The 113,122-nt window shown below is 50.2% G+C and overlaps 15 protein-coding genes across 15 annotated transcripts in view; 6 read left to right on the plus strand and 9 right to left on the minus strand.

Annotated features, from left to right (window-relative positions):
- MIND_01285900 (uncharacterized protein) overlaps positions 1-1,275 on the plus strand; it is a gene marked incomplete at both ends in the record, with an annotated part of 2,248 nt that extends 973 nt beyond the window's left edge. The window contains 2 exons of the mRNA XM_037369329.1: positions 1-452; positions 514-1,275. The exon at positions 1-452 is cut by the window's left edge and continues 109 nt beyond it. Of these exons, the coding sequence (XP_037214535.1) occupies positions 1-452; positions 514-1,275 (1,214 nt within the window). The remainder of the gene's footprint in view (positions 453-513) is intronic.
- Positions 1,276-5,781: 4,506 nt separating this feature from the next.
- On the plus strand, positions 5,782-6,249 carry MIND_01286000 (uncharacterized protein; the record flags this gene model as incomplete). The annotated part of the gene is made up of 2 exons (XM_037369330.1): positions 5,782-6,092; positions 6,141-6,249. 2 exons carry the CDS (start codon positions 5,782-5,784, stop codon positions 6,247-6,249), a joined length of 420 nt encoding a protein of 139 aa, XP_037214536.1.
- A 13,412-nt stretch (positions 6,250-19,661) lies between these two features.
- MIND_01286100 (uncharacterized protein) lies at positions 19,662-21,020 on the minus strand (the record flags this gene model as incomplete). Its single annotated transcript, XM_037369331.1, has 2 exons — positions 19,662-20,962; positions 21,011-21,020. The coding sequence occupies 2 exons, from the start codon at positions 21,018-21,020 to the stop codon at positions 19,662-19,664; spliced, it is 1,311 nt and encodes a 436-aa protein (XP_037214537.1).
- A 2,579-nt stretch (positions 21,021-23,599) lies between these two features.
- MIND_01286200 (F-box domain-containing protein) lies at positions 23,600-24,599 on the minus strand (the record flags this gene model as incomplete). The annotated part of the gene is made up of 2 exons (XM_037369332.1): positions 23,600-24,239; positions 24,292-24,599. 2 exons carry the CDS (start codon positions 24,597-24,599, stop codon positions 23,600-23,602), a joined length of 948 nt encoding a protein of 315 aa, XP_037214538.1.
- Positions 24,600-26,579: 1,980 nt separating this feature from the next.
- MIND_01286400 (BTB domain-containing protein) lies at positions 26,580-27,030 on the minus strand (the record flags this gene model as incomplete). Its single annotated transcript, XM_037369333.1, has 2 exons — positions 26,580-26,847; positions 26,909-27,030. 2 exons carry the CDS (start codon positions 27,028-27,030, stop codon positions 26,580-26,582), a joined length of 390 nt encoding a protein of 129 aa, XP_037214539.1.
- Positions 27,031-33,328: 6,298 nt separating this feature from the next.
- Positions 33,329-34,182, minus strand: MIND_01286500 (BTB domain-containing protein; the record flags this gene model as incomplete). The annotated part of the gene is made up of 2 exons (XM_037369334.1): positions 33,911-34,182; positions 33,329-33,854 (listed from the first exon to the last, which is right to left on the minus strand). The coding sequence occupies exons 1-2, from the start codon at positions 34,168-34,170 to the stop codon at positions 33,329-33,331; spliced, it is 786 nt and encodes a 261-aa protein (XP_037214540.1). The 5' UTR covers positions 34,171-34,182.
- A 1,313-nt stretch (positions 34,183-35,495) lies between these two features.
- On the minus strand, positions 35,496-36,414 carry MIND_01286600 (BTB domain-containing protein; the record flags this gene model as incomplete). Its single annotated transcript, XM_037369335.1, has 3 exons — positions 35,496-36,021; positions 36,080-36,270; positions 36,322-36,414. 3 exons carry the CDS (start codon positions 36,412-36,414, stop codon positions 35,496-35,498), a joined length of 810 nt encoding a protein of 269 aa, XP_037214541.1.
- Positions 36,415-38,201: 1,787 nt separating this feature from the next.
- MIND_01286700 (MFS general substrate transporter) lies at positions 38,202-40,317 on the minus strand (the record flags this gene model as incomplete). Its single annotated transcript, XM_037369336.1, has 10 exons — positions 38,202-38,563; positions 38,611-38,777; positions 38,836-39,362; positions 39,407-39,451; positions 39,502-39,516; positions 39,559-39,629; positions 39,685-39,755; positions 39,803-39,840; positions 39,897-40,084; positions 40,137-40,317. 10 exons carry the CDS (start codon positions 40,315-40,317, stop codon positions 38,202-38,204), a joined length of 1,665 nt encoding a protein of 554 aa, XP_037214542.1.
- Positions 40,318-40,527: 210 nt separating this feature from the next.
- On the plus strand, positions 40,528-43,873 carry MIND_01286800 (Ribosomal-L28e domain-containing protein; the record flags this gene model as incomplete). The annotated part of the gene is made up of 15 exons (XM_037369337.1): positions 40,528-40,560; positions 40,610-40,672; positions 40,722-40,775; positions 40,826-41,011; positions 41,451-41,588; positions 41,797-41,989; positions 42,040-42,227; positions 42,274-42,311; positions 42,362-42,432; positions 42,485-42,555; positions 42,608-42,622; positions 42,678-42,722; positions 42,773-43,245; positions 43,308-43,462; positions 43,509-43,873. 15 exons carry the CDS (start codon positions 40,528-40,530, stop codon positions 43,871-43,873), a joined length of 2,088 nt encoding a protein of 695 aa, XP_037214543.1.
- Positions 43,874-54,649: 10,776 nt separating this feature from the next.
- Positions 54,650-56,578, minus strand: MIND_01286900 (Peroxidase; the record flags this gene model as incomplete). The annotated part of the gene is made up of 15 exons (XM_037369338.1): positions 54,650-54,659; positions 54,712-54,736; positions 54,794-54,919; positions 54,968-55,060; positions 55,108-55,136; positions 55,184-55,299; positions 55,351-55,404; positions 55,456-55,696; positions 55,749-55,809; positions 55,859-55,876; positions 55,930-55,971; positions 56,018-56,031; positions 56,090-56,240; positions 56,288-56,358; positions 56,412-56,578. The coding sequence occupies 15 exons, from the start codon at positions 56,576-56,578 to the stop codon at positions 54,650-54,652; spliced, it is 1,218 nt and encodes a 405-aa protein (XP_037214544.1).
- An 8,199-nt stretch (positions 56,579-64,777) lies between these two features.
- On the plus strand, positions 64,778-66,083 carry MIND_01287000 (uncharacterized protein; the record flags this gene model as incomplete). The annotated part of the gene is made up of 2 exons (XM_037369339.1): positions 64,778-65,522; positions 65,581-66,083. The coding sequence occupies 2 exons, from the start codon at positions 64,778-64,780 to the stop codon at positions 66,081-66,083; spliced, it is 1,248 nt and encodes a 415-aa protein (XP_037214545.1).
- A 43-nt stretch (positions 66,084-66,126) lies between these two features.
- Positions 66,127-66,853, minus strand: MIND_01287100 (uncharacterized protein; the record flags this gene model as incomplete). The annotated part of the gene is made up of 2 exons (XM_037369340.1): positions 66,127-66,705; positions 66,753-66,853. 2 exons carry the CDS (start codon positions 66,851-66,853, stop codon positions 66,486-66,488), a joined length of 321 nt encoding a protein of 106 aa, XP_037214546.1. The 3' UTR covers positions 66,127-66,485.
- A 1,439-nt stretch (positions 66,854-68,292) lies between these two features.
- Positions 68,293-70,524, plus strand: MIND_01287200 (uncharacterized protein; the record flags this gene model as incomplete). Its single annotated transcript, XM_037369341.1, has 12 exons — positions 68,293-68,322; positions 68,374-68,506; positions 68,553-68,755; positions 68,810-68,847; positions 68,903-68,973; positions 69,025-69,095; positions 69,153-69,167; positions 69,215-69,259; positions 69,309-69,766; positions 69,825-69,997; positions 70,051-70,471; positions 70,518-70,524. The coding sequence occupies 12 exons, from the start codon at positions 68,293-68,295 to the stop codon at positions 70,522-70,524; spliced, it is 1,665 nt and encodes a 554-aa protein (XP_037214547.1).
- Positions 70,525-77,989: 7,465 nt separating this feature from the next.
- Positions 77,990-79,701, plus strand: MIND_01287300 (uncharacterized protein; the record flags this gene model as incomplete). The annotated part of the gene is made up of 3 exons (XM_037369342.1): positions 77,990-79,231; positions 79,278-79,569; positions 79,628-79,701. 3 exons carry the CDS (start codon positions 77,990-77,992, stop codon positions 79,699-79,701), a joined length of 1,608 nt encoding a protein of 535 aa, XP_037214548.1.
- A 6,575-nt stretch (positions 79,702-86,276) lies between these two features.
- Positions 86,277-88,217, minus strand: MIND_01287500 (uncharacterized protein; the record flags this gene model as incomplete). The annotated part of the gene is made up of 16 exons (XM_037369343.1): positions 86,277-86,516; positions 86,575-86,713; positions 86,765-86,821; positions 86,872-86,950; positions 87,003-87,060; positions 87,118-87,260; positions 87,313-87,372; positions 87,419-87,531; positions 87,578-87,629; positions 87,683-87,764; positions 87,819-87,843; positions 87,896-87,924; positions 87,972-87,986; positions 88,032-88,060; positions 88,113-88,132; positions 88,192-88,217. The coding sequence occupies 16 exons, from the start codon at positions 88,215-88,217 to the stop codon at positions 86,277-86,279; spliced, it is 1,167 nt and encodes a 388-aa protein (XP_037214549.1).
- Positions 88,218-113,122: the final 24,905 nt, after the last annotated feature.

Consider the following 113,122-nt stretch of genomic DNA (forward strand, 5'->3'; position numbering starts at 1 on the left):
GACGCTTTGGCCCCGCTGTTCGCTTCTCGACAGAAACACAGGAGTCTTACAATGCTGTTTTTCGCATGTGTTCAATAAACGGCAATAACCAGGCACCAAGCCGTGATATTGCAATGAAGTTTGCTGCCATGAACAATATCAAGCATGCTGTTTGCGGTGGATTCTGGCAGTCAAGCGCTGCCTACGATTCAGATCAACAACTGGCTATCGAAGCGGTTCGTGGATGGTCCGAACCCGGCAACACAGTGAAAAAACTTCTCTTCGATGATCCTGTTCTCCAGCGTCACCTTGGCTGGGTACCGCACTATCCTCCGGTGCCAGGTTTCGTTCGTCTCCTGGGCTTAAATGCATTCCCACCAATACCATGGCAGCAAACTATCACATCACGGCACTGGACCCAAGAGCATCCGAGTCAGCCAATTCCGAACAGTGCGTGGCAGCAGGGCCTTTCGGTAACTTCGAAAACGGGAGACAAGGTCAAAGTTGATGGGTTGGCATTTGTGTGCATTGCAGGGGGCACAACGGCACTGGGACGAGTTGTGGAAATTATTTCGGGAGGCAGTGGCCAAACATGGATATGTCTTCAGCAGTTCGTGTGCACACAAACACGTCATCCCGGAGCAAGGTCTTACCTCATATGTTGTCGTTCCAGGAACGGCAGTGGAATTTGGCTGCTCAGTCCAGCACGACTGCCGGAGAGGCAACTGCAAGCCGGCAGCTATGGCCAAGGAATGTCAAGAGCGAGAAGACACTCTGCGAGACATTAGCCTGATCAAACATGTCGACGATGACAATTTTGTGCTGAATTTGGGTTCAGTACACAATTTCGCAGAACTTACTCGGGTCCTTCCACGAAGCCTGTACAATCTGAAGCCGCAGCACTCCGACCGCCTCCAGTTTCACACCGAGATGGCTGCCAAGGCAGGGTCGGCCCGTTTGTCCACACGGGAAAAAACCGCAGAGAAACGGCGAGCGACAGCTGCTCGAAAGAAGCAGAAGGCGGATGAGGCTGCAAAAAAGGCACATGAGGCAGCTGTCAAAGCTCGACAAGCTGAGGAGGTGGTGCAGGGTGCTCAACTTGAAGACTTGGATGATGCACAACTCGTTGATGTCGAGTCGGATGGCAAGTCCGCGGGTGAAGATGATGCTGAGCCCAAGTCCGAGTCCGAGTCAGAAGAGGATGATGATGAGTATATACCCAAGCATGCTGGTCAGAAGCGGGGCAGGCCAGAAAAAATTACACCAAGGCAACAGAAGAAGCGCCAGAAAAGATAAATGATTATTTTCATTTTATTATTTAATTAGTTGTATATGCCCATTTTCATGATATTTACCACAAAGTCATAGTAAAGTTTTTTGAAAGTATCATACAGACTTAACCAAGGATCTCATAGTGATGAAGGGTTGACCTCAGGGTGATGGGAAGCCGGGAATATCCTATTGATCTTATCCATATATCGTTTTGAGGTTTTTTGGAGATCTTACTTAGACATTTCCACTCAGCATCAGCCTGATGTACGCTGGGGTTGGGGGTGTAGTATAGTATCATGATATTTAGCTGCAAAATATATGAATATATTTGACAGATTCACTGCAGGAAAAACTCAAAACATAGGATACACGCTTGACTGTCAGCGTAACTTCCTTTCAGGACTTTTCAACTTCAGCCAAACTACAGCCTTAGACTTATGGAACCCTCAAAGTATAATCAGGGGCATCACTGCTGGTAATGATTGGCTGGTAGACACTTCAAGAGGATCTATACTATATTCAGTAGAGTGAGCTCAAGTGATTACTATTGAACTACTAAGAGTAATGTAGTCTTTGATGAAATCACTGCTTATATATAATGGATAATATATGACCTCAGATGTAGGTCTAAATTGGACTAAGATTCATACTATTGGCAAGCATACTGACTGGGGAAATACTTAGCTTTCTACACGATATGTCAATATTTTGTAAATATAATATAAGATAACCATAATATAATATTATATATCCACAGATAATCATATTCACATGATCAGCCAAAAACATAATATATATTCAAGTTGGCACCCAACAGGCTGATTTTGACCTTAATTTTTTTCTTGTGTTTTATGCCAATGCAGCTCCAGAGTGACTCAATGGTGATGGGTCCCCCACTGGTCAAATGGATGGTGGGGAGGGCATATGATACATCCAGTCAACTATAATCCTCACTGACTCACCCTGACAATTTAGAAGAAACCTGGTAGATTTTCAAACATTTTGATGAGGGTAATAATTGACTAAATTCACCAAAAAGGGACACCTTTATTTGTTGGGGAAAATGAATGAAAAAAACCTAATAAACAGGATAGCAGTCTTGTCAGAAAAAGAAAGCAATCAATATCATCATACAAAAAGGCTCCGTGTGACCAAAAAAGTTCCATTTTTCAGTCACACTTGTGACCTGATATCACATTATGTAACAGAGTGTATGGACTTGGTAGGATATGAGGAAACTATAGGTGATAGATTATCATCAAGTTACTAGCCTTTAGTATTAGCCATGTCACAAATGTCACACTGACCTTGTACGATAGGACAAGAAATGACTTAGAGCCTGGGGCCTTAGAAATATTGCAGTTTTATTGCCCCCTTTATTGCAGCATAGGGAGTTTTGAGACATCTCTTCTAATTAGAATGGGCACCCAAGTGCGCTGTCTATTCTAATTACAAGGGATAATTGGGATTAACAGGTGTCTGTGCCAACCCAATGATAAAACTCCCATAGCTGAGGGTTACTAGTGATTTGTACTTGGTTCTCTAGAAGAGGTTTAGCCTTATCGCTTTTTTCTTGACTCTTTGTTTGCACCCCAGCATCTCCATGTAAGGGCAAGTGCTTAGGGATCTGTAGGGATAGCAAGTGCTTCTTCTTCTGGTAAGTCTAATTTCACCAGAGTGGACGGGCTGGGTCTTCTCTGTGATATATCCAAAAATTGTCTGCTGTGAGTATTGGAAAGCAGTCATAAATAATAATATAATAATCACATACACACACCCATGGTTTGATGCTTACTATGAGAGTTTAGAAAGAAATAGCAACTATTTCAATTAATTATAGCAGGGGAACCCCTACCTCACTGCACTTTACGTCGTCAGTTATGGACAACTAGTATATAGTTGGCGCCCTACCAGGCGGACCCTTAGAGTTGATATACAGTTACTGGAAAATAGCAAACACGCAAAATGGCACCCCCATACAGGCTGCGTAGACTAACAAGTTGTTGATAGACATCAGGCAGGTTTGGATGCATAGCACGCCTGCAGGCAGGCAAGGAGTGAATGTACTTGTGTGTGTTAAACAACTATGTATATGTACTAAAGCCTGCATATGCCACAGGAAGTGTGTATGCACTGAAGGACATGTATTGATCATATGTCAACATCCATGCTACACATTGCTTCCCCCTGGAGAATTAGAACACAACTAGAGGATTTTTTTAAAAAGAGAAAATCATCAAGGTAATGATGAGCCAAAAAGGGACACCTTTATTTATTGGGCAAAAGAGATTAAGAAAGACCTAATACGCAGAACAGCAATCTGATGAAGAAAAGGTAATTGACATTGTTAGACAAAAAAGCCTCTTGTACATAGATATACTCCATTTCTCCCACATAGGCACTCCTCTTCTACTTCGATCTGATAAGCATTTTTCTGTTTAAATTTCTTGCTTATCTAGTTCATTTTAGGACCTTTTTTGTTCTGATTAATAAAGGCTCATGATTTTACTGGGGAAAATATTTGACTATGTATAAAAAAAAACTAGCAAAAAAAATCAAGATGTTTTTCAACATGTTTTGTCAGTTTTATAGGCAAAACCATTTTTACGCATTGTACTAGGGTTTCTAGTGGTGTACTTATATGTAAAGCTGAATGACTAAATGTTGTGGTGTGTTCCCAGGTGGTATCTACAACACATATATGTAGCCAAGCTTGCCTACCTTACGCCCTCCCAGGCACGGGTCGGCTAGCGGTTCAGTCCCACCCATGTGTTATTTACTGATATTACCAAGGGTACCGCAGATCATCAGCTGGTGACATCAAGTCACACATGTCACATAGGGTAGGGTGGGTCACTGGGGTGAAATTTCACTTTTTGGACTTGTGTCTGGGGAAGGTTCAGGGACATCCAGGAGAACCAGAAATACACAGTTATATGTTTTTAGCACTTGCTGCCAAAGAATATGGAATGTTTGATGGGCCTATTTCCTAATTGGGAGAGTTTGGTAATAAGTAGAGTCCTAAACAATGACATGGAAGCATGTTATTTACATTTTCTTCTTTCCTTCCCATATGGTATGTCTTAAATGGCCCTGGCATAGAATCCAATGGGCCCAATGCTGTATCCTGTACAGACACTGATGACAAACAATTTCCTTTTTGGGAAGTCACATGGCTTGGCTGGCTGGTGCTTAATTCACTTTTTCAACCCGATGTCTAGGATTTTTTTTGTGCGGTACCCTTGGATATTACGCTATTGGTTTTATTTACCTCTTTGTGTGGGTTTTGCCGTGAGCCACAGTAGCCGCGATGTTCATTCACGCATGCCACATGTTGCAAAACTTTGCAGTCTCGAGACTCGCAGCCGCTACGCATGTGCATCCGATCCGATCCGATCCAACGCCGATGCCGACGCCGACGCCGATGCCCACACCCGCACGTCATGCGTCATTACGTGCGCAGATCGTCCGCTGAGTCAGCGAAAATCTTCTTGCGTTTCGCGTCCACCCGCTTGCCTTCCTTTCTGCAATCCATGCATCCTTCGACGCGCGCGGACATCCCTGGCTGCAAGAACGAGAGAACGAGAAAGAGATGGGAGAGGGTATGCTAGCGCATGGGCAGATGGAGGGCGAAAGTGTGGCGGCGTGTGCGGGCTTGACGGGTATCGGGCAGTCTAGGGTCGACTGGGGCGGTGCGGGGGGCGAGGGTGTTTGAGAGCAGGTGCCCTTCTGGTCGTGGCGAGCAACGCGCAGAGGGGGGGAGAGAGGGAGAGGGGCCACCCCCGACACCGACGACGACGCGTGGCGCCAAGCGACAAAAGACCCGCGCCGCCTCAGACGACGAAGCTGACGACGCGGTCAGAAGGCACGTCTGCCCACATGATGGTTGTGGGAAGCGCTTCAGCCGCCCGAGCAGCCTGCAGATACACCTGAATACGCATACCGGGGCGTTACGTGTGTTTTCCCTTCTCCCTTCTTTCCTTCCCTTCCCAGCCATTCTCCCAGCCTTTGATGTAACGTGCTGACGAGGACAACAGCGTTTGTGTGACCCGCGCTGCGGCCGCGCGTTCAACGTCAAGTCGAATATGCGCAGACACTGGCGGAACCACTCGGCCAACCCATTGTCATTGTCGTCGTCCCCGGCCGAGAAGACCCCGGGCAGGCACTTAAGAAGCACCGACGAAGAAAAGACCCGAGCGGAAGCGGAAAGGCGCTGCGTCGTCCTCCACACTGGCCGCGCCACCATTGCCATTGCCATCGACAACGCCCACTCCAGAAGCCAGTCCGCAACCTCTCGATGTTCGGCCTGGGGCTCGGGCTCGATATATCCGCCAGTCCAACCGGTCCGGGAACCGGCGTGGGCAGCGTCAAATACCGATCCGCAAAACCGCAGCCACGCCTTCTCTGCACCGCGACCGCGACAACGATCCGGACGACCAGCCGCACACGCGTACGGTGACCACGGCCCGGAAGCGTACCACTACGGCCTGACGCCGGGGACGTCGGACGTCGCGTTCATCCGCCCGCAACATGGTTCCGAATGACCAAACACCTCGGGTGCTTGACATCAGCAGCAGCATTGCCTGCTGGCAGTTTGTGGAGATCGACGCCGAGTATGAGCGCTGCGTACTGAAGGCCTTTCGTGCGACTGCGGAGAACTGGCTCGGCCCACTCACAACCCTGGACGTGCTGCGGCATGTCCGCAGCATGCTGGCGGAGGCATCTGACACTCGGCGCGAATTTGCGGCACACCTTGCGATACAGATCGCGCCGACAGTGGCTGGCGGCTCTTATTATAGTGCTATGGAGACATTCATGTGGGCGCTGCAGAAGCTTAGCAGGTGGGTTGTTATTCTCGAGGCGGATTCTGTATACTCATCTGCCTACAGTGATGCCAGCGTGGATCCCCGCACGCAAGCCGTGGCTGTTCGTGGTTTTGAGGTTTTCAAAGCTCTACCTCACTCGACAGATCTCTACGAGTTGTTGTTAGAGCAGTAGGGCTTCAACCTTCTACTTTTCGTTTAGCCAAATCGTAAAATAAAAGGAAACGGTTCGATAACATGTTTATGAACATTTATAAACGGTTACAACTGACTGAGCCTGTCTATTTAGATGCTGGGGTGATAGCTGGCCTTTGAGCACATCTTGGTAAGCATAGATTGTACTTATTAACACTTGAGTATCTGTCAGTGACACTGTGGTAGTGATGTCCACAATTATATTATGCCAGAATATATTTTGAATATATTCAAATAAATATGATTATAATATCCCTCCTGCATATTCACCTGTAGTTCCCACCTATCCTTTTTAATATGGCTTCCTGCCGTTGCGCAGTCATCTGAGGCTTCCACAAATGGCAGACCACACAACTTCAGCCAAGAGGGGCCACGGTGGGTTTTGCAGACAGGCTTGACCCCAAAAGGCTTGAAAAACAAACTTGAATCAACACCTACCATCTCAGTGCCATCAGTACCTTGCCTGCCAACCTCTTCGAAGGAAACCATACTGGAAGTTACCACCAAACAAAAGGCTTCCAAGTAAATTCTCATTGGCTTCAGGACTGCCATGCCAAGGGGGGTTCAACATTTGAAACATGGATATAGGGTCGGATGGGGACCCCCCTCCTGCCATATAAGGCAATATGTTCTCACGATTCGCGTCAGGTGACTATTGATGCGATCAAAAATTGGGATAAAAAAATTCAATGTTTGTGAAACTTTTTTTTCGAAAAAATTTATGTATGTGTATATGTATATGTGTAGGTATGTACATACCTGGAGCCTTCAAATACACATGCTAGGCTCTTCAACATGTTCACCTCTTATCAATTACCTGATGATGGGCCTATAGGGTGGGCTATCCAAGCTCAAGTCTTTGGCAAGACACCAAAGATGCCAAAGATGTGCAAGACCGCAGTCTTGGGCTAGGCAGGTCCCTTCATCTTGGGAGTCTTTCCCAAGACAAAAGGGTCTTACCAAGACATCCAAAATAGCAATCATAAGTGAACACTAACCCCACCAGCTAGGAGTGCACACTGCAAGGTCGTATTTGATGACAAGCAGTCAATGGAACACACTAATGGGAATGTCTTGCGGAAATGAAGAACACCTAACTTGAAGTCAGTGCAACGGCATAGACTCACCATTGGCAGACGGGGAACATGACAGGGAGAGAAGAGGACTAAGAAGAGGACTACAAAGCAAGGGGGAAGTGTGATGGCATCAATGCATATGACGCCAGTCTGTCAGTCCCCCCAGTGATCCTTAATTTTTTTTTCATAGTGAATTTGTTTTCAAATATTAGATATCAATCAATAAGTATAAGGAGATATTTTTATAGGTTTCCATAGGTTCTTAGTGTAATGTGAGGCTATACATACAATTCTCTGCATCTCATCAATGAACTTCCATATTTGGTGAGTATTGTCACATTTGTGACCTGGTGCATCTCAGATTCACATACCTGGGTTCTCAACTGTGGACACTATAGCTATTCTGTCATTATAGCGGCCATAATAAGTGGCTAAACATAGTACAACAGTTTGTGAGCATACTTTCCAGATAAGTCAATCACATGATCCTGTGAAATACCTGCCTAATAGGCAATTGTCACACATGTCACGGTTGGTTGGTCCGGCTGTGAGCCCTTAAATTTTTTTAGTGCATATGTTCCTTAATATTTTTTCCCTCCCCTTGCTACAAAGAATGGCGACCAAATACCCATAAGGGAGTTAAAGGTAGGCTGGGCAAACTGCTGGGCAAATGACTAGGAAATTAAAAAGAAATGTTTCCAAGTTTTGCACACTGAATTTCAGTGTGCAAGGTTTATTCAAGCATTGGGCAAGAATTATATTAGCTAAGCAACTCCAACGTGATCTGTGGTGACAAGTGTGACATGAAAATTTCGCTGTCCATCTCCATCCATGCCATGTCTGCACCCGCGCCCATCTGCACCCAAGAGACTGCACGACTCAGCTCCGGGCTGGAGCCTCTGGCCACGCATGCACAAATAGGGAATGACACAGGTATACCCACGGGTATCTGAGGGCATACCCATACCCGTACCCGCACAGCCACCCACCCGAGGGTACACCTCTACCCGCGGGTGGCCATACATACACTGAAGGAAGAGTGTCAGCAACAAGGCGGATAATGTGGGATAAAAAGCCAACAGAGGGCCAGAGCCAAACAAAAAGTAATTATAGAAAAGAAAATAAGTCTGGCTGGGGGACGAGACTTCGCATATGGGCATGGTCAAACGGGCGTGCATGCCCGTGATGGCGTGGGACCCTCGGTGGAGTCTATCGCCTGTCCTATGGCATGCGCAGCCACCACAACCAAGGGGGTGTCATTTTTCGAAAAACGGATATACCGTCAAAAAGTTTTTTAAGGGCCTCCTCGAACCCCCCCTCCCCCTTACCATATCGGGGAATATATTCCCATGATTGCGATCATGTGACCTAATGATGTGATCAAAAGTGGCGATAAAATTCATATTTTTATATTCATCAACATACTGTTAATTATGGTTAATATATAAGACTTTGAGCCCTTACAGAGTCACTAGTAGGCCATCCAAAGCTATGTGTAATCAATCAGTATAGTTTTGCGCTGACTCCTCGTCAGGATAGACAGCAAGTAAGGCCTTTGTCGCAGCGGTCCAAGTCTTTCCGGACGCCTCAATGTCAAGCTCGGGTATGTAGCGAATAATATCTTTGACGCGGTCGCTGGAGTACTTATAGATGTGATTGACTAGCTGGTCTTTGTCGACGATACCGGCTTGGATGCCGCACTCTGCGATTTGATTGAGGAAATCTTTGGCATACTGGCCATTGAACTTCGGCGCATTTTGGGAACGCAGAATCGGCATAGGGGTATGGAGAGTAGCGGTGGCTACTGGTGTTGCCATTTTTGCTAGCGGCGGGGTGAGTGAACAGGTTAGGGGTTAGAATGGTTAACGCAGCGTTTGTAGCTCTCGATATCAGAATACCAGCCCCCTCGTGGTGGGCTCTACTGAAGAAGGAAGAAGGACAACTAAGTCCAAGCGAGGACTAGATGTGGGCCGAGGTCGTACCGAGGGCGGCGCTGCGGGAGGAGTAGATGCGTGGGGTAGATTAGATAAGATTTACATAGCTTTTGCAGAAATCGAAGAACTCGGGCTCGATATAGCGCTTTCGCTCGCGCTCACTCTGGCTTTGAGATGGGGGTAAGAAGTGAAAGATGAGATCCTTCTCCTATCCAAATACAGTGAAACCGTAACTACCAATCGGAAGGGGTAGAGAAATGAAATATGAATATATAGAGTGGCCATGGTACTAAGATCCTTGCATGGACACTTCCGAACATAGCAATCGGGCTGGGGACAAGTCGAATAGAGCGGTGGCGCTACTGCCCTCAGCGTTAACAACAGGGTGACCAGTCCTGTGTTGTGCTCGCTCCAGTCCGTCCGAATCGCTACACCAGTCGTGTCTTCTGCTTTGGATATGTTGAGATAAGGGAGTGGGGAAGAGTGGAATGGAAAGTGGGAAATATAGAATTAGAGAAGATGATGGGGAAAATGGTGGCTGTTAACGCCCGTGTAGCACGTCTGGTGAAATGAGCGTGACCGCGAAAGCGACGTGGCGGCCAGATGGCACTTCCACAGCGTGTAGTGTTTGTATTAGATAGCTTATAAAGACAGAATTAAGCTGGAATGCTATGGAGAATGACGAAAAACCAGACAGTGATAGCATTAGTGTTTGTATTAGATAGCTTATGAGGACAGACTGCAGACTACATTCATAAGTTACTCACCCTGAATCATGAGCTTGTAAGGATATCCAAGTGTTCATTGCTGACACTGGGTGCAAACCCAAAGGCAGTTTGCTAATGAAAGCCCCAACGGGAGTGGAAAGAAAGACAAAGATTTCTTTGTTTCAAACAAAGGAAAAAAAATTGCTTTCAAACTCCCGTTGGACCCCCCTTAGCCAACTGCCATTGCGCTTGCTACCAGTGTGAACGTTGATAGGAGAGCTCTGATATCTTATACTTATCTAACCACTGATATTATTCTGATGATCCCAGTCCGATCAGCTGATGATCAACTGATTTGATTAATATATTCCCTGATGACATCCTCAAGGTCTTAGACTGATGTTTGGAGAGAACATCAGAGAATGTTTTTCACTGATATACTATTGATATCTTCTGGGATTGGTGGTGTACAAATATATGATTGTGTTTATGACATAATAATATTATTATGTTCACAAAATAATATCATCATATTGTTATGTCCTTAAAACAATATAATCATATTTGGCCAATCCTACTCTGAGTATTTACTTCTACTAGTCAACATACAATATTGGAAAGCCAAGTGATTGGGGTTGCCCTATCTGAAGCAGGCTCGATGAGAGACCCCCTGAGCCCTAGTAGTGCAATCCAATTCCTTTGGGACAGGAGCTGGAGCCACTGGGCAGAGGAGGGAATGGAGTTGCTGAACGGGCAATGGGGAAGATTAGGGGTCAAATCCATGGCGGTACTTGGTTACCTTAACCAATATGTTTTCAAAACCAGCAAGGTTTATCAGTTGTCATTAAGTATAAACATGTCACCAGCCAGAGTAAAACATGTCATCAGAAAAGTTGTGTTTGAGGTTGACTTGTACATGTACACAGGGTGAAAAGTTGTATACAATTTGCAATGTTGTATCTAAAAACTCTGAAAAAGGCAAGTTGTACCTCTAAAAAGTTGTAGCCATTTCAAAACATATATCAAATACTTTTTTTACAGTATGTCCCCCATACAGCAACTTTCAATCTCTCTCATACTGCAACTGTCAGGGGAACCCCTGCTTCGGCCTCCTTCGGACCCTCCGAACGCATCCAAGGCGCATCCGACCGGCGCCCCCTCGGACGCTCCGACCCACCCCGACCATCGTCCACGGCCTCCTTCGCCCGCACAATCACCGATCCGTCAAGACCCTCCCAACGATCACCTTGGGACAGAGCTTGCGACGCCGCTCAGGCCTTCTGCGCTCTACGTTGGCAGTTACAGACGACCAGTATATAGTTGGCGCCCTAGCAGGCGGACCCTTAGAGTTTCTTCTCTTTGGATCCTCCCCTGCTAGGTCGGTCCCTCCGTGTATTTCCGTAGCTTCTATTCACGCTTTGGATCCTCCCCTGCTAGGCTTTCGTCGGAGTCTCCAGGGTTGCCCTTACAGCAACTTCCAACAAGAATAATGCAAGATTTTTTTTTCTGACTTGACTCTGATATAAGCAGAAATTAGAAGTTTCTGGAAGGGAGTTTTTTATTTATTGAAATGATTCATGAAATATCAGAGTTCAATCAGATCATCAAATTTATTTCCATCAACTAGGAGTTAATAAAAGATCAGCCTATTCAGAAGCAAGTACAAAGCCTATACAAGGTCAGTTTTTCTCTCTTCTGTATGTTTCAGTTAGGAATCTGTTTTGTCAGATTGATCACCCAGATCGTAATATGAGGCTACCTTTTAAATAGTCAGAAAATGCAACAAATATCTGCCAACCTCCCATCACAGTCATACTTCTCAGAGCAACAAACACTCTTGGTATAGCACCAGCACAATATATAGTCAACTTAGTCAACTGTCTAGTAGGTGGACCCTTATATCTCTTTGCTATGTCTTAGTCTGAAAGTAATTCTTGATAGTGTAACAACTGAAGTTCCATGGCCTTTAATCCCTGTAATAAGACATATGAGGATAAATTACAGTTTCTATTGACATAAGACTTAGCTGTTGCAATGTGTAATATAAAAAAATTTGCAGCTATGACTTTAATTAAAGTTGTTCTGCATGTTGAAAACATGCAACCAACAAATTCAAAGTTGGAGTTGCTCTGGAAGAAAGTTGTTATGTGAAAAGTTGAGATTGCAGTTGAGGAAATGAGACATGTTGTTGTAAATCACAAGTTGTATTGATCCCTCTAGGAAATGTTTTAGCTTGAAAACATGTGTAAATATATTGTTTGAAGTTGTACATAAAAAGTCTGCAAAGAAGAATTGAAAGTTGTGAAAAACTTTTGATACAGCATAATACCCATACCACATTCCCATGCAATACCCCGTGCTTTCCAGTGTAGAGAGTGCAAGGTCCTGCTTATTCTCATCATCTTATCAACGAAACAAAGGCAAAACTCAGAGAGGAAGAAGTTCCACCAACAGAAGGGGAAGGGGTCTGAGCAGGTCCTTCTGCCATGTAGGACATTTGACCACAAAGACCTCTGGGGCAAGCCGGGCATAAGTCTTGACCACGTATAGGAAGGTGCGGCCATATTTGCAATCCCCATCAAACACAAACCGGGGGGTTTGGTCGCAGGACCAATTTTGAGGTGATAGTTGGTTCATGAGTTGCCTAGCATATATAAGGTGTGATAGTGTACACTGTACTCTATCACTTAGATCATCTATTGTACTGCTTCTCAAAAACGCCCTGCCGACTACGTACAATCCTTCCCTTTTTGACCTGCTGAAGGCCCCGATGGAGTATATATGAGAATAGTAGGACTGGGACTCACACAGCAGAACTCAGTCCTACTTTGATGGGTCCCAGTCTGAGTCCTACTGTGCGAGTCCCAGTCCTACCGGCCCCGGATTGGGACTTGGTTCCTACCCATCAGCTGAATTGATGGATAGACAAGTGTCACATCAACGGGGTTGTGGTTTCCACCCCAGACCCCGACCAGGGGCTTCGCCCTAGACCTACCCTGCCACCTCATATAGCTCCATCTAAGCGAAAGATGATGGCCACTGCCTATCAGGCTAATGCAAAAGATGATGGCAAGGGCCTAAAATATATTATTCAAAGAAGTATTACTGTGTTTTTAGCACCTGGGAGATGATATCATTGATGAAATTGATGGCAGTAAGGTATTTTGACTAATGTGGAACGATTTTTGATTGCCATCACTGCTTTTGATAGCTGAATTCTGTTAGATCAATCTTACTTAAGCCATTATTTATTTCCTTGTTTCTGTCCTATTAAGTCTGCAATATTACATACCGAGTCATCGGCCTGAAGAAAAGGTGATTTGTCTGACATAATATATCAAAACATTAGTCAGATGCATCAGTTCCATTGAGAAAATCAGCAAATACAAGGGGCCTGACATCTTTTGCATTAGCCTGGTAAGCATTTGCCAGCATCTTTTGCGTAGAATCAGCAATAGGTAGTGACCCTGCCGGGGCTTCCGCTTGCCGCGGGGCCCGCTGCGGCGGCTGCGCGGAGCGTGGAGTATTACCGTAGTTTATCCTCTTTGCTTGGTAAGCAGGGCACAGCCGGGGTCTTCCACCCTGGACCCCACGCTGCCGCGGGCTGCCGCTCACCGCGAAAGCACACTTGCGTGTAGCATTGCCCATTGTTCTTTGATTGATATATGACTGTTGTTGCTCTTCAAGAGCTCGGCTCAGTTATCTCGGCCCTGCAAGAGTGGGATTGGGCCCATCAAAGTGGGACTGAGTTGTACTCAGTGAGTACCACTCCTACTATTCTCGTTACTGCTCACCCCGAGTAGATGGAGGGGAACGCTGCAAGTTGTTGGCCTATAAATATTAATAATTTAAGCTGAAGTCAATTTATAAGTAGCTGAAGTTATAATAAGATATCTGAAAATATTCATCTGTATTATATTATATTTCATATCTACAGCTGAGTATACTTATATTGGAAATATATTATTTTCCTTAATGGGTGAATATAATCAGAGTATACTATCAGATCTATAATGTATATTAGATTATATTCATATGTTACCAGCACTAAGCACATTATTGTTATGTGGCTTGATGAAAGCCTCAGGATCCCATCCACCGCGGCCGGTGTGTACAGGAACATCATTCAAGATGCCCCTTGCCATATATGATTGTATGACCAACAAGATGCTGATGCTGATGCTTGCTCTTAGTCTTCCCCAGTGTTGGCATTTCAATCTTTTGCGATTCACTACGATGACCAATTGTGCATGCCACGGCGTACACATATCTCTGCCTCTAACCTCGCCATTGCCACCCAACAACCTGCACATCACATGCGGCATGTGTTCATCTCCCGGCAGACGGGTACAAAGGCGGGCCCGCCGCCTGCGCTTGCCCCCCCACGAAGCAACATGGCGCTCATGCCCCAGCGAACCACGCGGAGGCTGGGACTACCACGGCGACAACAGTATTACCGGCGGCATCAGACACAAGGGATTGGAACCTGGTGACCAAAGAGTGGGCCGTGATCGCTTCGACACCTTTTCCGTACATACTCCGCGCTTGTCAACTCCATGTTAGGGCTCACCGCCAGTCACTGGCAGTATTGCGCCTGCGCCCGACGCCGCAGACGATCGTGTGGGAGTTCATCGAGATATAAGAGTAGTTTTCACTAAATAATACTGGTTGAGCTTTGAGCTATACTGTGTGAGGTTTAAAGCATGGTTGAGGTTTGAGCTAGAGGTTTCCAACATGGTTGGGATGTGAGCTTGAGGTTTTGCATCTGGTTGAGGTTGAGGTTCCTGTGGTTGAGGTTGAGGTTCAGCTTGGAGGTTTGAGGTTTTTGGAACTGAGGTTGGGTGTGGAGAACTGAGGATTGTGCTTGACTTACTGAGGTTGAGGTTTGTGGTGTTGAGGTTGAGCTTTTTTTTGCTGAGGTTTCATCATGACATGATCAAGGTCATCCGGGTACCTGCATCAAACCTTGATGGAGCCTTGATCAAACCTTGATCAATGACATAAACTGATCAACCACCCGGCCAAAAGCTCCAAATGAAACCTGCCAGCTTCATTACATGACTTGGCTCTCACCAATGAACGAAAATTGATTTAAAAATAAATGGTGGCTTGTGTTGTGCAAAGTTTAAATCTGAATGTTTGGAAAACACTTGAACTAACTGTTTGGCATGATACACTTCCTTTTAGGTGTTGAACTCATACCATAAGTATGCAACTTGAGTTTATTATAAGGCTCTAACCTTGTCTGCATTAACCAGGTTGACTATTATAAAAATGCTTGATATTTCTCTAAGTGGTCAGATCTGAGGGATGTAGTATTTAATACCATATCTCATTAAAATAATGCAGGCCATATTTCCATGGATAAGCATGTCAAATCCAAATTTCTCAACAAGAGAGTGATTCACTCTGTTCTGAATTTGGAGTCAATAAGTTGATTCCCCAAAGACAGGACTGAATTGAGGTGCTAAGAAAGAGGAAATGCATGATACCAGTGGCATTGATCCTTGATCTTCATATTGTGGAAAATTCTATCACTTTGAATAGAGTTAAATAGAGAGCTTGTGGTGAGCCACCCAGTGGGTCTGGTGGCTCAGTAATTTGCTATTTTCTCAAAAACTTCTGAATAAAGTATTATGAGATGTGACGGTTCGGGTCGGGCCGTCGGGCCCTTATACGGCCCGACGGGCCCTTACCACCCTTAGAGCCCTAGGGCTTGACAAGCCCTCATATATTCACAAGCTCAAAGCACTGAGCAACAACACTAATATCCCAGAGAAGGGACATAATCACAGATCGCGCTTTAGTCAGCCATCAAGCCATCATGACCCGCCATCAGGGATCATGATGCGCCGCCGGACGCCCTTGACAGCGGGCCCAATCGGCCCCAGACAACCACAGGGATCAGGAGGGAGCTCCTTACTGTTGCATTGCCAAACACTCCTTAGTGTTGACTTTGGCATGGCTCCTTTCCAGAGGAATGGTCCCTGGGCTCCTAGCGGAGCGACCAGGGACGACCAGAGACATCCCCTGCTCCCTTCTGATCGACCCTCAGCGGGCCCGATCGGCCCCTAGCGCCCACAGTATATAAAGACTACAGTATTACTCCTGTACCTTAGGTTTAGCATTGAAGTCTCTTCCTTTGAACCCTACTCCGGCCTGGTCCCCTAGAGCATGGTTGCTGCAACCATACCCCGGGAAAGGGGCGTCTAGACGACTTCCAACACCCAGGCTAGCTTGCCTCATTGACCTGAGCCCTTGGTTGGGCTGGACAGCTCAGGCTCTTGTCTCTTATGTTCACCCTTGTCCTAGCCACTTCTTCCTGCTCTCTGGCCTCAAGCTCTGGGTTCCCCTGGTACGGGGCGATGGGAGGGTGCGGGCCCGATCGGGCCCGCATGTCACGCGTCACACCGCGCCGTCACGCGGTGTCTAGGAGCCACAGCGACTCGTTACTCCAGGAAAGGAGATATGTCGCCCCTTGGAGTGGCAACCCTTCTCAAGCGCTCCAGGGGTCTCGGGCCCGCAGCCCCTGTTGCGGGGCGACTCCCCTCGACCCCCGAACCGTCGGGCGTGACCGCGTTACGTCACGCCCCGCCCCGAACGGCTTGTTCAACTGGCCCAGCCTATGCCTTGCCCTATGTCTTGGGCACCAACTCTACTAGGCAGCGATCTTTGGCTATGGACTCGTTCCCTTCAGCAGGGGTAGGAAACTCTAGACGACTACTCGTATCCTGTGACACCGCTGTCACACAACATGGCAGCGGGGCGTCTCGAGTCGCCCCGAGCTGTCCCTACCCTGCTCTCTATTGCAGCAGTGGCACCATCTACGCTAGGGCTTGGTTTATATAGGGGTGTTTGTAAACCGGTTTATAAACACCCCTGTTTTATATGTTTATAAACAGCCTGGCTGGAAACCCTCTGTCTTATGGTTTTATATTAGTAAGCACCCAGAAAGGAAAGAAGCTAGCAAACCAGACTTACTTTACACTAATATTGCTCCTATATACTGCTAGTAGGTTTAATCATATCTTATAGGTCTATTATAATATATTGTTTCTTATCAAGTAGGATCTCAACCCACTTTCGGCTAATATTGCCATATTGATCATGATTAATCCTAGTAAGTATTGGGAGCTTGGGTGTGTGACTATACTATACTAACCATACAGATTAATTATTATCATGATTTTTGAGTGTTCTAAAGGATTCATGACAGGGGTTCTAAAATCTGCTGATAAGTAAATTATACATGTTATATAACTAATTCATGTTATGCAAACTTACAAGTGATAGTTGATCTAATCTTGCTGTTTCAACCCCTAATGTCTATGAATCTCGAGGTCATGAAGTTAAAACACTAAAATTTGCTGCAAAAAAATTCCTAAAAAGGCAATTTTGATCTCTCCAGTCATATCGGCTTAGGTGGTTTATAAAACCTAAAAACCGGTTTATAAACAGGGTTTCAGAGGCTATTTTTATCAAACCGTTTGATAACCTCCAAAATTTTTACAAACCAAGCCCTAATCTACGCTGCCTGGTTGCCAACCACCCAGCTATGGGGGTTGAACCATCTTTCCCACACTTGTCAGGCTGGCAGGAGACCGTCACGTGGGCCCGGGCCGGCCCTGTTCCTGACATGAGACTTGCACAAATTATTGGTATTACATAGGACTCTACAATGTATAAATGTAGTTTGAGGTGAATCACTGGTTGTTGAAGAACTGCAGCCACCTAGTGGCTATGGTGGCTCATCACAAACTCTCTGACAAGTTATTCAGAGGGCCCAAAAAACTCAACAATGTTGAAATATGTTTTTCTTGTCATACCAAATAGTATTGTCCCTAGAAATGTAGCCTACATGTTCTTTTAACAGCCATACATCCAAATTTGGAAGTGTGAAGCAAATAGCGACCCAAAACATGCACAAACATTCAAACAGGGCAAGACCGCAGACATCCTCGAGATCCAGAAGACGGGCATGCTTGTCAAGGAGATCGCAGTTGACAAGTAAGTGTCTAACTGCTGTGTGCAGTTGAGTGGCTGCTGATTGCGGAATAGTGTTCAAGTCGGCACAAGGCCGGTGAGGCCGGCGAAGGCAAGGGTAACGAAGGGCCAAAGCCAACGAAGGAAAGGCCGGTGACACCCACCATTGTTCGTCCATCTTTCCCCCTCTCCCGCGCTGACCCAAACTGACTGACCCCGTCGCCAGGCCCGAGCCATTTCCGCCGCGCCAAAGAATGCACCCACCAGATGCTCACACAATGCTGGCTCAGCAACATCGACCCCTTTGTCGCCATCAAGAACCCGTGCGCGATCCTCGAGTCGCAGCTGTCCATCGTCAACATTTTCAATGCCTCGCGCAGCGCAAGACCACCGATATTGGGCTCGGGATGCAGGCCAATTGGTGGCATGGAGAACCTGAGTATAGGGGGGAGGGGGTGCATGTCTTGACGGCGGAGGATTCAGAGCAAGGCTGGGCGAGATGCGCAGGTTTGGCGGCCGTGGCAGGCCAATGTACAATATAACATTGTCGAATAGTTAGTTAAAGAAATTATTATCCTTGATTCACATTTTGGAGTACTGTGTGTGGTATTTTAAAACTAAATTTATTTTACTATCATAGCTGAATCCATGCTCAGATATCATGCTGATATCCGGTGTCAGCCTGATGTCACACAGATCCAGGAAATGGCGTCAAATTGATATCACCCAAACTTGAGCCTGATATGTTCTGCCCCAATATCGCACTGATATCGTCATGGGTTGGTGGTGTATTGGTCTTGCATTCTTCCTTCAAACACATCATCATCTGTTATAACTAGTTACTACAGATAAATATATTTAAAGATTACCTATCCCATAGTCTATCTTCTTTGTTTATTGTTGGGTAAAGTGTACTCCGATATCTGTTACAAGATAGCAATAATAGGCAGATCAAATATCGATGAAGAATCAGTAGAGCCATCAAGGTTTGATGTAGGTGTGGTCACCTGTCAAATTTCTACCTGGATGATCGAAAACCTCAACCTCAACAATCAAAACCTCAACCTCATCAATGCAAACCTCAACCTCAAAAGCAAAAACCTCAACCTCCAAATCAAAAACCTCAACCTCCACAGCAAAAAAGCTCAAGCTCAAACCTCAACCTCACATTCAAAGCTCAACCACAGCGCTCAACACACCAACCTCAAGCAATAATATTCGGTGAAATTTGAAGGGTTGTTTGATGTCGCCAGCAGTGGATGGGAGGGCAGCGCCGTGGTGCACGAACGTGTTGAAGATCTGCGGACGGTCGGAGTGGGCCGGAGGATCCGAAGAGCGGAGAAAAGGTGCAGCCGGCAGTGTGTACTTTGCTGAGGAGGGGCGACAGCGCGGACGGGTAGATGTGGAGACGAAGAATACACCAGCAGCGGTGTGGTTGTAGTGCTCGTGCGGAATTCAAACTGGCCTACGACTGGATATCCTAGCAATTATGGAGTTGCGACAAATCTCAAGATGTAACAGTCTAACAGAACTGAGATAGATTTACGCGCGGCGCGTGTTGAACCTGAGTAGGGCCCGCAGAAGCTGGTTCGTGTGAGGCCAAGAATGATGTAATCACAATTGCTTCCAAAATTATCTTCCCCAATTTATGTAAACAAAGCAGAAAGAATCTGATAGATCAAAGGTCAAATCTCAGATTCTCCGTCTCATAGCGCATGGCACTTCCTCTTCTACAACGATGCTGTTGTCTAACTCGCCAAAGACATCCCGCACGATGTCGAGGGCGTCGGTCCGCATATCAGGGTCCACCTCGTCGACGTCGTCTGGCAGGTGCAGGCGGACGGTCAGCGCGGGCTCGAAGCGCGCGTGGGCCCAGGTGCGGAGAAGCGGGACGAGTGGCTCAAATGCGTCGACGAGCACCTTTTCTAGAGACCTAGATGTCTCGCCCGCGATGTTTGGCTCGACGCGGACCCACAGAAGCAACCTGCGGATCGGGCTCGACGCCGCCGCAATGCGTGCAAGGGTGTTGCGCAGCCAGGTGGATGTGTGGCTTCCACCCAAAACCTGGAATGACATGTCCGAGTCCCACGGAACCGCGAGGCACAGCTCTAGCGTGTGCAGCGCCGGGAGCGCATCGAGGGTAAGCGTGCCCGCGGGCGGCGTGTTGGTGTATTTGTCAAACGAGAAGTGCTCGAGTTTGATCCAGAGATGTGCTAGTGTCCGAGTCGTGTGGCTAAGCAGTGTATCCTGTACAAACTCCTCGTCCGCGGGCGTCTTGACGCGGACTTGCAGGTGGCGCAGCGCGGAGAGGTCGATGACGTCCGCCAGGCGCTCTTTCAGCGGGCTCAGGGGCGTTACGTAGAGCATGAGCGAGTCGGGCACAATGCGGAACGGCGGGCGGCGGAGCTGCGGCCCGATGATGTCACCCTCCCACATCGACATCGACAGGCGGGCAAGGCGGAGCGGCGCGCAGAGCTCCGGGTCCCGGGCCGGCATTAGTGTAAGCAGCTCGCAGAGGCCTGCGAGAGGCACGGCCCGCAACTCCAGCTCGCGCATAGTCGCAAGCGCAAGCCGCGTGGCAAGCGCAGTCTTCGTCGCGGTATGAATGTCCGCCCACGGGCAAGGGTGTCCGTACGCCGTGTCACACGCGATCACGAGCATGCGCAGTCGGTCTAGCCGCGCGATGGGTCCCGACACGTCGGTTACAGCCCATTGCCCCGCGCTATCGGCGGCGGTGGACAGTGTGAGGCGGCGGACGCAGCTGGTGAGCTCCGGAGATGAGGCCAGCACGGCGTCGAGCTCTGCGACTGCCTCTTTTGGGGTCCACGGTGGCCACCTGCGCTCGGGCGGCATGATCTGTAAGGATTCAAACAGTCGCCTCTGCGCCGCTAGCCGAAGCCTCTTGGAAACGCTCGCACATGCTTTCAGTGATGAGTCCTGGCCATCTTCGACGTGCTGGAGGACAAGGTCAACGAGCTCTGGTGGAAGCGCATCTGGGACCGGTGAGCATCGTGCGGGGAGCAAAAAAGCGCAGCACGCACCAAATTGCATCGCTGGTAGCGCCACTGGTGGTGGTCAAGAAGCAACCAACGATATCCCCAAAAGGCAATGGCTTAATCATGTGACTTATCCCATCGCCCCGGCCCCCGAGGCCCGGCGGACAACTTGTCACTTGTGGGCGTCTTGTGCGGAGATTTGGCGCCGGAAGCCGTGCGGGCATTGACTCAGAAAAGTACAAAAATCTGTAGGCCGATGGGATTCGGCTCCGATGTGACCCGATGTGACCACTCCCTTACATGTTGGTTGCTTCAGGCATCGAGCATCGAGCCGGCGTGGGACGGGCCAGGGATGCGAATCGGGAAGGAAAAAGCGTTTGACGTGGCACGTGCAACACGCATGGTCCGTGCGCGCCGTGTCAATCACGATCCACGCCTTTCTTTCTCGCTGCGTTTTTTCCTCCGGTGTCGCTAGTTCTCAAGCAGGTGCGTCGCATGTCGGGTGTCCTTTGCTGGTGACTACTCCCAGCTTCAGATGTGTTGTCCCCTGGCCTTAGGTCTCCTCGTTCGTGCTCTATCGGAAGGAGTCGAATGAGAAGTTGTCGGAATCCAATGTGGCGGAAATACGACTGCGCTTTCTGCTGATGTGGGCAACTAGGCTGTGAATACATCCCACCAGGCGCGTTACAATCTTCTTTTCCTCACTGCTACTAATCTTCGTTAGCCAGTATTCAGTTACGTCACAACGATTTCCTGCCCGCTCATCGGATTTCAGTCGTGCCGTCTCCCTAGTTATGCATAGATTCCTGGAGGACGGTGGGATGCAGATGGTCTAGGCTTGATGTGAGGCAGGGCACTGCGTTGCGCACTGGCAATACACCAAGTATGTCGCCAAATCTTCTCGTCTTGAATGCCACTGACCCCTGGCAGCGCAGCCGCACGATGGAACCACCCCCTCGCCGGCAGGGTAATCAACAGGTCGTCAGCAATGTGCGATGTACGCTGGAATAGCGGAGGATGGCCATACGTGCAGCAGTAACGTGCTCCCAGACTACGTTTCTTGCTGTCAAGTTGCTGCATTGAATCCATACTGTTCCCAACCCTGACCTGCTGTCCTCTCTCCTCTTCCTGGAGCTTGTCTCCTAATCAGACTCCGATGGACGCTGCAGGATGCACGATACCATTCGTTATGATTGACCTCCAACACCTTACATTTTCTCCTCCGACGCTCCTCCCGTCAGCCCTCGGCAAAGGCTCAATCGGGGACTACCCCTGAATTTGGCATCGTCGTCACGATGTGACGACGATTTTCTCCTTTCTTCCCGACCACCATGGGCCAAAGCTGGACGCTGAAAAACCTTTCGAAACGCTGTGACGTGTATACAGATCCAACGAAGCTGGGGGAGATCCTCTTCTTCGGGCATCCAGGTGCCCAACTGCACTGGTTCTTGCGCAGAGTAAGCTTGCCGCCGCTCGACGTCTGTGTATGGCCATACGCACCTGGGGAATATGTAAGCATCGACATGAAACCGTGTAGGCTGCCGGAATGCAACCCAAAGTGCGTGCGCCATACTATTTGCCATACTTTATCCATACTCCGGACAGGGAAATGGCCATTGGCCTGGTTGCGCTCCCGCTGGAGCTTCTCGATACTATCTTCGGCTTCATCGACGATCTCATTGACGCGCTGGTGCTTGGCATGACTTGCCAACTTCTTTGGGACGTCGGCCGCCGTCAAATTTATGCGCTGCTGTGTGCCGACGAGGGTTTGGTGACGTGCTCATGGGCCGGCGACCAGCTGGCTGTAATTGGGGAGGACACCGATCTCAGCGAACTGCCCAAACACTTCTTCCCCAACGGCATCACCGAATACGAACAAGATCCAACGAATGACAAGGACTCCATGACTGTCTCCGAGTTGCTTAACATCAGATCCCGCGTCCAACTCCCGCTCTTCAAGCGTGTTGGCTTCCGGGGCGATGCACTATGGCTCTTCGGTGATCCAGGAATGCTGACCAACGTTGTGGTGCAAAAAGATCCTCCGTTCCAGCCGCGCACCGCTGTCCTCCGAAATCTCACAACGCGGCAGTACGTGCGAGAGGCAGCGCTCGAGGAGATGCAGGCGCCCTACCGCGAGTCCGAAGAACTGCGGGCCCCGTTCTACGCAAAGGCATCGGTGCCGTTGTGGGAGACACATCTCGGAGACCTGCTATATTGCCACATCTGCTGGTCGGTTAACTCCTCGGTGAGCATGCGGTATGAAAAGATCCATCAAGGTCCTTGGGCGGGGCATCGCTTTGACATCGTGGGGGCGGAATGGCTTGAGGAGGCAGAGAAGGAAGGGTGGGTCGATGTGAGTGAGGAGGCATTGGACAAGTTGGAAGCCATCTGGCGGTCGGAATACGCATATGTCGGTAAAGATTGACGTTCTAAATATTATTTCTGTTCATCGTTGAACGCTCACATTCAATGAGTTCGTGCGGGTAGGAGTCCACCGCCCGCGTGCCAGGGGTAGTTTAAGTGGGCACAAAATAATGCATGATCGTTTGTTCATTGTTACATGCACGACGAGAATATGCCTATCGGAGGACTCGGAGTCAGTCCAAGGAAGAAAAAACAGGTTTCACCACACACCTATTTTCGTAACTCATGCCAAGGCGGAAGATTAAACAAGGAAGGCAGGCACTCCCATAGATCGCGCACCCCCGCTGTATGCAGAGCCTTGCCAGCAGCGATGCATGGTTCGCATAGGTCTTTCTCCCAACTGGTGAGCCATGACCATCCACGTTGTCCCCTAGAGTTTTTGGTAATGGAAGCGAACAATTTCAGCCGTGCCACGGTGCATTCGCTCCCGCCTTGTTTTTTGCACTTGTCGCTGCCTTCGGCTTGAAGCCATTTCAATGTCGTCGAAGATTCTGCATGGAGGCGCTTGCGGAAACCGTCCAAAATCGATTTTTTATCCTCCTCAGACAGCGCGGCTGCGCGAGCGGTAACGAGCCCAGATATTCGGTGAGAGAAGGTGAGATACCAGAATGCCACCGGCAGCAGGTGTGGCAGGTCAACCACTCGAGCGAGGATGCTGCTCTCGAGTGCATGAGCGGTTGCACCGGTGTGGTTGAGATGTGCCGACAGCCAGACGTCAAGGACAGAAGGGTATGCCGCATTCAGGAGTTTTCTGGCTCTGTTGAATAGCCATTGTATCTCGTATTTCTTGCCAATACGAGCAAATGCCTCGATAACCACGAAAGGAAGCAGTTCCTTGTCAGGGTAAGCACTAGGCGAAAATGGCTCAGCGTAAGTAACGGGAGGGGAATTGCGCGACGCACTGGTGAAAGAGCTTCTTTGAAACGTGTTCCCAGTCCGCAGGGTTGTCGTCGAGGACCAGGGCCGCATTTTCTGGAAGCGCCTCGATAAGGGCCTTGAGTTTGGGAGAATGGAAGGCGAGTGATCCACGGAAGAGCCGGAATTGCGTCGTCTGCACTTGGACAAGGAGGTTTCCATCTTCGAACCACACCTCTGACCGGATAATGGTGTCCGATGCGGCTTCGGAATCGGGGCGCTTGCGTTTGGGTGGAGGCTCTGCCATCGTCGTGATGTCAAAAGGAGAGTGTGTCACACCCGGAGGCTCCGCCATCGTTGTGATGTCAAAAGGAGAGTGTGTCACACCCGCCTCTTTTTGCTTTTCGCCCTCATGTCAAGCGGGTCGAGTGTCCTCACACTCATCCTTCTCTGCCTCTTCATGTCCTGCGACACTCCACCGGTACTCGGACCCTCCACACCATCTCCATAGCTGCATACAAGTACTTTACCCTGGCTGGCAGCTGCAAAGTCGCCCTGTCGCAAGTAGGGGTTGCGAAGGACCCAGAACGGCGGTGGAAGGGCGGAAAAGAGTGTTCTCCATGCTCTATTCCTTGGGCGCCGGTCTGCAGAAGTGTGCGTGTACTTGCTCTGGCTCTTTTCCAGCCACTAACCTTCTTATTGCAGTGACACGACCGGCTCTGCCCTGCCGCCCATCGGGTTCGATGCCCACGACTGGCTGGTCCTTCCCCCAGCACAGTCACTACAGAGACGTCTTGGGACTTTCGGCGTGTCTGGTTGTGGTGCGTGGCGCTGGCTGTACCCACGCCCCTGCTAAATGCATTAAAGATCCTTTTCCCTCAAACGACACCAGTCCATCCCTCCATCCCCCTCGCAGCCCCTCTTCCCTTCCCTTCGTTCTCCGCATGGTGTGCTGGCTCGTCATGGTGGTGCAGCCTCTCCTCTCCCGCAATTTCGAATGCCCTCCTGCCTTATTTGTTCTGACAGGGACCAGGTGCTTCCACTCATCTATTGTCTGGCAGCATTCATGGAATCTGTTTGCTGTGTGGTCACTTTCATCAGCTCATGCGGATCCCTCGCTCGATGAACAATTGTGCGCAGATCTTGGGGCTGAGGACGAATGGCTGGTTTCTGCGCATGGAAGAGAACGATGGCGTTCTTCTTCTGCAACATCCTGGCAGCCTTCGGTAGAGCACGACGAGCGGAACACGCCGCAGTTACCCTTCGTTCTGCAATCATTTACCCAAGAATGTGCTGTCCTTTTTGTGTTTTACGGCTCCGTATTCGCACAAGTATGGACAATATTTACAGACAATCAATTCATCCATCGTTCGCTGGAGGTGGCGGGTTGAAGACAGCATCGATGATCGTCTTTACCCGGAACCTGTTGTTGTGAAAGCTGTTTGGCAACACAGGCCGTGTAGTGGGTGCCAGCAAAGAGTGTAGGGATGTTTCAGGCTCAAACGGTGGGGTCGGGGGTCTCTCAACTATGTGTTTCTTATCGCGTATCTTCTCACGCGCCTCCGCGAGCAGGACCGTCTTCTCGAAACCGATTTTCTGCGCCTCCCACAGTTGAATCGGCGTAGTGCTGGCCAGAATTATATTATGGTTGATTAAATATTGAATATATTCAGAATATTATGAATATATTATGCCCTTGGTGGATCACTTGAATATGATTCTGTTTGAATATATTATATTATATTATGACTATACTATATTATAGTCACAGAATATTCAAATATAGTAAGGTGGATGATCACAGCTATTTTCTTAGTCCATGTACTCAGTCATAGTACTAATCTTAGTCTGAGTTAGCCCTACTTCTGATAAATGTCACATATTATCTATTATCTATGGTGATTCATGCATTACACCTATTAGGAACAAGTTGGGAACAAGTGTCAGGAGTGATCACTTTGGGTTGACCCTAGTGTAGAACCCCTGATCAAGTGTCTACAGGCCAACCTAATGCTAGTGGCAATGCCCCTGATTGTATCTTGAGAGTCCTATATAGCCAACTTGAAGGTTGGAATTAGAGAGGCCTAGTAGGAAGTTGCCCTGACAATCCAGCATGCATCTTATGTTTTGAATTTTTTTTCTAGCAGTAAATATATCAAGTATACGAAGAGATATGCATACTAGATTATAGTTGAATATATTCGTAACATATTCATATTTTGCCACTGAATATGATTATACTATACTACAAATATATTATTGTGTTGGAGCTCTGGATATGATATGACTATAATATATTATGCCCATAAAATAATATAATCATATTTGGCCAGCACTAAATCGGCGTCCCGCACTTGCAGAGCTCCATGTAAACAATGGGCAACCAGTGCGGGATGGAGTGCTTCTCTGCTAGAACTATGCACTCAATGGGGTGGAAGTCCTTGCTCAGCCCCCAATGAGAATCCCAAAGGCTGTGGCCGTTCGAGTCGATCACATCTATTGCGCCTTTTCGGAGGCGCTGGAAGTCATAGCACGTCGCGATAGACAGGAGGTCGAGCCATTTGTGCAGCTCTAGAGAGCCGTTATTGAATTTGCTGTATGTGCTAGTCAGATAATGAAGCTCAGGCTTATGCGCGCGAGTATAAGGAGAACCAAGGGACGCACTCAGTGTAGAAGAAGTCCAGCAGCGCCTCGAACTCGGCGAGCGTGACACCCGGTGTCTGAATGGGATGCTCGTCATCGGCACCATCAGGACTGTGTGGGCCTCGTGGGCAGAGGAACATCATGTTGAAGAACTCAGACTCTTTCACGAGGAAATGGCGGTGGATTTTGAAGAGCTGGTCCTCGACCTAGAAGCACTGTGCAGTCAGCATACGACACGTGGCATGCAGGGTCTAGCCTGAGGGAAGACAACACGCCTGGAACACAGACATGACATCGTCGAGGTAGTATTGCTTGTTGTGCGTCAGCTTGGAGCTGTCGGTGTTGCCTTTACTATCGGCGTTCATCGGAGTCGGTGGAGCTATGAAGTGTGGAGCACCTTGAGGCACTGAATTCATGATGGTGATGGTGATAACCCGGCATTCCAAAATTTTGGCTAGATGCGGATACCGTCATAGTGATAGGCAGGCAAATGAACCACACCTAAAATCGTCCTAAACACTGGAATAATTTTATTTTCAATGTTTGCACACTCAGAACACAAAAACATGCATAAACATGCAAAACAATCAATTATGAGCAGTTGTACAAGTTCTGGACTCATCTAGACCCTAAAATGCAGATAAGGTTCAGTGGGAGAGTCATTTGGAGTCATAAGAAGCGCCAGGCAGTGCAGGCTTCTAGCCGGGAAGCACCCAGAAGGCTGTGGAAGAGTATGACTCATGAATGACTCCAATGGACAAATAAGGAAATATGACTCATGGGAAGCGCCAGGAAGGTTCTAGAGCCCCAGCCACTATGACTCGAAGTTCTAGAGTGTTCTAATAAGGCATAGAACGTCACACAAAGTCACAGAAAGTCAAATTATTGGTATTTTAGGCTATTTGGTGTTATTTGGTTCCACTAGGTATATAAGGCTGCATGTATTTTGTGATAGAAAATCAACTGATCCCCAGAAGGCTGGTAGTTTGTGACACCTCAGCCGTCACATCTATTCAGTTTTGCTGTGGAAATCAACTCTATAAATTGCAGAATTAAGTTGCAGGTGCAGGTGCAGGATAAACAGGTGCAGGTGCAGGTAAATTGCAAGTTACTAACATTGCAGGTGCAGGGGAGTCGAGCCATATTGCTCCTCCATCAATACAATCACATAACTCTTTGTTTTTGTGCATTCTAATTAAAAGCAAACCCAAATAGTTAACAATAGTTAGGATTTGATTTGGTTAGAGTTTGATTGATCATTGATCAGCTCTACTGCTCATTTCCTAGGTGTATTAATAGCATTACATATTTGGGCTATCCACTGGAGCAAAGTTAGAAGTACTTTTTCTCCCAAAAAAAACTCAATCAAAAACTTGAAGAATAAATCCTGAGTTTTTTGCGAATAAAAATTAGGGAAACAAACTGATCAATGATCATCTGTGCAACCCACTATCTGCAAAAACTCAAAATTATCGTCTTAGTTCTTTTCTTATTGTTCGCCCCTTTAGGGTGCAGTTTTTGAAGATTTGCGTGTTAAAAATGGTCTACACTTTTCGGTGTCCCAAACTGGTGTTTATAAACCGGTTTGTAAACCATGTAACCACACTTGTGATGTCATAAGATAAATTTTTTAGCTTTGAATTCTGGCTGAAAGCATTACCTTCATACCTCTGTTCTCTCAGTTGGGGGTGGACCAGTGGTACAGGTCGTAATTTACTATATATAACTAGACAGGCTGGGGCTACGCCCCAGCTTTTAAACGTTGCTTCACAGCTTTTGAAGATTGAATGTGCTAATTTTATTTATGAGTTCATGAAATCTCAAGGTCTACATGCCCTACATACTAATGTTACAGCCAAGAACAATATCACAAATAGCCTTGGATTAGACTTGTTTATGGTACTTGGTGCAAAATCTTAGTTTTACAGCTTTGTGTCCCAATTAGACTCTTTACAGCTTTTCTTACCAAATTAGGGTTTCAACAGCAGTGAACCCAAAAGTGGAAATGTGGAGTAAATGAATTGCTAAAGCTGATGCCAAACATGTGCACACATTCACACGACATCTGCTTAATATAAGAGTAATATACAGAACTTATAATTAATGATCTAGATCAGCTGGTAGTACTGTAGCATTTTATTCAGTTCGTATGTCACGTGTCACAGTAGCTATAAAATTCGAAATTTTTCGTATGTCACACCATTTTGCTCAAAATCCTCTCCCAAAAAGGCAATTTATGACATTTCCGGGCGCCTCCGGCGCCAAGAGTTTCCTAATTAGGAAATAATTCGAATTGATATTTTCGTATTGAATGTCACACCACTTTTGGCATTCGAATTGAATAAAATACAACAGTACTTAATCACATGACTATCCTGGTTTGTAAACCAGGAAACCAATGAAATCTTTACAAACCAGTGTTTATAAACACTGGTTTATGAACTGGTTTGTAAACCCAATCAAAAAAACTGCACCCTATGTGACCCCTTGTCTTAGTGATTATGAGAGGGTCTAAGGCTGCAAGTGGCAGATCTGAGATGCCAGACCTTACCTGATGATCTAGCAAAATTAAAGATGGTGAGGTTAGGTTCGGTTCAGGTTCAGGACACTTTTTTTGGCAAACCCCGAACCTGAACTAAAGTTCAGGTTTGGCTTTGAACTGAACTCTGAACCGAACTTTATGTTCTAGTTGAAGGTAGCCCGTTTGCCCAAAGCCCGTGTGATTTGATCAGCAGCAGTAACGTAACAGCTTCCGGCCTTGACGGGTCAGCAGGTCCAAGGCACCAGGCCAGTACCCAACCAGCACCTGTACCTGCACTGGCCGTCATCACGGCCCGTCATGGGTCATACCACCTGTGAGTCTGTGACAAAGTCTAGTGTTCAGTCATCTTCTCTGAATGAGAAAACAATCCTCTAAGTCACAGGATCCAATGACTTATACATCCTCTTTGTCACCACCATCCAGCTCTCATTCTGGCTAGCAAGAAAACCAAGTTCTTCATGAAGTGGAGCTCAAATGCTGGTGAAAACTTACATCAAATGTTCTCAAATTATGTCGAAAATCTGCTGCTGATAATCTCTATTATCAGCCACAAAAATCAGCCTGAAGCAATTTTAAACTGGCCTCTAAATTGCAGACATATTTATTTTTCTGAATGCCAAAGCTTTCCTTCAAGAAATTGGGAGTTCCTAGTTGTATGGTGGCTGTAAGTGGCTGGTAAAATCTGTTGATGTTCACTTTAAAATATTTGAACCTTGTTCTCAAATTTTTTCCCATTGTTGGATCAATTTCTCTCAAATATTTTACAAAACCAAGTGCTAACAATCTCTATTCAAAACGTTTAAATTTTTAGCAAACCCTTTCCCAGGGAAAGATAAACAGGCTGTGCTCAGCTATTTATCATACCTTGAAATGCCCTATGCTTGGAATTTCTTTATGCTATAATCATCAACAACAGCATTTTTTTGCTGCTTGATTGATTTGTAGTAAAAGTTGCAAAAATTGGTATCTGATTTACAATCTGTATTGAGGCATCAAATATAGCATATTTTGTGACTTCCTCCTTCCTGACCATATTTTATAGACAATAAGTGCACCTCATTTGAGCCCAAATATTTGTAAAAAAGTCATATCACATTCTTATTAAGTTTGTCATATATAAGCGCAATTTGTCATGTATAATGGCAAATTGTTACTTATTTCTGATATATCAGGTACACTTTTGGTGCTGTCCCTGATTTTTGATATATATGGTCTTATATCTTGTAGCATGTTTGGTGCATTTATTTGCTACAAATTGTAGCCAGAAAAGCTTATAGTTGAGTCCAATCTGATAACTCGATATATGCCCCAATCTCTTACAGATCAAGGTTACTTTCCTAAAGTTTCATTTGTTATCTTTCCAAGTTGTTAAAATTAAGGCTCTGACCAAATACAATACAATACTCAATATATTGAGTTATAACCCAATACAATCCATATATATAGACAGGGTAGCAAATTTTTTTGTAGTATAGAGTATATACTGTATAGATACTCTATAGACTATACTATTGAGTTTTCTCGTAGGCCTATATAGGCAGCATCTGTGGGTTATACAAGGTGTTATCAAGTCAACTTCTTTTTTAGATGAGGTATTTTCTGAGTCTTTGTTACTATAGTTTTTTATTATATCTGATATATAACTAAAAGTTCAGATGCTACTTTAACCACAGCTTCCAACTGATCCACAAACTGACACATCTAAACAACCTCATTATTATATTAAATTTTCAGTTGCATTTCTGTCAATGGAATTTTATAGTACAGCATTTTATCTTTTGATCTGGTATCTGTGCTGTTTTACTATTATATTTGACTATTAAATCCTTGGTTAACCTCAATGTCATCTTTTTGCAGCTCTCAGACTTTCAGTACCTGTAACTAAGATGTTATTATGGTCCCTAGCATATGGCAGAACTATACTCAATAGTTAATAACTTTCAGGATTGTGATATATAAAATAATATTTTGAAGCAATATATTATCTACAATATCAAGGGGGCATCATGATGTGATGATCTGACCACATGCTGGGTGGTTGGTAACCCAGGGAGGGCTTAAAAATATTTTCTGTCAATGATTATATTTGGGTTTTATTAGGCTAATAATGGGTTGGTCAAATGCACAATAGCCTCAGAATGCCTGCTTGACCATTGAATAAGCTAAGAATAGGCATTAGAACTTGTTGAAAGCTCTTTGCAAGCTATAGCATAATCACAGGCCAAAAGGAAGTGCATGTGCTAGCTCTATCAACCTTCTCATTGGCCAAAAGCCACCATGTCAGAATGAAGAACATGGATTGTAAAGCTGTGGTCTGTCCTACCTGCTACAATCCTGCTGGTACTGAATATAGACAGCTTGTGACAGTGGCAACTGGAGTGGCGTTGGTGGCCTTGGGGCAGAAAGATGTTCATATCCTTGGGGCTTTGGGCAGGGCTCCCTGCCCAAAGTGCAGAGACTGAAAGTGCTATGAAACTGTGCATGTCACCCTGGTGTCACCAATCTTATCATCACCCACCTTCACAGACATCTGTAATCAAATATATCCTTTTATGGTATATCTTATCTTATCTAATGGTCACGTGGTTGGTTGGTCGCCGGGCTAAGGCTTAAAAACAAAAACTGGCATGTGCTCCACCATTCACATCATGATGCCCCCTTGTACAATATACTCAATATATTGGGTTATAACTCAATATTATCCATATCCCAATATAATACAGCTTTGGAGTGTATATGGATAGTAATGAGTTGGAGCCTTAGGTCACTTAAAATATACAACTTTTTTGTCTATGTACCGTTTATCACAAATTACTTTGGGGCCCATTTTTGGGCAGAAACCCCGGTTTGCTATAGCTATCTTGTTGTGGTCACCATAACCATAGCCAAAGCTATTAAATAAACCCAGCTATGGGAACTATAGATGCACCAGCGGTTTAGGGTGCTGTGAGTAATTACTCACACCTGTTTCGAAACCGGTTTCGAAACAGGCCCGTTTCGAAACTGTTTCGAAACAGGTGGGCCGGGTTAGGTAATTTCCTCGGCCCGCACGCCGTCGCCGGCCGCCAGTGAACAAAAACTGAGCAATCACAGACGGTGGGTGTCAAAGCCTCATCCGAGGGGCTGGGCCCTCCTGAGCCATGTGATTGACCTGTATCCGTGGACTCTAGGCCGGCCAAGCCGGGCTACGGATCGCCGGAGCTGTGACCGTCACGCGTCGGGCATCCCGGCCCTGTTTCGAAACCGCTGTCAACCTCAGCGGAATTCAAAACTCACGCCTGTTTTGAAACCGTTTCGAAACGGGTTTCGAAACAGCTTCAACTCACAGCACCCTACAGCGGTTTAACTGTTGCATCACAAGATAGACTGTATGAGCTGGGTTGTGACTCCGATAAAAATGCAGGTTTGTGCAGGAGTAGTTTATTGAGTGATCCTACAGTCTATATATCGGCGGTAAATGGGAGGTAAGTATGTGATTTACTGCCAGACCTCCACGCGCGGTTCATTTGCCTGGGACTGCTGTATATTTTCTGCTTGTGTTGCCGCTGACTGCGTTGCGCATGTTGGCGCCAGAAGATGCGCGGAGCGTGGATTGGAGCATTTTACATACCTCACTTGTAGGTTAATTCCGCAGCACCGTGGGGGAGTTTCAAAATAACGCTCTATTCACAATTCTCGGATTCCAAAAGGCAAGTAGTGAACTGTGCAAGTGCTCAGGAATGCGGTATGGAAGGTGTCGATGACCCACCTATTTAAGAAGCTCTTCCCAGGGCGGAAGATTAAACAACGACGGTAAACGCTCCCACAGGTCTCTCCTTCCCTTGTCGTGCGCTGCTTTCGCCAAAGTAGTGCACGGCTGACAAAGATCTTTTGCCCAGCGGGTTTGCCAAAACCATGCTTCACACCCGAGATTTGTGAAAACGGACACAAATACTTGGTGGCGAGAGAGAGGGCATTGCTGTTTTCGAGTACAGTCGGGGCTGCCGGCTTCTTGAAGCCATCGCAACGTCGTCTCCTGCTGTGCCTTGACGCGCTGTTGGAACCCATCCAGTATCGACGTTTTGTCGGCTTCGGAGAGCGCGGCGGCGGCGGGGTGTTACGAGTAACGAGAAGCGGGCGGGGGAGCTAAGCCACCAGAATGAAATGGGTAGAAGCCGCGCTAGGTTGAGCTCGCGGGCCAAGATGCTAGCTTCGAGGACGTGCTCCAGTACTGTGGCATGTGCAGAACTCAAGGGTGGCTCGGGCACAATAGCGAGCTCCACGCTCTTTTCGTCGGAACTTAGCCATACGCTGAGTGTCGAAGGGTATGCGAGATTGAGGCGCTCGACGGCGTTGCGTAAGAGCCATTCTATCTCGTATTTCTTCCCGATACGGGCGAACGCTGCGATTACAGCGAACGGAAGCGGCTCTTTGTCTGGGTATACGCTAAGACACCGAGGAATGAGCAGACGAAAGAAGAAATGAAAACTTTGACGACACACTGGTGGAAAAGCTTCTTAAAGACGTGTTCCCAGTCCACAGGGTCCTCCTCCAGCATGAGAGTCGCGTCTTCGGGCAGCGCATCGATGAGGGCTTTGAGCTTGGGCGAATGAAAAGCGAGGGTGCCGCGGAAGACGCGGAATTGGGTCGTCTGTGCCTGGACGACGATGTTTCCGTCGTCGAACCACACGTCTGAGCGCGTAAGGAGGTTTACCGCGGCCTCAGAGTCGGAGCGCTTGCGTTTCGGCGGCGGCTCCGTCATCGTCGTGATGTCAAAAGGAGAGTGTGTCACAACCGTCTTTTTTGCTTTCCACGCTCGTGTCACGGTCCTGCGCGTCCTCTCCTATTCTCTGTCTCTACTCTAAAGTTCTCCACCCTTTCTGAAGTCGTCAGCTCTCGGCAGCTGGTGCTCAAGACAAGTTAACGAAGTCGCATCACGGAGAAGCAGTCCGATATTCATAAAAAGGCCAAATCGAGGGTGGGCGCCGGGGAGCAGTGAGACTACGTGTTGTGCCGCCTGGCATCGGTCTGCAGAAGTGTTTCAGCCCCTTTCCAGCTACTACTAAAGCTGCACCACGCGTTGCAGGCCATCGGAAGGTGACACGAGCACCCTTCGCTTTGTCCTCTCTCTAGTCAGGCCCAAATACACCGCCGGCTTTCGCACGAGAACCTCGGCCTGTGTGGCATCTTGCTCCGCATTGCAGATTCGAATATCTATCTCCAACAAACCAATTCCTTCCGCCATTCTCCCCCATCCTTCCGACGGTTTCACGTCCGCCTTCGTTGAAGCAACGTGCGTGTAACGCACTCGTGCTTTCCTTCTCCCCTCGTGGACCTTAGAGCCGGTTGCCCAGGGGAGGGCGGACGTGACGAATCTAGGAGAACAACGGCGTCTCGGTCAAAGTCGTGGAGGTGTTTGTGCGACGGTTGGAGGTCTTGAGGGGGTGGAACTTCATTTGTGTGCGTTTAGTTGTTTTCGCTCCATTCCGGCCACTGAGTCCGACTAGCTCGCTTTACAGGTTGCTGGCCATGGGCTCTGCAGTGCCGCCAGTTGGGCTTGTAGCTCAAGACTAGCTGTAAGACGAAGAAGATGTGGTCGTGTCAGATGCGTATGCCGGTTTAAACCCACCCGTAGGGCTTCTCGTGCGTCAGCGCTGCCTGTTCTTACCTACGTTTTATACTGACCGCGTCGAAGTAGGAAGCTTTGCCTCGGACACTTCATCAGCTATTCACCCTGCTACTTTTCTTCCTTTCTCTTCCGACCCTGACTGCAATCCCTACCCGACACATTTCGCCTTCCCCAATGGGACTACAGAACACTCGTCCGAACCCCCATACTTATCTCATGGTACTCCCTCGGATGTTCTCCCCTGGCAGAGAACCTTGGCGAAGGAGGTCAGAGATTGCCGCCAGCACATGATGCCGGTGTCGTCTCCCTGCTGAAACCAAATGTTCAGTAGGGCTATTCTTCGCGCGGCAGTATTGTATTCGGGAGGTATATACACAGGTCGCCTCTTCGCATCTCGAATAATTGGATCACAGTAAATATTCGCTTTTTTGGTCAAGAAATCTCCGGCGCGGGGCCATTCACTCATCCTCCTCCATCGGCGGCGGGGGCGGGGGGTTGAACACAGCGTCAATGACGGCGCGGACCCGGCTGCGGTCGTGATAAAAGCCGTTGGGAGACGGGGGGCGCGGCACGTGGAGCTCCGGTATTGTGCCAGTGAACGGCGGCACTGGCAGCTGCATATATTCGACAGCGTCGTCACGGTCGACCGCGTGCTCGATGTCGCGGATCTTCTCCCGCGCCTCGGCGATCAGCACGGCCTTCTCGACGCCGATTGTGCGGACCTCGTGGAGCTGGAGCGGGGTCCCGCGCTCGCAGAGGGCGATGTAGGCGGTAGTCAGCCAGTGCGGGATGGCGTGCTTTTCTGCGAGGACGATGCGCGTGATGGGGTCGAACTCTTCGCACACGCCCCATTGGCGGCCGTTCCACCTGTGCCCGTCGATTACGTCGATGGCGCGCTCCCGGAGACGCTGGAAGTCGTAGCGCGTCGCGATGGACAGCAGGTCGAGCCACGTGTGCAGCTCGGGGCAGTCCTCGTGAAACTCGCTGGCCGCGATGATCAGGAAATTCGATGGCAACGGCGGATAATGTGGCAGCGACGCACTCTGTATAGAAGAAGTCGAGCAGCGCCTCGAACTCCGCGACGGTCACGCCCGGCGTCAATATGGGGTGCGCGTCGTCCGCCCCGTCGGGCGTCTCCGCGCCGGGCCCAGGCGGGCACTGGAACATCGTGTTGAACACCTCGGACTCCTTCACGAGGAAGTGGCGGTGGATCTTGAAGAGCTGGGTCTCGACCTGGGGCAGCGTTCGTCAGTGGGGCCCGCTCTGTCGGGAGGGTAGACGTGCCTGGAAGACGGACATGACGTCGTTGAGGTAGTACCGCTCGTTTCGCGTGAGCGGCGCCGGCTGGGCGACAGCGGTATCAACGTCGGCGCTCATGGTGGTCGAGGACAAGGAGGGGGAGCCTAGACGCCTCGAGGCCTGCGAGTACAGAGCCACTAAGTAGTCATTCATTATGTACATGGCTTGTTCGAGAAATGGCGCCAGGTTCTAAAGCCATCGTGCTCTTCTTGATGACTAACAAGCGGCAAAGGAAGTTCTTAGGATTCGTCGACGGTTCGATCCCCACCGGAGGAGGGTATATATTTTAAGGTGCCTTGAGCCACGAGTGGGAATTGTGACTCACATGATAGATGGTAAAAGTCTTGGAGCGCCTCCGGGGCTGAGACTCTCCCCATTGGCCTCACTGATTAATCGATCTATTTTTATGTACATCTTACACTGCTCAAAGTCAACTCAAAGTGAAAAAAAAAGATAGAAACTATATACTGAACCTCTTAGGAAACTCCGCGAAGGAAACCCATATTAAGAGCCTGTTTAGATGGAAATTCAGAAACTTCTCAATTTTTGTGCATAATATTTTTTGTAAAAGAAAACTGTGATAGTGATCTAGTCGGACATTCGCACTGGGGGTTTCTGCCTCAAAATAGGCCCCAAAGTAGGATTTATTTATAATAAACAGTGGACAAAAAATATGTATATTTTACCAACTGTGAAAGATAAGTAATAAATAAACTTCAGAAACAGTAGACTTGATTTGTAAGAAGATGGAGGCATATATTAAGTTATTAGATTGGACTTAACTTAAAGCTAATATTAGCTGGCAATTTTGTGGCTGCAATTGTTAGCAATTAAATGCACTCAATATGTCATAAGATATGAGATCATATATATCAAAGATCAGGGACAGCACTAAGATGTACCTAATATGTTCGAGATAGGTGACAAATTGCCATTATATATGACAAATCACCTTTATATATGACAAATTGCAGTAATAATACTTAATGTAAAACTATTTTTTGAGAAATATTTGGGTTTAAATCAGGTGCACTTATTGTCTACAAAACATGGTTAAGAACAGGGTAGTCACAATATACACTATATTTGATACCCCAATACAGAACTTGATTTCTTGTAAATCGAATACAATTTTTTGCAGCTTTTAGTACATATCAATCAAAACAGCAAGAAAAGGCTATTGTTTTGGACCACTATGTCTTATATATGAATTCTGCTTAGGGAACCATTTTTGCTGAAACCCAAGTGTGATTACTAGTAGAGCAATTAATTAGCAACTACCAACTAGGGCTTGGTTTCTATAGGGATTTTTGTAAACTGGTTTATAAACACCCCTGTTTTATTTGTTTGTGAGGTCAAGGTCCTCGTAGGGGAGGATCCAAAGAGTGAATACAAGGTCCTCCCAAAACACAATATTCTCCTGTAAGTTGGGTATTTAAACTATTCACATGATGTTATATAGAGTACAAAACATGTATACATATGGACTCCCCCCTATGCCAGTTTAAACTACTATCAAGCCATAGGTGCCATATTGGAGGTGGAGGAGAGCCAAAATTGATGACATACATAGTGGCTCCAGAAACTCAGATTACAGAAACTTTTGATGTGACTGTGTGATGGTAAAAATCTTGTTAGATCCTTCCCTATTAAAGGGTCTAACTCCTTGTCTTTAAGGGTTCTGACAGAAGAAATTATTATTGCAACTTAAGAAAAACAAGCCTGAAAATAATCAAACTAAATGTGATCGCAATTGTTATATATTTAGTTTTTGTTTATGACATAACTTTTGCACTTTAACTGTATATTGTTAACTCAATGCTATCCTTGTGTGCTGCCCTTGTTATACAGCATTGTCACTCTTGTCAACACTGCTTATCGAATATTACACACTCCTTGACCCCAAAATGTTTTGCTACATCCAGAGAATAAGGATCAAATCCTTTGCCAGTGAAGAATTCAATCAGGGCATCATATGCCTCGTCCTCCCAATAGAAGCCATGAATGCTCATGTTAATACTAAGCTCAGGAAGTCGGGCATCATTCAGGGGCTCATCCCCCTCTGGATCCAGAGACCAGTATGCAATCCTTTCTGGTCGTGTGATGGTGGTACCGTCAAAGAACATCCAATATGGACAAAGAAAAAGATATGCTGGAGTATCTTTCTTATACTGTTGGCTACTTTTGATCTTGAAAGAGACTGTGCATGTTGCATCCCTGAGAAGTACTAGATGATATTAGTATCTAAAGTTTCAAAGCAGTACAATTACAGACAAAATCGATGGCGATTCTTTGAGATCTTAAGTTGCTGAAAGATGTAGGCAGCCTGGGTAATCCATGCAGTCTGAACTTTCAGCTTGTCATTATGGGTATAATTTGCGTCCAGGTCCCCGAACCCAACATCCATCTGTATTGCTAAGAGCCTAAATGGATATTGAAGCCTAGAAATAATTACTTAATAATCAAATATATAATGCTAGAGGGTCTCTCAATGCATACCTTGACCATCCAGTTCCCATTTGAACAATTTGATGCTTGAGATGCCCACTCCACCAGCCTCTTGTCCATTTAGATTCTGTGGCCTGGATATGCTGCTGCACATCTGTCTCATATGGAAAGTGCACTATATATTCAACATCATCTGTCCAGCCTTTAAGATCACGATGTTCCTTGAAGTATCGATCACACAGCCAAGGGTTGAGTGATTGGGCAAAGTCTGTAAGGAAGCACACAGTATGAAGCTTGAAGGAACTTTGATGTAGCAGCAGATACATTGGCTTGCATTCATGTGATGTTATCCTGACAATAAATTGCTCAAGAGACAACATGCTGATCATGTCTAGAACACTTGCAGCCACTGGATGCATTGGTGCAATGATGTTGGAACAAGAGCTGCCTATAACCAAGTGATATATATCAGTCCGCATTAGGCCAGGCCTGAAGGGTTCTAGTCTTGAAAGTGGATATATCTCCAGTGTTATGCAATGTGTTGAGGATCGTATCCAAGGAGTCAACATTTGAGGTTTCTAAACTTCAGTTAGGTATATCAGACTGCTAGAAGCTATCATACTATAAATTGGCGACCTATTGCTGTACAAATATATGGTGCCACTTTCTGTTTTCCATAATGTCAGGGAAAATAATTCTAATAATCATTTACCCTACCATAATTTCTTTCTCCTGTCTGAAATTAGTAGGACTATAATTACATACAAAACTTACAAAGTATTGCCGGTAATAAACTGTTGCTAGACTAGATGACTCCTGACATATGTTTTCTGGTGGTATCAGATCTAAGAAAGTAGTTATTTAATGACTTTATCACACATTGGATTATAATAGTGATACCATCATGAAACACTGCCGCATAAATGCCTCTGTGACTTGAAGTTGCAAATAATTGCAGGACAGCAGGGTGACTTGAACACAATCAGAATATTATCTCACTTATTGCAAAAGCATATACCATAAGGCACCATGTTCTTTGATGGCCCGCAACCACTCCTGTCAAGTATCATGATCAGTTCTCAGATTTCTTCTGCCTTAAGTGAACAACAAACTTGTTGTGCACCATTGCCTTGATAAACAGCGACACTCATTTCGGATGTGGATCCATATACCCTTGCTGCATACATCGAGCGTGAAGCACTTGGCACGCGGCCGACAGTGCCAAGATCGGAATGAGGCGTGGACTGGAGCCGTAGGTGTCGAAGGTCTATATCACCCCATCGAATCCGTCGATAATCGTCTACGGACTTGGAGTTAGGCCATTTGGGCGGGAGAGAGACACCGTTACACGCCCTGATCGTCCACATCCGAATGCGGCGCGGCAAAGTTCAGTTGGTACGATGCTGCGGTGAAGTTCCCGCCGGTGATCGTGAAGTTGCTGGAGTTGGTGAACATGTGAGGAGTTGGCAGCTCGAAGGGTGTCGCGCTGGAGTTGGTCGGTGCGCGTTCCGCTTCAGTATTGTCGATGGGCATGATGGAGGGACGGATGAAGGAGGGACGGAGACCTGGACGAGACATAAGCAAAAGCTGTCAAGACTGAGCAGTGCCTCGCGCGGATGTTTCTCATCAGAAGCGATGTCACCACCGGATGACGTGACCCGATGGTGACCATCACACGTGCAGCTAGCCATCCGCACCGCCACGTCTCTTCCTTCAAAAACGCCCTCCTCCACTCCCTTCACGATGTCGACCGACTTGCAATGGCTCCTCCTCCGCGTACGCCTCTCCCCTCACTCCGGCCCACAACGCTGACCTCCCCGCGCAGAAAAACAACTCCTTCATCGTCAAGCGCGGCGCTGAAGTCGGGCAGGTTTTCTCCAAGGAGCCCGTATGTCGACCTCCGCTTTGACCACGGCCAGCTCTGACCACCCGTGCAGGGCAACCTCCGCAACCTCCACTCTCACAAGTTCTCTGGCCTCGCTAACGCCAAGGTGCGTCATCGCTGTCCCTTTTGACCACAGCGCGCTGACCCCCCTTGCAGACGGTCGCCATCTCCGACTCCGGCAATGGTGTAGTCGTTGTGTCGCGCAAGCAAAAGGCGGGCCCCAGCTCTGTTGCCAAAGCCACCTCGAAGGACGTCTTGCGCTCCCGGACGGGCGGCCGTCGGGCAGCGGGCGTCGTTGCTACTATCACTGTGAAGAAGGCGGGCAGGCCTGATTTGCGCACTGTGAGTACTCATTCTATCTGGACTTCATGTTCTTCCACTCTTTTTCGTCCCCTTTCCCTTTACCTAGTTTCCTATTCGTCTTGCCGTTTTCCTCTTCGTCTTGCTGTTTACCCATTCGTCTTGGTACATTTCCTTTGCTGCTTTGCCACCTCATTCCCTCCCCTACATCCGCCATCCTGTCAACGCATTCTCGTTAGAACCCGCATCCTGCTCGATACGGGATGTGGGCGTGGACATGTCTGCAATATCGACCCACCCCAGGACCGAGGCCGATCAAACCTTCCCTGGGAGTGTCCCATGTCGCTATCGGCACCCGTTCGTCGCTCCGCCGCGGTTTGACCGACTCTTTGGGACTCACATTCCTTTTGCCCTTCCCATTTACCCTCCCTTTCTATCTCTTTCCTACATTTCTCGATGCCTATGCTGACTCTTCGCAAAGGCCGCCCTGGCTCGTGTCTCCGCCCTCCTCGCGGCGCAAAAGGAGCCCAAGACGTACTCACCGAAGGCGTCTCGCTCGAAGAAGGCGAAGACCGCGACGGCCAAGAAAGCGGGCGGTGATGAAGACATGCCCGACCTCGTATGAGATGTTGTAGCTAGCTCGCGATGTAATGCCGACCATTTCATGCTATGGCATATGTGTATGCTTTCTGTGTCCTTGTCATTGGATTCATCGTTCCTGTGCGATGAGAAGTAATGCCTCGAGGCGACTGTCGATCAATCACAGCTTTCGTCCCTTGTCTTCCTCCCATCTCGTCCTTTGCCATTGATCCTCATGCCCAATCCAGAGCTCGATAATACGGATACTACCCTCATGGGGGGGAGCGACGCTTGAGTCGGGGTCGATGCAGCGAGAGGGTGGAGCTCCGCAAATATTCTCGCATGCGCAAAACTTCACGGTAAATGGCGGGAGCTTCAACGCCGTCAGCACTTCCTATCGTCTCCACTTTTCCGCACCGGAGGCAAATGCCGAAGATGAAGGTGTGTGCTGGCCCTGCTTATTCTTCCTCCGAGGATGACAGACATCGTAGACGATTACCGACGAATTCGATGGGGCGATATAGACTTGCGACATCTGCGGCTGCGATCTACGCCTAGTTCCGATGGGAAACTGGTCAGCTACACTCCCAAGGCTTCACGTTCGATGTATGCCGCCAAGATATATGGCTCGACGTCTGACATGAGCGTCGCTGTCTACGAAGGGGACGAGGCACAACAGGTGCGAGCTCATGTTATGACTGACTGCTCGTGCTCAGGGTGTATAGGAATGGCTGCGAGCGATTACACAACATGCCAGCTTCCAGTGCGCATTGTCCTTCCGCCTGTGGCGTAGCCAGTCTGACCGACTTGAAGCCACCCCGGTTTCCTGCAATTATTTGCAGTCGCAAGTCGCAGAGGTATCTATGCCGCAGTATTTCACGACGGTAAGCGTCCTAGTATGTGATGCGAGGCTCCTTCTGACGGTCCCATTCCCAGACCTCATTCCACCGGAACAAATGTTTCAAGAAACATCTACCCTTGCCACAATGTACTATCAATCCTACGTTGTGCGTCGTGTGTCGATGGCCAGTTGATATATCGACCCTAATCATATGCCAGGCCGAAAGCCTTGGGGTATGGTGCTAAATCGAAGTCGGACGGTCACTGTTTTTCATTTTACAAAAACCAGGCACTTGCTCACTACTTTGCAACAAAAATGGGCCTCAAGTATACGGTGTGTGTGTGTTGCGTCATGCGTTGATGGAATTGAAGCTCCACCGTCAGACTTCCACCATGTTCACCCTTTGGATGCGCCGCTCGACGCGTTGCCTAACCCTTGAGATATATCCGGCAGCACCAGCACGATATGGGCCGCGCCGTCATACGACCTACTGGGGTGGGTGGCCCGATCATTATATACTGCCGACGCATCCAGTTGCCATCAGTACCCAGGAAATGATCAAGGAGTGGAGCATGAACCGCTTTACATCCTGGGTGATATTTGAAGCCAGCGACCGGGAGTATCCACAGGAACTGGGCCCCTCACACTCAAACCTAGAACTCTACACTGTCCTGAAACGCTCAGAGGGTGTTCCACCTCACATGGATCAATATACACCCGGGCCCGCCGTAGTGCGGGTTCCATGCAAGCTGCCTGTGGGGCAACTTGAATGGCAGGCGAAGGATCGCCTATCGCGGATGGATGGTGGGCTAGAGGACAGTGCTATTCCCGTGGCCCCAACCACCGGTTGGTCACGGTCAGTCTATTTCTCCTGCTTGATGTACTGGGCTCAATTGCTGATATTTTCACTCTGATTAGGCTACGGTATCCATTCAAAATCTGGGCCGACCAGCGTGAGCCTGGCTTTTTTGTGATGTCGATTGGCAACAATACGGATGCTCCAACATCATGGATTGCCCAGGCACCCTCCATTTTCCATAAACTCGGTGTTTCTGAGAATCGCAATCGATATAGCAAGTGTATCCAGACTTGACAACTGAGATGCTGATCTCCATGTAGCATTTCTGAAGAGTATGTTATGTATAGTGGGGTTCAAATCCAAGCCACTGGCTGAGAATAGCACGGGGGCATATCTTTTCCTATGTCCACACTGGGAGTTTCTCGACGGCCATAAAATTAGATACCCTGCGCAAATTGCTTACTGGTCTCTTGACCCTTGGGGCAATGAGCCTGTGGCAGATGCTGTCGGGGCCGGACTCCCTGAGCTTGATATCAGACTGGAGGTCAGGGGCTACTCATGGAAAGATGAGGTGTATGCTGCTATTGTTGAATACTTTAGTGGCAGAGGGTTTGATCCATACTCACTGGAGGTGGCTAAACATCTGGGATTCAAGGAATGTGTGGTATTGGACAATACTAAATAGTGATATGATGGTGTAGAGAGAATATTGTTACTGTTTACTATCTTTGTTAGTCATTTTGTTTGCTACAAGTTCTGAGACAAATGAATGACCTAAGCATGGACAACCTTACAAGTCCTTTCATGTCAGAACAAGGATATTTTTTGCGTGCAAACTTATCATCAAATGTTGTCAAGTTTTACCAAACTGGGAAGCGAAACTTTGAATAGGACATACTAAGGTAGTATTTTAGACAATTCACTGGTTATGCAGAAACCACCCCAAAACTTGGGCTGGAAACCCTTCCCAAAAGGGTCATTCTGTGTCATTTTTGGCGCCTTTGGCACTGAAATAGCCGGATGGGGAAGGCACAACAAAAACACACCGGATTTGGTAAAATATCCCTTGAAGTAGAAACTGTTGTAGATTCTGGTAGAATCTAGAACCAAATCAACCTATTGAGATTTGCCCAAAATATACATTTTTGAAACTGAGAATGATTTTAGTCAAATATAGACTAGTTTTAGGCAGTCTGAGATGAAAACTATCTATGGGACTGAAACTATGCCTGAAATGGTTGATATCTGTGCACATATATTTGGTCATGATATCACACACATCAAATATGGCGAAACTGACAGTTTCAGCACAGATGATACAAAGGAAATCAGCAGTGGAGAAATGCACATAGATTCTCTTTGTTTCTATTTGCATTTCTCCACTGCTGAAACTGTAGGTTTACAGTACAATGAAATCATTGTTGAAATCTCAAATTTATTCATGCCAGAAATTGTGATTAAAACTGTCAGTATATACATTGGAGAAATTGTAAGAGATATTGTATGTATATCAGTGACTTGAGGGTCAACCCTCAAGTTAACCCTCAAGTCAACCCCAAGGGTCTGATCTCCGGGTAGACCCTACAAGTTCAGTCTCCAGCTACATATTTAAATACATAATTAGCATGAATGGGATAACAACTTTGTAATGACTTTATACAAACTTTCTAATAAATGTTACCAGATTGTAGGGACCCTTAATACATGTTACTATTCAGTTTAGACCTATGCTTCAAAGTCAATGGTTGAGTCAGAAAATGCAAATTACTGACCCAACCCTGAGTTTTCAAAACAGTGGTAGGGTCATATCTTAATGAGTTCTTATCCGTTCCTAACATGTTATATATGAGCAGGAAGGTGTTCAATTGGCCTATAAACTGGTATTCAACATAAAGTTCATTGTATACAAAACCACAGACTTTATTACAAAATACATTTTGACTATTAGATTGTTAACCCAATTACTTGATGGTTTCTAGGCTGTTCATCAAAAGTCAGATATGGTCAGAAAGGTATTTCCAAATTCTACAAACTTGATTTCAACCCTAATATGGTTGATTACAAAACCACAGACTTTCACTACAAGTCAAGGTTTATTAAATTGACTTCAAAATCCAAAGTCAACCAAATGACTCCATATTGCACATAGTAGTAGAGCTTCATTGATTGAGTAAGTGTTCAATTCAAACCTATTCAAAATTTATAATAGTTGACTCACAGAAGGTGAAATACTCCCAAAATATCAGCTTTGTTAGTTTAGGGCTAGCCTGGCTCAAATAGTATCAGCACTAAATCCCTCTTCCTGTTTACTGCTTACCACTTGTAGGGTCTTACCACTTGTAGGATGAAGCACAGGTACAGCTCTGGGTCTACTTAACTCAACTTGGACCCTGACTCCCCTAACCCTGACCCTACTTAAACCTGACTGTCAGGATTCAGGTTGGGCTATGCAAGACTCCTCTTGAGAAACAAGTGTCCGGAACAGAATAGATGAATTGTCAGGCCCACAAGTACGGCGGGCAGGTTCAAATCGAACTAAAAGGGCCTGTTAAAGTGGGTGTTGGTGTCAGGGTCAGGTCAGGTCGACAAGGCCCAATGAGTTGGCGTTGACTCAGTGATGCCTCCTTGCATAGGGTGAGGTAGTATAATAGGTGATCTAAGTGATAAAGTACAGTATATACTATTATACCTTATATATGCCCTGCTCGTGCTCCTCAGACCCCCTCGCTGTGGGACGACCCGATGGCCCGATACAGCCCGAGCCCCATACTGACAAGCTCCATGCAATGCAATCTTCGTTAGTCATGCAGCCACTCTGTAGCTAATGAGCTGATTAAAATAGTAAAGTATATACTGTCCTTAGTATGGAAATATATTTGCCATCAAATGCTTTGATGATTGTAACCACGTACATTATTTTGTCTAAATTGGGATTATTGATTATTATATATTTATAAAGTGTTTCAAACTATATACCAGGTCTTCAGCCGGAAGAAGAGAAGCTTAAAATTACTATAATGATGATCAATTCTGATGTTATATCCAACTTTGATAACTTAGGGTGTCTATCTTATGACTATCAACTTGTGATTATCAACTTGGTCCTCAACAGGCTTGATAGTATGCAGTCCAGTGGCCAGTGCCATGCTACTCACACAGTCGGTGGCAGTCACAGATCAGTATAGTATAGGGATGTCAGCCATTGCCGTAACGGCAACGGGCCGTCGATGTGACGGGTGGGCTATGGCGACGGCTGTTGAAATCACGGCCGTCCGAGCGCATAACAGAGAGCCTGACGGTACGGGGACGGGCAACAGGATGGCTGTAACGGTTACGGGACGGCCTCCGGCTCTGATTCCATCAAGTTGACCACAATGTCACCATTTTTAGACCCGATATGGCTGATAAATGACCCGCTGTCATGAAAAATCAGAATGCAGCTCCAGATTAGGCTTGACACCACATGCTGACCTTCGGCCAGGCCGGGCTAGGGCCCGGTGTGACATGACAATGTTACATCATCTCTTTCGATGGGACTGCGGAGGGGGTCGGGAAGTCGGTATACACCTGACACATTGTCCATTTGTTGCTGCCTATGAAGTTATCGCAGATCGGCGGCAAATCACTGTTGCAATGGTGAGTAAACAGGTGATTTGCTCTATGATACCCATTGACCTGTACCAACGGCCGTCGTGGCCATAATTCGACGGCTGTTATGGCCTACACCCGAACCGTAACTGTCCCGTCAGGGACTCCACCAGAAGCCCCGAAGGTACGGTAACGGCTACCTGTTGACGGGTCCCGTCGACCCGTGGCCATGGCCACGGGCAGCATCCCTAGTATAGTACTTATCTATGAAGGAGGGATTTTCTTGACAAAGAAAGAAGTAAGTATAAATATGTATTGTAATTGCTTATATCTAAATCCTTAATATACATTCAACAAAGTATGGCCCCCCTAAGGGACTCTAGGCAACCTCTTGCTAATAGATATATAATTGCCTGCCATGTTAGTAATAAGAGTCACACTGGGGTTTCTGCCAAAAAATAAGCCCTGAAGTAGGATTAATTTATGATAAATAGTGGACAAAAAATTGTATATTTGCACAACGTGGAACAATAATAAATAAAACTCCAGGAAAATAGAGTTAATTTGTAAAGCATATATTAAGTCATCAGATTGGACTGAACTCAGAGCCAATATCAGCTGACAATTTTGTGGTAATGATTTGCAACAAATAAATGCACCAAATAATTTACAAGATATAAGACTATATATATCAAAAATCTGGGCTAGCACCAACACTGGAGGCAAACTCCGCGGCATACAAGCCACGGCGTGTTAATGGCAGACTCGACGGCAGTTCGATGGCAGACTCGACAGTGGTTCGATGCAGGCATTGCAGTAGCCTCAGAGCACAAAGAAGCATCTTTGTGTCTTTGGGCAGTCAGCCCTTTGACTGCTCAAAGGAATCTCTTTGAGCTCAAAGGCAGTGGTCTCACTGGTCTGTTCTGCTACCAGAGCTGCCAAGCACGTCATGGCTGGCATGCCATGGGATTTGCCCCCAGTGCAAAGTGTACCTAATATATCAGAAATAAGTGACAAATTGCTATTATATATAACAAATCACCCTTATATGTAACAAATTGGGGTACTAATAATGTGACACTAGTTCTTTGACAAATATTTGGGCTTGGATAATGTACACTTATTGTTTACAAAACATGATCTAGAATGTGATATTTGATACCATGATAGAGAACTTGATTTCTTGTAAATTAGATACAATTTTTGCAGCTTTTATTGCATATCAAAGCAGCAAAAAAGGCTATTGTTTTGGACCATTATTTCTTATATATATAAATCCTGATTAGGGTACTATTTTTTGGCTGAAACCCCGGTGTGAGTATAGTTTCATATCACAATTTCAAATTCAACATTAAACAAATCATAAGCAATAAATAACTAGTGCTGAGTATCAGAATCTGGGGCTTGGCTTGTAGCTCTAGAAAGAAACTGTATACCACATGTTCTAGTATCCAATGACTCCTGTAGCAAGTCACGCAGAACTATGCGTGAGTTGAGACTAGGAAATATAAGCATAATATTGAGTTTAAGCAGTATAGTAGTATTTACTATTCACCTTGCAAAAAATGAGTTTGCAAAAACTATAAAACATTCAGCCTTGATCCTTAGCAGGTTAATGTAAAGCCCAACTTCTTGCTTCTATGACAAACAGGGCAACCCAGATAACTGAGAAGGACAGGTAAGCAAAAAAATAAAAGTAATGAAATAAATGTGCTTTACAACTGTCTGGCATAGAATGAAACTTTAAGGCCAATATATCAGTACTAGTATTTCCCAACACTCCATACTCACACAAATGAGAACAGTCATAGAGAACATGCTGTGCTCAGGTAAATATAAGTCTGATATTGTCTACGTCGTGTACATCTACTCACGCTGTTGTGATACCTGTTTCTGGTTGTGATTATAACATATGTAGTATACATGAACATGGAATACACACCCAGTGTCCACATAATGATCTTGTCCACAAATAGTACTGTCCTTCGACCAATTTCAGTATGCCCTGGCACACCTATCAACTTACTGTTGATGTCCGGGGATCCGCTTGCGCTGTGTCCACAGGAGATACACTAGTGTGATTGTTATCACAGAGTCTTCCAACGCGCTCAAGCCCCAGACGGTGAGCGCGAGCGGTTGCCACTTCTGAAGAAACTCTGTAGTTGTCTCTACCCGAAGCATCACAACAAAGAGCGCCAGTCCACTTGCCAGCCGCAGGAATGACAGCAAGTATACAAAGAAAGGGATGATGCGCGAGCGGGAGAGTATATAGATGCGGTGCGTGAGGAACACCTGCACTGTAATTGATCATAATAATGATCAATGGTTAGTGGTGATAATCCGAATAGGACACACCTGTTACGGCGATTGCTATAGTCATTAGCAGTGACACCAGAATTGGGTGTGTCGGGCGTGTAAAAAATCATATGCGGGCGACCGAAGTCTCTGACGAGGAGGATCCATGCATATGCGGCAATGCACCCGGCGTGGGTTGCTTCATATATCCTATAACCCAGCTGTTCAGAATGAGGCGGTGTCTCTGGCAAACACACCAGATAAACGCGGCAGTGAGCTTCAGCCGCCAGCTGTCACGCGGGAAGCGCGTGAAATACAGATAGGCTTGGACGGTTGTGACTCCTATGATATCTTGAGCGATAGCAATTCCATGGGCCAATATTGTTGTGAGACGTACCGAAGAGCAGCATCGAGACTAAGGACCCTAAGAGAACAGCCCCTGTGGACTGAGCGTCAGATTGTGCATGCATTGAGACACCCGTTTACCGACCAAGTATACCTTGAGCGTCAGAAGTCATCGATGCTCGCTATTGTCGGCTGCCAGTCGGCAGCAGTATCAGAGAAGACGAGGGAGAGCCGGAGGCTAAGCCAGCGCTCCTTATATCATCGTGCGCGGCGCTAGGGCTCCAACTATTTAGTTTTCATTTACACCTCCAGGTAAACTAAATGGAAATGATAAGAAAACGTTTAGTAAACGTTTATTACCGTTTAAAAACAGTTAAAAATAGTAATATAATAATGTAAAATGATCAACAATTTTATGGTACATACTTGAGTTTATAAGGTTTATTCAACTGAAAGATGGCATTTTCTCACTTGTAATACTGTTCTAGATGGGCCTGTAGGGCAAGATTCACTACCTTTGGCTTATTTGATGCCAGATCATGTGATGGATTCCTTCAAGAAGAAGCCTACAAATGCAACAACTATCTATATTTATGTAGAAGGTATGTCCTACACTAGTGTGTATTTGGTAGCCAGATATATACCTGGTAGTAACATAGTTATGAGCATGTCTGCTATTGTTATCAGGGAATAACCATTTAAACCATTTGTTTTCATTTATTTACCATTTACATACCACAGTAAACTAAATGAAAATAAAAACGCTTATAACCGTGTACAAACGTTTGTACACGGAAATGGTTGGAGCCCTACGTGCGCCACACTTCGGGTGTAAGAGGTCGAGCGACAACTTGAAGGGACAGATTGAGATAGACGGGGAGGTGATTATTGATGAACTTGAAGAATAGCATACGATTCCGGTTGCAACGTTTGCGCGCAATGAAACTGTTACGTGCCAGTGCATATGGTCTTAGCGATGGCGGCGTCCGGTTCGGCTTTCCGGTTCGAACCTGAACCGGACCGAACCGAACGCGCGTTCAGGTTCAAGGTTCAGCGTGGGGCTGAACCTGAACCTGAAGTTCAGTTCGGTGTTCAGCCCTCGGCTGGCTCCTCCGAACCCGGTTCGAACGTGTTCGAACGCCGAACGCCGGAGGGTCCGGACCGCCCGGCTACAGGCCAGAATTTGGCGAATGGGGATGTAGCCGCCGAGCCGGCTAGCCGGAGGTAACCGCCAAACTGTCAATCGATGTCGGGCAACATCAGGTGGTGCCTATGCGAGTTGTCGGAGTCAAAAGCGGCACGACCCGGATTGACGAATAGCGGTCCTGGGCCCTGTCTTCTTCACTGGTCAGTGCCAATAGTCAAGAGCCAGATGAGTTGCAGCTGGGGGGCCTAAGAAGGAACCACTATAAGAAAGGTAAGCACAAACATGTCTGAAAATGGGCACAAAAATTGACAAAATGCAATATTTTGATTGGCACCACAGGTTCAGAGTTCGAACGCGTTCTGAACTCGAACCGAACCACCCTGAACCTGAACGCGAAGTTCAGTTCAGAGTTCAACCAAAGCCCAAACCTGAACCGAAGTTCAGGTTCGGGGTTCAAGAAAAACTGCCCTGAACCCGAACCGAACCGAACCTCCGAGTCGCCATCTCTATATGGTCTGCGCGAAATATGCAGGGGACAGAAATACACGAAGGAGTTTTTTCGTCTTCGAGTTCGAAAGAATGACCGCGGAAGTGAGCGGAATCTTACATCCAGCGTAAGTCGAAAGCAGACAGCCCGTGGGGATGGACTATATTTGGAGGACAATCAAGCAGGAGCCTGAGATCCGTGCTGGGCGTTATCAGAAGGGAAGTGCAGAGGTCCGTCCATATACGCACCCCGCGACGCTTCTTTTCCCTCGTAGACAGCGACCCCACATTGAATATTGAGCCATATATACACGTAACATACACCGCCCTTGCGGCCTTCTACGCTTGCACAGTGCGGACGGCCTGAAAGGTGCCGCTGGAAACAGAGAAGTTAGGCGGGTCAATAGAGATTTGTTGATGCTGAATGCATAGCACCGGTAGTCTGATATCTTGAAAGTAGAGATGGAAGCGAAAGAAGGAACACAATCTGCTGACTCATCAGGCTGACGACTCTTTTTTCTCTTCTCCACCACGACGACCACCGCCGTCAGACGCTCCAACACACGTTTGAGGACGACCGAAGTCAACGTACGACTCATCTATTGCTCCACCGCCGCTCAAATCCACTCAAAGCTGACGTTGATGTTCTTCGATGTCGTGCCCAGGCGCGCCATTTTCGACAACAGTAACCTCCCCGAGGACGACAGCAACTTCGCCCAGCGAAAGGACGGACCTCGTGGAATGAGAAGCAGAATGTGTTTTGCCGTTTACGCGGAGGATGGAAGCGCTACTTGAGAATGAGGCACCTGGAAGGTCCGTCTGCGCTTTCTTCTCCATGCTTCCTCTGGGCTTACAGCCACCCAGTCTCCACGCTGCTCCGCTATCCTGTATGAGCCTCCACTAGTTCTTCAACCCCCAGTACCCTTATTCGTCCCAGCCACGAAGCAACAACAGCTTTCGCCCTCGCAGACACGACCGTTGTCGTCTAAAAGCGCCAATGGCATCGTGCTGGAGCCTTAGACGCAATATACAACCGTAAACAACGAATTCGAGCGACATCTGATACTGTCGCCACTTGCCTATTGCTTTTCAGTGAGTCGAAACTCGCTTTTGTCCCATTCGTCGTGTCTCTTATCGTTTTCCTGCTCTTCCCTGGCTACTATATCGCTTCTAAAACCGCTCCATTCCTCCGACACCTTTTCCCCCGATTACTGAACTTGTCCGTGTCCTCGCCCATTCGCGTCGACTTTACCCCTTCATCCACTCAATGCTCAATTGTGTTGCTCTGGCGGTTTTTCGCATGTCAATCGAACGGGAGGGCTCTTTCGGAGGCATACGCGCCCCCCCATTGTGGCTATACTGGTCGGCTCCGACGCAAACGTGTCCACGATATCACATGTGGCGGCCGTGACGCTTGGATGTGCGCAAGCCCTCACGCTTTCGCCACTTTCCTGACGTAGACGGTGCTTGTGAGGCCATGCAACTTATCTCCTTCCTTGCCAACACACTTATCGCTTTCCATTTTCGTCTTCAGGCTTGTGGTATACACCTCCATGCATCTTCCCTCGACTTTCGTAGCTTCTCGAAAAGCAGTCTGCTTTGCATATCCGTGGTTTTCCTCAGTGGCCAGGCTGCTTCTCGCCTCTAATCTCCTTCGATATCGAAGCTCTTGCACGCGGCACACAGCACCTCCATTTCTCCCACTTCTATGGCCATCGCCTTTTCTTGCACCGGCTACATCATCGCCGTCGGGCAAGCATTGTCGAGTTTACGGGTACTACGCGGTTGATAACGGCCACGTATGACTACGCTCGCCCGTTCTCCTTCAATATCCAAGCGTAAAACGCTTTTGGCGCGCTGTTACCGTTCGCGGGTCACTCGCCGTCAGTCGATCCCGCTGTTTCCCGGTAGCCAACGGCTTTTGCTGCTATGAAAAAAAAACGGGCCGTTATTTGTCCTTTGTACTTTTCCGTTTCGTTCCATCCCCTCTACCGTCTCCTTCCCTGTTTTGTTGTTGTCCTACTTATTCCGCCCATACATGTATTTTGCCTCTCTGACCATTGATTCGCATGAACTGACTGTGTCCAAAGGCTTATTTTTATTTAAGGCTATGCAAGGTGCCCTTCTCCATATGGAAAATCCAGGGATGGAACTGCACCTGGGCCTTATTTCCACTTTCCTGGATGGCAAAAACTGCCTGGGCTTGAGTCATATTGTCAATCTGGTAAAGATAGTAAGATGGCTTAGATGGCTCATTTTGTCATGACCGATTCAACAGGCCATACCTGCATCTGGACATTTGCCTCCATCAAGATATTAACTGCTCGGTCCTTCTCCTCCAGCGGCAACTCATTGAGCTTGAGTTTGCGGGAAAGGGCAATGAGGGGGGCCAGCCAGCGCTCGATAGGAGTTGATGCTGCAGTACTAGTTGAACTTGTAGGCCGGGGGATGGGCTCCCGTGAGGCCAGCCAGGCGGTTTCAACGCCCCCGCAGTTGGTGTGTCCGACTACAACAACTGTCAAGTTTCAGCTGGTAAGTGATCAACTCTGATACAGAGATGGACAGGCTTACCATGTTCGACATGCAGCACATTGATAGCATATTCCATGACGGCCTGACTATTGTCATCTTTGAGTGGGAGCTGGCTAAAGCACAATCCTTCAGTATAAGCTCACTGCCCACTTGGTCATGAACTCACTTGGCGATGTTTCTGTGCGTGAATATATCCCCCAGCCCACAGTCACAGATCTTGGTCTCGGCAACTCGGGAATCGGCGCATCCGATCCACAGCACCTGCCAGGGGGTGTTGAGAATCCGAGTCGTCTTCAAGTTTATAGCAAAGATGCTTACCTTGGGATGCTGTTTCTCCTCCACCAGTCTTGTGAAGTAGTTTGGATCCAGGAGCGTCATCGCCCCTGCCCACGTCGCATTCCGGGCGAGCAGCTGGCTGGGATCAGGGGTGTCGTGGAAGACAGCCTCGCTGTTGCTGGCGGTGGCTCTGAGGAACGCGTAAAGCAGGGCCGACGTCTGCGACCCGGCGGAAGCGCTGGCAGCCATAGGTGACTACTGGTGGTTTGCTGTCTCGCAGCTCGCTTTAAGTATCCCCAAATGCATGCGAGATGCCAGAGAGCCATGACAGTTAGCTGTTTCCGAGCTAGAATGTTCCTGGCGGAGCAGGACAGAAACGCTAAGGCTATACCACTGGTACCGAAGAGCTAGGGAAGACGGGCTGGTGTCGCAATGCCGCTGATGTGCTGCGGCCGGCTTCCGCGCCGGGGACGTCCGGCATCCAGCGGGGAACATGTATTTGCAATCTAAGCGCCCTGGCAGCCATCTCATGATCTCGATAGCACCGAGTTAATCGTGGGATCATGATCCGACGGGGGGGTTTCACCAAAAAAGCCTCTGCATGGGAATCGGGATGATCAACGAGCGGCGCGTGAGAATGAAAACACCAATGTTCATGATTTACGAGACCGCTACCATTTGCTACAACACCGAGAGAGGACACAGACAGGAGAAGAATAAAATCCAGAGAGGAAATGAGCAATCTTAATCCGCAAGAAAATCTACCAGCAGGAAATGGATTAACGCATTCCTCTAAGGTGGGCTGCGATAACCAGTCAGTTGTGGGGCAAACAGGAGAACCGCAGACTACGCACACCGGGGCCACGCTCGTCACCGGACCTGGGAAGTGGTGGTCAATCTGTTTGCCTGTTGTCATCATCAGGGGAAAAGACGTACCAGGCGCGGCCGTGAGCGTGGGGAACGGGGTATCGAGACAGGCAGCTTGCACGTCCTTCATCGTCTTTCCCGCCGGGAGCATCGGTGTACTGCCGGCCGGAAGCGGCTTCGGCACGGGGATGACGTCTGGGATACGGACGTCAATAAATACTGACATGGAAACCCAAGACATACCCGAGCAGTCGGTGAGCAGCGCCCGGATCTGCCCGAGCGTCGCGAGCTTCGCCATCGCCGCGCGGAAGCGGCCGATCATGAGCTCGTGGTCGGCTGCGGGGCGGTTGTGAGGCAAAGCGAGAGCGAGGGGCAGCACGCACTGATGAACGACTGCCACTGGCAGGCGGTTCTGTGCAGAAATTCAGCCAAGGATCAACTGCAACAGTGCACACTCACATGAGGTTCCGCGCGATCGCCGCGTCGGACTGCAGCCGGAACTCGCCGCGGAGCGGGGACTTGAGCTCGCCGACGTTGCTCCCATTGCCCGGGAACGACGTGCCGACAAGGAGCGTCTAGCGGGGCGTGAGTTACCTGCCGATTCGTCGGTGTAAAACCAGACCCACCTCGATGAAGAACTGCGAGTCAAACACTCCCGGCGTCGAGTCGAACGGCGTGCCCTTGGTTCTATCAACACACCACACCAATTCGAAATGAAAAAGTGCGCTTACCGGGATCGTCGGATCGACATGGTCCTGCGCCGCGACCGTATGGCTGACGAGCAGGTCGACGATCTCGTTCGGCGTGAAGCCCGCGTCAGCAAAGCGCAGAAGAATCGAAAGAATCGAGTCCTGTGGTTCAGGGACAAGCTTGTCGGGCGAGGGGCGCGACGAGTTGGAGCGCCCTGCGAGGAACTCCAGGCGGGGCGCCCCGGGGCAGTTGGTTATCCCGACGGCGCCGGCGAATTGGATGCTGATAAGTAGCCACGTCAGTGATAAGATGATCGGCAGTGTAGCCAACGCACAAGTCGCCGAAGGAGACCTTGTGCGCGATGGCATACGGTCGCTGCAAATCCACGATGTCGTCTTGATGTCGATGCTTAGTGCCAGATGATGTTTGCACTCAGAAACATACCGATTCCGTTGTTGGCAGCTGGAGAGTGAAGGATCAGGATTGTACTGCGATTGTTCTTTGATGAGACGTACGGAAAGCGGTTTCTATATCCGAGTGCGCCATGATCGAGCCGTCTATACATCAAAATGAGCGAAGGCTAGATGGGAATCAGCATCCTACCGGCTCCGCCACCGCTGTAACAGAGATGACCCGTCAAATCATGACGATGACAAGCAGCGCGCAAAAACGTACCCAAAGTCGCCTTCCAAAAACATGAGCGGAGAGAACCCGATTGCGTCGTGGAAAGTCAGCTTGAAAACAGAATCAGCATGCAAAACAATACCAGTGCAGCTCCGCGTACACGAAGGGACTGCAAATTTCACGGAGGTGTTGAGCATTCCCGCTGCAGACAACAGACTCGTCAAATACCTCATGAACCTCTTCGCCTACGGGCCGAGATGAGTGAACAGATGCTGTTGGAGAGCAGGGGGAGCCACGAACCGCACTCTCCGCCGTCAAAGCTAGCAAAATCTAAGCACCAACATGCGGCCGCGGGCAGGGGAAGAACACGTACAGATTCTCCTGGATGTCGTCGAGGACGTCGAACCAGACGCAGCACGACGCGTGTGCGGTAGTCCGCCCGCCGCTGCAGGTAGCGCGCTTCTCGGGCTGTCCCGGGGCGGCAGAGGCTGCGAGAGCGAGAGCGAGAGCGACGACGGCCACAAGCAGAGAGGGCTGCATCGCAAGCTGGAAGCACGCTGCAGATATTGGGTGGGTCCCCTTTTAATCGAATGGCTGCGGCACCGAGGCGACGCGTCTATTTTTGCGTCCCGCCGGCTGGAAGGGGGGCCCAGAAATAGCCGGTCGCCGCGTCGATGCCAAGCAGGCTGGCTGCAGCACTGGTGGCGTCCAATGGTACAAGCGCTCCAGAAATCCGGGCACAGATGCAGCTCGGGAATGCACATAGCCAGCACCAGGCACCAGTGCTGCGTCCCGAAGCGGCAATTGCGACACAGAATCGAAGAGCTACCCATGCGCCACAGAGGACAGCGCGTCGAACAACCAGTTCGACGTGCGTGCGGCAATCTAATCTATGCTTCTCGCAGCGTTTCGCGTGAGGCAGCCCATTTTTGAGTGCTGTCCGAAGTGACATCTGAAGACGGCCTGCGAAATGCGCATCGTCAGCGGCCAATCGCGGATAAGATTAGACGCACATTTTGACTTGACAGCGTGGCTAAAACGAGCCGGTCCGAAGAATACCCGGGGCGCGAGTCGTGGTTTCGAGTGCGATAACGGGGTTGCGACAAGCCACCATGTGGGGGGTTGAGATGGTGTGGTTGGCAGTTCGGGAAAGTCGTCTTCGAAGCATATTTCTAGGCGTCGAATGACCGGCGTGTGGGTTTTGTCCAAATTGAAATGCGGTTGGTGGCTGCGAGTTCTATGGGCACGGCTGACAACGAGTGCAATGATGCGGTAGCAACACTTATCTCACCGGTTAAGCCCCTGAAAGATCGAGGAAGCATGCCGAAAGAGAGTGTGGGATTACTCTTTGAGGTCGTTTTTCTCTTCAGGACCGCGGCCCCGCAGTTGCGGGACCGACCCCAGCTGCAACAATACACCATTAAGATATTCAGGCCACTGTCCATTCCAATGTGCTAAGCTGTCGGTGCGTGGGCTGGCCTTAATCGTTGTGGATGACGCGTCGTGACTCAAAACCAGGATCTGTCGACGGCAACCCGCTTTGGCCGTTTGCATCCGTCGAGTCTCTGGTGGATAAAACAGCTCTCATCATAATGAGGGGGTATGTGACCAATAGCCGCTGGAATGCTTATCTCGATGTTCCGGCTTTGTGCAGCGTGCTTGCAGATCACCACTTCCCAGACATCGAGACTTGAGAGCCGCTCAAAGTCCATTCCTTCCTGTCAGTGGATTGGACAATGCAAGTCGAGAGCCCTGAAATCTCGTCAGTTTCTCGTTGCTTTTTACGATTGGACAGCATACCCGCGCAAAATTTCGATTATAACCTCAGACCTAGGTTCTTTAGACACCGTCCCGGAAATGGCAATTGCAGAACTGGAGCGATGCCGAATATGGCGAAAAGATATGCCCGTCATCAACAGAAGGCAGGAGTGGTTTGAATGAATTTAAGAGCAGTTTGATACTAAGCAACATGCTCGACGGATGGAGTGCCTCCGCAAAAAAGGCATAAACGCCGCGAAAAAAAGTCAACAATGGATTCAGCGATCATGGGACAACTACTGCCCGAGGTCGAGTCCCGAGAAACGTGGATAAGAGGTTGAAAGGCTTGTGCGTAACGGATGGTAAATGCGAAAAAGAAATAGAGCGCGGCCAGCGCGACATGGCGGGATTGTAATTGTAGGAGGATTTGTATGGCATGTGTCGACATTGTTCGGGTCGGTGAATACAGATGACTTCGTGGAAGAGTGTGTGTGAAAGGAAGGCCGCAGAAAAGATGGAGGAGGCCTCTTTTGTCTTTGGAGCCGCCAGAGGAAGCAATGGGTTTGCCTCCGGCGATATCCCCTCGTAAAGACGTAGAAACAGATGTTGACGTTTCCGGACGGCGTAGCTGACGAGACATATCCGTGACCGAGTCCCTTCCAGATGCGTTGCTGAATGAGAGGAGCGACATCGCAGGGTAATGCGCGGCGTTGGACTCGCTTTTGAGTCCGTACCATCCTCGAAAGGAGCGGCTTATCATGCTGGAAACGTGCGGAAACACGCGCTGCGGCCCGCGGATGGCTCTAAGAAGCCGGCAGGAGTGTTGCTAAGGGGGGTCCGGGTGGGTGTGGGTGGGCGAAAACCGAGTAGTGGAGTTCTGGTCGGGAGGGAGTAGTGAGCGAAATACTACGAACAAGAGACGGTGAAAACGCACCAAGTTCCACCTCCAGGACATCCCGCCGCGTCTATTCCTTCCCCTCCTTCCAAGTTCAAGTCGGTCAATGTGTGTAGGTTCCTTGTTCAAGTTCGCGCCGACAAGCAAGGACGAGGTCACGAGTCTGGAGTGCTGAGTGAATGATGGGTGAAAAGCATAGTGCTAACCGCGAGTGCATTGCGAATGGGATGTGTGTATTGTGGATCTGGGCGAATGCGAGAAAACAGGCATTCGGTCCGACATGGCCGTCGGGAAGAGGAGTGTCACGGCGTGACTAGTGCCGTGACACTTGTCCTCGACCGCATGGCGGTACGCTCGGCTCTACCTCAGGAGCTCATCGACGCCATTATCGATAACATCTTAGACAAGCCCACGCTCCGCGCGTGCACGCTTGTTTGTCGCTCCTGGCTCTTCGCCAGCCGACACAATCTGTACACCAAACTCGTTCTCCGCGGCGAAGACCTCGACGACTTCCTACACCATGTCGACAACGACGTTTTCCGCATCAGCCTCCGCCGCCTAGAGCTTTACTTCTGCGAAAACGGGCCGACACAAAGGCTCCTCCGCCGTCTTCCCGACTTCCTCCGGCTCACAGAATTACGAATCGACTCGACAATGTATTCCTTAAACTTCCCGGAACTTCATAGCATACAGCGTCTAGAGCTGTGTCTGGTACAATTTGAAAGCTTCACGCACTTCACAGCTATGCTTGCGTCTCTTCCCAGACTGAAGCATCTGGCAGTGGAGGCGATGGAGTGGGCCGCCGCGCGCCCTGGCTGGGCAGCGGTAATGAATACAGAGGTTAATAGCCCACATCCTAGGCTCCAGCTGGAGACGCTGGACCTCAACATTACGACGACGCGGCCCACCAGCGAGGTGTACTTTTTTGACTGGCTGAACAACATGACGACGGCGCCGCGAACAGCCCACCTCGTGCTCAACCTCTCTACCGCACCGAGAATATCATTCGCCCCATTCCACCCGCCGATACAGTTGACCGGCTATCTCCATCACTGCCGTGCGGACATCACCAGCCTATCGCTTTGCTTCGATGTCTTCTGTGAGACGGTCTTATTTTACTATTATAAACTGTTGACAATACATATCTAGTGCAGGCTCTCACTGGACATGCGTTCAACCTCGGCCTTCTGCGTAATCTACAAACCCTCCACATAACCTTCGACGGAAACAGCTCCCTGAGCTCCTGGAAAGCCTTCCTCCGCGACATCCTCCCCACGCTCCTTGAACAGCTCCCCACTGACTCCCCCCTCGCGCATCTTTCCCTCGACCTCCTCGCCCACATCGGCCTCATCGTTCAGCTCCCTCCACTAGACCTACAGCGCCTCGCGTTATGCCTCGACTCTGCACAACTCGGCCGGCTGCGGATGCTCCAATTCACGGTGCTTTGCGTGGGCCATCACACAGACCAACACGGTGACAAGCCTTCAGCTTGTTGTTGCTTGTTTGTGCTTGTTTGCTCATATTTGGTAGTTGTTCCTGATCTCTCCCTTTATGCGTTCCTTAGTTTCTATATGGTTCCTTCTGTAGTTCCTGTTCCTTTCTCCTAGCTCCTAGTTAGTAGGGTATATAAGCCTGTCTCTAGTTAGTTCATCATATCATATAGTTTCCCCCAGCAGAGTTTCCTCAGAGTTCAAAGTCTTCCTGAGTCTTCTTCTCCCTCTCTGGTTGTGCTGTAGCCTTTGGTTGCAGTTAGAGCAGTTTGAAGGGCTCTTGCTTTTCTTGTTCTTTCTCACACCAGTGAGAAAGCTTGTCATTTTGGAGCCCACCAGAGGGTACTTCAAAGTGCATCCGACACACCTCTTGGTTCACAGCACAGCTACGTAACAGTCTCAGAAATCGGTCTATTACTCCCCATCTACTACAGCTTGGATCTACGCTCACTCTACTCCCCCTCGGCTCTCCACCTCGACACCCCCTGCTTCAGCGCACCCCTCCGACCTCCTCTCCAACCCCGCCTCGCCCCTCGCTCATCGCGCTTCGCCTCGCTGCACTTCCCAGCATGCCAACAACCTCCGCGCCTGCCGCCATCCCGATGCCCCGCACGCGGCGCGTTGACTGCACCCACATTCGACCCTTCGAAGCCTTCGGAGCTGCGACGCTACTTCTCGGATGTCGAATACCTGCTCGATCTGGCGCAAATCAGTGATGAGCAACAGCGGAAGAAAGCTTGCGCGCGGTACCTGCCAATGGACGACCAAGAACTGGTCGAAGGCCTTGACGAATTTGCTGACACAACCAAGTCCTGCGACGACTTGAAGATTGCTACGATGGCGCACTATGCTGGCAACGACGAACAGCATCTTTACACGTTGAAAGAATGGGATGCGCACCTGAGTGCCACAGCCGCCGCTGGCATACACTCAGAAAACGACCTTGCCATCTTCTACCGTTCGCTTGTCCGCATGGGCAAGTTCTTGATCTCGAAGAACCGGCTCTCCGAGACCGAACAGAGCCGCGCATGTCTTCGTGCACTTCAGCCCGCATCCCTCCATACTGCCGTCACACAGCGTCTTCAGATTTTACGGCCCAGCATTCCCCTCGACGACCCCTACGACGTGAAAGACGTCTACGATGCGGCGAAATTCGTGCTCGCGGGTTCGTATTCGCGTACGGAGCCCCCGCCACCTCTGCAGCCTGTTTCTGAGCGCCCGCCAAGCTCTGAAAAGCCGCATTCTGCTAGCCAACTCGAAACAGACATGAAAGTGCTGCTCACCTCAGTTAACCAACTCGTCGCTCTCCTCGCCAGTCAAACACGCGAGCCCGTGGTCCAAACTCCAGTCCAAACCTTCTACCATGCGGTCCCTAGCCCTGCGATTGTCCAGCGCCAGCCCGGCTGCTCATACTGCAGCGGAATCTCGCACTTCATTCGCGTCTGCCCACAGATTCGCGAGGACCTACAGAATGGACTAGTCAGTCGCAATAGCGAAGGCAAAGTCACCTTGCCAAACGGACGGTACCCGGCTCGCGACCCACGACTCCCCTACTTACGCGACCGCATGCTGAAATGGCATGCAGAGCACGCCGCCGACCCCACATCTCGTTGTCGATGTTTTCCCCCATTCCACCACTCCCACCACTTCCACCCGAGCTCCCCTCCTCGAATCGTCGTCCGTGAGCGACGAACAACGTCTTGAAGCGATTGCCATCGAGCAGCGCGTGCTGCAGGCCCGTATGGCGGCGAAACGAGCAGGAGAGGAGATGAGGGCGGAAGCAAATGAGTGCACAGCCCCGCCCGGCGATCAGCGATCACCGCCCGAAGGCCGATCTTCCCGCTAATTTCGCCTCGACATCCTCGGACAACTCCTCCGAGCGTCCCGGTTACCTTCCTGCTCCAAGATTTCGCGCCAACGGCGAGCGACAAGCTGTCCCTAGCGACCACAAACCCGGAACCGGTTCACAACACCAGCCGGTCTCCCCCAGCCTCCTTTTCGACCTCCCCCGTGCTTCTTTTAGCCGCGGCGTGTGATGCCGCTTACGTGCAAACGGACCTGGGCCGTTCAACATCTCCGAATGCTGACACGATCACAGTTGATCGACGAGCAACGTTGGCCCTAACTACCGCTGCCGCCTCTTCAACGACCTTTCCCCTTCGCTTGCTGGTGCTTCCGGTCACTCCCCAATCAAATCAACAAGATGCTTGTGTGTTTGATGCTGATCAACTGGCCGCGCTCAGCGCTTCAACGTTTCGAACCTCACTTCCGACACTTGTCTCGTGCTGCGTGTGACAGGCAGATCACCTGACCAGCATCTCTCATTGACTTAATGCCTTCAACAATTCACATATCCTTCATAAACCTTCACCAAGCCTTCCTCTCTTCTCCACCTCCTTGTCAGTGACTGGGGACAGTCACATTTTCAGTTGGGAGGGGATGACAAGCCTTCAGCTTGTTGTTGCTTGTTTGTGCTTGTTTGCTCATATTTGGTAGTTGTTCCTGATCTCTCCCTTTATGCGTTCCTTAGTTTCTATATGGTTCCTTCTGTAGTTCCTGTTCCTTTCTCCTAGCTCCTAGTTAGTAGGGTATATAAGCCTGTCTCTAGTTAGTTCATCATATCATATAGTTTCCCCCAGCAGAGTTTCCTCAGAGTTCAAAGTCTTCCTCTTCTTCTCCCTCTCTGGTTGTGCTGTAGCCTTTGGTTGCAGTTAGAGCAGTTTGAAGGGCTCTTGCTTTTCTTGTTCTTTCTCACACCAGTGAGAAAGCTTGTCAACGGGCAGCCAGCCACGAATCACTACCACCCGGCGGAGGGCTGGGACGCGGCATTAATGGAGCGCGAGGAGATGTGTCCCGCGGAGAGGGTGTTCCGGCGGCAGATTTTGCAGCACCTCCAGATGACAGGCTCCGAGTCGGCGAAGGTGCGCTGCGTCTTGCGGCTCCAGCCAGACACGTCACCCTAGAGTGACTACATGCCCAGTATTTAGGAGCCAGAGTTGGGCTGTAGGTAAGGTCTGGGATAGGCTCTACAGATCGTATAGTATATGATATGATAGGATAGGATAGAATGTGATGCACGGGGAAGATGGGGTTGGATTCTGACCCCCAAATCGACGATGTCTGCGCAAGGGCACAGAAAAGCCGCAAAGGAGGAGTCCCGAGAAACGTGGATAAGAAGTCGAAAGGCTTGGGCGGGGCGACGCGTAAAGGATGGTAAATGCGAAAAAAAGATTTGTAGCGCGGCCAGAACATGGCGGGATTGTGATTGTAGAAGGATTTGCATGGTACGTGTAGACAGTGGCCCTTCGAGTAGGTGAATAATAACGATGACTTCTTGTAGGAGATTGTGTGAAAGGAAAGCCGAGGAGAATGGGAATCACGCCTCTTTTGTAGCTTGATGGGTTTGCCTTCGGCGTTATCCCAGGTAAAGACGTAGAAACCGTAAATTCCGTTCCCGTGGACGGTGTTCCTAGTGGTTCTGTATGGGTACCCGCTGACGAGACATATCCGTGACGAGGTCCCTCCCAGATGCATTGCTGAATGAGACGAGAGGGCGGTGAACTCGCTTTTGAGTCCGTACCATCCCTCGAAAGTAGCAGCTTATTATGCTGGAAGACGCGCAAAAACACGCGCTGCACTGGTAGGGTTCAGGATTGAATTATGGGGGGTTATTAAAACCGGTTTGAACTCCCAGCCGATTTAGAAACCGGTTTGCAAACAGGGATTGATTAAAATTGCCTAAAATGGCAATTTTTGACCTTTTGAATGATTTTTTGGGCTAGCATATGTATTCACTTGGTCTTTTACACCATTTCTCAAGCTTTCAGGGTACCCCTTGCTATCCTAAGTTATATTCTGTGTTATCTGTATATGTTGTGACCCTATCACTGATGTGATGGTAACACTTGGAGCCTTTAAAAGACCTCCAGTGACATTAAATGGAGAGTAACAATAGCTGATTAGGATGTTACCTTTATAGCTGTAAGTATAGCTGCTACAGCATGAGCCAAAGTCTGTCTAAAACCAGTGAATTGCCTAATTTTCCCACGGGTCATGTGTTTTGAAACAGCACTTTTTCTGGAAATAATTAAAAACAGCGGTTTGAAACAGCTGTTTCGAAACGTGGTTTGAAACACCACTTAAATCCTGCACCCTACGCTGCAGCTCGCGGATGGCTCTAAGAAGCCGGCAAGAGTGTTGCTGAGTGGGTGTGGGTGGGCGAAAACCGAGTAGTGGAGTTCTCTCCGGAGCAGTGAGCGAAATACGAAGACCAAGAGACAGTTAGAACGCACCAAGTTCCACCTCCAGGACATCCCGCGGACTCCATGCCTTCTCCTCTGTCCAAGTTATGTGCGTGTTCCTTACCGGCCCCAAGACTGGCCCTGACAAGCAAGAACAGGTCTAGAGTGGTGAGTGGTGAGTGAACGATGGGTGAAAAGCATAGTGCTAACCGTGAGTACATTGCGAAGGGATTGTCGATCTGGGCGAAGGCGACAAGAAGGCGAGAAAAAAGAAGATAGCCATTCGGTCCGACATGACCGTCGGGAAGCGGAGTGTCACGGCGTGACTAGTGCCTTTGCACTTGTCCTCGACCACATGGTGGTACACTCGGCTCTACCCCAGGAGCTCATCGACGCCATTATCGATAACATCTTCGACAAGCCCACGCTCCGCGCGTGCACGCTTGTTTGTCGCTCCTGGCTCTTCGCCAGCCGACACAATCTGTACACCAAACTCGTTCTCCGCGGCGAAGACCTCGACGACTTCCTTCACCATCTCGACAATGACGTTTTTCGCCCCAGCCTTCGCCGCTTAGACCTCTTCTTCTGTGAAAACGGGCCTACGCAGAGGCTTTTCCGGCACTTGCCCGACTTTCCGCGGCTCACGGAATTACGCATCGACTCGACCATGTACTACTTCGATTTCCCTCCACTTCCGAACCTCAAACGTCTGGAGCTGTCCCGAGTAAACTTTGGGAGCTTCTCGCACTTCACCGTGATGCTTGCCTCTCTTCCAAAACTCAAGCATCTAGCACTGGAGTCGATAGAATGGGCAGCAGCGCGGGGCTGGGCGGCGGTGGAGGACGCAGACGACGATGTCCCGCGTCCCAGGCTCCAGCTGGACACGTTGAACCTCAACATCACGGCACGCCCCATCAGCGAAGTGTATTTCTTCGACTGGCTGAACGACAAGACGACGGCGCCGCAGACCGCCCATCTCATACTCAATCTCTCTGTCGCAAGAATCTCATTCGCCACATCCCAACCGATCCTGTTAAATGGTTACTTCCACAATTGCGGGGCGGGTATCACCAGTCTATCGCTTTGCTTCGATGTCCTCTGTGAGACAGTCCTTGATTTTACGCTTGTACTAGTAAACAGCTGACGTTGGATATTTAGTCCAAACCCTAACCGGACATGCATTCGACCTCAGCCTTATGCCCAATCTTGAAACCCTCCACATAACTTTCGACGGCGACCGCTTCGTGAGCTCCTGGAAAGCCTTCCTCCGTGTTATCCTCCCCACCCTCCTCGAGCAACTCCCCACAAACTCCCCCCTCGCACACCTATCCCTTGGCCTGCTCACTCACCACAGCCTCTTTGTCCAACTTCCGCCGCCAGACCTGCAGCGCTTCGCTGCATGCCTGGACTCTGCACAACTTGGCCGGCTGCGGATGCTCCAATTCACGGTACTGTGCGGGGGGCATCACGCAGACCAACACGGGCAGCCGGCCGCGAACCACTACGACCCGGCGGAGGGCTGGGACGCGGCATTAATGGAGCGCGAGGAGATGTGTCCCGCAGAGAGGGTGTTCCGGCGGCAGATTCTGCAGCACCTCCGGATGACAGGCTCAGCGAAGGTGCGCTGCGTCATGCGGCTACAGCCAGACACATCACCCTAGAACCAAACTGTGCGCCCAGGACCGTATCAAGGAGCCAGAGTTGGCTGTAAGTAACATCTGCAGGTCGTATCGGATAATGATGTCTGGGGAAGATGGGGAAGAAAAGGACTATGCAATATACATAAGTGATAAGTAAGAGTTGTCTAAGAAGAGTAAAGAAAAGGTACAAGCAAAACATATGCATGGTGAAGTACGAAAGGATAAAAATATAGTATGCAACGTTTTTCATCCGGGAATGCGGAGAGTGGGTGGAAAGACAATGATAATAGGAATGAAAACCCGCAAATAGTAATAGGTTCCCATCGAATGAGAACGAGCCGCAGCCACTTTGCCACGCTGGCCTCCGACCCGAAGTCGACCATGTCTGCCTCGACCGCGATAAGATGGCAGGTAAAGGCGATGTTAAAGCCGTAAAGGAGTGGAATATGGCGGGGAAATGGAGGGCATATGTCTCGTATTCGAAGGTCTCGATTTCGATGGGAATTGGAGGCAAGTACCGCTGAGGCCTGAGGGAAAAGCGAGAAAGCGGGTATGATGCTTTTCGGGGAAACGGAGGAAGTCGACGGAAGATGATGGGGCGGAGCTGATAGAGGAGGTGTAGCCGATGAGCTTCAAGGTGAAACTGCGCACATATAAGTGTGTTGTAAACAAAAGAAAAGAAATTCGGACACCAGCACGTTCCAAATTAGGCAAGTGGCGAAACCCAAGTCCTCTTCCACTAGTGCGAAGGGTCCCGAGCGCAGATGCATCCAACATGACGGCTTCCACATACGAGGCCGTTTACACGTTTGCGTCGTGGAACTGATGTATGAATCTTCATTCAGGCTTATCCACAAAATGAGCGACGATGAGGCTGCCAATGCCTCAGAAAGAGCCTTCCCGCTTGAGTGGTTTATGCGAAAAGTAGCGGGATTAACGCCATTGAGCAAAAGGTCAGGCGGCGGAGAAAGTCGTCTTCCCTCATCCCGAAGGTGCTGACGTGTCAACCATAGCTGGCGGTGATGACGACGAACGGGTTGAGGAAGGCTGGGGGTTCGCAAATGGTGTCTACAATCCGCGGTTATGAGAGGATTGGAATGGAGAAGGGGTAGGTCGATGCGATGGGTGGGTACGCAGACAAGAGCCGCAGTCGGGAAATGAGTCGTTGGAGGGATAGTGTGGATATAGAACTAAGAGAGCCAAGGAAGGGCTGGAAGACGATGAGCGACACAACAAATGGGCGAAAAGCGAGCTTCGACTCACCGAAAAGTCCAAAATAAGCAAGTGGCGACGGTATCAAGTGGCTCGAATGCGATATTGCGTCGAAGGCTCCAGCAAGATACTATGGATAGTTTTAGACGACAACGCGCGTGTTTGTCGTCAAGACGAGTGCGATGAGGCTAAAGCGCCTGGCCCACGACCATGAGTGCAGCCCTCCCAGTGTTTCTGGCCTCTCGTTGTCTCGAGATTGTGCCACATATCTCCTTGGTGGACGAAGACGCAGAGCTGTCGGCCTGACACGTCTGGCAAGAAGGTGGGGCTAAGAAGGGCCGGTGCTGGAAGAAATGTGGGGACTGAGGAGTTAAAGGGCCATTGGAGGCTCGTCCAGGAGAGTGGAGCAGCATGGAGATGTCGAATGCTGAGTACCTGTGAGCTCAGAGAAAACTTGGAGAAGATAGCGCAAACGGACCTTGGAGCCAGGTGCTTCATTCTCGACCAACCACGATTCCATCCTGCACGTAAACGATCCAATGGAGGCTGCTTCTCATCGCCCGAGAGCCTTCCTATCTTTGGGTGGAGTTGCTGTCGTCATTGGACAGGTTACAGTTGTAACTGGTGGGCCAGGCCACTCTATCGAAAAACCTCAGCGCGAGCTATGGGTAGGTTAGAACAGGATCAGAGACATGATGGAGTGAATCGTACGATGTTTTAGGCCGTCTCCAAACGCGTGCTGAGGCGTCTGCCAGTGGAGGAGACTCCAGGTGGTCGTCGTGGTCAAGATGAAAAAGTCGTCACCTTGATGAGTCAGCACTTCTCATTTGTTTCCCAGACGGGGACGCTTTGGGCACGCTGCTCAATCTACCGGAGGCGAAACCCTGCCATACCGTTCAAGAGTCGAAACCAGGAAGCGACCTCGACCTGCCACAATGTCAAGCTAAGTATGTCAGGTTATCATCTCCACAGCTTTCCGTCCTCTTCCACTTGCTCTTCCACCTGTACTTCCACCTCGATGCCCGCTTCGAACCTGGACCCACCACAGGTGTCTACCACGCCCACTTCCGCCTCCACAACACAAGGTTTATCACTGCAGACTACCACAAATCTCGCCTCAAGCCCACAAATCTTCGCCAACTCGCACAACTTCTCTGTTTCTGGCGGGACCTTCCGGGCAGAGTCGTATCATTTGCACTTTTCCGCTCCTTCGGTCGGGGAGGAGGACGAAGGTGTGTCTTGCGCGTCTCTTAACCCCAGTATGGCTGATCAACACAGACCCGACGGAAGACTTCCGACGCATCCGGTGGGGCGATTTAGACCTGCGGCACCTCCGGCTCCAGACAAATCATGGACCAAAGGATGGAAAAGCAACAGCCACCCATGTATCAAGAGCCTCGCGGTCGATGTATGCTGCTCGGGTGTATGGCTCAACGTCGGACATGAGTGTTGCCATTTATGAAGGAGACAAGGCGCAGCAGGTGCGTGTTGCTCTTCCTACCACCCAACTCACCCTCTGAATCGCGATATCGTAGGACTGGATTAGGGCCATTACAGAACATGCACATTTTCGGCAAGCTTTCGCGTGGCGTCATGATTCCACTCACGTTTAACTTCGTCCCTGGCAGAAGCCCTGCCATCCTGCAGCTATTTGGAACAGCCAGTCGGAAGGGAATATATGCTGCTGTGTTCCATGACGGTAAATATTGCTTTGACGTATGACTCAGTCCTACTGACAGGCAATTTTCAGACCTGGTACCGCCCGAGCAAATGTTTCAGGAGCCATCTATGCTCGCGACAATGTACTATCGGCAATATTTGGTGGGTTCTGCCTACTCTTGGAGTTGGTCCTAGCACGCTTGTTGATCTGCGACACAGATGCTTGAGTTCCTGGTAAGCAAAAGTGACCGGCAGACCCGCCAGAATCCTACCTCAAACAGAAAGTTGGCAAATATGTGGGGCAGAGAATGGGCATTTCGTCTGTGGTAGGTGCTTGTCCCATTGTTTCAGTGAAGCCGCTCATATTATGATGAGAAATCACCGATGTTCACGTTTTGGATGCGCTCTTCCACGCGCTGCTTAGCTCTGGAGATATTCCAAGGAGATCTCACATACTTCTTGCCACAACAGTTCGAATGCCAAACTCGGGTTGGCGCGAACCCTGAGCCGCAGATGAACCCCGTCGCAAAGGATATCCCAGAGATGATCAAGGCGTTTTCTATCCGCGACTTCCTCGCGGCATGTCTACCAATCAGGAACAGGCGCCAAGTCATTCAGTCCCGGGTAGAGCTCAATGTCGTTTCGCGCCAGCAGACGCGAATGGAGCTTCAACTACCGATACATGCGCTTCTGAGCCCAATGTATGCGTACGAGCCTGTGGTGCGGTTTTCAAGTGCCGCCAATTTCCAGAGGGGGCAGATGTATTCCTGGATAGGTCACTCATTATCCAATGATCTTCGGCTAATGATGAGGAGAGGAACCGGGTGGTCTCAGTAAGTTCTGCATACTATAGTCTATCCGTGCCTGAAGCTTGCTAATTGGATTTACCAGTGTCCCATATTCGCGCGATTCCAGCGCAGAAGAGCGATGGCAGTCGTTCCGGATTTCGATTGACACAGATGAGTGGTCGGCGCGGGGCTATCAAGATATCGAGACGACTTGGCTTGCGCAAGCGGCCTACGTTTTCAAAGAACTCGGCGTTTCTCGGACTCGTCCAGAATATTGTACGTTGTCTCAGCCACTTCAAGTTGATCACCGTACTATATAATCTCTGCAGCGCTGCCGTCAAGTGCCAGCTGCGAGGTTCGCCTCAGATCGGCACATGTGCCGCCTCTCGACACGAAGGTTGACGCGTATCTGGCCCTCTGCCCGTATTGGGAATTCCTCGACGGTCCGCTGGGTCTGCGAGTGAAACGCCCCGAGCGGGTCGCCTATTGGTCACTTGACCCCGAAGCCAGCGAGCCGCTGGTTGCAGCCGAAGCGCTTGCCCTGGGACTTCCCGCGCTTGAGATCCAGATGCATGTTTACGACCATTCATGGGACGACGCGACATATGAGGCGATTGTCGAGCTGTGCATCGCGAAGGGTATGGATCCGCACTCTCTGGATATGGTCCTGCATCTCGGACTCAGGGAGGGTGTGATACTGGACAGCGCGAGAGGAAGCATGGCTGGGAGCATCAACGGGTCACGTAAACTGTAAGCCAGGTGTTAAAGCTGATACAAGTGCTAACTGAGCACACAGAGACTAACTACATATCAGGACGTCTGAGACTCCTGAAGTTCAAGTTAATGAACTTGTAAACTTGACATGGGTCCCCGTAAAATTTCCCATGTCTTATCCAATCAGATGTCACGAAGATTGTCGGGCTCCCACGTACCTCTTTTGACTCTTGCGTCCATCCTCCCGATGAACGGCCAACAGCTGACACCTACCGAACTGCGTACACAACTCGCCGCCATCGATTCCCATATCGACACTCTCCGTAACCAGCTCGTTGCCTATATCGATGCTCGTCGCAGCGTCGTTGCCCGACTGAGGGAAGTCACTTACCGCGACATTCTGAGCTTGCCGTTTGACATTCTCGGCAAGATCTTCGCCCACTGCGTCGACGAACTCGGAGTGCAAATACCCACCGATCATAGGATCATGCTTAACCGCTGCAGCCCCCGGACTCTGGCAGCTGTGTGTAGCCGTTGGCGAGAAGTGGCACTGGGGCTACCGTGCCTCTGGTCGAAACTTCTGTTGTGGAATTGGGACGACAATACTGCCAAGGGGCAATTCAATACCTGGTGTCTGGAACAGTGCTTGACCAGATCACGGGAATATCCCCTCGAAATACACGCAATGAACAGGACCCTGTTCCCCTGGTCCAGCTCCGTCGCCAAGAGGACTGTCAAATACGCGGGGAATCTCAACTTTCTAGTCGAAAATGCTCATTCCATTATGGACTTCGAGGGCCAGGTCTCGGCACTCAGCAGTCTGTTCCTTTATATCCCGGTCCCCTGGGCGGCCTGGGCCCCGGGCAACGACTCGGATTTGACGCCGCACCCACCACTGACCCTGTTTGCAGATTCACCCGCCCTGCGCGAGCTGGATCTTCAAAATATACGAGTAGCGCAGCTCGTCGTCCCTTGGCAGCAAATTACCAAACTGTCACTCAGGCAGCTCGATCTCGAGTGCATAAACGAGCTACTAGAATGTACGCCACTGCTCACGAGCCTCAGCATAGAGGTGCTGTATGAAATCCTCGATGTCCCGAGGAGAATGACTCACGCGGAAACACTTGTTCTTCCGTATCTCCGATCTCTCCGAGTCATGTACTCCGACAAGTGTCAATATTCGTGGTCGGACAGACTTGTGCTCCCCTCGCTCGACGACCTGGACGTTTTAGGGCTGGATCTCGAGGCGGATTCTTCCCTCTCTGCTCTTTTGCAGCGATCAAGATGCCCTCTCAAATCACTTACCCTGGACTTGCCTCGGATTAGTGGGGCCGCCCTACATATCTTGGACAACATTCCAACACTAGAAGATCTGACCGTCCTCAATGCGCTGGACTTGTCAACAGCTCACGAAGTGTTTCTCTCTGTAATGAACATGGACAAATACGCAGACAACACACGCACGCTATCTGGGCTTCGCTCACTGTACATCCGCGCATTGCTCGAAGACTCAGCCTCAGCAGCGCCGTTCGTGTCTATAGCCCAGTCATTCCATGCATTCTCTCGCGACTCTTCTCCTGTTGAACTTGGGGCTCACATGTACAGTCTGCGGGAGATCGAATTCGCAGCGGTGCTGTGCTTGCCCACTCATGTACTTCGAGTTGGGGAGGAGAGCGTGGAGGTCGTGAAGCATCTGCGAGGAACGGTGGCGAATATGGCCAAGACGCGTCACTTTACGTTCTCAGCGCCTGGGTTGTATATCTCTACAAAAAAGGCGAGTGACCACTGCTTGTGTTTCTCGTATAAGTATTTACTTACCGGTGAATGTCGATCACAGTCGCCGACAGGAAGTCTGTGGGATGCGGTGGGATACTGGCCGATTGCATAGCGTGAATAGGAAACATGTATAAATGCAACAGCCACCTCTCCCTTGTATGACGATTCCCTACCACTGAACAACCGGTCTGGCTATCGCAGCTGCTATCGCAGCTGCTATCGAAGAGGTTGATATATCCCGAGATACGATCGAATAACACAATTCTAGTCGACCAAGACTCGAGGGGCCGGAAGGACTTTGGGGAATGGTCAGAAGTCATCTTCTTTACAGTCCTGCGAGGATTCTGAGTCGCCACGTCGTATTCCTACCACAAGGGTACGCATATCGAGCCCAAGGATAACTGTCCGCCCCACATATCACCCCCACTTTGCGCCAAAAAAAGGTCCTCGTACAAAATATGTCGCCCGCGAAAACGTCTCCAACGAGGGCCTTCTGCTCTGTAAGCCGGGAGACAAGGATTGGGGTTACGCAGTCCATGCTGGTGCACATGAAGGTATGGTTGGTTAAGGGGGAATCACTTTGGTGGTGAAGTTATAACATCGCCAAATCGAGCGCAAAAAGCGTGACGTGACATTCGTGACATCTTTAGAGAAGGCGAGGCGAAAAAGTGGGGTATGGACGGAAAATGAAGTGGGAAGTGGTTGAATATGTTATATTATCGATCGGGGAAGGTTGCGGAATGGGTTGGGAAGCGCTTATTCTGCGCACATCGTGTTCCTGGATCGCTTGAAGTCGTAAAAATAGCTTTCTGCTGACATTGTGCGTTTCTGAGTCAAAAGTCGCGATAGGTCAAGCCCCATGGTTGTGTCACAATACAAGATATAGCTCCTTTGCCCCCCACGCTTGTTACTGGAACGTAAAGGTCGGTTGCGGCGCCGAAAGTATCACAAGCAAGATCGTGTCCAAAGACTGCCTTCCTGGTCAATTTGCCCGGCAGCAAGAATTAGATGGGCGCAATACATGTCCACGCAGACGTAGATACACTCGTTTAAGGGCTGGACCCAATGAGCGTGGAGTTGCAACACTGCCAAATCGAGGGCAAAAGCGTGACAGTGACGTCCGTGACGGGGCACATGACCTCGGGAGGATGGCGAAAAAAAGCAGCGCGGAGGCAGGAAATGGACGGGGGGTATTGACCACGCAAGTGCAGCGACGATAGAGAGCTTGCGTGATGATTGGAACCAGGATGCCTCTCCATAAAGGATGCCTCGTTTCCCGAAAACGAGCGCTGAGCGCTGAGCCGCGAGGTCCGACTCGTCAAGCCCGCCGCCGCGTAGTTGACACGAGAAGGAATGCAGCAGTATTTCCGCAACCAGCAGGTGTCAAACATAACCTGAAAGGCGCAACGGCGAGTTTAGCAGAGGGCGACAAAGAGAGCTCTGGTGGATGCGGAAATATCGTAAAACCAAGGAATGGAGGGGAAGAGGGTCGGCGCGCGTTCGCATCTACGCCGTTCTGGAGGCTGGAGTACACAATATTTGGAGGAGGTTGCGCAGCGTGAGAGCCAGTTTGAGTACAAGGGCGACGAAGAAGGGGAGAGATGCTAGCCACAGATAGCATTGCCCGCCAAAGGCCCGAAACATCTCTATCTCTCCATTTCCGACTTGAAGTTGCCCCCAACGAGGAAAGTGCATAGCCCATCCGGTAGCAACCGCTACTCCGCGAATTCCACACATTGAGGGAAGCTCAACGCCAGTTGGAGTCGAGAGTAGGAGATGGCACCTGAGAGCGCATGTAAGAAGTCGTTTCTTGCAAGTGGGCTGCTGACATCCGAACACGGCGTGGTTGTGGTCGTATGCAATCCATCACGCCATATGCCCATCCCAGCTGTTCTCGACGGCGACGACGTGCTTCATTCCTTCATACAACATAAGCCAGCTTCCTCGATTACAGTGTCGTGCCACAGCAATGCCGACTCAATGCCATGAACTTGAATAAGTATCACAAGCGCGAAGAAGAGACGGTTACACACACACCATTAGGGAACATCATGGATTCTGCAAACAGCCCCACACCCGTCTCTCCATCTCCATGAGCCTCTGCCGTCCTGGTTAAAGGGTTGTCCGCAAGTAAGTGGAAGTAGGGAAGAAAAGTGTCACGGTTGTTACCTTCAGTCAGTTTTGACCACCAACTCAGTGTCCGCGCCAGCGTATCGACCTGCACGACCTCCCTCTTTCTGTTCAAGTCCCAGGAAAAGAAAGATAGTCCTGCTGACAAGGCAAGATCAACTAACAATAATTCAACTCGTACTTACTACTTACTCAAAGTCTCCACTGTCCACCATGTTCCCTGCTGCCTCAACCCACACCGTCTCTATTTCGGGGATTTACCCAACCATAGAGGAGCCCTTAGCCTGTCAACGCGCAGCTGTGGCCCGGATTAACGAGGAGATCGCTGCACTAAATCGGTTTTTCGATGAAACACGCGCCGCACTACACCAACAACGTGCAAACGTCGTTGGCCGTCTTCAAGCTGCCATTTTTCCTATCTCTAACCTTCCTCGCGAACTGCTTTCCGCCATCTTCATACACTGCCTGCCCACCGAGCAATATGTGCTTCCAACCACAAAAACTGCGCCGCTGCTTTTGACATCCATCTGTCGTCTCTGGCGTAATGTGGCCCTCGATACACCTGAATTGTGGGCGTCGATAGATTTCCAGCTGTCCGCTTTAGCCCTAGATGGGGATTTGTCCGATATCACGCTCAGAAGAGAGGAAGGGGTTCAACGGTGGATTACACAGGCAAAAACATTGCCTCTCTCTGTACGACTCCAGGTACGAACGTCTCAATTTCTTACCTTAGGCTGAACATCACATTGACTAACGAGAATCACAGAAACCGGCTAGTGCAGCAATCTTGGCTCTGGATTCCCTTCGCGTTTCCTTCTCGAATGTCCGCCATCTCTGTCTGCACATGTACTACCCTCAGTATTCCGAGAGCACTTTACCCGACATGACACTTGGACTTCTGCCTGGATTGCACACACTGCAGGGGCCAATCGACGTTTCAGCACACTTTCCGGCACACTCATTTTCCCACCTTCGCGTGCTTCATATCAACCACAACCCGGTGTCGACCTACCGTATCGTTGCCATCCTGCTCCAGCTCCTCAACTTGATCGAACTCTCCGTCACCAGCTCCTCAGACGAGGCGCCTGAGGAAGACAAAGGCAACATAGCGGCCCTCCATCATTCAGTTATTCCAAACCTGCAGGTTTTTGAGTTGTCCTTCTTCTACTCTGATTTCAAAAAAGAAGTGGCGCTTCTCGGCTCATTGCGGATGCCTAATCTCACCTCGCTGGACGTGTACAATTGGGTCGACGAGTTCGACAAGCTGCTGGAAGGCTGTCCTCGCCTGCGATATCTCAACCGGACATTTCATGACTGCGAAAGCCCTTTCCACTTTCTTGAGGTCACTCCCGGACTTGAAGTCTTGGTCGTTTATTTCGAGCTACCCGAGCGGATGGATGAGCTGCTTCAAATGCTGATGGAGCCCCAGGCCCTCCCCCATCTACACGCCCTGCGCATTACCTTAGGGAGCGACAACGACAGAATTCCGTGGTATATTCGCTCGGAAAGGCCGCACGTACTTGATACAAGGACCGTCATCGACTTCCTCTTCTCCCGCAGGACACCTGGAGCGTTAACGCCGCTCACGTACTTCCACATCTACCTCTCGGACTTTGCCATTCCGCTTAGCCACGTCCGCTTGACTAGTCCCGCGCTACTTGCCACAGTACCCGGCATGGTCACAGCTGGGCTAGATTTTGCCTTCTTTCAAGGCAAACCGTCTGGTCAATTCGAGGACCAACAATATATTTGGCCGATAGGCGCCAACAGTAAGCGTTTTGAAATCTCCAGCGCGGAACTTAAATGACTAATGGTTCTTGATAGTCGATGCGGAAGATAGTCTACTTACACATCGGGGTTTCGCGCCAAAACGGCCACCCAAAGCTGGACTTATATAGCAGAGATCGGGGCCGAAATCAGTGCCCTAAATTTCTGATAAATCAAAGGCCTTGATCGTGCAGCACGTGACGTCAAAATTACCTTGTTTGGTAATTTGGGCATCGAATCTGCGACGCTGATTTGTCGAAAATTGGGTTCCCATTTTTGGCACCTGATTTCTCACAAAAAAGTCCAGCTCCGGGTCGCCGTTTTTGCTCAAAACCCCGATGTGTTATTCGATATGGCTAAATCTCCGGGTTAAACATATATACATACATACAAAAACAAATCGAATACTTGAGGGCCAGTGCCAAAGGATGTAAAACTTAAATTTCGGACTGAAGAGACAGCAAGAAGTTGTGTCAAGAGTGTGTGTTCTGGGCAAATGATGTGAGGCATGTATTAAAAGACTCGGAGTGGAATTGGGCAAAAATAAGTAACTGGTCAACGAAAAGAGACAGGTGCGTCGCCCGCGAAAACAGCTCCAACGACGGCCTTCCACCTCGTAAACCCAGAAGAAAAGAATTGGGGTAGTGCAGTATGTGTTTGCGCACATGGAAGTACGGCTGGTTAAGGCTGGACCCCTCTGGTGGTGAAGATATAATGTTGCCAAATCGAGAGCAAAACGTGTGACGTGACAGTCGTGACATTTTTGGAGAAAGTGAGGCGGAAAGGTGGTGGTGGGCAGGAAATAGGGTCAGAAAGTGTTGAATATGTCATGATATATGTCGGGGGAAGGATGGGGGACGCTTTGGGACGCGATTGTGGTGTGTGTTGAAACATCAATGTTATTGTCGGAACGATAGAAGTCGTCGGGACCGTTGTTTGCGAGAAGCCGGCATTTCTGAGTGGGACACCACCAGAACATTGTATTCCTTCATCGTTTCCGGGTGGCACCAGACATGACCACACTCTTTTTGAGAGCCATACACCATGAATGTGGAGCTAGATTGAGGGCAAAAGCGTGACTGCGGCGTCAACAGGACTTCGGAATGGGGAGGCGAAAAAAGCGGTTAGAGTTGAATACCGCTTCGTCGCTTCGAGCGCGGGGAGAGCTCGCGGGAGTGGGTGAAGAGAGGATAGAGGTCGCGTTGTAGACGGCAAAGTGTCAGGCAATTTGGCGCTACAAGGCCTTGAGGCGAGCGAATCGTGGGGTGCTTGTCGACGTCGAACTTCTATCTTTACTTGGGGTTCCATTTCGCCTGAACGACCAACTCCAAGGCAACACAAGAAGCTAGAGGCGTCTTGCAGTCAAAGTCGGACTTTGTCTGCTGTTACTGGTAAGCACACAAAGACCTGACAGTGCTCTGCGGCACTGACATGTCGAAACTGGCTACAAGGGCCACAATGGTGTTCCCGATTCTTGGGCAGAGGGTTCTTTGGTATGGCGGGCAGCGAAAAGGCGACGGCATCGATCAAGAGAGAAAAAGAGGGATAGGGTGTGGGTGTGCGAGATGTCGCGGGCTGCGGACAAGGGGGTTGGAGAGCCTGTAGCAGCGTGGTATCGGGGCGAGTGTGGGGGGAGAAGCGTCCGTCAAGGCCTTATAGCTCGGTGTGTGGGAAGGGCAGGTGGATTTCGAGTAGGGCTACGAGTTTCACTCAGACCCAAGCGAAGAGACAAAAAAGCAGGATTACGCACTCGGAGATTTGTCCTCCAAAACCATATTTAGCTCTTTCTTCGCACCCTCGCCCCTGCTGGTAAGCCATGTGTTGGTGAATGCTCATGTCGGTGTAACGAAGGTGGGGGTCAAAAGCAAAGAGTGAAGTGTAATGATCGCTGATCTTGCGGCTTTCCTCTTGAAATCATCGTCTGAGCCGATGGCCTCCCAATCCCTGCCGCCAGAGATTTGGCTGGATATCTTCGAGAAGCTCCCAAGAACATGTTTACCCGGCATCGTCAGCACTGGTCGGACATTCGCTGTCCTTGCTCGACCTCTTCTCTTCGCCCATTTCTACTTCGGCCCTTATGGCTTGCAATCACCAAATCCTCACGAATCGCGGCGCCAAGCCGTCTATCTCACACTAGGGCCGGACTTGCAACAATTCGATATTGACAGAATCGAGTTCTGGACTTCTGAAAATATCGCGCCACTTGTGCGTGAATGTTCCATCGTGCCCTGGGATCCGGAGGAAACGGATACGACATTTATCGTCGCGGAGGATGTTGCTTTACGTCTCCTCAACGTATTTTTCGACCGCATCCACCACTTCACACGACTACACACTTTCTCCGCGTACGACGTCACGCTGACTGGAGGCATGCTGTCGAAGATCTTCCATTGTCTTCCGAGCCTGACCAGCTTGCTGCTCAACTTGGGTGTCTCTCCGGTCTCGGAGTCCTTTACCCCTCGGTCCCTTCCACCCTCTCTCAACAAATTCATCCTCGAGATGGAGGACAATGAACTCTACAGTGCGGATAGCCTCCAGGCATATGTGCCGTTCTTCGTTCCGTCATCGCTGCGAGAGTTGTGTCTCTCAGGCCCATTGAACCTGTGGAGCACAAATCCAGACGCCATACCAACATTCTCCAACGTCCGGCGGCTGGCTATTTCCATATACCGCGAGGGCACCAACCCGAAATTGGCTGTCGTGCTGCCGAAATTTCCAAACGTGAAGTCTTTGTCGCTGTACGGCTTGGATGACACAGACGAGGTTTTTGACGCATACTGGCTGGACGACGTGGCCACAGGTTGCAAGGCCCTCTTGCCCGTACTGCAGATGGTTACCACGTACTTCCACATTCATTCCCCCGTGGTCCTAGCTATATTCATGCCCGGCTCGACATGTCTGACATGCTTCAAATACCACGGCAGACTGGAGCCGGACGCCCTGCTTCCTTTCTTCAGCACATTCCGTCTACCCTCCCTTGTCTCCCTGTCAGTCCAGCTTGTTGGCGTTGTCTCGCTTCACAGTCTCAAACCAATCTGGTATTGCTTTCCGGCCCTCAAGCACCTTGATCTTGGGTTCTCCTGCTATCTCTCGACAACACAACAAGCGTATGGCACATCTGTGGTAACTGTATCGCCCTCTTCATCGAATCGTGACTAACTATCTCAAGGCGACCGAGTTTCTGACCACCCTCTACACCTCCTCAACTCCGTGGCTTCCACCAATGCTGAAAACGCTGGTTCTCTCTTGGTCGTTTGCCTCTCAGAATTCCGCACTATACATGGGGTTTTATCACGCACCCATCGACCTGGCCTCGCTCAGCACCTTGCTCGTAGCACGTTACCCAGCACTGAGGACAATCGGGATCGACGGGGGCTCATTCCTTCTGAAATCGCGCAGGCGGGACCTGGACGGCTACCTGCTTGTGGAGAAGAGGAATGAGGACCGCAATGATCAGACACGTAAGTACCCATCCCGATCAGCATGACGAGCTAATACTTACATTGCATGGGGCTACAGAATCGTATTACACTCTTCGACAAGAGGTTAGTGAGCTCTGGTGGGAGGATGTACATCATGACTCGCTATTATAAGGCATAACTGTCTGTAAGTATGTGTTACAAACTTGAACTTGAAGTAGCATTTATGAAACAGAGGTTGAACTGGTGTTTGGAGGGTTCGATTTCATACCATAGCATACAACAATCAAGTCAGAACTATAGTAACTTTATCCTGACCGCTCATATAGAATCTCGGCAGGACTTCTATGAATCAGAGGATTGAATGCCCAATCGCAATGCTAAAAGGGTCTTACCGTTTTTCCACGCCCTAGGCAATACTGCGTTAGAAAAGACGAGTACTTTTGCAGACGTCATAGCCTACGTTTTCCTTCCACGCTATCTGCGCCGTCAACTCCGTCTTCCCGAACGAAAACACCATCTCAAACGGGAGCACGTAGTAGACTCCCTTGCGCCCGTGCAGAGGCTTGAGAGTTTGTGCCATCTCGTAAGTCTCTGCATGTACGGTGCACAGGACAGTATGGTTCTCTGTGGATGCCTTAATTTAGCGTAAGATCATACAGAGCTGGGAGGGCTACATACCCTTATCGACGTCGATCCACTTGGGGTTCTGGTTTCCTTGGTAGCGCCGAATGTCAACGGAGACACTGCACAGCTCCGAGCGGGACTGCTGCGTGAAACGAAAGGGTGAGCGGAACTCTTGCGTCTCGGAGACAGTCGTTCCCTTGAATGTGGAGTCACACAATACTCAAAGATGAAAACAGGACAGGCTTACGCGTGGTAGGATGGAGGAGAAGCCGTTGGGAACATACACTTGCCCATCAGCCAACGTTAAAAGTAGGTGTGAACGTGCTGAATGGTCAGGAAGATAAGCTTGATATGAGGGGAAGTGTTCAATTCCATATGTGTCCTTCGCAACCCGCGCGGAAACAAAGTGATCGAGGTAGAATGATACCGCACCGTCCGACACGGCCTTATTCCTTGCAAGATGATCAGCGGCATCATTAGCAACACCAACACCCAAAGACATACACGTGGCTATCGGGGCGCGATACATCTAGCCCCAAGGCGCCGAGACGCTGTTGCAGCTGGGAAAATAGCCACTCGCTAGCGGCAAAACCTCCAACGAGGAAAACACTCTGGGGACATCTTCAACACATTGATCACTCTCTCTATCTCTGGTTTAGGCTCACCGATATGTGTGCCTTGGCGCTCGCGCACTGTTTTTCAACAGCCTGTACGATGGCGTCTACCGAGGGCTCGAAGAACTTCGCCACAACCGTGCTATTCGACGTTGAGCAGACAGCAGAAAAGTAAAGGAGCACGCACCCAGGCAGCTTCATCTGTCCATTCGTGATGTTGAACGCCGGATCCTTGTCGCGCAGGGTGCCGAACCTGATGTACGCAAACTCGCTGGCGTTGCGGAATTTGAGTTTTGTGCTCTGGTCAAAGAATTCAGCAATTTCGGCGACCTCGGGGTGGTATTTGGAATTTCTGAGAAATACTATAGAAAGTATGAGAATGCGGGAGACGCTGAGGAGAATGGGCTGCTTGCCGTCGAGATAGTCGCGGCAATTCTTCGTCACGAAAACCGACCCGTCCATGAGACCTGGACGAAGGTCAGCGGATCACCGCAGCTGTACTTTCGAAACACTTACAGGCGGTTGGCGCAATTTCCTCAAATGAGTCGCCAGTTTTGCGATAGGCGCTGATATCGACCGTTCCACCGCCAGCATCGACGATGACTACACCCTTCCCTTCCTGAAACGGGGTTAAAAAAGGTACAACGACGATAGAGTGACGTACATTCAGAGGATCGGTGGCAAGCCCATTTAGGATACAAAAGTTAAGGCTCGCCTCGCCTTCCGTCACGAAATAGACACGGCCATGGCCAGCGGGCGTGTCCGGGACCAGCCCCGCTGCGATCGCGGCTGCCCGCAACTTCGCCTGCTGCTCCCCCTCCCACCCGTTAGGATGGGTGATGACAAACTCCATCGTGTCTTCCAGTGTGACCCACATGGCGGCGCCGTTGGGGTAATGCTCAGAGATGTAGGTCCGCGCACACTTGAGCAAGTAGCGAAGGAAGTCGGTGAAGATGTCGACAGTGGTTGTGTTGGCGGGGAGCGGGACGAGTTTGACGTCGGGGCGAGGAAGAGTTACGATGCCTGGCCGCATGTGAAGCTTGAACCTGGTAGAAAGATATTCAAGTTGTTGGTCGGAATATGAACAGACATACCAAGATGCTTTCACCCAGCCCTCTGCCTCGGCACGCTCTCTCGCACTCTCCTCCATTGCCTCAGCGCCGACCGCCTTGACAGCTCCGGTATTATCGTAGTAGGCTATCGATGGTACTTTCGAGTCCCCGCCGACAAGTGGCTGAGGAGGAAATCTGGTCTGAGATCAAGTCCTGCAAATGATTTACTGAAGACGCTCAGGCTGACCTAGTGACTGGTAGAATACTGCCGACCTTGCCCGGCTCGAGGAGGCTTCGCAGAAAATGAGTCAACTACAGGTTGCAATCGGTCGGCAGAAACTCACGAGTACGATATCCCAGAGAATGTCGTCCCCACATCGAAACCAAGGATGAGCTTGCGGTGGGTGCCGGTGTAGATGGTGCGTGAGGGCATAAGTCTGAAAGAAGCTCTGTGTGGGCGAGGACAAAGACGCGGCGTCTTTTAACGGGCGTTAAAGTGGTCGGAACGTGGCCACAAAGACAATGAAAGAGCATCGTATCGGCAACGTGCCCTCGATGAGGCCCTGTATATTACGTCTCGTCAGAGCGACTAGAACGGAGTTGCGTGTCGTTCCCACCCACCCATGTATGCTTTCGCCACCAAGATTTTGACCATGGTCTCCCCCAACCCGACCACGCCCACTGGCACAGAGGAGACTGCCCCGATTCGAGAAGCAACAACCCCAGCCAAAGTCGATTCCAAAGCGCCTTCAGCTGCCTCTCATGACCCTCCGTCGAAAGCGGGAAACCAGAACAAAGACATTATCGTTCCAGCTCTCTCCCAGCACCAAGAGGTCCCAAAGGCCACGGTCTATGAGTCGAAAGGAGTCACTGCCTGGCCGCGCGTCCAACCAGCTCAAGTCCGCTCGGGAGTCGAAGACAGTGCTCTGGCCGAGTTGCGGATTATACGCGCAGAGCTTCTCAACCACAAAGGGGCATCGCGCGAGAAGGATGGAGTAATCCGGAAGCTGCAAGCCGAGTTAGCGCTCGCTCGTCAGGCCGCGCAGAAAAACGACCAGTTGCAGACTGCGACCAACGAGGCCTCGACCGCGGATGTGGTGCGCAAAATGGACGACCTTTACGCGGAGATTTATCACATCGCCACACTTCTGGCCGATTCAGAAGCCCATCCTCGCCCTCCATCGACCAATTCAGCCTATGTCCTTCAGCAATCTTGGTCATATTTCGTTCACCTCGCCGGTCAAGACATGTTAAATGACATATTGCACCAGAAGCCATGCGAGGTTCCCGATGTCGTTGTCCAGATGCTGTTGCAGGCAGCAATGACGAGCTGGTGCGGACATATTCTGGAGTCGTGGGGTATGGGAGTGGTTTCGAGGGAAGTCGAGGAGATGTTGTCAGCTCTAGGCGCAACTGTGAGGAAGAACGGTTAGTGGTCCACGTTGTGCATGAGAAAGTGTTAATCGAGACGCACCAGAGGACCCTGTTGACGCCTCACGCTGGAGAGCACTCACCCACAAACATCTCAAAGCCCTCTTCGTTCCCCAACCACAGCAACTCGCTGGCGAGCTCAATCTCCACGTCACAGCCATCCTGCAGCTCACCAACGCCGAGTATACCGCCGAACGCGTCACGTCCTTGGTCGGGGAGCGCCTCGCATCCGTTGTCGGAGCTGTCCTCGATTTGCAGCACACAATCGGGGCAAAAATGGTATCCGATGACCTGCAGGTGCTTAGTGTTACACCAGGCAACATACTCGATACAAGGGCGATGGAAAACATGTGGGATGATGGGCGCAGCAGACGTACCGTGGTGGAGGACTTCGTTGTCTTTACTACGGGGCTTGGTCTTGTGAAGAAGGTGCCTGGATCCGCGCATGGTGTTATTCCGCTAGCCAAGGCCAAGGTACTTCTGAAGTCTGACTTGAAGGAGTGCTGGGGTGCGGAAAACTTAGAGAAGTAATTCTCCGTAGCAAGTTCCGAGTCGAGTGCTTGTGGTTGTGGTTAAGTATCAAAAGCAAAATTTGTCACGCAAAATCATCACATTACCCACTGGCAGGCGTTATATACAATAGAGCAAAGCAACAGAGAGCGGCTAGGAGCCTCGCAGAAGGAGAAGAAGAATGTGTAGGTTCCAACGTGGGATAAGAGAAAGAGGCTCAGGTAACGTCCGTGACATTCTTCCTCCCAACTTTCACGTCTATCGTCAACCTCGTCCAAAACCGTGCCAAACACGGCGAATCTCGCAAAGTAGTTGGACTTGCAGGAAGGTGGATATGGTAGCTGGCTAGAAAGCATGGATATCTTGTGCGCCGTCATGTTTTTCATCGCATCTTGAAACTAACAGGCTTCACTGTAGTGGTAGCGAGCCGCCTTGAATCATCACTCTCCCATTGACCCTTACGCACTATCGCATGGCAACTGTGTCCCCGTAGGCCCTTCAAGATATTCAAGCTCCATTTGGGCTGCATAGGGCATACCATTCTCCCCCGAGCTTTATGACACCGACCTTCTCACTGCGTGTACACAAAACCTACCCCACCGTGGTCCTGCTCGACGACAAGTACGAGATTCACGCTCAATTGGTGCCGTTCTGCGACTTTTCAGAAGCGTCGTAGGCACTTTGGCCAAAGTCCGTCCAACCACCTTAACACACACATCAACTCTATTCCGTATACAATCCCTCGACGTCCTTGTCGACCGTCCATGAATTCCCGCTTGGTCGTTACCCTCATCTTCCAAGCCCCCATTTGCCAACGTCATCACTCCAACGCCTTCTTCCTGCGACCACCCCCTATATCCATCTTACACCGGCTGTCTGAGGCTCGGTCCTCTCGCGCCGCCAGCATCATCCTCGACTCCGACCGTTTCTTCCGCCCCACCTTTCCGCAGTCATGTGCCATGTCACAGAGGTCACCGTCACGCTTTTCCGCCCGTTTTGGCAGCATTGTACCTCCCCACCCATCGCGGCTGGCCCTTAACTGCATGTCTCTGCGGCTGCGCAGACATGTATTGCGCCTACCGAATTCTTGCTGCCCGTCAATTCGACCCGGAAGGCGGTCGTTGGACGCGATCTTGCGTGCGATACATTCGGCGCTGCAGCCGAGCTTTCTGTTCCGATAATCGGTTTGGGGGCGGCGGAGCGATATCTTCTGCTGCAATACAACATTGTAGTCCGACCTATCTGGACTTTCGCCTTAGAAACGCAGAATTCCGGCGGACAGCGGTCTTTTACGACTTCAAGCGATCCAGGAACACGATGCGCGCAGAATACGCGCTTCTCAAACCGTTCCTCAACCCTCCCCGACCGATATCATAGCATATTCAACGGCTTCCGACTCTATTTCCCGCCCATAACCCACTTTTTCGCCTCGCCTTCTTTTTACGCTCGATTTGGCGACCTTGGAACTGCACCATCCGGAAGCGCTTCGTCCTCAACCGACCGTAATCCCGTGCGCGCCAGCAGGTACTGCGCTCCCCCAATTCATACCTCCCGGGCCTATGGAGCGGAAGGCCCTCGTTGGAGACGTTTTCGTCGGCGATGGATCTTGCGGAGGGGCCGTGTTTGGAGGGGCGTTGGGATGATAGGCGCGGCGGAGGGGTATTATATACTGGATATGCGCCACTTCGTGCGACAACGAGAGCCTCGCGGCCGATAATCTTCCCAGCATTCTCACAGGCACGCCTAGCCTGCTTCGACCGTTTTCTCCGCTGTCGTCAGCACGACCACCAGCCCGGCAGCGGGTCTGCTGGGGCATCGTCAGGGACGCAAGTGGGTGCGCGGCTGTCGCGTTCATGCTATGAGGCATTTTGGACGGTTCTTGTCCGCGTTGCGTCTTCAGCGACAAGCAATACGGATACGCGATGTCTGCGAAATGTAGTAATGCAATGAACAAGCCACGTTCGATGTGCGCGAGGGAGGAGAACTCGGGGTCCAAGTTATCCCTTTGAGCAATTTCTCGTCTCTCCCAATTGCAATACTACTCACTGCCTGGACCTTGCAATACCTGGAACTGCCCGCTCTCCCCGCATCAATATCTTATGCATATGGACTGCCAGCACTGATCATGAACGGACCCGGACACGTCTGCCCACTGTGCTCCTCTGCTGTTCTGCGTGTTAACTTTCGCAATGCGAGTCCCCGGATCGAATCGGGGCTGCGGGTTATATTGCAGTCTAAATCCTAGTCCGGAGCATTTGCCGCTTTTTCTTCCGAGTCCTGTGCATATCCTATACGGACGGCGGATGGCTGGCCCTTCATAGTCCTCGACTTCTAGCGCTCCCGATGCGCTGCAAATATCAAGATTCAAGATTCAACGAGATAACGCGCACATTAACACATAACTCGACCACAATTACGCAGAAGGACAAACACAAGATACAGGCAAGGCTACACGATGGAAGTATACGTACCACGCGGTGACACGGGGAACATCGAAGACGGGGTGGAAGAAGGATCAGAAGAAATGCGGCTCCGCCGGCCTCGGCACCGGCACGGCCACCTTCTGTGGCCCGGCCGGCGCCGACTCGCGGGCCAGCGGCTGCATCGCGAACGCGTCGGCCGGCTTGTTCGCACTCGTCATGCCGTACCATGGCCACTCGGCGGACTCCGGGCTGCGCGCGATGTCGAGCGTGGGCCCGGGGCTGGTGTACCCCGCCGTCACGCGCCGGACGGTCGGCCGGGGCGAGCGGGACAGCTGTGCGTCGTAGTAAGTACGATTGACGGCGGATGGCGGGGTGGGGCGGGACACGCACGTGCATCGTCGGCGCGAGCTGCGTGTGCCACCTCGCCGCCCCGCCGGCGCCGGTGCGCGACGTCGCGGGCGAGGGCAGCATCTGCGGGCCGCTGCTGCTGCTGCTGTTCTTGCCGCTGCGCGGCGTGCGCGAGTTGAGCCTGGGGATGCGCGCTGAGCAGAGCGATGGGCAGGAGGAGGGGGCGACGCACATTGCGAGGACGGAGCACGTGTACAGCATCGAGAGCGGGAAGTCGACGATAAAGTTGCTAGCGAGGCGGATCATCCACTGTGAGGTCAATGCGGAGCGGCCGCTTACGTTGTGCCGGGGACGAACGACGCCAGGAGGATATCCGCGATCGCCGCGACCGCCGTCACCGCGCCCGTCTCGATCGTCACTACCAACATCAGCATCTGCTTCCCGCACACAGCACGACCACCGCGACTCACTCCTCACAATCCGGTTAATCTGCCCGTCCACCCCGCCGAACCCCGTCCTCCTTGTCAACTACGCCCACCATCAATCAACGCCCGAGATCACAACAAGCGGCGGAACGGCACGCACCAGCGCATGCGTCATCCCCACCGCGACCAGCACGTCGCACGCCGCCGTCGCGACGAGCCACGTGATCGCCTCCGTCGCGAACGCGGGGAAGTCGCGGAAGTGCGCGTGCGCGAAGACGTTTGCCGATAGGACGAGGCCCGAGGCTTGCGCTAAATATCAGGGGGTTTTCTGGATGGAACGGCGTGGAGGACGCACCGAAGGACGCGATGGCGAAGAGGGAGATGATTGACGGGAGGATGTACGAGTGGGTTATCACTGGGGGGTGTCAGCGGAGGGATGCCAGTGGGAGGGGGGAATGGACCTTTGATCCGCCACGCGGTGAATAGCTGGATCGGGGTGGAGACGAGGATGATCAAGAGCGAATCTGCAAGTTTGGCGTGTAAGCAGACGAGCCGAAACCGGAGACCGCCGTACCTGCAGGGAAAACTGCGCGCCAACTTGGATCGGCGACCTGACGCACGGAGAGCGGAAAGACGTACACGCAGGGCGGTTCTGCAGCGCCAGCGGCGATCCTGCATCCATGATCCCTCAGTACACCGGCCTCCATAAATAGCGGAGCACCCACCGAACTCCTGGATGAGCGGCTGGTAGATGATCCCCACCTCCGCGACGACGACGGCGGTCTCCGCGAGGAAGAGGTACAGCATCTGCGCCCCCGTCAACTGCTAGCCTCACAGAATGGACTGGATCCTGGTACGCACGAACAGGCGGATCCAGCGAAAATCGCTGAGGGCGTCAGCTATGCGTGGAGCGGACGAAGGGGGGGAGGGAGGCGCACTTGGGGAAGCGTTGGTAATACGCGAACATCTGCGATTCTGTCAGGACCACGAGAAGTGACGAGACGGAGTGGGTACTTGTGCTGTCATCACCTGCAAGAGCGGTTAGCAAAGCTTCAATACCAGACTGTGACGCACGCCGTAGAGGCCGATGCTGAGCAGGACGCCTGGCACGTAGATGTGAGTCATGCTCCGCTGCACAGATCAGCAGTGGCAAACCGAACAGCATCGGACCTAAACTGCCAGTGCAGAATGCCATGTCAGAGAAGTGACTTTCCCGAGAACGGGGACGACGCACACGAGCTCGGCTCCAGGGCCGGGCATGGAAGCGAAAGACGTTTATCAAAGGAAGGAGGGGGAGGAAAGACAACGGGATATACCCGGGCCAGTTGGCAGCAGGGAAAACAAGGGGAGTACGAACGAACGAATGGGAAGGGGCCCCGCACCCATACGGGGGGCACATTTATACCCTGCTCCACGGATTATTACACTGGCTGGAGATCGCACGGTGCCCGCCAGCGAATCGCGCGGGCCAATGGCCTTCCTGCTCGGCTGTCGGGCAGCTAGCTGGGGGATCGTGATCGTTACTGACGGGCGGATGAATGGGTGGGTTTGATAGTTCGGAGCAGGCCCAGGAATAGCGCATACTGGAATATCTGCGGCAGCGGCGATCCCGCGTGCGCAGAAGACAGAAGATGGCGAAGACGCGCGTGCTGTGTCCTGCTTCTTCTTCTCTTTGGAACCGCGCGTTGGGGTGTTGACTGGTATCGTAGGGCCAGCGAGCTACCCAGGGGAGTCGCGCGGCTGGAGCTGGAGCTCCCGATCTTTCGTGCCTTCTGTGATCGTTGCTTGTATAGGTGGCGGCCCCGGCGGGCTATATTTACCCTGCCCGGACGGAGGCCCTTGTACTCCTTCGAGCTTCGACTTGAAACCGCGTTTCGACTAGGGACAGTGGGGTTGTAGCGAGGTTGGCGGGAAGCAAGGCTGCAAGGGATGAAGCGCGTTTGCGAGGTGTTTCGCACGGGGGCCGGGCGGGACAGGCATAGGAAGTACAACTTGAAGCTAACGCTCGCCGCCCGCAGAAGGCTGCTCGCCCGGGGCGGGCGCGGAGGTGCGGGCAAGAAGTCGGTGCGGGGGGATGCGGAAGAAGACAAGTCACAAGTCAAATCACGCCATCTGCACTCTTTCCTCTTGCCAGTGACGACGACGACCATGGGCATGCCCCTCCTCTTTCCGGGCCCCTCCTCTTTCCGGGCCCTTTTTATAGCGGGCCCGGCCTAGGACGGGCCTAGGAGCCGAGAGACGACGCCCGTCGCCATAACCCGCCCATGTTTTTGCGGCTGCCAGACGACGACGACGACGAGTCGGGCACGCCAGGCTGCCATGCGCGGTCTTCCGCCGCTGCTGTCGTGCACACGGTGTGTCCCACAACGTTCTCGCGGCGGTGGTCCTGCCCGGTCTACTTAGTACTCATGCAGGATCCCGCCCGACCACAGACTGGAAAGCGCCCCGGTGTGTCCTCGTAGCGTGCTGCTGTCCACTCCTAACCTATTTTTCCTCTTCTCCGCACTATCTGGCCATGGACAGCGGCAAGTGTAGTGTTGTGGACGGTCCAGGGAAGACGTGGAGGCAGATGTGGGGCTGACCACAGGTGCGTCCGTTAGGCCGTCCTTTCTTTCCGTTGGGCTTGCGGCTTAATCTCGCGGCGAACAGATACGATTTCGCTGTCCCTTTCACGCCTCTCTGTGCTCGCCAGACACTGTTTTTTTCCCCGTCTATTATGATATATCCTCCCCTTTCCCCACTATGCTGCCACTCCGTCCCTCCTACATGCATCATGCATTCCTGCGTGCCCGTCCTAAATGCACTACATGTTCATATCCTTCTTCCCGCTGTACCGGTAATTGGTTCGCTATATACGGGATGTGGGCGGGGACATGTCTGTAATATCGACCCACCCCAGGACCGAGGCCGATCAAACCTCCCCTGGGAGCGCCATGTCGCTATCGGCACCCGTTCGTCGCTCCGCCGCGGTTTGACCGACTCTTTAGGACTCACATTCCTCTTTCCCTTCCCTTCAGTTTTACCCTGCCCTCTTTCCCCTTCCTACGTTTCTCGCTGCCTATGTCGACTCTTCGCAAAGGAAGGCGGGCTCGTATAAGATGTTGTGGCTAGCTCGCGATGTAGCGCCGACCCTTTCAAAATTCATGCTATGGCATATGTGTATGCTTTCTCACAGCTGTGATTCAAGAATGTTTAGGTGGGAAATGTTAGTGGGAATATATAAAGCTTGCATTTAATTTTGTATGGTGTAAAAAACTTTGTTTTTCTGCTTTACTTGGCTGGGGTGAACAGATTTTTAGGACCAAAATATTTAATCTTTTGCAATGAGTTTTTGGGCCAAGAAAAATTTTATATATTCCCACTAATGTTTCCCACCTAATAAACATTTTTGAATCACGGCTGTGTCTGTGTCCTTGTCATTGGAGTCCTCGTTCCTGTGCAATGAGAAGTGTTGAAGTTGAAGTCATATCCGCTTACCATACTTGCACATGACCGCTTGGTAATAACCAATGCGCTTGGTAAGGACTGAATACTCGCTCAGTCATCCTCTACCTTTACTTACTCATCGTACTTATAAATCGTAGTCAACGTAGTGTAGTCAGCATAGCTAGCCTGAGTATATATACTGAGTAGTCTAGCTCGTCGTCTCTCCAGTCCTGTTGTTATTCACACAGTTCTGGTGAGTTACTTACATGCTTTCCTCTATCTTACATATGCTTATGACTCTATGTAGATATCGTCTTGTCAGGTATATACTCAATTCAGTCCTGTTGTTATTCACACAGTTCTGATATCGTCTTGTCAGGTTATGGGCCCCGCCCCTTCTCCTGCATAAGGCAAGTCCTTCTTGCTCGGATCGGTGCTGCCTCTATTGTACTGTCCTTTATTGGACTGTCCAATTTGGACATGGCATGGCACTTTGTGTCAAGGCTAGTGTTGCCCCTTTACCTACACAAAGCCCCCTCTTTTTACCTATTATTTCTTAACCTAGTATTGCCATTGCCGGCCCTGCTCTCACTTCAGGTTCAAGCGCATAGCCAGTCCTTCCCCAGTGGGGTAAATTCATAACAGCAATATGACGGTTCAACACCGATCATTCTGGCTAGCGACCAGGCCCTGTCAGTGCATGTCAAACTCGATCAGACCTCTGCATAGAAGGGATTGTTGGGGACATCTCCTTAGGGAGTTGCGAGGCTGTGAGATGCTGTCCTGAACAGAAAAGGGTGGACCTCTGTCCTCGTGTGGCAGATGTGTCAAAAGGGAATGATTGCCCATTGTGGTCGTCATAAACACCCTTCGGCGGCATATACTATACTTAGATAATTACGTAGTCCTTGGGACAAGCCACCTAAAACAGTTCTTGGACGAACTGGACCATGTGGGCAACACAACTGCGTGCATGGGGCATCTGGGTCCCTTGGATAGATAGACTTTACCTTTCTTCTGGGGCATTACATATTTGGGGCACACTATGCTAGGCCTTTAGTACTTGGCACTCTGTTGACTGTAGGGTCACAGAGCACTATCCACCTCTCTCTATTGTTTACAACCGATCTGACTTCCTTTGAAGTATCAGATTAAACTGGATCCATCGTCTACACCAATTCTTTACTGGTACCCCGGTGATTACTGACGAAGAACACTCTTACTACAACTCTTTGAACACCAGTGGAGGATATAACTCTGCTGAGCTTTACGCTGTAGGAGACCACGAAAATCCAGATTTCGACGATTACGCCGAAAATTACTCTCCTGAACTTCATCGACTCTTTGGTACTCCTTACTATCCAATCCCACCAACTCTCCAGGAACTAGTTGCGCTAGAAATGTCGCTTACTGGTACTGTTTCAACTGTCATCCCAAAGTTGGATGGCACCAATTATCAGGTCTGGGAGGAGAGTATTTGAACCTCCTTATGATCCAGAAAGTGTGGGGGCATACTGAAGGAACCATTCATCGCCCTGCAGATGACCAGGTAGAAGTCCTAGCCAAATGGGACGAAGCCAATTGGGTCGCTGTTGGTCTCATGAAGGCCCATATGACCAATACCCTGCAGAGAGAATACGGCTCCAAGGTCAGCGGCACTACCAAGGTCAAGCGAAATGCCAAGGAGCTTTGGGATGCTCTAGCAGAAGCTTTTAGCAAAACAGCTGCAGTAGAAGGCTTTTTGCATTGGAAGCTGCTCAACTCCTACAAGTTTGTTGGGGGAGACTCTGGAGAAGCAAATCGACCAGATGGACACCCTTCGTAACTCTGCTATCACTGCTGGCATGGAGGTCACTGATACCCAGTATTCTCTTATGCTTTTGTCGGCACTCCCTGCTTCTGAAGGCTGGGTAACTTCCTACCTTGCTAACACTGCAGCCGACAAGCTCAAGCCTGGTGTGGTCAAGCAGACGATCTTGACCACAGTCAAATTCAACACTTCCCAGGGCGAAGGATCAGCCCATAATATTTCCACAGTCACTCGTCTTCCTGGCAAGAAGAAGTGTGAAACTTGTGGGGGTAATCATCCTTCGAACCAATGCTGGGTCAAGTACCCTGAGAAGCGCCCTAAGCATCATAAGGGCAAAGGCAAGGGTAAAGGCAAGGGCAAAGGAAAGGCCAATGGGGGTAGTTCAAATGTAAACAATGCTGTTGCTTCTGGTCCGGTACCAATACACCTGTTTTCTCCGCTTATATCAGAGTGAGCGCAAGTGAAGCAGTAGCAAACCACGATCATATTGATGATCTTGTGGCTATATCAGAGAGAGGTTTCCTTCAGGATTCTGGATGTACGAACAATGTGTCTAGTTATCCTGAGGATTTTTACGAGATCGACTATGATCACCCAATGCGTGGACATATCACCGTAGCCGATGGTTCGAGACATGCCAGTCTTGGCGTAGGTACCATAAAAGTCCGAAACCATGGTGAAGTCCTTGAATTTAAGGATGTTATATACAATCCTCATGTCAAAGGTCGCTATTTATCCGCATCGCCCATGGACCACGCCGGCTATACTTGGGTTATTAGGAACGGTTTATGCCAGATTACGGATGCAAAGTATTTTACTTCTGGTGGCCGTTCGGGCAAAGTTTTTATGGAGGGTCGTAATATCCACGGACTCTACTGGTTTATACCAGATGAGATCATCAAACCACCTTCTCTCCATGTTGCATCCAAGCCAGAGTCTACTTATCTTTGGCATAAGCGTCTTGGCCACGCGTCTGAGAGGGCTGTTCGTCGCCTGCCTACACAGGTTGATGGCGTCCCTCCTCTGTTTAAAGACAAAGGTCATCCCATTTGTGATGGTTGCCTGCTCGGGAAGCAGCATAAGCGCCACTACCCTGAGTCCACGTCTCGTAGTGAGGATGTATTAGACCTCATACATATGGACATCATGGGACCATTTCCGGTTGAATCTCTCAAATATGGTAGTGGAAAAGGAGGGAAGGCTTACGCTATTACCTTCCTGGATGATCATTCTTCGGTCGCCAACCAAGACTACCTAGCCCATAAGAGTGAAGCTCTGCAGGCCTTCAAACGTTTTAAGGCACGAGTTGAACTTGAAACTGGGAGAAAGATCAAAGCTCTCCGTTCTGACCGTGCTCAGGAGTTTATCTCCGAGGAATTTGAAGCCTTTTTGGCTGAGCATGGCATTACGCACAATCTTTCTGCTGCATACGAACCCCAGCAGAATGGTCGGGCAGAACGGATCAACCGGACTTTACAAGAGAAGGCCGAGTCAATGCGTCTAGACGCAGGCCTCTCGAAGCGCTTTTGGCAGGTGGCATTAGAATGTGCAACCCACATATACAATCGTCAACCAATGGCGAGGATTGGTTGGCGTACCCCCTATGAGATTTGGGTCGGTAATAAACCATCGATCAAATATTTCCGCGTATTTGGCTGTAAAGCTTCCATCGTTAATCAGAACCGATATGCTACCAAGGGTGACGCTCACAATAATTTCGTCATCTTTATTGGTTACGATAATTCCGAAGGAAGTGTATATCGTTTTTGGGATCCGTTTAAACAACGGGTTGTTACTTCTTCAAATGTTGTCTTTGATGAAGGAGTATTCCCAGCCAAAGAGCGGATACAATCTCAAGGAGGGTATGTTCCTGAGCCTGTTTACATGGATTGGACAGTTCCGCAGCATGAGCAACCCCCGGCACAGCCCGATGGGGGTGCTCCTCCCCTTGATAATAATGCTCCGCCACCTCCTCAACCTCCTCCTCCTGCTCCGCCTTTGCGTCGTAGCAATAGGGAGAGGACAGCTGTTGAAAAGGAATGGCCCGAGTACCCGGACGCACAGACACGTCGTCGTCGTGCTGAAGGGAAAGTTGATTCAATTGACGAGCTTATGCGAAAAGTCATTCCTCCCGATTTTAATCTGTCTGATTATCTTAATAAAATGAGGGCAGATGGAATACCCGAACATCTTAAAGACGCATTGGATAGTGATGAGGCCCCTGAGTGGATCATTGCGGTTGGCGAAGAGTTCTATGCACTCGAGGACAATAACACTTGGGTAGTTGTCAATCGCAAAGATATTCCAAAGGGTCGCTCCACTGTCAAATGTCGTTGGGTATTTACGAAGAAACGGGATGGTCGCTATAAGGCTCGGTTAGTTGTCAAGGGGTACACACAAATTCACGGCGTTGATTTTAACGAAGTCTTCGCTCCTGTTGTTAGCTTTGAGGCTGTTCGCGTACTCTTGTCAGGGGATGAGGGTCCAGGTGCCTAGTTGATACCAAAGCTGGGGGAACAGCCCCACGGCCAACTACTTAAGTACAGGGCTATCTGCGCACGGACCAGTCACGTGATCAGTCACAGCTGTCACATCACATGCTCCCCTTACACCAACCCCTCCTCAAGATCCGTCGCCTCGACGGATAGGCGGAGTGTAGGGTTCTGCGAACTCGTATTCGGGATCGCCAGGGAAATAGAGGTTGTCGCCTATGACGCGCGATGACTGCGCAGGTACACCCCCTCGTCGGGCAGTCTGCCGGTTACGCGGCCGGGCATGAGCTACGTCGATCTGCATAGGAGAGCCAATCGGGGTAGGTGACGCGCTGGTCAGCGCCGACGGAGTGGCCATAACCACCGAGGGTGCGAAGGGAGTAGGGTAAGGCTGGGGGGTAGGAAGAGATGGTGCCGCGGCCTGCATAGGTGGGGTAGTGGCAGCAGCAGGTTGGCGGGGTAGAGAAGACGGGAAGAGGGGGGAAGACAGTCGCGAATGCCCAGCTGGCCCACCAGCGGCCGAGGCCCTCGGATGAGTGGCAGGTCGAACCACAGTAGTGGCGCGGGGCACCTGAGACTGGGCGTGGATCACGGTGGACGAGCGGTGCAGAGGGGCACGGTCGACATCCATCTTCGTGGCACGTGGTACAGGCACAGGCGCGGCAGGAGGAGGGGGGGCAGGTCCCTCAGCAGACGGTGGCTGACGTTGCTTCTTCGCACGGACACGCTTGCGCATGAACCGTTTCCCAAGCGCGATAAGCGCTTCACCGATTGCTGGTCGGTTCCCGGATAGAGACCCGGCGCTCGCCAGGCGCAGCGGCGATCAGAGTACGCGCGCAACTGAGCACCGGAAGTGTCGTGAGCTTGGTGGAGACCCTTGCCACCGCGACCCACGATATGCCCGACAGCCGAGTCAGGCACCACAAGCGTACAAGAGAAGCGCGTGACAGTGTCGGGCGCAGTAGGGGGAAGGTTTCGGCAAGTGGTATGGAAGTGTGGGCCGCAGCAATGACGGCAGGGGTAGGGGCCGGGATCGTTGGAAGAACCCAGCGACTGCCGTCCCAGACACCATGGAATGTAGGACCAGGGGAAGGGGGAGCAGGGGGTGGAGCAGGCGTACCATACTCAAGACGGTCGAGACGGTCGGTGAGGCGAGTAATTTCGCTCTGCAGAAGCAGGCAGTACGAATACAGGTCAACAGGGATGCCGGGAGTCGTCATTGGAGGAGAGAAGGCAAGCACAGTAGGGTGAGGACGAATATAGGAGATAGAGAGGATCAACTGGAGCTAGAAGAGTGCCAGAGTCGATATAGAGGCTTTGGTATGCTGTCAGGGGATGAGGGTCCAGGTGCCTAGTTGATACCAAAGCTGGGGGAACAGCCCCACGGCCAACTACTTAAGTACAGGGCTATCTGCGCACGGACCAGTCACGTGATCAGTCACAGCTGTCACATCACATGCTCCCCTTACAACTCTTAGCTATTGCTGCACTTGAAGGTTGGGAAATTCATGGCATGGACGTCAAGTCCGCTTTCCTCCATGGAGACTTAGACGAGGAGATCTACATGGAATTGCCTGAACTACCACCGTCCTTTCCTCAGTTTACCCGCGATCAAGTCGCTCGTCTCAAAAAGTCATTATATGGTCTTCATCAAGCCGCACGTGTGTGGAACAAGAAGATTCATGAGGCGTTGCTTGAACTTGGTTTCCTCAGGACATACTCTGATGGGGGTGTCTACGTATATCGTCGACAGGAGGGAGATATAAGCATCACTGTTGTTTTGTTGCTATATGTCGACGACATGCTTATTATGGGGAATAACTCGAAATCTATCGCTACATTGAAGTCAGAGCTCAAGAGTCGTTTTAAAATGACCGACTTAGGCCAGGAACTTGACTTCCTTGGTTTGGATATTGTCCAAGATAAAGAGTCTGGCTCAATTCTCATCAATCAGCGTCGCTACTTAGTCAGTGTCCTAGAGCGCTTTGATATGATGGATAGTATCCCCATAGATACACCCTTTGCACCAGGAGTTGTTATTACGGAGAACAAGGAAACTTGTGATCCGGAAACACGCACTCTGTTTCAACAGATGATCGGTTCTCTTCTATATGGCATGCTTGGCTCGCGACCAGACATCGCCTATTACGTCATACGTCTAGCTAGATATAGCTCAAATCCGTCTGAACATCATTTGAAGTTAGCCCGGGATATAATGCGGTATCTCTGAGGCACACTTGATTACAATATCAAGTATGATGGGAAATCCAAAAGTGGTTTGATTGGTTTCTCCGATGCAGACTGGGCAGAAAATAAAGACGATAGACGCTCTATAACCGGTTATGTTACACTCCTTGCCAATGGTGCAGTTACTTGGGTCTCCCGCCGCCAGGCCACTGTGGCCCTCTCCTCTACTGAAGCGGAATACATGTCTGAGAGTGACGCTTCTCGTCATCTCTGTTGGCAGCAGATGTTTTTGACAGAGCTTGGGTTCGAGCCTCCACCCATCCCGCTGTGCGTGGATAATCAGGGTGCTATATTCTTGGCTTCGAATCCTACTCATGATCGCTGTACCAAACACATCGACATGCGCTATCATTTCATTCGTGAAAAAGTCGAAGACGGTGTTATGAGCGGCTCTATCATATTCCGTCAGAGGACCAAGTTGCTGACATCCTGACAAAGTCTTTGAGTTATGACAAGTTCTCAAAGTTTGTTCCTTTGCTCGGGATCGTTGAGTATACTGGTTGAAGACGTATATGTTCTTCTGGGGTGTGTTGAAGTTGAAGTCATATCCGCTTACCATACTTGCACATGACCGCTTGGTAATAACCAATGCGCTTGGTAAGGACTGAATACTCGCTCAGTCATCCTCTACCTTTACTTACTCATCGTACTTATAAATCGTAGTCAACGTAGTGTAGTCAGCATAGCTAGCCTGAGTATATATACTGAGTAGTCTAGCTCGTCGTCTCTCCAGTCCTGTTGTTATTCACACAGTTCTGGTGAGTTACTTACATGCTTTCCTCTATCTTACATATGCTTATGACTCTATGTAGATATCGTCTTGTCAGGTATATACTCAATTCAGTCCTGTTGTTATTCACACAGTTCTGATATCGTCTTGTCAAGAAGTAACGCCTCGAGGCGACTGTCAATCAATCACAGCTTTCGTCCCTTGTCTTCCTCCCATCTCGTCCCTTCCCACCAATCCTCATGCCCAACCCAGAGCTCGACAATACGGATACTACGCCCCTCATGGAAGGAGCAACGCTTGAGTCAGGGCTGATGCAGCGAGAGGGTGGAGCTCCGCAAATGTTCTCGCAGGCGCAAAACGTCACGGTAAATGGCGGGAGCTTCAACGCCGTCAGCACTTCCTACCATCTCCACTTTTCCGCACCGGAGGCCAATGCCGAAGGTGAAGGTGTGTGCTGGTCATGCTTATTCTTCCTCCAAGGATGACAAGCACCGCAGACGATTACCGGCGAATCCGGTGGGGCGATATAGACTTGCGACATCTGCGACTGCGGTCTACGCCGAGTTCCGATGGGGAAGTGGTCAGCTACACGCCGAAGGCTTCCCGCTCGATGTATGCCGCCAAGATATACAGTGTGATGTCGATTGGCAACAATACGGATGCTCCAACATCATGGATTGCCCAGGCACCCTCCATTTTCCATAAACTCGGTGTTTCTGAGAATCGCAATCGATATAGCAAGTGTATCCAGACTTGACAACTGAGATGCTGATCTCCATGTAGCATTTCTGAAGAGTATGTTATGTATAGTGAGGTTCAAATCCAAGCCACTGGCTGAGAATAGCACGGGGGCATATCTTTTCCTATGTCCACACTGGGAGTTTCTCGATGGCCATAAAATTAGATACCCTGCGCAAATTGCTTACTGGTCTCTTGACCCTTGGGGCAATGAGCCTGTGGCAGATGCTGTTGGGGCCGGACTCCCTGAGCTTGATATCAGACTGGAGGTCAGAGGTTACTCATGGAAAGATGAGGTGTATGCTGCTATTGTTGAATACTTTAGTGGCAGAGGGTTTGATCCATACTCACTGGAGGTGGCTAAACATCTGGGATTCAAGAAATGTGTGATATTGGACAATGTCAAACAGTGAATTATTGCAATTGTCAGTGATATGATAGTGTAGAGAGAATATCCAATATTTTTACCCTCTACTGTTTTTGTTAGCATTCATTTTGTAACTTTGTTTGCCACAACTTCTGAGATAAATGCATAATCTAAGCATGTACAGCCTTACTAGTCCTTTTCTTGTTAGAACATCGATATTTTGGCATGCAAAAAAAGTTGGAGTCAAGTTTAACCAACTGGGTAGAGAAACATTGAACAAGACATACTACTAATTAATAGCTTAAGTATTGTTCAAAACTTATGCACTTAGCAGCCAAACTCTCAACATTAAAGGACTTAAGCAAAGAGAACTGAGAGGTAGCAGAAAGAAGGAACAGTAAGGGCAACACATCAGGAAAAACCTCCCTAGGTAGCTTAGATCAAATTATATATAATTTTTTGGGGCCTGTATAATTTGATAAAATGTGAGATAATTTGTGATAATTCCAGGTAATATGAGTGTAGATAGTGTTTTTCTACCAGAGGCTAGTATAGAGGAGCCTAAGGACCATAACAGCAATGCCATTCTTATTCAATTCGATGATTTCACAACATTTTTTTTTCTTTTCCCATTGCTTTAGGGCCGGCACACCAGCATACTTGAGGTAATTCAATCTGCTCAATCAATTTGACTCAATGTCAGGATCAACGTTCTGTCCTGGTGTCAAGGACAGGACATATATCAAATGATCATCAGCTTCTACTGTAACGAAAAAATTTCATCCGTCACACCACTTTCTTTCTTCTCTTCCCCCCCATCTTCCCCCAGCTCTCGCCCAAATTTTGGCCTCCGACTCGCCTCTCACCTCCGCCCCCATCCCCGAGAAGTACCTTGTTCCACGCCCCGCTCAGCCTCTGCAGCAACTGCACGCTGAAGGTTGTGTGTGGTGGCTTGCGCTTCATCCGGTGAGTCTTCTTGCAGCCCCACATATGTGCAACTAACCACACTTCTCTGCCCCTCCAGCCACTCTTCCCAGTTGGGCTCCCACTCCCACTCCACCTCCCATCCTGGCTCCACCTGCGCGGACGACACAGACTAGACGTTGATTCCAGGGGCGACATCTGGCGCGAGACTGGTGAGCGCTGGCCTCATTTCTCATTTGTTCTGTCTGATCTGTTGAGCATAGGTTGCGCCAGCTTACCCCTCCTGGTCTTGAAGCTTCCGAGGGGAATGGGCCAGCGGCTGAGCTCTGGTACGCTAAACTGGGGGCTGGTGGGTCGTGTCCTCACGCGCTCGGCCCCGGAACTTACACAACAAGCGAGCGCTTAGGTCTGCATCGGCCGGCTGGCGCTTTTCCCGACGAGTGGCCGTCCGGCCCACGCCGCCGGTGTTCTTGCCCGACAACTGACGCTCTGACGGCGAGCACATGCCCGCCCATGTTGTGCAAATTGCAAGTGGAGTGACCGAGGCGTTGGCCCTCGACGTCCAGTCTCCTGATGGTGAGTCCATTCAGCCTTTGGGCTGAACACATGTATCTAAAGCAACGACGCAGGTTCTCGCACCGTGCCCTCACTTACAGGCGCGTGTCTACGTGTCGATCTCACGCCCACCCGCTGCCCCCGTGGTATGTCCCCTTTTCAGCATGATCTCAGAACTTACTCGTGGCTAACAGAACACTTCCCCGACCATCCATGTGCCACTGGCCGTCCCATACTCCCGGGCACGCGGCTTCTCAGGCGCCGCCCCGGTTGTCGGCGCGGCCGTTGGCGGCGCATTGAAGAGGTCCATCGAGATGGAGGGACCTAGAGGATGTTGCATTGCTGATCAGATACATGGAATGTATTGTATATAGCCTTTGAATATATAGTTTCTTGTGCCTTCTACTGTATGACTGAAGAAGAAGAATGCAAGCATATTCACTGAAAAGTAGCGCTAAATTATATCACATTTGTCCTAAATTATCGACCAAGAACATAAATTATCGTGCTTGTGGGATAATTGTATATAATGAGATAATAGAGGATAATTATCGATAATTATATCAAATTGTGGATAGGTTACCTGGGGGGGTATTCCCTGATGCAGAGAGGATAAACAAGATGATAATGATTTGAACTAACTAAAACAGTGGCTTATATTGTCCTTTTTTAATCACTTGTCCGCAAGTTTTTTGAAATTTAGGACCAAAAAATTTCTTTTAATCTGTGGTGATTTTCAACAAGGAGTCTTTTTGCCAATGTAACGTGTAACACGGACACTTGATCGAAATGGCACAGTATTGTCAGGGATACCTCCCTTTCGGCCCGCCGGAATTGCCCCGATTCCGATTCTGACTCCGGTGATCACATCACTGCCTCTATCACTGGCAATACCCCTGGGACCTGGCCTGTGACATGGCACAGGCATACTGCACGGAGCAATAATCACATTTGGCGCATCAAGAGCACAGTATATAGTTCAGCTACCTAGTAGGCGGACCCTTAGAGTTTCTTCTCTTTGGATCCTCCCCTGCTATGACCTTGACTTCAGGTCTCCAGGGTTGTCCTTACATATATGGACTAAAAGGCTAGGAGCTCTAATTAATGAAGACGTCAAAGGGAAACATAAGTAAAGGAGGAGGAACAGGGACGAGATATTGACAACATAAGGGAAATGAAAACTAAGAGAAACCAAGGCTACTGCCAGATATGGCTGCTAACAAAGCAGAGTAGTCACATGACATGTATAACAAGCAAGGCTCATCATTGTCCAGCTATAGGTATAGACATCTGTATATATACTGTACTGTAGTATTTTACTCAGTTTGCATGTCACGCGTCACACTTGCCATAAATTTGAAATTTTTCGCATGTCACACCATTTTGCTCAAAATCGTGTCCCAAAAAGGCAATTTCTGAAATTTCCGGGCGCCTTCAGGGCCAAGAACTTCCTAATTAGGCAATAATTCGAATTCTCAATTTCACATCAAATGTCACGCCATTTTTGGCATTCAAATTGAGTAAAATACTACAGTAGTATTTTACTCAGTTCGCATGTCACACGTCACACTTGCCATAAAATTCCATTTTTTCGCATGTCACACCATTTTGCTCAAATCCGTGTCCCAAAAAGGCAATTTCCGATGTTCCCGGGTGCCTCTGGTGCCAACAACTTTCTAATTAGGCAATAATTCGAATTCAAAATTTTGCATCAAATGTCAGGCCATTTTTGGCATTCGAATTGAGTAAAATACTACAGTATATCTATATGGAATCCTAATCATTTATAGTCTCATCACAGCTCGAGTATATACGAAAAGAGTAGGAGTAGGACTGGCTGGGTAGGACTCAGTCCCATGGAATAGGACTCAATCCTATGGAATAGGACTTAGTCCTATTAATTACAGCACTTCCCTGTCAAATGTTGATAATTAAATCAATCGACAAATGTTGTCAACAGCAATCAATGATTATATCACACTCAATACTAATATTTATCACTCTCTATCCAAGCCCTAACCAACCCTAACCAAACCCTAACAAGTCACAGCATTAACTCAGCACTTTCCCCAACAGCATATATATACGTTCCTTGCCCCTACCCAAAACCTAACTAACCAAACCCTAACTAACTGAACCCTAACCAACCCTAACCAATACTAACCAACACTAACCAACACTAACCAATACTAACCAACACTAATTACAATAAAATATTTATTGTTGCAATCAATTTATCATCATACTGTGATGATATTATCATTATATCAAGTGTCATATATATCATGTGCCGCTTCCAGGTCTTCGGGCACAGGACTGAGTCCTACTCCATAGGATTCCCTGAGTCCTACTCCTACTCTTTGTGCCATTCCTCGCATGTGTGGGTAGAAGGAGTTGAGCTTGAGCCAAAGCCCACAAATTGGATGTCGTCGTCGCTGTCGCTGATTTCGATGGGAGTAATGGTGGTAGGGAGGGTGAGTGGGCGGCGGCGCCTCTGTTGCCCAGCTAGTTTCCGAACCAATGCCATGTATAATCCAAATTCTCATCATCTGATGCAAGGTCCCTCAAGTCGTCGATTTCCGTTGCATCGATAGTTGGATCAGGTGTGTTGAGGAACATGCGCGGCATAGGGTTTTTCTGATAACTGTAAGCAGCAACTCGTTGATTGTTCCATGACTGTACCTGTGCCAGTGGTGCCTCTCCAACTGTGTCCATCACAAATTTGGGGTTCTGGCAACGATTAGAAACACACATGCCATGTATGATCGAGCCCTACCAAGATGTCATGAATCATATTTGAAGCTTTTGTGCTCTCATCGGAATCGCTACGCAGACGGGATTGTTTGTATGTGCTGGAAGCTGCGATGACGGCAGTGGTCAGTGGCGCCGGGACAGCTCGCTGCAAGGGTTTGCTTGGGTTCTGGCTATGGTGCCAATTGTAGGTCCGTATGTGGACTTTCTTCCCGCCAGCAGTCAGTTTTGCGCAGATATCAGGACATTTACACAGTTTCTTGTTGTCTCCGAAGTCGTAGCCATTGCCAAAGCCGTTGTACATCTAGTTTGCGCAATGGGATAGTTAACAGGCAGCGACTCTCTCGTACATAGAGAGATAAGTGTGATAAGAGGGATAAAATGAGCTACATTGAGATATTGTCCAAATCAGTCTTGCTTTATCGCTTTCCCTGACAGTCTCCACAGATCTCTCTCATTCTGTGCCATTCTGGCTCACTGACTTCTCACTGGGTATGATGTTTGAGCATCACAGGCTTGAATAAACATCTGATAATTCAAAGTAGCAGGCTCATGCTACTCTGCCCCAATTTTGAATGCATCTTGTAGCCTGATTGGAGTAAAAATATTAGTAATTGGGCCCAGTATATCAAGCCAGAGAATAGACCAACCGTGACCAACCTGTTGTTGGGACAACAGAAATATTGATGACAGTGTCATTTAGCACACCATCCATTGTGAAGTTGTTTTCTCTGACCTCCCACTGGTTCACATGCAGCTTGCATGGAACTACAGGTGTGTACCAACCCATAAGACGTAATCCACCATCTGTGCATTCCTACACAGGAGAGCCATCGTTCGCCCCCAGCAAGATTAATCCCGACCCAAAACACTGCAGTAATCCCAGCGCAGATGGCGGCAGGGATGATACGTCGATGACCGTTAGGATTAATCACGGTCGGCGATTAATCCTGGTGAAATAAGTCAACCCGAGCAATGTGTTCCAACAGAATTACTCGTGGGATTATTTCGCGGGATTATGCTCTGGATTATGCTCCGGATTATGGTCGGGATTGTGGCGAAGATTATGACAGGGATGTTGGTGCGGCTTATGGTCGACGCAAATCGTTGCAGTACTATGAACAATAGTTACCCACTCATATGAATAGTATCATATCAGCTCACCTGCGGAACTCTAGCGAACTCTGGCCCCTTTTGGCTTCCCTAATGGCTTGTGTGTTCAAGGTGATGTATCGTTCGCGATGGTAGGAGTAGACAGTGGCAAAGAGTAGTCACAATGAATTGGTCACATTACTACGACAAGAAATGATACAATAAGTGTGGTCAAAGCATGGAATCAAAGCGAGGGTATCGAAATATGCCTAAGTCACGCAGTCAGTCTGCCAGTCAACTATTTCTAAGAAGTAGAACTTACCGAAAAGTCCTCCTCCTCAAATGCTTTGGCATTCTTCGACATTAAGACATCCAACACAGTATCTTGTTGACGTTCCTTTTCCAATGCTGAGCGCAAGTCAGCCGCAATAATTCCTTTGAGATCGGAGTGTTTTTTGGAGACATCAGCAGCCAATGCCGAAAACATGGTAGCCTGCTTAAAGCTGTAAGCTTTTGCACCATCGGCAGCCGACCGTGCGCCAAGTTGGTCCCAGAGCTCAGCAGTTTTCTTGAAAGATAACTCAGTTCGGCGGAACTCTTCTTCAAGTAACTCTGTCTCCTCCTTTGCCCGAAGGTAGTACGCCCGTGTATCAAACCAGTCGACACACTCAACTTCACAGATGGTAAGTGGACAATCAGTAGACACAATACATCACGCACGCTCTCGTTCCCACTCATCTTCGGCTGCTTCATTGCTCGTAGGACCTCGGGGTGTGCTCCAGAACCAGGAGTCAGTCAACTTTGAGTCACCGATCTTGCGCTCCTTTCCGCTCTTGCCGTAGATATCTCCCTTCTTCAACTCCTGTAAAACCCCTTCCGGGTTGAGGCCCAATCGAACAAGCGCATCCCATGTGTATCGGTAGACACCAACCGGCTCTTCAACACTGTTCTTCATGGTCTTGAGCACGTTCTGGGCACGTGTATTGGCACCGACTCCATGAATTTGCGTTTTCTTCTCCCGTAACGCGGCGTTTAAGATGCGGACTCTTGTTCGAATGATGGAAAGGAGGTCAAACGCTTGACCTTCTCGCAGAGTGAATTCGACTTGTGCGAGTGTTTCGAGCCCAAGAGCCTTCCGCTCCGTCAAGCCAAAATCGGATGGGAGCATCAGCAGTGCGTCCTCAGGCTTGTCAGGGTCTATCTCCTCCATCTTGTTGGCAAGAAGGGGAGTGCGTTTGGCCATCCGGTTTCGGAAATCTGCCAAACCTTTGAACAAGCGAAGCCGATAACCAGCAATGATGATAGCATCCGCCTTGGTAGCGACAAGACGTCGGATATGGAAACTGCATTTAGTTAGGACACATATATAATACGACAACTGCGTACCGGTCTTTGTCAAGATCAAGACCTTTCGAAATCAGGGAGGCGTCACCAACATGCTGCTCATCAACTGTTTGAGAAGAGAGGATTGTGTCCACCTCTCGTGATAAAAGCTTCGCGTACGCAGCAGCATGTGTCGGAGGGCCTGAATCGGCTCAAGATGTAGTCGAAAGCCAGATTGCAACACATACCGGATTTAGATCGCGCCTCATGGACACTCTGGAATTTGCCATTGACGGTCTCGCTTTTCATCGACTCCCACTGCTGAATCAATTCGGGTGAGTATTTGGCAGTGAGGGCAACGTAGGCAGCCTGTCGCTTCCGGAGTTCATTTGCTGCATAGCGAGCAAGTCGTTGGAGTGCCGAAGCTAAAAGAACTGCTCAGTCTGAAGAAACCAAAACAGTTAGCATACCCATCAGAACGAGTTTGTCCCAGTTCCAGTGTCCACAAAAGTCATCGATCGAGTCATGTCGATTACCATCGTTCATCTCTCGAGTACTTCCCGCAGTCAGATTGAGCTCGGCCCAAGCTGTTTCAATCAGCTCGCCCACGGTCAAGGCCACGAATAGCATCCAGTTGAGATTCCACTCCAGTTGACAGTCCTGGTTGTGGTTGTGGATATGCATCTTTGGAATACCACCCCGAATCTTCGAAATAATTTCACGCAGTTGTGGGAAGTGCTCTTGAAGCGATCGAGAAGGTGAATGACGAATTGACACCAGATGTCGTAAGTCATAAAGATCCAACGGAGGAGTAGTGCTTCGACAAGAACATATGCCAAAGCATAGTCTGTATTCAAAGCTGTTGCCAAGTCAATACTGGGGAAACATACGGCTGAGTTCAAATACCTTTCGCCCTTGAACAGATCAACAAGACGAAGGAAAAACCCGTGTCGGGCGCATTGGATTGCAATAACTCCGGTAACTGGGGTATTATTGAACTTGGCGTGGTTTTGTAGTCGCGCAGCACGCAAATGAGCACATGTTCCAGCCTAATAAATGTTGAAAGTCTGCTGCCTTGACAAGAAATACTCACCGGTGCGACAGGTTTAACGACCTTGATATACTTCTTGTATGAAATTGACTCCACGAAGTAGGCATTCCCGTTGTTAAGCTGAAGATCTTCTGGATCTCCCTTCTTCTTTTTACGTCGTAGTTTGAAGTTACCGTCTGCCGAAAGAAAGAGCGTGTATTTGTGCCTGAAAAAGATCAGCAGCAGCAGATCGCAGTAAGAGATGTCACCATACTGTTCGTCGCCCGAGGCTTCATCTATGGTCTTCAAATCAACATTGAAGTTGGCCTCAGGGCATGCAGGACAACGAACAACAAGAGAATTTGACCGTCGACCTTGGGCTGGACATCATTGATTCCGAAGGCTTGCCCGGACCGACGGACTAAAGCCAGGTAGCGCCATATACGATAGACGAATTGAAATTCTCGATATCGATCCTACTTTGAGTCAGTATCTGCAAAATAGAGGATGTCGTTCTCGTACCGTGACATTAGGCGAAAAGGCATTGTCGGTAAGCTTACAAAGAGCCTTGACGAAATCGTATGCTGACTTTTTCGAGGTCATTGAGTGGATATGGAACTGCTTGAGCACCCTCCAGGTGAATGCAGTCTTTGGTTGGGTGAACGAGGCCGGGAAAAGTTGAAGAGAGTGGAGTTGCTCCCAATAGGGGAGTGGCGCTGCTCCGATGCCAGCTGTACAGGAGCAGTATTCGACGTCAAGCTCATGTATACCATTTGAGTCATACATGGTGAATCGTTGTGTCCGTAAATCGTGCTCGGAGACCTCGGGGCAGCGTTTTCCAGTCGTGCGTGGGCAAGTATAAAGTCGAAAACCGAGTAAGTGAAGGGAAAGTCGTTCAAAGTGTTTGCCATTCCAACGCTCGATTTGATGGAAGGGGTTTGGAGCGTGCTGCGAAATCATGCAGCTGGCGCAGGAGAGTTTTGGCTTGAAGCAATCACAACAGCGATAGATTGTTGCTTCTGGCTGCGAGACTCCACATGAGCAAGTTGAACCCAATTTTCGAGCGGCAAAACTATCCAAGATAATATCTTGAATCTTTGGAAAGTGTGGAAGAGCTGCTTTCATAGCAACCGACGCTCCCTTCGCAGATCAGTTTCAAGACGCATGAGAGAAAGCACATTCGCAACTCACTTGAGGACGAATGGGCTCGGGCTCTCCAAAAACATCGACTATGATTCCATCTGGTTCCATTTCAACCTCCTCCTCTCCCTGGTCCCCCGAACTCTACAGATGTCTCCGTATGGGCAAAATCGAATAGTTCTGCTTCGAGTTGTGATTCAAGAACAGGAGGTAAGAATGCAGGATTGTGTTCAGCGCTAATTGGGTAGCTGCCTTCATCTTGTTCAGGCCCATGATGTCGCTTAGGACGGTGTGGTCAGGAGATGGTGGATGAGCAGTCGATTGGATGGGCCATCATCATGATGGTAAATGGGGAAGTATCCTTCGTCCTCTGCATGTTGAGAGTATACCGGGGGAGGTCGTTCAGACGGACCATCTTCCTCCTCAGGACCTCGTTTGCGTCGTCGCGGAGGCATTGGCATCAACAACCTGAGTTGTCACAAGTGTCACTCATATCGCAAATCGGTCATTTAGGTCTGTAAGTACTCTATTATTTGTACAGTGCAGACATTTCCTCCCACTCAGTTAGCTGCTTCACACCAACCACTTTGACAAGATATACCGTTTCACCACGACGCTTAACTGTAAGTGGAGTTTCCCAAGTAATGGGCTTCCATTTCCCTCTGTGCCAAATCTGAAACTTTCCGCCAAGGCTTCGTTCCACATCTATTCTCGCACGACCATTCTGCAGGCGAGCAAAACCCATCGACTCCCGCAGGCAAGGATATTTGTGTTGGAGTAGTATAATCCTGGTAAGTATTAGTGTCTGTCCACATCTTCGAAGACTGTGCCTCTCACTGATATCCAAATAATACAGAGTGCATTTCGTTTCACAACGCCCGAAGTGTCAGACTGCGGGTCGGGCCGTGCAAGGACTTCTCCTAAGAACGCGCGCCCGGGAACAGAACAGACGAATAGTCGGGCCCGCAAGTATGGCGGGCGGGGTAGATCGAAACCGAAAGGGCCCGTGAACTCGGTCCCTTGCCGTAGTCGGTGGTCGAAGGTTCGAATCGGGTCGTGTCGGGCCCGATGAGTCGATAGCGTCTCCTCGCACGGAGTAAGGTAGTTCTTTAGACGATCTAAGCGATAGAGTACAGGGTACACTATCGCGCATTATATACGCGGGCCCGCAAAGGGGGTGATCGGACACCCTGGCCTCTCCTCCTCCTCCTCGCTCCCGTTCCTGGCCGCAGAGGGGACGATCGCACATCCCTTGCGGGCCAGGCGCTACTCCTGACCTCCTAGCACTCCTCCCCATTCCCCTGGTGTCGAGTTGGGCTCGGCGACGGCTCGACGCGTCGTTCTCGGTCACGTGCTTCCCACGTGTGCGTTCCTCCTACTGGGGCGCATGTTCCCCGTCGTCACGTGCTGCGTGTTGCGGGCCCGCAATGGCCCGACACCAGCGCCGGAGCGGACGGGCCGGGTCTTATCCGTGACATCACCCCCTCCCTAGGAACGACTCGTCTCGAGTCGGCGTGGCTCGGTCGCCCCGGTTTCTCGGGTTTAATTTTGACTCTAGCTCGTCCTTCCAATCGCAAATTCCATCCAGCCCATAAGCTTAAGCTAAGCTTGGCTGCGCATTTTAATCTCCGCGGCTTCTGACGCCTCGTGGCGTCCGCAGATCGATTCTTCCTGTCCATCAAGTGTTTCATCGCGGTCACGTGCGGTATAGCGTAGGTCCTTTTCAATTCAGTTGCGCGTCCTTTGTTCGTATTGCTTGCGAGTAGGCTGTGCTGCGCGCCTCGGTCGAGTTCGAATATAGAACGCGTTCGTTTCCCCATATAAGCCGGAGCTTCCCCTTCTAATCCTCTTTATGTCGTCCCCCAACTTGTACCGCTCCGGGTTATTGCCCCCTCTCAGTTCTCAGATGGTTCCCCCATCCTCAGAGCCGGGTCGTCTGTTCGTCCGTTTCGCCTCTATGTCCCTCGTCGAGTTTCCTGCTTCCTGGCCCATCGCGCAAGGGCGAGACCCGTCGTGCACCGGGAGTCGTTCGAGCCCCTGCGCCTGTTGGAGGACTTGCCCCCGTCTCAAGCCGTCGACTATTCCTCCAAGCTACTCCCTCTGCTGGCCCCCGTAGTCCATTCACATCGAGCTCCCGCTCTCCCAATTCCCCCCGCAGCGCCCCCGCGGCCGTCGTCTTCCCGCCGAATCCTGTGGCAGTGCGAATTCGACCGCCTAATGAAGGCCGGTTTGTGGCAGCCGCTGGTCTTCGGGCCCCATCACCTCTATTTCGGTGTTCTGTTCGATGCGTTCCCCTCCTCCTTCGTCTGGCGTCGCGAGGACGGCTCTCTCCAGGATGTTCGCCCTTTGTTTGGACAGCTGGGCCGTGGCCTCCTTGCGCACCTCCTCGCTGCCGACGCTGCTTCGCCCAGTGATTCGTTTTTTCCCCGTCTGTGGCGTTGGGTGGTATGTCTCCCTCTCTGTGCGCTTTCGGCCGCGTGCTGACTGGCTCCGTTCAGCGCCTCATCCTTCACGCCTTGTCTTGCGCCGCTTCTGTCGGTCTCCCTTCCTTCGTCTCAGATCGATTCCTCGTCCTAGCCCACGTGGCGGCTCGTGTGTTTCCCGAAGAGAACGTAGCTCGGCCCGATACGCTGGCCCGACTACTGGGTCCTCTCCCTCCATCTCTCGTGCCGCCGTTCCTTCATGCCGACCGGTGGTCGTCCTTCATCCGGGTGGTTTCTTTGCCCGATCCTCGGGAGGAGTTTGCCTTCTCGGGCGGCCCCTCGTTGGATGAGGCGGAAGCGGGTGTTTCGTTCAGCTTTCTCCCGTTGGCGGCCTGGTTGGATGATCAATTCCCGAGCACCGAGAGTGATCCGGAGGATTCCGAGTCGACGGCCCCGGTTATGAAACGCGTTCCCCCTACTCCGGTGGTTCGGGCGCGGTCTTCGTCTTCGATGGAGGTCGACGTGGAACGGGATGGTGCCCCGCCGGTTTCGACCCTACTTTTCCTACCTTCCGACTCGGGTTCGGATTCGGATGTGGAGGTGATCGCCGGCCCTCGTCGTTTGTCTTTGGTGGGGATCGACGCCTCTGAACACACGAGTCGGCTACGGATGCCCTCGACCCTTCCTTCTCCCCGGCCGTGTCGCCTGCCCCGTTGCAACGGGATTTCGGCACCCCCTTGGCCCCTCGTCTTGAATCCACTGGACAGCTGGCGCTTTTTCGAGGGGAGCCCCCTCGTCAACCGGGAACAGTGATCCGATCCCTTTCCCCTCGCTGTGAGTATTGCATCGCCCACGATCGTTTGTGCACCGTGTGGGGCGTCCCAGATAGTTCTCCCCAGAGACTCCCTGGTCCCGTGCGTCGGGCTTGTGGACGCGTGCAGCCCGCTCCATCGTGCTTGTCTGCGTTGGCGGTCTTTTGCAGATGCGTACAAGGCTCGCCTCCGCGGCTCTGCACGATTTTTCCTTCGAGTTTTGGGAGCGTCAGGTCGAGGATGGCGAGTTTGCGCTGCTACGTCCCGATCCCCGCTTCGCTGATCTAGTCGGGCTGTCCGCTTCGGTCCCGTACCGGTCCTTCTTGTTCTCCTATTTGCCCCGATCAAACGAGGATCGGTTCGGGCGGAGCCCGACTCCGACGGTCGGGCCTTCTTCGGGCCGTCGTCGCCGCCCGGTCGTCCTTTCGTCAGCGTCTTCTCGGGACTCCTCCCCGTCCCCGTGCGCGAAAACGAGTTCGCACCCGCTCGCCGTCTCCCCCACCATCGTCAAGTCGGCCCCCGCCGAGGCCCCGCCCCACTTTCCGCCGGCCGGCCTCCCCTGTCGCGGATCGCTCATTAGGAGAGGCATCGTCCCGGTCATCCGTTCCTGCCGGTGAGACCCACCCTCTTTCTTATCCCACCATGGGTTTCCAGGTGCCTTCGTTCCCTCGAGTCTCCCTGTGGTTCGGGAGGGGATGGGACTTGGATCGGGCCATTGCCGAGTCTCGCCCGGTTGCATGGGGACCCGTCGGTACGCGCCGATCAGCGCTTGTCTCCGTTGGGCGTGCTGTTGCTGCAACAGTCGGCGGTTCATTCGGCCGACGGGGGCTTCCCGGATGCTCGGACCCGCGCACTCGCGGAGTTGTCGTCGATGCGTTCCCTGGACGCAGACCTCCGGTTGGTAAACTCGCTGGAGTCCCTGACCGCCTCGCGGGACGTCGCCGACGTGTGCCGCTATCTGGGCGCCATTCTTCTGGCTATCCACCGGTCCGAAGGAGAGAGGTCGGGATTCTGGGAAACGCCTGGAGGGTTTAGAGCGTCGGGCCGCTGAACGAGAGGTATATGTGAATGTGTGCCGTCAGGACGGCCTGAGCTTCGACATGATGGACCTGGATTAGGCTTCGGCGGGTCGTTGGTCGTCTTTCGGCGACCTCGGCCGGAGTTCCCCGTCTACTCGGGTCTCGGCGTTCGGGTATCCTCATCCTCTCGTCTGCTGTCGTCGTTCGCGCGCCCTGTCAAATCGGCCTTCTTTCGTAGGGCGCCCCCGTGGTGGTTCGGACCGTATCGTGTTTTTTTTGTCTATGTATTTTGACTTTTTGTATTCCTTTTCGCTGTCTTGCAATCGATCGATTCATCTTGCGCTCGTTCGTTGTTGTGATGGAGGAAGAAAGAGATTTATTACTGGGGACAGAGGCCCCGCCACAGATTAAGTAGAGCAGATTACGAAAGAGATAAGAGCGGCCCCCAGGGCTCTCGTGCGGAGGGAGGTGTGCCCCATTTCATCAGGCAGAGTGTGCCGGTGGCGCGGGGCGGTCCGAGACGGTCGGACCAAGGGGTCCGGCCGAGCGGGGGGGGGCGGTGAGTTGTTGAGGCGTCGGCGCTTTGCGGCGGGCCCGGCGCCATGGGCCGGGCAAGCGTGTTCCATGTGCCGATGGTGCTCGTCCCAGGGAGACCCGCCTAGGGGTACCCCACTTCAGGGCGGGCTCCTTTCTCCCGTAGAGGACGCGGTTAAAGACCACGGGTTGGGCTTCGAGAGTGCGCCCGTATAGGTAGGCAAGGGAGGCGATGACGATAGCCACGATCGTAGCCCACGCCGGGAGTGCGATAACGGTGGTAGCGTCCATTCTGTTGCGGGTGTAGGGGGATCGCTTAGATTCTGTCAGACTGCGGGTCGGGCCGTGCAAGGACTTCTCCTAAGAACGTGCGCCCGGAACAGAACAGACGAATAGTCGGGCCCGCAAGTATGGCGGGCGGGGTAGATCGAAACCGAAAGGGCCCGTGAACTCGGTCCCTTGCCGTAGTCGGTGGTCGAAGGTTCGAATCGGGTCGTGTCGGGCCCGATGAGTCGATAGCGTCTCCTCGCACGGAGTAAGGTAGTTCTTTAGACGATCTAAGCGATAGAGTACAGGGTACACTATCGCGCATTATATACGCGGGCCCGCAAAGGGGGTGATCGGACACCCTGGCCTCTCCTCCTCCTCCTCGCTCCCGTTCCTGGCCGCAGAGGGGACGATCGCACATCCCTTGCGGGCCAGGCGCTACTCCTGACCTCCTAGCACTCCTCCCCATTCCCCTGGTGTCGAGT

This window comes from Mycena indigotica (assembly GCF_014461135.1).
Source record: "Mycena indigotica strain 171206Taipei chromosome Unknown Mind.scaff0013, whole genome shotgun sequence".
Taxonomy (NCBI): domain Eukaryota; kingdom Fungi; phylum Basidiomycota; class Agaricomycetes; order Agaricales; family Mycenaceae; genus Mycena; species Mycena indigotica.